We start from the raw sequence: 142,876 nt of genomic DNA on the forward strand, positions 1-142,876 counted from the left end.
GTCAGTTTAGGGCAAGTTGTGAGGCATGATGCCAGGAAGGATATGAGCGAGCCCCAGCTAGCTCGAGTCGCCACAGAGAGAGAGAGTTCCACTTCCACTACAACGTCCGAACCCAACAGCTTGGGGAGGAAGCATCACGTGGTGACTCTTCTCTCTCTAGGACTGACGTCACCCTCCCCATCGCCGAGCAACGGCTCCATCAGCACTGACGTCACCGTGCCGCCGAGCCGCCCGGTTGCCCGGCAACGCGCGCCGTGCGCTCTAGCCCGGCCTTGCGCCCTGCTTGCGCCCCGGCGCTCGAAGCTCTGACGCGGGTGTGACGTTAATAAGGTGGGTATCAATTTGTTATGGTGGCGTTGAGAGAGAGAGAGAGAGAGAGAGAGAGAGAGAGAGAGAGAGAGAGAGGAGGAGGAGTTCCCTTTGGACACTGTGTTGTAGCTCTGCGATCTGCATTCCAGCGGAGCGGAGCGTTACGAGTAGCCCACTGTATAGACACATGTCAGCATACACACACGTGCCGTAGCCCCAGACCTGCCGAGTCACTTTACTGTAAAATATTATTGGCTATAGTGTATACAGGTTACGGCTCACCGCTCACTGGACAAACAAAAAATACCAATATTTAATTCGTGTTTTAAATTATCTGAGAGGATTCTGCGTCAGAGTTGTATTTCTTTTGTGCTTAATGGTCTTGGAATGGTTTGCGTTGCCCGTGAGATATGTCTGAACTGTGAGAGGAGGTCGCGTTCTTCTTGCGCTCTGTAAGGTAAGGTAATATTATTTGAAATAATATTTAGATTAAACAAAAGTTGCTGTTACTTAATCAATGTAACTTTATAACACTGTATGGTCGTCTAAATTAAGATTTATGTGCAGAATGATCTATAGCCTGCCTAGGTATATTTTTTTATTTTGACGTCGCTTTTTCTCCCTTTTTTCCTGAGAACTAGCCTACTTTGTTTTATAGAATATGGCTACGTTTGTTATTGTAGGCCTATATTCTTGTTAATATTGGTTTGCTATTTATTATTAGCGTATTATTATTATTATTATTATTATTATTATTATTATTATTATAGAATAGGCTATATGTCCAGTGAGCATCATGGCGCCCTGCATGCTTCACAGCTCATATGGCATAATGCCTTTATACATGTATAAAAATGTACTAGGCCTATTGTATTAGCTAAATGTTACTCTCTTTGTTTCCACATGTAGGCTACTGTGCTTGAATCGCCCATTGGAATAAAAGTGCACATTGCACCATGGTGATCATGACAGAGAGCAGCCACGCAGGGGCTCAGCCTAACCCTGGCCTGGGAAGGCCCCTACAGGTCGGCTTCTATGAGATCATCCGCACTCTAGGGAAAGGAAACTTTGCAGTAGTCAAACTGGCCAGGCATAAAGTCACCAAAACACAGGTCAGCATTATTCTGTTTTCCTCCACAGGAAAATATTACTGTGTATTTGTGTTTGCATGGTTATATAGCCTACTCTGTGCATTTGTGATATACACCATTCATATAATTGCTGTACGTTTTGAAACCGACCCGTCTTGAATTAAGTTACCCATTGCAGGAACTAATGATCTGTTAATTGTTTTTTTGCAGGTGGCCATAAAGATAATTGATAAAACCAGATTGAACCCCTCCAACCTGGAAAAGATTTACAGAGAGGTGCAGATCATGAAGCTGTTGAACCACCCCCACATCATCAAGCTGTACCAGGTGTGTAGCATCTGTCCGTCTGTCTGTCTGTCCGTCCGTGTGTCCAGGGACGTGCACATAGACATCATCAAAGGGGGCTTCAGCCCCTGTCCTTTTACCCGTCTGTAAAACAACTGCCCTTTCCAGACCACGATCGTATAGTGGTCTGGAAAGAAATGCAAAATGCCACTCCTTTCCATGCCATATACCGGAAGGCAGCGTTCAGGAGAATTTCTTTTTTTCCGAAGTCTCCTGAACTTGAACACAGTATTTTGCGTTGAACAAATTTGTTTAGAAATCCATGTCGTTATACACCGCATCTCCACTAGCTAAAGAGTGCTGGGGTTGCGCCCCGAAAATAGCTGATCTACAAGCTCTCAATGCGTCGCAGCGCGACACGTTGACAGCTTGTAGATCTGCTATTTTTGTCCAAAAGTGCCCTCTTTTACGGGATTTCAGCCCCTGCCCCTCTAATGCTCTGCACGTCCCTGCATGTGTGTGTCTGTGTGTGTGTGTGTGTGTGTGTGTGTGTGTGTGTGTGTGTGTTTTTTTGATTTGTGGTGCGTATGACACTGTGCCATGTGTCGTGCATCTGTGGTATGCCACATATGGCTATCTGCAGAGGAGCAATGGGTGCATGGGTGTGTATACTGTAACTATAAACACACATGCACCCATTGCTCCTTTACACACTAGTGTACATTATAGTGTAGAAAAAGTGTGTAATCGGCACCAGAGGCAATGTAAAATGAGTACAGTAAAATGTACACTGTGTGCTAAAGGCACATTTTCCAGTGATGAAGCATTATTAAGCATTGCCATATCGTATGACTGGAGTTGTGCAGGCGTGGTAACATCATTATACCGTGACGCACATTACGGCCCATTTGTCATCTTAATGGTATCCAGTGACACGTCGAGTGAAACTTGCACAGTGGCATTTAGTGCAATGCATTATGAACCATACAAAAGCAGCAAAGTGTGTATGCGAGAGCAAGAATAATACGACAAATGAATGACGGGCGGTGTTTAAGAAATGCAGAAACAACAATGCTTGTCCGTTTTGAGTTGACTGTGTGCATTTCAGAGTTTTTGGTGTGGTATAATACACTGTAAATGAACACTGCAGGATTTTGCTGGGTAGTGTGTGTGTACTGTCTGCACCGATCAGTGACAGAGCACAGAGAATTGAGAGTGAGTTCCGAGAAAGTCAGGGAGAGAGAGTGGCGCTTAAAGATGGGTCTGACTCTACAGGTTTGAATGTCAAGTCCAATTAGCATCAGTGGAAGCCAAGTGCAATGTGTCTGCGCAAATCACGTGAAGGGCCACCCCGCCAACTGCATGCTGCTCTTAATCAAATTGAAGACTTAGGAATCCGCTTTTTCCCCTCAGCAGGCTGGACAATGATGGCATGAGGCACTCACACGTGTAAACACACATGTGTGTGCAAACATACACAGATAATCACACACTTATACACACACATACACACGCCATAATATTATTCCTTCAACTCTCAAATATTGCTTTACAACTCACACACATGCTTTTGCCCATACTGTACTGTATATGGTCAAACTATCACTTCGGAAACCCATTCTGGACGGGAACCCCTTTTGGTGTTTTAACTAAGCATTATGTTATACTTTAGCTATTGAAAAATAGCAGATCTATAAGCTCATAGCGTGGCGCGCTATGGGCTTGTAAAATCATGAAAATGCGGCACAAATCTTTTAATATATATTTTTTCAGAAGACTTTTCTTTATTTCGACGTCAGGCCTAAATGGGTTCAAAGGTATGCATTGAAATTGTTAATGCAACTCTGAGAGTGTATAGAAATTGAGTAATTGACCCAAATGGACCATTCTATACACGTCAGAATTAAATGAGGGTTTTACTGACAGAGATTCCTCTATATATATGGTGGCCTGCTGCCAGACGATGAGCCACTCACATTATTAATTATTGATGCTGGGACAGAACCTTGGCAGTGCATGCCAGTAACTTAATCAACACTTCCAATCATGGCTTTCCAAAGATCTCACGATGTTACGGTTTTCCACTTGCCACGGAACTGTTATTTAGAGCTCAAACGCACATGGTGATTTAAAGTGATTAATGGGCCTCTCGTCCTCTCGGCCCATGTACAGATTGGATTTCTACGTCCTCGTGTTTCCACCTTCATCTCTGAATACTGATAGTTTTCTGAAAAACCTATGTTTCTATGTCAGTGGTGCTCAAACTATTTCATGTCAAGTTATGCGTAATTGGCCGCCAACCCCCATCTGAAAATATGTTGTTCCAGGGACCTCCCAGAAGCATAGATTTAAGTTAAAAACGTTCGCTCTGAAAGAATATATATTCAAATACCACATTTTCACGATTTTTCAAAAATAGCAGATATACAAGCTCATAGCGCGGCACGCTATGAGCTTGTAGATCTGCTATTTTTCAATAGCTAAAGTATAACATAATGCTTAAAACACAAAAAGGGGTTCCCGCCCAGAATGGATTAATGTGAGAACGGTAGTGACTCTAGTGAGGTGCTTTGATGCTTTGAGTTACGGTAATCAGCAGGACTGTACTCTCTAATCTAATCTATACTGTACCTTGACACACAACTGCGTAGCTCAATGAAAATGACAGATCTTCTCTTTAATGAATGCAATCATTTACCTGTGACGCTATACCAGTGTCAGAGTGTCTCCACAGTGTAATGTTCTTTCTTATATTTTTTTGCTTCAATATAATGCACCAACATCACCAAAACAAATTCCTTTCTGGCTATACAAACGATTCAGAGAATAAATGATTTCCTGAAAGTTACATTGTTGCACGACAAGTATAAATTGGGTAAAAGTGAATATCCTCCTCCCTTGTGTAAAGAGAGAAGGTGGTGGCGTGAGCCAGGCTCGTGATCTAAAGAGGTCACATGTGAATTAGGAGGCTAGGCAGCAAGACACACTAGTCTGAGACCTGTCTCAGTTGGCCACATTCACACATTGGCCATTTTGGTCTTACTGTACACTATGTATGTCATTCGATGTATGACATAACACTGATAAACTGCAATGCCAGTTTCCACTCTCATTGGTTTTGCGCGAATAAAGTAAAAATGACAGCCTCTTCGCCAACAACTGGAGATCTCGTCACAGGCCTTTGTTTTCTTTTGTTTCTCTTTGCTCTCCCCTCTCTATCCTATAGCCTCAGCTTCTCCCACTGACCTAACTAACGTCAGTCAACCCCCCCCCCCCCCAACCCCCGCCCCACATGTGTGGTGGTCCTTAACGTGCCAGAGTCCATTTCTTAACAGCTCTGACGTCAGCTGCACCTCAAGGTGACTAGAGCCCTAGAGTGCTGCCTTATCTCGCAGATAAACCCTGCCCAGACGAGGCATCTGTGTGCACGGAAGCACTGAAAGCTCCCCCTGGGTTTCTATAAAGTCCCTCAATGGAAAAGAATTAGGCCTCGCCATTCAATGGAACGCAACTTCTGACATTGAATACGTGGCATTGACCGGCGGGTTTTGTGCAGATGAGGCTTTGTCACTTAGGAAATATTTGCTTTGTTGTGCAATGCCTCTATTCAGACGCACCAGCCCCGAGGTTCTCCCTTGAGACATGACGGGTTTTCTGGGAGTTTCAGGAAAGGAAGGGGACTTGCGTCTTTCCGTTCCACTTACAGAATGCTGGTGTTGTTGAGTGACTCCATTTATGGTGCCCTCGATAAACAAGGAGGGACCATTCACGCACATGAGCGCTGTGTGTGAATGTTTTTCGGTGTACAAGCCAATTATGAAGAAGATGCAGATTTAGATTTTGAACACTTATTTCTGACCAACAGTCCCACGGCCACATTACTGAAAATGTTTATGAGGTTGTACATTGATAGTATAGTGTGTGTGCGTGTGCGTTTGTGTGTGTGTGTGTGTGTGTGTGTGTGTGTGTGTGTGTGTGTGTGTGTGTGTGTGTGTGTGTGTGTGTGTGTGTGTGTGTGTGTGTGTGTGTGTGTGTGTGGCGCATGCACGCACACACACACACACACACACACACACACACACACACGCACGCACGTGCAATATTTGTACGCTCGTGTGCAAGCATCCTTAAGCAGAAATTAACTGTGACATGCTGGTGAATGGAACTGAGGAAGTATGAACGGGGAAATATAAGAGCCAGGACATGTCCCCAGTGGCTACTGGCTAGGTCTGGCTCTGCTGAAGTACTTAGAGGAGTTTGTTTTTTTTCCTCTGGAAATTCATAGCTTCTGTCAACATCATCAGCTGCCTATGACCTAGTTTGCACTAAACCCTGCTCTGTTTCCTGTGTGTTTCTCATAGGTCATGGAGACTAAAGACATGCTTTACATTGTGACAGAATATGCGAAGAACGGAGAGATGTTTGGTGAGTTCCACTAGCAAATGTTTTATATTCATTTATTTATTTAACTTTTGTGGTAAGGAGGGAGGCTCTCATGTAATGAAAAAAAAAAGAGCTGGTCCTAGTGTGCTAATCTCTTGGGACACAATATTAAAGCAAGCCATTTATCTCCCAGTATGATACAGAACACAGTAAAGCAGCAGCTCTACTGAATTTAGATTATTTTATTTCTTTAACTAAAACTCCACTCACCCTCCAGACCATTTGACCTCCAATGGCCGTATGAGTGAAGACGAGGCACGCAAGAAGTTCTGGCAGATTCTGACGGCGGTCGACTACTGCCACAGACATCACATCGTTCACCGTGACCTCAAGACTGAGAACCTTCTGCTGGACGCCAACATGAACATTAAACTAGCTGGTGAGTGTTTTACACACTAATTTTAGCACACTTCATACACGTCCAAAAACGGTTAATAAAACTCCACACTCTCTTTAGATCTTTAGTGGGGTTTATCTCGGAATTGACACTCAGACTTGGTGACATGAGAAAAAGTATGAACCCCAGTAGCTACGGACAGTTGCGTTCTTGCTTCCGGATTAAAAATGGCCGATACAAGGACCCGCAAAATTACATCATTTTGTAGTTTTTGCCTGGAAGGGGCCCGAAAACATGCCGGCACGAAAAGTTTTCTAATTGAGACTGCCTGGGATAATGCAAGGTGAGGTGGGGCTTTTGGGGGGTCTTTGTCTTTCATTCATTGCTTGTTATTTGAGGTTATTCATGTCAGTGTCAGTGTGTGAGACATTTCTCCCTGCTGATTTTCTGTCTGATTGGTCTGAAAAAGGATTTGTGGCTTTGGGATTCTTCATCCAGGGATCATTTTAATTAAATGACCATCATAGCATTGTCTGCATGCTAATTGAGAGCCGCCACTAATTCTTCCCTTTTATTAAGTTGAATATTTGAAATGGCGAATTAACAGACATGCTGTTCATGATTCCGTCTTTCAGACTCAGAAGAATCGCAGCAATGCGCTCACGCACGCTCCATTCATTCATTACCATGAAGAAATGTGACCGCCTAAATATTAGTGTTCCATGCCATGAATGCAAGATAGTTAATAATTTGTGTAGTAGATGGCACGGTATTATACTGTGTACAGGTTCTTATGGTTGTGCTAATTTACGCAACAGCAAGAACTAACAAGCCAACTCCCTCTCCCTCTGTGTGTTTTAGATTTTGGATTCGGTAACTTCTACAATGCAGGCGAGCCTTTGGCGACATGGTGTGGCAGCCCACCCTATGCAGCCCCGGAAGTGTTCGAGGGGAAGGAGTATGAGGGGCCTCATTTGGACATCTGGGTAAGTAATTAAAAAAAGCATGCATTATGTTAAGAAACAAGCACTGATTTGAACGTATTCTTATTTATATATTTACTATTATGTATAAGAATACAGCTGACACTATCCTTATTTATTTGTTATATTCACAGAGCCTCGGTGTGGTGCTATATGTCCTCGTCTGTGGTTCCCTACCGTTCGACGGGCCCAGCCTTCCTGCCCTCAGACAAAGAGTCACCGAAGGGCGCTTCAGAATCCCCTTCTTCATGTCCCAAGGTATGTGTTGCCATGGCAACAAATCTCTGGAATTACCGCTAATCACCGGTTTTGCCCAAGTACGTACCAGAGCGCTCAAAACCCCAGAGAGACTTACCCCTTAAGTTTTCTGCTCCTCAGACTGTGAGAACCTGATCCGTAAGATGCTGGTGGTGGACCCGGCCAAGCGGATCAGCGTGGCCCAGATCAAGCAGCACCGTTGGATGCTGGCGGATCCAACGGCCCCCCACCAGACCCTCAGCCAGTCCCTGACGGAGTACAACTCCAACCTGGGCGACTACAGTGAGCCTGTCCTTGGCATCATGAACACACTGGGCATCGACCGCCAGAGGACCATAGAGGTAACTTGTTAACAATGTTATGTTTAATGATGAATTTGTTTGTAGTATGAACAGTGTGTGTAGTCTTAGCAGCTGTCCCTATGCTCCCTGGTAGTGATCACGATTATCTTTGTTAGTCATGTCTGGCGTCAAGAGATATGCTATCTTCCTGACGCCATACACCGACCCAACATGGAACCCCAAATACCTCTGGGCTTAACTGCTCATTTTGTGGGAAGAATTAGTGGCATCAGCATGGAACATGCAGACTCACATTCTCAATCTTGAGTCTCTGCCAAGATATACACCTACGTCTAAGATATAGACGGTTAAAGCAAGCTATAAATAGGGAGGGAGGACATTTTATCAGCACACTGTGTTTGTCTGAGTATAGGCAAGCAACCGCAACAAATCCCCTAATCCACGTCTTCTTCAACAGTCCTTACAGAACAGCAGCTACAATCACTTCTCAGCCATCTACTACCTACTGCTGGAGAGAGTCAGAGAGCATCGTGCCCAGCAGCTCAGCCGCCAGTGTGGAACCTGGAGCCAAAGGCCTAGGAGCACCTCTGACTCCACCACTCCAGAGGTGAGGGTTTCTTTCTAGCTGGGCTTATATCGGGTCTGAATCTGGGCCTATATAGGCCTTGACCCTATAGGAGTGCTAAGGAGCTTTTGCTGTCGTTATAACATGCTAAATAAATGTGTATCTTCTCTCTGCGTCTATAGGTGATTATGGAGTCTACGGACAGTTTCAGAGCAACAGCATTTCCAGTTCTAGCCAATGTGGAATGTGACCAAGGTGGACTGTTCCAGGTGAGAGAGAGAGATAGCTTTTGGATTCAACATTTTTCTCAGTCTAATCAAATCAGAGACCTGCAGACTCCACCCTTAGTCTGTCCAAGTAGACCAGTAGCTAACAGTTAGCCCCCCTCCTCCCCCTCCATCCGTTTCCTGTTTATTAGCCGTCGCTAATCGTTAGCGCTCCTTCCCCTGTCTCCAGCGCGTGGTGTTTCCAGTGGAAGCGAGTCTGAACCGGCTGCTGTGGAACCGTTCCATCTCCCCAAACAGCCTGCTGGAGACCAGCATCAGCGAAGAGGTCCGACCCAGGGACCTGGAGGAGGACGAGGCCTGCGCGCAAGCTTCGGGGCCCTCGCTCCTTCCCACCACCACCTCCCGTAGACACACGCTGGCCGAGGTGTCTGCCCGCTTCCACCAGTGTAACCCCCCAGTGTCTTCGGACGGCTGCCTCAAGTCTTCGTCCAGTCCCGGCCCATCGTCGGCCTTGCATGCCGCCGCTGTGGGCGGCATGTCGATGGGTCTGACCTCCGCGGCCGACGCCAGAGCCCTGGTACCCGTGGGATCCCCGCTGACACTCTCGTCACACCTCCTGCCCCAGCAGGCCCAGGGCAGCCTGCCTTCCGCCAGCTTCCAGGAAGGCCGCAGGGCCTCCGAAACGTCCCTAACGCAAGGTAGAGCACCGCAAAATGTTTCCATTTATAACTCGGACAGTGAAGTGTCGTCATGGAAATATCAAAGGAATTATTGTGGTCTCAGTGTGTCGTCATGGAAATATCAAAGGAAGTATTGTGGTCTATTGTCCTGCAGGCCTCAAGGCTTTCCGTCAGCAGCTGAGGAAGACCACACGCACAAAAGGCCTCCTGGGGTTGAACAAGATCAAGGGTCTGACGAGGCAGGTAGCCCCGCCTCCCTCCTGTAACCGCGGCAGCCGTGGGTCGTTGGCTCTTTCTGAACACCGGAGCATGCTAGAGGAGGTGCTGCACCAGCAGAGGTGAGACGGCAGTTGATTCGTTGATTTCATGTAAAAAATATATTAGCCAAAAAAGCACTTGTAAAACAAGACACCGTGAACTGACGCTCCACGTTGAATCTCTGCCTTCACCAGGATGTTGCAGATCCAGCACCAGGCCACCCCGCCTCAGAGCCAAGCCCCTCACACTGCTGCGCCCGCACAGAACCCCCTGCTCTTCTTGGCTCCGCAGCAGTCACCGCCCCCGCCTTCCTCCGCCGTCTTGGCGCCCGCCTCCCTCTTCGATGCCCCCCGCAGCTCTCCCCTCCTCCCAAAAGAGCCTCGTCAGCCTGCCCTTCCTCCTCGCCAACAAGCCCCTCTAGGACTACACCATGGCCTCTGGCAGCAGCAGCAACCCCTCCTCGACGCATCCTCTTCCTCCTGCTCATCCTCCTCCTCCTGCTTCTCTTCGCTGGCCCCAGTGGCCTCCACCACCACAGGGGAGGCCATCTTCTTGAGGCACCTTCTCGAGGCGCGTCTGCACATCAGCCAGCAACCCCACCTATACCACCATACGAACTTCCACCACCAGCCCCAAGCGGTTATTGCCCAGAGTCCCTTCATGTCCAGACCAGGGACCTGGGGCCTGCACGGGTCCACCTCCAGCCCAGAGTCGGAGATGCAGCAGCTGAGCAGCTGTGTGATGGTGAAATAAGTCCCAATGCATCTCAGACAATGAGACCAAAATGAATGTTCCCTCACTGGAAGAATATTCCCTGAGGACAGGTCACTTGGTGTGGAGTACGTGAAAGAAAGACAACAGTTTGATGTGTAGAAGCAAAACAGCTGCAAGTGACAGATCTACGCTTTGAACTAGTAACACAGAATTCATGTGTGCAATGTGCGTGCACTCGCGCATGTGTGTGTGTGTGTGTGTGTGTGTGTGTGTGTGTGCGTGCGTGCGTGCGCATAAGTGTGTGTGTGTGTGTTACGTGTGATTACTTAAGCTGAAGACCAAGCAATAACCAATCTCTGGAGAAAGCTTTGAATCCTAATCAAACTTCCAGAGACGCAATAAGGGGCCTGGGCCTCAACCCGGACTCTGGAGAGAATCTGTCTGACAGACCAGGCGAAATGATAAACTCACTTGAATAACGAGAGAACAGAGTTTAGTGACCAGAGAAACTCATGTCTCACATTTCATTCTTTTCACATGAAGACTTTTTTTTCTTTTTTTAATGGAGACCAAAGCTCTTTTTTTTGGTCTTTTTTCTTTTCTCCTAATATGTTGCATTGTACGCAGCCCTAAGCTTCCGAGCTTTTACTTGAGGGTACAATTTGTGACTGAAACTGTGATTTTGTCATGTACGATAATAGTTAGCTTATGCTGCTAAAAAACAAACAAGGAAACTGCTACAGTACATCTTTGTCAGCCAGTAGAAGAAAAATACTGTCTAGCGGAGTGACTAAAGAACAATAGGTACATGAGTCAGCTCGCAGGCACAAAACAACAAGTGCGGTTTCCTCTTTACAAATTCTGTTCACTCATTAGTCATTAGGCACATTCGTTGTGCTTTTCAAGACCTTGGTTTTCATTGCTACCTCCTCAGGTAACCATGTTTGAAAGGTATTTAAATTCAGAAACGTCATTGTCATCAAAATGTAGGGAAAAAATAATGCACAGAAAACTTGCTGTCAATCACAAAGACAGTATAGGCTGCATTAGATGAAATAACAGACCTAAATAAAATAGCTATATTTCCTCTCTATTTTCACCTTTTCATGTGGACAGAACAAAGACTATGGGAATGGTGCAATATTCATATGGAAATAGAAGGTAGAGAATCTACATAGGGTAACACAGACGCGCATAAAGACATTGTGGAGGTTTTTGTTTTTATTTTATTTTTCTTGTCATTTTTGTAATTTATTATTATAGGACCTCATTGAGCAAGCTAGCGGTCTATTGGTACTAGTTATCAGACACAATGACGTGGTACTGTAGAAAATCACAAACAAAGGCTCCAGGCATTTCAATAGGCTGTTCCTTGCAAGTTCCGTGCAAGTTTGTCGAAAGGCAGAATTTGGGTTATACCAAAGAGCGAACATTTTGATTTGTCAGAAACACACTACTGATTTTTTTTCACTTTTAATGCTGTGGCTCAAAATATAGCATGCTGGTTACGTAGCATTACATTGTCATGTTATCTCCTTAGCATTTTGCTATGAGAAAGCTTCCTCTGCCACCAAATGCGAAGTTTATTTATGTTGTTATATCGCTATTGTTGGGTTTCAGGACCATCGTGGTATTAATTTTTGTACGTTTGTAAGAAAATGAAAAAGAAAAGAAAAATAACATGTAGCAATACCTTTTTTTTTTTTTTTTTTGGAAATCTGTTTTCCTTGAACCGTCCATAAGTGGTTGAGATAGCTAGAAGTTTATGGATGTTACCTGCAAGGTTTATATACAGTAGGCGTCAGTTTAAGCTGTCAGCCATGTAACATATAGCTTGGTTAGTTTGACCATGTGAAATTGCTAATATCAAAAACTGTGTTTTCTGAGGCCCAATTAAAAAAAAAAAAGTTTTTATCTCTGAAACAAGCAGTGTTGATATTTTTAGTCAACATGTTTGGTTGATTGCACTCACCACCAACATGTGTGCCTTTTTTTCTGAACAAACTCATATGATCAGAGATATTCCGACTATCCCTGATCAGCACATTTAAAAGAGAAAAACTAAACAATTATAGCTTCATTACAACTTAAGCCATTCATTCAAAATAACCCTTTTGATACATTCATTTACATTTTAACTTGCTTTCTAAAGCAAAGCAAGCATTGCACTTTATAAATGTTTCATATTTCTGAAATGTTTTTTTTTCCATGGGTTGAGAAAACTTCACAAAGCAATTGAAACACTGACTCTTGATGCAAATGTGTAAGATGACTCTTTTGATAAACTTTGGATAATAACAAGTATTACATGTTTTCTGATTTGTTACTTGACTGAATGAGCGAGTGTGTGTGTGGGCGTGTGTTTGTGTACGTGAAAAAGACATGGAGAAAATGTTTGTTCAAGTAAGACTGTATTTATGTGGCTATTTATTTAAATAAAGTTCACTTCCTAAGCTTTGCTGCGGTCATTTAAAACAAAACCAAAGTTAGGGACTTTTGATTACTTTTGACCATATCAAACTAAGTGTATAGTGATACCTGTATTGTTTATAAAGTAGCCTACAGTAGGCTGTAGGTTATGATTTTATTTTTGGTATTTATATATTAACTTTATTAAAAACCTTTTGTAGCATGGCATGTAGCATAGCTCCCTTCTGTCACAGTGAGTCAAGAGGGTAGGCGTAGGACCCAAATGCAGGCACAGAGGCAGAGCAGTCCAAATGCAGAAGGTTTATTTGCCAAAATCAGGAACAAGCAACAAACACATTCAACAATGACATGACAAAGGAACAGAAAGAAAGTATAAATACACACAGGGATAACGGCACAGGTGAACAAAACAAAAATATACATCGCATGGATGCACCTGGGACGTATTCTCCTCAGTGATGTATCCCAAGGTCCTCGGGTTTCGGGTCTCACAACATCATATCTCTCACTCAGGTGACCCAGCCGTGGTGATCAAGTCCCGACTTACGTTCCAGTATATACCCTCGATCAGTCCCATTAGGGAAAAACCAGGGCCACACAATCCGTTCCTCCTGAACTACTTTCAGTGGGTACTTGTGGGTACGCATCAATCTGGCACGTGGAAGGACTAGGCTCTGTGGGTTGACTGACTCCTGTCCGGGCCGCTCCTACGTCTCACCAGGTCCACTCCTGCTCTCACCAGGTCCAGCACCTGTGCGTTACACCAAACTCCCAGCACCAGGCACTTCATTCAGGAGTGGTGGATTCTCGAGCCGCAATGGTTCTGCAGGCTCCACCTGGCCCATGTAATGGTGGTGGCCCTGCTAAAGGCCCCACTGTGGGTTTGTTGGGCTTCTTCCTCACGGAAGTCACAGACTGGGGCGCCAACCCACACTGCTCTCGGGTGCCGTCTACATTCCGGCTGCCACCCGTCTCTCCGGTGGTCACCAGACTATTCCTGGTTGTCACGTAACTTATAATCAACACTGGGATAGGCTGGGGAACAGGACAAGGTGGACACCATAGGTGGAAACACTTGGCTAATAGTACTGGTGAGTCAACACAGATAACAAAAGCAACAGAGGAAACCAGGGGACCAAACATACTACAAAATAAAAGTACACAAGTGAAAAGTCAATTCGAACTGGAACTAAGACACAAGGAAAAACAATATTACAAAATCACAGGAAAACGGTCAAGTAAAACACTAACAAAATCCAGTTTGTAACAATAGCAACACAATGGAATCTACCCCTTGCAGTGGGATTATCCCTGCTATACTTGTGTGCAGTGGAAAATGAATAGCCTATACAAGAGGATTTGTGGAGCTGAGGTTCAAAGCACAGTGCATAAACAACTTTTACTACACAGTAAACTTGCAAGTTCATTTAACGTTGAAAGTGTAAAATTAACACTTAGGATTTGACTGATCATAGGTCTCAGTCCTACAAAATTAATTGAGTTATTTATTGGCATAAATTATTACCCAACTCTTTACTCTTTAGTAAAGCTCACACTCAAACTAGTAAATCTGAGTCAAATTAATACTCGTTAAACGTTTCATCATTCACTTGTGAAATCAGGTTAAAAGTCAAGCTGTTGCTTAAGTGCACAAGTATAAAGTACACACCATTAACGTCAGATGAGTTATTCCCATTCGCTCAGATAGATGGCATCCATTCTAGTCTTTCAAATGCATCATTATGTTAATTTGCACAGCTGGCATGATTGCACCCTGGATATACCACCCAGGGCTTTGAAACTGGAGACCATATCAGGGAGAACTAGAAAAAGTGCCCTTCCGGGCACAGGTCTCCACCAGGTTATCCACAGATCCGTGCAGTTAGAGGTAAAAACACTTTTCGGCCAGTTATAGCGCCACCTTGAGGCTGAGTTGAAATTGTTCATGTGGCATTTCGTCCTCGGCCTAGTGGGAATGTGGGTGCACAATTTCAGGGAAATCACGCGATGTGTTCATGATTCGCAGCATTTTGTTTGAAACTGAGCACTCCTGTGAACTTTGGAAGCCAATCTTAACCAATCAGGATGGAGTCTGATAAATCTGAAAGACCCGTTTCGTTGAATGGCTCTAGAGAGACTGTGTACCAATTTGCGTGATGTTTGGACAAAATCTGTAGGTGTACTGTGCAAAAACTTGTTTTGCACAAAGCGGCCTCCTGGTGGCGCTATAACAGGCCGTTCTGGAAAGTTTGGGGCAGAGGTTCATGGTTGGCATCCAGGGAGTGTGTGTGCAAAATATGGCATCGACCGGGTTAACGGTGGCCGAGATTAGCTGTTCACGGACACACGGACACACGGACACACGGACGGACACACGGACACGCGGACGGACGGAGTGCAAAACATACTCTCCCCACATGCCTTCGGCCTGGTGGAGACAAAAATGAGAAAGCAAAACACATCGGACTGGTGCACAGTTAGAGAGAAGGAAAGAGTGCACATATACAAATATACAATCCTTCTCTCTCTCTCTCTCTCTCTCTCTCTCTCTCTCTCTCTCTCTCTCTCTCTCTCTCTCTCTCTACACACACACACACACACACACACACACACACACACACACACACACAACACACTGTGTCAGCTGTGTGGGCTATGACGCACGTTGGGCTCTGTTAATATTGTACAGCAGGCACTACTGGCTGGCGTCTACGTGAGCATTCCATTACAGGCCTCTCACACAGTTCACTAAGCACTGCAGCTGTGTGTGTGTGTGTGTGTGTGTGTGTGTGTGTGTGTGTGACTGTGTGTGTGCTGAATTAGCCTCTTACTGAGTCTCTCTCCACTTTATGTATCTCTCTTTTCTCTCCTGCTCTCTCTCTCTTACGTACACGCACGCACGCACGCACGCACGCACGCACGCACGCACGCACGCACGCACGCACGCACGCACACACACACACACACACACACACACACACACACACACACACACACACACACACACACACACACAATAATGGGGTTGTGTGTGTATGGGGATGAGGAGGTTATGGAGGTGGGGTTAGAGTTGGGAGTATTGGTGTTATGGTATGGGGGGTGAGGTGTTATTGTATTATGCCGGGGTGTGTTGTGGTATAGTGGGGCTTTCAGTTAGGATAAGGCAGACAGGCAGGCAGTGAGTGGTGTGTGCAGGCAGGCAGGCAGGAGGCAGGCAGGCAGGCAGGCAGGCAGGCAGGCAGGCAGGCAGGCAGGCAGGCAGGCAGGCAGGCAGGCAGGCAGGCAGGCAGGCAGGCAGGCAGGCAGGCAGGCAGGCAGGCAGGCAGGCAGGCAGGCAGGCAGGCAGGCAGGCAGGCAGGCAGGCAGGCAGGCAGGCAGGCAGGCAGGCAGGCAGGCAGGCAGGCAGGCAGGCAGGCAGGCAGGCAGGCAGGCAGGCAGGCAGGCAGGCAGGCAGGCAGGCAGGCAGGCAGGCAGGCAGGCAGGCAGGCAGGCAGGCAGGCAGGCAGGCAGGCAGGCAGGCAGGCAGGCAGGCAGGCAGGCAGGCAGGCAGGCAGGCAGGCAGGCAGGCAGGCAGGCAGGCAGGCAGGCAGGCAGGCAGGCAGGCAGGCAGGCAGGCAGGCAGGCAGGCAGGCAGGCAGGCAGGCAGGCAGGCAGGCAGGCAGGCAGGCAGGCAGGCAGGCAGGCAGGCAGGCAGGCAGGCAGGCAGGCAGGCAGGCAGGCAGGCAGGCAGGCAGGCAGGCAGGCAGGCAGGCAGGCAGGCAGGCAGGCAGGCAGGCAGGCAGGCAGGCAGGCAGGCAGGCAGGCAGGCAGGCAGGCAGGCAGGCAGGCAGGCAGGCAGGCAGGCAGGCAGGCAGGCAGGCAGGCAGGCAGGCAGGCAGGCAGGCAGGCAGGCAGGCAGGCAGGCAGGCAGGCAGGCAGGCAGGCAGGCAGGCAGGCAGGCAGGCAGGCAGGCAGGCAGGCAGGCAGGCAGGCAGGCAGGCAGGCAGGCAGGCAGGCAGGCAGGCAGGCAGGCAGGCAGGCAGGCAGGCAGGCAGGCAGGCAGGCAGGCAGGCAGGCAGGCAGGCAGGCAGGCAGGCAGGCAGGCAGGCAGGCAGGCAGGCAGGCAGGCAGGCAGGCAGGCAGGCAGGCAGGCAGGCAGGCAGGCAGGCAGGCAGGCAGGCAGGCAGGCAGGCAGGCAGGCAGGCAGGCAGGCAGGCAGGCAGGCAGGCAGGTCGGTCCGTGGCTCAGCGGTCCAGGCACCTTGGATGCTAATCCTGTCTGGCAGTGTGCCACGGGTTCGACTCCCGATCCTGACAGCCTTTACTGCATGTCACCCTCCCATCTCTCTCCCCATTTCCTGTCAGCCTACTGTCTATCCCTCTATAATAAAATAAAGCTGAAAGCCACATTTAAACTACAAGTTTTCAAAGAATTCAAGTGGAGTAAAAGTACAATATTTGAGATGCAGTGGAGTAGAGGTAAAACTATTGAAAATACTCCAGTAAAAATGTTAGCCTACTTACAGTATGCGTACATGTGGTTACTTTCACACACACCACTCACTGCCTTGACAAATAATGGCAACTGACTCAGGGGTCACTTCTGGGCTATCACATGAACGCACAAAAGTTGCGACGCGTTGAGAGCTTGTAGATCAGCTATTTTTGGGGCGCAACCCAGCACTCTTTAGCTAGTGGAGATGCGGTGTACGACATTGGATTGGAAATTTGTTCAACGCAAAATGCTGAGTTCAAGTTCTAGGAGACTTCGGGGGGCTTCTGGCATGGTATATGGAAAGGAGTGGCATTTGCATTTCTTTCACCATAGTAAATGCTGCATTCGTGCCGTGGTCTGGAAAGGGCAGTTGTTTTACAGACGGGTAAAAGGGCAGGGGCTGAAGCCCCCATTTGATGTCTATGTGTGCACATCCCTGCCCATTACCGTCAACTTTGTACTGGTCATACGGGAGTGGGACACTATGACACACTACTTATGACAACAGCAAGTCGAGATGACACCAACCGATGGCTCCAGTCAAGGTTGACTGTCAGATTTATCAGCATCACACACTGTGCGACATGACACCGAATAATCAGAGTGGAGTAAGCATCAAACATTATGCAAAAAAGTGGCGGGTATATTTAGTAATAATATATATCATATCATATAATAAATAGACCTCTACAAACGTCACGCACCGGTACAAGTACGCACAAAACATCATCGCCCCCTGATAGGCCGTGTCACTTGGGGATGATATCTGATGCGTGTGCTTTGTGCGTGTTTGTGTGCGTGTATGTGTGTGTGCGTGTGTGTGTGGGCGTGCGTGCGTGTATTGAATAAGGGTGTGCAGCGCCAGAACAAAGAACGTAGACTACTGAATAGAGTGAATAGGCAGAGGTGCGTCATTTTAGCTGCATAATTAGGCTACTATAATCCTTTTTAATAATCCCTTTTCCTGTGTGTCATACATTTTTGAATGGCTGCCTTATCTGGATGCAACCTTTAATAATGACTGCTGACCTTGAATGCAACATTTAGCCTTAATGCCTGTTAAGCATACCTAATATCTGTGCTACAGTATATTCCTTGACAACCCATATCGCCCTCTGTCACTCACATCCCCAGTCCCCATGGGGGGAACACACGATCGATGACATCAGCCTACAATAATGACGCAAGCAAATTCCAACTCCGCAATACAGTCAATAGTATGGATGGAAGATGGATTTGTGCGATATGTTCCCATCCTTTATTTCAATAGTGTGTGTGTGTGTGTGTGTGTGTGTGTGTGTGTGTGTGTGTGTGTGTGTGTGTGTGTGTGTGTGTGTGTGTGTGTGTGTGCGCGCGCATGCACGCGCGTGTGTGGCAAGGCATGCACAAACTGTGCATAGTGGGTCGCCTGTTTGCACAACAGCATAACGAGGGCAGAGAAGTGGGTCGGATGTGGGGGCAACGGCATTGGGTTGGTTGAGATAAGAGACAGTATTTTTTCCAGCCCAGGCACATGTGAATGTATCCCATTTAGTGACGTCAATACTTTTCAGAGAGTCCCCCGCCCGTCCCGTCCCCCTGTGCTATTGTTTACCCTCTCAATCTTTCTTCATAATTATTGTCCACTTCCGCTTGTACGGCTTTGTCATTGTCTCAACCTTAGCTTGTATGTTTTCTTCTTTATGTCATATATGAGCACATAATGACTGCTCTCATTGCCACTCTATTCAGCAGAAGTGAGCACACATCCGGCTATAACTGGGAGGAAATTAACTGGATTTCATTCTCACAGTTCACAGGCATGCATGGGCAAACATCTCAGTCAAACAAAGGAGAGAACAAGAGGCGGATCGGATGGGGAAGGAGAGTTGTTCATTGTCTCAATGAAGTTTTGGCTTCATATGATACCATATAGCTCATCCGCCGACCGCCTGTGACCTTGCATGGCCAAAAATAACCAACTCACTAAGGAGGAATCACATGGAGAGAAGCCTTTCTCTCAGTGGTGAATTTGGACCATTGATGAGATGGAAAACCCCCAATCTCAGCAAGGCAGATGGCTTCTTGGTTAGAGTGGGTGACAATATTATCACACGAAAAGATCAAATTACTAGGTTCCATCCTGGAGGCCAATGTTTCCGGTGATAAAATGGCCACCAACGTAATCAAAAAAGTCAATCAAAGAACAAGATTCCTTTACAGGATCTCCTCACTGGTCAGCAAAAACACCTTGAAGACCTTAACAGGAGCCCTCGTACAAGGTTTCTTTGACTATGCATCCACCTCTTGGTACCACAGCACCTCAAAGGCCCTTAAAACAAGGCTCCAGACCTCCCAAAACAAACTGGTCAGGCTCCTACTTGGCCTCACCCCCCGAACCCACCTCACCCCTGCCCACTTTGACAGGCTGGGATGGCTTAGGGTCGACGACAGAGTACAGCATCTTGCAATGGGTCTGGTCCACAAGATTCGATACACCACCAAGATACCCATGTACCTGTCTAAATACTTCCTTAATGTAAACGAAGTCCACACCCACAACACCAGAGGGAGTGCAACAAACCATGTACAACCCAGATTCGGCACAAACAAGGGACTAAATTATTTTCGCTCCTATGCCACCAAAATGTGGAACGCCCTACCAACAGTCATTAAGACATGTGAATCCCTTGACTCCTTCAAAACCGCTCTCAAAGGGCACCTACGGATGGCTGCAATTCGAAACTGGCCTCTGTAAAATCTGACGTACAAAATGTAAAATAATTGACCCATAACGTCCCATACCCATTTGATTACATTTGTGCACTCTCTGAGTTAAATTAACACTCTGAATTTTACAGTGCGCCTGCCGTACGTTCCTCTTCTCGTTATGACTAGTTTCTATATTTGACAGTTGCTGCTGTGTCACCAGTCACCACCACCATCTCCATTGCCTCAGTCACAATATGGAAACAAAGCCATATGGGATGTAAAAAGACTCCTCGGTTGAAGTGCAGTATAGCCTGTTTCCAGCTTGACTATTCCAGCATGTCATATAGAAGCCTATTGAGCTGCCAGTGGAAGTTTTTGCCCTGAACTTGTTTCGGAACAGAAAGTCTGTCTGTCCTTATGAGAGACACCTTAACACATGACCTGAGCTGACACGGTTGACCTCCGAACTCAAAAGCACTGCTGCCTTTCACTACACATCAGACTCAAAGTACTCATGGTTGTTTGTGAACGTATTGGTGGCGGTGGTGGCTCAGGGGTAGAGTGCCTGGATGGTAACTGCAAGGTTGCCAGTTCGAACCTGGGCTCCCCCAGAGTTAGTGTCGAAGTGTCCTTGAGCCCCCTAATTGCTCCCGATGTGTTGGTTGGTGCCTTGCATGGATTCCGCTGCCATCGGTGTATGAATGTGCACGTGAATGGGTGAATGTAATGCACAATCTTAAATCTATGTATGGCGCATTGGATAAAGGCGCTATATACATTTTCCATTTATGGGATTTTGCTCTAGAGATCTTGTGTATATTACAGATAAGACCTTTAAATGTACTGCATCCAAGCATGTTTCCAAGCATGTTAGACTTTTTTCCAGTGTGTTAGTGTGTTGATGTGTTAGGTTAATGCGTGAGTGAATTTGCATTTGAAAACAAAAGGTTGAGTTCTTTACACACCATGATCCTGACTTGAGGCAGATTGCAGCATGGAGACGGTCACGTACTCGACTGGATGTACGTGCCGACCTACGCGGCGGTCGGGCCTATTGGATTTCGCCCTCCCTCCCCACATGGAGGAAAAGATTTTGACTAGAAACCACAGGAGCCAGCCACCATCAAAAAGGCCAAGGTTAGTTCTAAACTATTCTCCCGTCCCTAGAGAGACTGCGTGTGACGCAAAAGAGGCATGCAAATCAGAGTAAACTGTCTGAACAGCTGGCCCTTTTCTGTTTAATTCTGAATAGTTCCCTTTAATCAATCAACCAATCAATCATTATACTATTAGTTCCCTTGTTGAAGATTACACCTGTCTACAGTATCTATATGTTGTTTACTTGTTTTATCTCTTCATGTGACTGCTGCGCTCTGATTTAAAACCAAAATGCAAGAATAAATGACTGAAATGCAGTCTTGGTGTGTGCGACCCATTACCGCTATTGACTTGTTTTATCTGACATTGCTGCCACTGACACTCTGTACTCCCTTCGACCTCTGCCATGGTTGCAGGGAGATGGGACTGCTGGGGAGGAGGAGGGGTGGCGCAGGAAGGTCTCCAACGTTGCACTATATGTCATGTCTGTGATTTATGTGTTTAGAGGGGTAATGACGCAAAATGAGAAAATTAAAACCAAGACGTGCTTTCTCCCCTGCTGCCACTGCCTCCTGCACACACTTCTTCACCACCTTATATAAAAATCACACCTGTGTGAACTGAGTGGTGCAACTCCCCTCTCTCCCCCCCCCCCCCCCCCCTCCCCTCCTCTCTCTCTCTCTCATTAGCAGGCAACACTGTACAGCACATATCTCTCTCTCTGTTTCTGGCACAACAGCGCCCCTACTGGTACTAATAGTCATACTCGTGCTCATTAACGTCACATACATAGGTGAACGAACACGGACATTGCTGTTCCTTGGAGTGGTTGCACCACTCAAAAACCCTGTGATTCCACACAATGCTCTCCATTGTACCGCGTTCCTGTTAGCTAAGGAGGCATTTCCCGACAGAGATCAGCCTCTGGGAAGTGGTCTCAATCTAAGGGCTGGGCAATAATGTAGACAAAATCAAATATCACAATATCCGTATTGTGACTAGAACTAATCGTATTGTGAAAATAATATAACATTTTGTTTTCATTTTTTTATTTACTTATCTATAAGCTAATGTGTTATAGTACATCACGATGTGTTGTGAGCTTGTAGATTTGCATTTTTTAGTTTTCTTTCTATTTAAATTTTTTTATTCATCCATTATAGTTATGTGTTCTTCTGGGGGCTAGTCTGTGCAGGAACCAAAGTTCTCGCATAAAAACGAGCTCTTTGGAGGCTCTGTACATCTAATTGACCTTTATACCTGCAATTGCATTGAAACTATAAGGCTGCAAGATATATCGAAAATGCACCTTCATCGACAGTGACGTGCACAGACATTTTGTGGTGCAGGTGCTCAAGTAAAAAAAAGAAAAGGGCACCTTGTGCTGGCGCATGGAACCGCCGGCTTGAGATTTATAAATTATGCGTGAGATTTATAGATTTCGGGGCATGAATAATTTATTAGAAGCTTTTAATCCAGAGTTGATCGATGTCACCATGGGCCACATACTGTACACTGTACAAAACTTTCAAAAGGGCATGTTGCTGTCCAGAGGGGAAATGGGCAGGTGCTCTAGCACCGTCCTAATGTCTATCTGTGCACGCCCCTGTTCATCGAGGTGTCATCATGAGAGGTATACATATTGCGAGAGACGGCATTTATCGAGGTAAATAAATGACCCGCCCCTCTCAAGTTGTCTCAACTGCACCTTTTTCTGTTTATATCAAGTACTTCCCAGTACCTCATGAAACTACTTCTCCCCAAATCCAAAAGGACATTTTTCTTTTCTATGTGCAAAAATGCAACTCAATGCAAAGTCAATGTTCAGGGCCTTATATTGCCTTTTGTTAGTCTAGAATATTCATTCTCGTCTTTAGTTTACTAAACCTGAACTATATACTGCAATTTTTGAGTGGTGCAACCACTCCAAGGAACAGCAATGTCCGTGTTAACCTATGTATGTGACTATGTTACTATGAGTACCAGTAGCGGCAAAAGTGGCGCTGTTGTGCCAGAAACAGAGAGAGAGAGAGAGAGAGAGAGAGAGAGAGATAGTGCTGCACTGTTGCCTGCTAATGAGAGAGAGAGAGAGAGAGAGGGGGGGGCTGAGTTGCACCACTCAGTTCACACGGCTGTGATTTTTGGTACTTGTGTGTCATATCATTATCGAGGTATTCAACAACGTTATCGAATATCGCATGCTTTTCTAATATCGTGCAGCCTTAATTGAAATAGAATTTCAATACATTGAAAATAATTTTACTGCAATGAAAATATAATTTAAGATAAATTATGAAACGACAACAGGGAGGTTGCAAGTCGTTCCAAAGTCTTCACTTTTCAGTGTAGATTTCAGCATGACCAGTACAGTAGATTCCGCACTTAGATTTTCTTTTCAATTAGGTGCTAAAGAAAATACCTCGGATTATGAGACATCTGATGTGAAAAGATGCCATTTGATTGATTTGAAGCCCCATTTGATTGGAACAATGTCCCTCTATCTCTTAGATCCAGTAGCTTCAGGACCTCCTTATATTCACATCTAGACTCAACTTGTCTATGCTTCTAACCTGACGGCAACCAATAATGACACTGATGTATTTGCACTGTGACCTTGTCTCCATTGTGTAACAGCTGATTATGTGGTGGTTGGGGTGGGGTAGGTGGAAGAGGGTGAGCAAGCTATTTGTGTATATATGTATGTATTTGTAGCTGTGTATTTTACAGTATACTTTTTTGTATTTTGTTTGTTTATGGGTCCCTCTTGAGAATGAGATGCTGCATCTCAAGGGGCTGTCCCTTCAATAAAAATCTGAAATCTGGGCCTGAGGGTGGCATTAGAAGGAGGAAAGTCACTCAACATGTTAATGTTTTATTCTCTGGGAGCATGAATACCCATTCCAGTTTGAGATGTCTTGTGGTGTAAAGTAACTAGCAAGTACAATTTTGAAGTATTTAAAACTGACACAAGTCTGCCTTTCTAGGCCCATTGGGTCATCATGGCTGTGGGTGCTGTGCCCTCCAAGGAGTTTATAGGTAACAACTGCTCCGTGTTACTGACACTGGCAGTGGAGGTGGCACAGCTGAGCTAGAGGCCAACATCTAACAGGGTGACATAACCTAAACCACCGGCATCAGTTCAATGACGAGGGTTCTCCGTCATCGCCTGTGGTGGCGCACTGGCTCGGGAAATCGATAGGGTCCAATTATTCGCACAAAGACTAAGACATGTCATCCACACCATGATGTGATTGGTGTACAGCGTGTGTGCGTGTGTGTGTGTGCGCGTGTGTGCGTGCGTGTGTAAGGAAGACCAGAGCGGATATCATGGGAAGCAACACTGTGTCATTGGAATGGCATCCTGGGGGTTTCCTTATGACAGGCCAGAATAGAAGATGACAGATCAAATGCCCATGGAGGACAGTAAAGATCAAGGATGATCACAGGATGATCTGTATTATTTCTCAGGGCACTGTTATGACTCATCTCAAGGCTAGCTTGTCTCTTTTGCATAGTTGATATCAAATGTTATAGTCCGGCACCGGACAGGCTTCTTTAGTTTAAAGTGGGAAATTTGGTATATAGTCTTTTTTTACTGGCCTAAAATATTATCTATATATACAGTCATGAATCCACTTGCTGACCGGCTGTCACTATTGGGCTTTTTTTTAATAGGGGTTTCTTGTGACCCTACCATTATCACACTTGGTTTGAGCATAGATATATAAATAATAGAGGGCACTGGATGGGAGGGGAATCCCGGTGCCGTCTTTATTATCTCAGCACATTTCCGGCACATTTGGACAAGTGGCTATGGCTGTTTTTAGACCAAGGAGTGTTGTTTGTGCAAAACTAATGCTTGGAATGGATTCAGAATCATGAAAACCCCCTAGTTTGACATGTCACATGCTACTTAAAGCATAAGGAAAGTTTGAAACCAAAGAACTAAAGTAGTGAATAGAAGATTTCTAATTCACTACTTTAACACCACAAAGGCATTAAAAACAAATTGGTCTGGTTAATTACTACTTGGCTTCACAGAACTCACCTAACCCCTGCTGCTCATTATGCCAGAGTGGAATGACTCAAGGACGGAGTAAAGCAACTTGCAATGGGCCTGCCCTGAAACAGGGATACCCTGCCGGACAACTTCGATAGCGTCACACACAGACACAGACACAGACACAGACACAGACACACACACACACACACACACACACACACACACACACACACACACACACACACACACACACACACACACACACACACACACACACACACACACACACACACACACAGCCAGTGGTAAATTAATGGAAATGGCAATGTAACCCAACTCAAAACATGATGCCAGCACTATTTGACCGCACTAATTCCGGAAACTGGACTGGACAGGGGTGGACTATACAGGCCTATAAGCCTATGTATTCGGCATTTGAGCTTTGCTTGCCAGGAAAGGAAGTGTCCATCCCCCTTTTCTCAGACAAGGTGATAGTAAATTAATAAAAATGTCATAGATTCTTCCCCCTTTAATAGCTCTGGTCCATAGCTATAAATAATGCCTTTGCATTGCAGATTAGAGCAATGGAAGTGGAACAGAGCTACTATGATTATAGTCAACGCTGTGTTAAATCATCCTACACATAGAATAGCCAAATGTGAAACTTATTGCTCAGTGGACACTATTAAAAGGCATACGGTAGGTCTTTCTTCAATATTAATCCTATTGAAAGCACACGTGGTAACACTCCCCTCTTGTGGTTTAACTTCATAAAAGCAGATTAGACCAGACTGTCTAAATAGTAAATACTTCCTTAATATCAACGAAGTTCACACCCACAACACCAGAGGGATTTCATCAAACCATATGTTCGGCACAAACAAGGGACTAAATTATTTTCGCTCTTATGACATAATGACACAATTAAAATGTGTAACGCCCTACCAACAGCCATTAAGACATGTGATGCGAATCCCTTGACTCCTTCTAAACGTTTTCGAATTTTCGAGAGTAAAATCTGAATCCCCACCGCCCCCTTTCTCCCTTATTGTAGGCTAGGCCTACTGTTTCATTTCCTTTTTTACCCAATTACCAAGATGTCATTTTTTCTATATAGAAGTGTATATTTGTTCGTCTCTAAATGTTCTGATGAATTGAAAAAAGGTGGACCCTGTTGTAAACAAGTGTAATGCTTTATACCGTGTCGTCCACAGTAACAGTCTTTGTATTGAGTTGTGCTTTCATGTGAAATGTACCCATTCTGCAAACTGTTATACTTCAATCAACCAATTTTCTTTCTCAACAAACCGTTAGGCACCAGTGGCAGTGCCCACCAAATCTGACCATTGACCAATGTCATTTTGTGCTTGTCAGAATATTTAGTCACTGTTGAATTTTTGTATTAACATATTTAAAATTTGTATTATGTATTGTATTTTGTAAATGATTTTCGTGGAAATGAAATTAGTGGAAGAATAAAATACTTATTGTTGTAATACACACACTTTGTCAAATTATATACTTTTTGCCTTAATCTTTTACCTATTGCAACCTTAGCTAACAAAAACCTCTTATTAGCAATAAAAATGTCCTTACCTCAAGTGACCTGAAGAATTAACTCACAAGGGTCAATATCTTGATTTTCTGTCCCCACAGGGATAGTTCATTGATGCACACACTCAAACCACAGTAATGGTTAATAAGCATCACCTTTAAAGCTGAACTACTTTTATTGGAAGCCAGCCATAAAATATATCAAGTAATGCAGAACCAAAATGCAAAACTAAAAGCAACTTAAAAACCTGAAAAAGTTGGAAAGTAACAGGCAGAGAATTTGGAGGAAAAAAAAAAAGAAAAAAAAACACAACAGTGAATCAGCATGTCCCTCTCCTATTTATACTTCTTTGAGTCAGACCATGCAAACTGAATGATTTATTTATTTATTTTATTATTTATCTAAAAAAAAAAGAAACAAAAGAAAAAGTACAAAGAACAAATCAATGACCTAACCTAACCGCACAACACAGACAGACCTCTATAAAAGGCCTGTCTTGTGTAACTAAGACCATATACAGTTTAAATACAATCAGCCATCAGCTCATCACAATAAGTCTTGTCTCAATACAAGAAAAAATACCCAACACCTGTCTAAATGTTAGGGTTCCAGTTTGGCTTTGTGCCAAACCCTTCAATCTTTGACCAAGCCCAATAGGCTTAATAAGACTGCCAAATTATAGTGTCCACTCGAACAGATGATACCCTGTCATTACAGTTTGCAGTTTCTCTTCTTCTTTGCATTGAATATTTTATCCTGTTTCGCCATTGTCAGCCAGAAGGTGGAGCTGTTGATTTGCATTGCAGTAGACCTACATATCTACAGCAGAGCTAGGAACTAGCCAAGCCAGGTACAGAACTGTGATTGTGTGATACACCATTACTATAGCATATGATAACCACTAACCAAAAAGTAAATAAAAGTGTAAGTGTGTGATTGATAAAAAAAGGCATCCATACTGATTAATGTAAAAGAAGCATTAGCATTCTCCTCGAGAATAACCTTCAAGATGGAATGAGTGAGGCAGGATACAGAAGGCAGTCTTCAGATGTGATTTCAACAACTCGGATGTTAGACAACGTAATCTGCACTAACCGAAGCACTAATTTGCAGCATGTAAATAATTCACCCTCACAGATGAAAATCAAATCGATGATGAGCAAACAGGTGGAGATACATTACGATTTAAATCTAAATCACACTAGATTTATATCATAATCGTCATCGTTGCTCATGTCTTCATTATAGCCGCGGTCTCCAGATCAGCAGAACTGAACAGAAACGTTTACAGAGACATGTCGTCGGACAGTGAGCACTCAGACAGTGTGCGCTCCCGCCTCTCGTGTGTGGTGATGTAGTGGAGGAGGTCAACCGACGTCACGACGCCGAAAACCATATACCTCGGGCAAGTGGACCCATCAGCCATATCTAGAGGGACAGAGTTAACAGTTACACTGACATTGTTGAACAAACGGAACAAATGACTTGCTATGTAGGTCTTACTCGGTATGATTTTCCCTCCAAATGAATTACAGCACGTTACATCATTTGATTATGAGCATTGTCCAACACCAACATTGTCCAGGTAATCATAACTCATTTAGGTCGAATTCCAGCATTTGGCTCATTGACAGCATTCACCTAACTACAAATACACGGTGGGCCAAAATAAAGAAATTGCTAGAAGTCAAGGGCCAGACTGTGTTTCAACAGACGGGCACCGCGGTCAGGAGGACGTCCCAGGCAAATAGCAAAAAAGTAAAAGCATTTAAAACTGAAAATGCTAATTAAATATCATCCCGCAGGCCAAAGATCATTCATTCACGGGCCTGATTTGGTCCCCGGGCCTTGAGTTTGACATGTAGGCCTTAGAGCAATGATTTCACAACACAGAGCTGGCAATTAAACAAAGCAAACAAGTCTAAACACATCTCTGCAACAACAGTAACTTCCTTTTACTGGAATCCAGAGAGTTGTTTGTGTCATGCGTCTGTTCAGCAGAGCAGTTATGTCTTAGTATAAATGTCAAACTTAAGCTAAATTGTTTCTTATTCAAATAGTAATATTGTACCGTCATGATCATCCACTTATAACAACAATATTTGTGTGTAGGTCAGAGAGGCTTATTGTCGCCATTAGCCAAGAACACAGGAGCGTAACACCCAGCCAAATTCCAATACCCAAAATCTTGGCCACTCGCTCACTCACACTTTGGTCACTCCAGCATGGCAGTGTTACGGTGAAATTGGTGACCTGCCGAAATAATGTGACCATCTTGTGGACTTCACATACCGGTAACTTACATGGAGGTCTTTAACCCATTTTGGGGCGGGAACCCCTTTTGGTGTTTTGCTTTTGAAAAATCGTGAAAATGCAGCACAAATCTTTGAATATATATTCTTTCAGAGCGAACATTTTTAACTCATATATCTTTGCTTCTGAGGGGTTCCTGGAACAACATTTTTTCAGATGGGGGTCGGTGGCCGATTACATATCATTTTCTGGGTCCTTGACATGAAATATTGAGCACCACTGATACAGAAACATGAGGTTTTTCAGAAAACTGTCAGGATTTAGAAGACATTTTTAAAAATTTGACGTAAGGCCAAAATGGGTTCAATGCGTGGCCTACATACTGTTATGTATCATGCCATGTACAGCTAAGTAAGTCTGTGTACTGAACTTGAGATACAGTGTACTCGATATGTGACAGTACAGCTTGCATTGTGCTCGATAGCGATAGGTTTCTCTGTCTGCATTGTACTTTCTAGACATGTGGGGCATCCTGTTAGGTGGCACCCATAAGGTCCGCCTGGTATGCCGACAGTAAGGTTAGCCTTGTACATCGTGAGGTGAACCTTGCAGATCATCATGCCACGTTCCTATGTCGCATATCTTGCCGTCTCATTTCTACGATCCAGCCCTATAAATATTCCCTGTCTGTCTAATAAACTTATATTGGAATCGGGTATTGGAATTCAGCAAGCTGAATTCCCATACGCCAACTTTCACACTCGCTTTCACTCTCCTCGCGTCCTCGTTAACCCCGCTAGAGGATTCGATCATGCAGACAGAGCGGTCGAGTGGATTTGCCTCTAGGATCGGAATGTACTACGCTGTCACTTCAAAGCGACGGCACATTCCGCAATCACTTATGACGTGTATCAATTCAATGGGCCTTATTGGGCATGAGAAAACATACGTTTACATTGCCAAAGCAAAAGTGGAAGACACACAGCTGGATCACTGGAGCCAGAGCCGTGGCTGAAAATATATAGTCTAGAACTAGTAGTGTAGTACAGAATAGACAATTCATCAATGTGTATGGCTACATCGTTATCTTTATAGTTAACATGTGCAAGGCTATTTATTCCTGAAATAGTGAATAAGCACCAGGATGCGCAAACTTATATTTACCTGCCCAGTGCCCGCGTTACTTTTTGCTCGTACAGATAACAATATAGCCTATTCCCTATTACTATGTATAGCCTACTTTTACTATGCTAATATCACACAACGCAATAAAGCCAGCCAGTGTGTGTGTTGTGACAGCCGCAGTGCTAAATGGTAAATGGTGCATTTATATAGCGCCTTTATCCAAGGCGCTTTACAGAGATTGTGCATTACATTCACACACACATTCATACACCGATGGCAGCGGAAACCATGCAAGGCACCAACTAGCACATCGGGAGCAATTAGGGGTTCAGTGTCTTGCTCAAGGACACTTCGACAGTAACTCTGGGGGAGCCCGGGTTCGAACTGGCAACCTTACGGTTACCATCCAGGCACTCTACCCCTGAGCCACCGCCGCCCAGTGCTAGTGGACGGGGGGACGGCAGGGGGTTGGCATAGTATCGGGTTTCTGTGGAGGAGGAGGATTTATACGTCACGGGAGAAGGGAATTAAAAAAAAGAATGTGTACACGTGATGCAGAAATCTTCCGAGAGGAGACAAAAAAAAAACCCTTCGAGCACTCGATGTACACTATGTACAGCCCATACAGCTGTATGGGCTCTCGGATAGTCCACTCGCCTCCTCCAAGAAGCACGTCATTAAAACCCATTTTGGGCAGGAACCCCTTTTGGTGTTAGCATTATGTTATGCTTTAGCTATTGAAAAATAGCAGATCTACAAGCTCATAGTGTGCCACCGAGTGGCGCGCTACGAACTTGTAGGTCTGCTATTTTTGGCAGAGATTTTTGGGTATTAGAATTTGGCTATAGAAAGGTAGACGCCTTCTCGCGGCTCTGGGGTGTGTGTATGAACATGGTGAAGAAGGCACAGCACGCTGCCACTCAAAGTGACTATACTCAGTGGCCAATCACAGCACGTCTTTACCCGAGGCTTGTCAGAATCATTACTTCCTCCTCAATGACATCCCGGATAAGACAGCACTGCGATTGTCAATTTGAGTGGCAGCGTGCTGTGCCTCCACTATATTGGGAGTTCAAAATGGCAGCCTCCAAATGATACATGTTGCTCCAATGAACTGCAGCGGCGAATGAGGTGTCTACTTTTCTATAGCCAAATTCCAATGCCCCCAAATCTCGGCCACTCGCTCACTCACACTCGGGTCTCTCCAGCATGGTGTTACGGTGAAACTGGTGACCTGCTGAAATATGTGACAATCGTGTAGTAGACAATCATGACTGTCACATAATTTACGTACAAAACAACAACAGTTGCCTCTGTGCCGCAGTACACACATAACCCAAGTTGGTGGCGCTATTACACAAATCTGAGTTGAATCTCAGTTCGTCTCTCTAAAATGAAAAATGGCTTGCTTTGGGAGGAGCTTTCTTCTGCCACACCTTTGTTTGGTTATGAGCACGAATAATACATGCTCCTGGCGAGGACCTTGGTGCTAAGCACGAATACAGCTCCTGGCAAGGACTGGAGAACCTTGGTGCTACCATATGAGCTTGGTGGAAAAATACCAAAGCACCCTTATTTACATAAGCCACCACATTTCAGCAGCATGATTTAATCTCATGTCCTCAAGGCTGTGAAGAAGGTAAATAAGGCTTACTCAAAACCTCTCATGTGAGTGTTTGTTGAAGCTTATCTCTCTCTAGTGATAAACAGCCTGTAAAGCTGCGCTGATGCAATAACTTTGTGTTGTTGATTATCAAAATGGCTTACAATTACCTGGAGAGGAGGCAGTGGACATTTTACTAATGACCCCTGAACCATGCAGCTCTGGGTGTTTATTGGTCAAGAGAGGATGGTCACCTGGCCAACAAAACAGAGCAGTGTGTGTGTCTCTGGGAAATACATTCTCTACTCACTAACCACTATCATTAGTCAGACGAGATACAGTGTTATGGCAAAGCAAGAGTGGGACAAATTGAAAGCATGATGAGGGACAGGAAGAGAATGACAGGAAGGATAGCGAATGTTTACTTACATTGGAACTGCTCATGCACCACCAGGGCAAAATGATCCGTTTCCAGGATACGGGACACTTTTCCCAGGTTATCTGCCAGGCGCACCTGAGGTTGGACATATGGCCAAATTAAGTAACGCCCGAAAGCCTCCGTTGACATCAACATGTTTTATTCAAATTCTATTCACAGAGAAGATTGTGTGCACACATCTCAATGCCTATATTTAGGCCAGGTGCTGGATGTCACGCATCAAGGCAACATCAAGGCAGAGAAAGAACATCCGCACACTAGTTTCTAGAGCTCCAACACTTACTTCATTTAGAGGCAACAAATTGCAACGTTTCGACCTACTAGGTCTTCATCAGGCAAAAACAGAAGACCTAGTAGGTCGAAACTTGCAATTTGCGAGTTTGACAAATCATGAAAATAAACCATTTTTGGGGCCAAACAAATAATTAGAAAGAACTTTCTTCGAATTACTTGTGTATTTGTTTGTTTATCGTCATGATTTGTCAACTCCGCTGTTGGCTGTTGTCCGAGGCTTAAAACATCTTTAAACAAATACGTTTTGAAACGACTATAGAAAATAATGGGAAATTCTCATTCGGTGCCCTCGCATGGGACGGGACTGCGACGCTCTATACGTTTGTCTGGATATCTCCATGTGACTATGGAGACATGTGTGGTTGCAGTCATGTGTCATGCATTTGACGAACCTGTTTGAACTGCTTGTAGAGCACCTTGCTGACAGGGTCTGAGGGCTTCACTTTCCCAGCCAACACGGAGGCCAGCATGTTCCCCAGTGTCACCATTCCCAGAATCACACTGTGTACAAAGACAGATAACACACCCATTGATCATAGGGTTTCACAATCAATTTGTTGTCAATTGTTCTATAAGTGCAAGAGGTATTGTATTCAAATGTCTGGTGTACCCCGATTCGTCAACGACGGGCGCTTGGTCAAAGCCTTTCTCTTTAAATATCTTGATGGTCTTCTGGCAGGAGACCGAGGGCAGGACTGTAAGGGGTGCAGAGAGATTCAGACCCTGCAGAGTCAGATTCCACCACCTAATACACAAGAGGGTTGGGGTCAGGGTTTAGTAGAGAGAGAGAGAGAGATTTAAAACGTAATTAATGTATAACCCATTTAGATTCTACAAATGTCTTCTAAATCCTGACACTTTTTTGAAAAACCCATCTTTCTATGTCAGTCGTTTGCAAACATTTTCATGTCAAGGACCCCCAAAAATATGTGTAATTGGCCGCCAACCCCGTCTGAAAATATGATGTTCCAGGGACCCCCCCCCAGAAGCAAAGATTTGAGTTAAGATTTGCGCCACATTCATGATTTTCTTTTAAAAGTTTACGTGTCCCATATACACAGCCACAGGTTGCATGCTTTCTCGAGGAGGGAGTCATCTTGTCAATTTGTAGCGCACCATATGTACTCACTAATTGCAGCGACTTGGAGCCAGCTCTTGTCATAAAGTTCCATTATACATTTTAATGTTGTAACAGAAATTGTATAGGCAGTACAATATCAATTTCTTCTGAGATATTCACACAGACCACATTCTACATGTAATTTTTCTGCCACAACCTTCAAATGGATACAAGTAAGACGCGCAAACGCGGGAAGCGAACGCAGCTCTTGTGTGTGTGTGTGTGTGTGTGTGTGTGCTACAGCTGCGCCCTCTGGTGGCGGGCGGGTGGTGTCACAGCGGGACAGACACACAGACAGACACACAGACATGAGCAGCAGGGTCTCATAGTAAGTGGCTCACTGCGTTCGCAATGAAAAGCAAGTGCTGACCCCAGCTTGCAGCAATTCATTATGCATGTTATATGGCTGTGTACAGTATATGGAAAATATTAAATTAATGGAATATCACAGCCATTCTAGCCATGTATAATCTGGTGTTTTCTCCACACAGGAGTGAATTTTGGCTAATGCACAGTAAATTTAACTATGAGAATGTAAACATTGTGTCAACTTTTACATTCAATAAATGTTGCTTTGTTTAGCTGTGGCATTAAAAAAAAACATGAATACGGATGGAGTCCCATGCTTCTTAGTTAGTTTAGCTCGATAACAGAAACCCGAAAAAATCTAATAAACTTATTGAGTACCCGTTAATCAATAAGCTTTGGGCTTATCAAGCCTGTTATCGAGCATAGCGGCCCATGACGTCATGAGGCGATCAAGATATAAATGTAATCACCCACGCTGGCATGAACATGTCGGTCTAAAAGTGTATTGATACCTGCCAAACGTTGTCCGGGTCAACAACATTACGCTTTTAAAGTGACTGTACACACATTAACCAGTTAACAGTTTCTTTAATATCATTTTCCAAAAGTAAAATGGTCAATTGCCTTCTGTCTGTTAGAAAAGTACTGTATTTGAAGGCCGTAGTAAAAGATACTGGTTCTGTTCAGAATGTATTGTCTCCCGTCTTTCCACAAAAGTGGAAAATGCTCGATAGTGGGCTCGATAAGGACCCGGCTCAATAAGCCTGATCGATAAGGTGCTCGTTATCAATAAAACAAATAACGAGCCCCATCCCTAGTTATGTTCACACCAACATTCCAGCTCGAAAGCTTTCATCAGGGTGAGAGTGGAGACTGCCACTTATGCACAGTAACAGCTATTGGACAAGAGGAAATACATCACACACAATACGCACGCACACACACAGCAGCTGACATTTCTCACCATGGCTTAGAGACCATCAGGTCGTCTGGGCTGAGGAAACCTTTCTCACACATCCACTTGTCACTCAGGAACTTAGACCTAGAAGTAAGCAGACCAGGGAGTCATTAGCGCAGATTAGCTTCAGAGTCTTAAAAGTCATGACCAAACGCAGTCAAGCGTTGCTGCTACCCCCCCCCCCCCCCCCCCCCCCCCCCCCCCACACCTCCTCCTCCTCCTAAACGTACATGTAGTTGCGGATGGAGTCTGGCAGGATGACCACACAGCGCTGGCCCTCCTTCAGCTCCTGTGCCACTCTCACGGCTGCTGCCATGGCTGTGCCAGAGCTGCCACCTGCAGAAACACACATTACATCAAATGTAAAACTACTGGTAAATGTCCCATTCATAAATTATAACAGAATAGACTATAGGCATATAATATAATAATATAAGCTTGCAGGCATAACCAAGTTGCTATTCAACCTAAACCAGCGACTTAACAGCATTAGTGGATGTATTCAAACCTACCACACAGAAGTCCCTCATCTCTGATCAGCATGCGTGACATGGCGAAAGATTCCTCGTCATTGGATTTGTACCATTGGTCCATCACCTGCAAGAGGAGTTGGTGGGTCAGAACAACAGCAGCACAAATGCACAATTATCCACTTCAAGCCTATACAGTGTTTATACTTGGTCCCCCTGTACACATCTCTTTATTTACAATGATGTAATAGAGGGTTCATGTGGTTTGATTGATTGATTGATAATTTTATTAGACAATAAGATGCAAACAGTACAGGGTACAGTCAAGCACAGCATTGGTCCAAAAGGACAGCACCGAAGAAACACCTTACGGTCTTGTTTCCATTCGGGTCCCATGCATTCATTCACAATGACAACAGTGACAACAAACAATATGTACAGGTTGGAATAGAAATACATTAATAAAACATAAAAAGGGGGGGGGGGGGGGGGGAGAGCCAATCACCTTCTCTCCCTTTGACCTGATGACAGTGACAGGTGAGTTTTCAGACCCTTTTTAAAGGAAACCAGTGATCTGCTTGTTTTGAGGGAAGGGGGCAGGGTATTCCACACTTGAGTGGCAGTGCTGTGAATTTACCCATATTTGTTCTAAAATTGGGTGGCACCAGATCATTATTTACACTCCCTAGTTGTCAGGTTAATGACATGTTTCTCAATTACAATCAGATAAACACACTTACAGATCTATCCAGCACCGTGGGGATGAAGTCGTATCCAATGCCCTCCACTTCATACTGAGTCTTATCCGTCTTATTCAGCTCTTCTGGTTCAGCCAGGATCGAGCCTTCAGGGTCTACTCCCACAATCTACGACAAATAAATAACATTGCTGATGATATTCGTCAAATACAGCGTCACACAATCATAGGTGTATCACCGTGATGTCATAGTGTGCTGTATACAGGAACAAAGTTATCTTGAAGCTTTTGCAATGTGTATTATCTATGCCAATTAACAGGCATAGATAATACAAGGATGCTTTTGGTTAATTGGCATGGAGTCACGTGCACCTTTTGGGAGAACAAACACTGATTTTTTACATTTATGGTACGGCACAAGCCTGCCATAAACATGCCTTAAAATGTTGCTTTAGGAAAACAGTCAAAATAGTGTCAGCGCCTTGCCTTGACGTTGGGGCATCTCTCCTTCAGCTTGCGGGCAATGCCAGTGATGGTGCCCCCTGTGCCAGCTCCAGCCACCAACATGTCCAATTTTCCTACAAGCAAAGGGGTATACTTTAATCTTCATTACAAGATCCAATATTTGGCATGTTATACACAGCTTGCATCTAAGATGTATTTTTCTGTTAACGCTCCAACCACATACCGTCACATTGTTCCAGAATCTCCTCGGCTGTAGTATCATAGTGAGCCAGGGGGTTGCTGGGGTTACGATACTGGTCAAGGATGTGCGAGTTGGGGATCTCGTTCTTCAGACGCCAAGCCACACCCACGTGGGACTCTGGTGAATCAAAGCTGGCAGAAGTAGGAGTGCGCACAATCTCCGCCCCGAGAGCTCTCAGTACATCCACCTGGGAAGAATCGCACCACATTTCTCAATTATAGACATTTGACGCCAACTGTCCCCAGAGGGAGCCAGGAAGAGGAATGTGAAAATGACCGCCTCACCTTCTCCATGCTCATCTTCTCAGGCATGACAATGATGCAGCGATAGCCTTTGACTGCGGCTGCGAGGGCCAGGCCGATGCCTGCAGTCAGCCAGAGAGAAGAGTGAGTTACTATAATGTAACTATAATGGACGCATACAACTATCTGTGTTTTGCGCGATGAATGAAAAGGTGAGACACAACAAGTCACATCTTATATTATGTGACAACTCGGATATATGAGTTGAATTGTCATCATACAAACAAGTCAACAAATGGATAAATGAATACTGAGGATTAACAGTTGTACTGTGCAGCATGTACAGTATGTATCCCCCTTTTTATAGTCCGTAATGTACCTGTGTTGCCAGAGGTGGGTTCAATGATGGTGTCCCCTGGTTTGAGCAGGCCAGCTCTCTCAGCATCCTCCACCATCCGCAAGGCAATCCTGTCCTTCACACTTCCTCCAGCGTTGAAGTACTCACACTTGGCCACTGAACACAGAATATTTCATGTGGGAGGTCAGTCATTTCATGTCACTTATTGTTAACACAGACAATTACATTGGAGGCCATGTCATGTCACTAAACAGTAAACACAGACAGTCACGTCACCAAACACACGGGAGGTCATTTCATGTCACCAAGCACATTGTAGGTGGCTATAGTATGTATAAGTTATCTATGTAGACAAACGAAAGATGTCACAATATTTTGTGGTACATGGAATGCCATGTTGTAGCAGCATTTTGTTGCTGCCAACGTAGATGTGCATTAGTGCATATCCTTGTGAACTATTATGTAAATGTTATCCGCCACATCTAAAATACCTGTACCGTTATCATTCATTTAATCAAAGAGCATCATCACTGCCAAGAGAGGTAATCCAATTAAGTTAAACTCCCTTGATAGGATGATCCTCAAAATAAGAATTCTCTGTACAATTAATTCAATCTACTTTAGAGCACCGGTCAGTACAGTTAAGGTTGCCCAAGCCAATGGGTATTAAAAGAACAACTGAGCAGACATGAGCCGATTTTGAGAATTAAAGATCATTTAAAGAACTGCCAGAACGTTCTCTCACACACGCACACACACACGCAAGCCTTAGTTTACACTCTCCCAAACAAAATGATGAATTACGTAAGAATAATGTACAACAGCACAATATGACCCCCAAATGGGCACAAATTCTTGAAAAGATACAAATGTGAACTAGACAGACTAAAAAGACTAATCTCAGTCACATGAAAACCATAGAAGTATGGATACAAGGTCCTTTGTTTCATTAAGCCATGGGAACAAACCAGAGATTGACTTTCAACAATTACAGGGTTTCACAATGGCATTCTTTTGAAAGAAGCTTAAATTATGGCTATGACAGGGTTCCTCTTGAGTGAACCCTGCAACCTCATGGAGCCGGTACGTACAGTAGTATAAAAGTATACATACGGTCTAGAACACTATAATTCAGCTGTCTCTATGACTCAAACAACTTTCCAAGTGCTGGAAAGAGCATAGCTGATATGTTGATGATGTATATGGAAAAATCACACCTGACATAATAACAGAGTTACCATGTTGCAGCTTTCCGTGCTTGGACACCTAGACACGTACCAGTGTTGTTTTTGGCAGCAAATTTTGATTTTAGTTTTAGTCATAGTCTTTTGAATAGTTTTCCTTTAGTTTTAGTCACCAGGAATGTCTTAGTGTTTAGTCTAGTTTTAGTCGACTAAATATCATACGATTTTAGTCGACCAAATCTACGGCTGATTTAGTCGACTAAAATGTATTTTGTCTGGCCTTGATGCCATCGTAATGACTGATTTTTCATTTGCTGAAAATAGCCAATCTACAAGCTCACACTGCGACACGTTGTGAGCTTGTAGATTGGCTATTTTCAGCGTGCAACCAAGTGTAAAATGACTTATAATGGATCTCTTGTCCACTAGTCCATCCCTAACATTTTAGTCTAGTTTTTATATATCAATATATTTAGTCTCAGTTTTAGTCATCATAGCTGAGTTTTGATGCATAGCTCTGTCTACCGAGCAATCTTCGTTCCTACTCTCACCTATGGTCATGATGTGTGGGTCATGACCGAAAGAATAAGGTCACGAATACAAGCGGCTGAAATGAGTTTTCTTCGACGGGTGGCTGGCATCTCCCTTAGAGATAGGGTGAGAAGTTCAGTCACACGAGAGAGACTCTGAGTAGAACCGCTGCTCCTTCGCCTGGAAAGGAGCCAGCTGAGGTGGTTCGGGCATCTGGTTAGGATGCCACTCGGGCGCCTCCCTAGGGAGGTCCTCGACGCATGTCCCACTGGGAGGAGACCCCGGGGCAGACCAAGGCGCAGTTGGAGGAAATACATCGACTCTCTGGCCTTGGAAAGTCTCGGAATCCCCCAGGAGGAAGTCACTAATGTTGCTCGGGAGAGGGAAGTCTGGAGCTCTCTGGTGGAGCTGTTGCCCCCGCGACCCGACTACGGATAAGCGGTTGAAGATGGATGGATGGATGGATAGCTGAGTTTTCATTTAGTTTCCGTCAGTGAAAATAAAAGGTAATTGACGAACCTTTTTCGTCTTTCGTTTTAGTCGACGAAATCAACACTGACGCGTACACATAGGGACAGTGACATATAGGGGGACACAGAGCTGCGTAACGGAGCAGAGGCAGCGCTCAAAAAAGGGGGGTAAAACACTCAACCTGTCAACGTCACTGATAAGGGTCTGATACAACACTGGCTCATGAGAACATGACACACCATGTTCTGTATGTAAACTGATTCACTGCAGCCCCCTGGCTCGCTCTCTCTCTTGCAAGTTGCAATACCCCTTGGCTTCAGCCTGGAGTCACCATTTTCCATGACACCACGACCCCCCCCCCACACACACACACACACACACACACACACACACACACACACACCCTCTTTTTCATATTCATCTCCTCCAGGTCACTGCCTCAGACAAACCCCCTACAGTCACAGACTGTTGACGTGACGGCCACAGGAGAAGGCTATGTGATACTTCAATGTTCCCGTTGTTGAAACAAGAGAAGGAGGATTGTACCAAAAGAGTTCTTGGTGCAAGAAAACAGCATTGTCCTACCTCACCTATAAGCCTCACCTAAGCAGTTCCTCCATTTGAAAGCCTAACATTTTATCCACATGCCGGCATGCTACATTCCTTAAAAGTTATTGCAGTCTCAAACCCAATCCCAGCTCAATCACGACCAAATTCCCTCATTTTCTTGTTTCAGTGAAGAGAAAAACAGTCGAGTAAAAGTTTACCCTCAAGCCTAATTCATGAACAGATTATGATCGTGAAGTGGTGCCCAAGTAGATTTTAGTGTTGATCTATCTATACAATTTACATTGGTAGGTGTGTGGGTCACATGATATCCATTGGCTGAGGCACACTGTGCGGTTGCCAGCTGGTTCTCCAACATATGTAAATAACAGACATGTGGCTAGGAAAGTTATTTCAGGAACCCATCTTGTGGAAATGAAACAGAGCCTGAATCAGCATTAACTTAAGCCAACAAGGGCTAATTTCAAATCTTAACAAGCCAAGCTTAACAGTACAATGCAATTCCACTTTCATTGGATAACAAGAATGCTTGAAATAATTATTTCTCAGCCATGAGCCATTTCCGAACATTCTCATGTGTTGTGTTTTGTTTTTGTATTACTCACAAAGCTCACACTTGAGTCCAAAGGCTTTGTTGATCTTATTCATGCGGACCAGTGGCGTGTCTCCAATCCTCCTGAGGACGTTGGGAAGGATACCGGGAGCTTTGGTGCTGTGAGAACACATTTTTTAAAAGAACGTTGAAACATGAGTCGGAAAATTCCGAATCCTGGCTGAACTCTGAAGAAGACAAATCATCTGTCAAAACAGCTATACACTTTTTCTTCATACAATGCAGCATTTTCCTGGCATCTACTCGATGATCCCCCAATAAGAGGAAGGGTTGTGCCTCTCTCAAGGGTTATTTTAATTTACGCTGCACCTCTAGTTGCTTTGATAACAGCACTAATGTTCTCCCAAATACCATGATCAAGCACAGTTGGCTGCCGTGGGACTTACTGATTATATTATACAAGTACTTTATTGATTTCATGGAACCAGTAGGGTAGAAATGTTGTCCAAATAGAGAGTATGCACATGCATGATTTTCCCAGGACACGCCCCCCTCATCTAGACTGAGTGGCAAAACATTGAGCAGCATGGAGTGTTGGAGTTTGGAAGGGCTCTTTGGAAATCACTCAACAGTCTGGCGTACCACCCGTTTCTAAATGTCACAATGCAGGAGGCAGCAAAATGTGTAATTGAAAATAAGCACTTCCAAACTCTGACACATGCAGGGCATTTCTTGACAGAAAGTAGCTCATAACGTTTCTTAGCCCTAGAACGGCTCTTGTTGTTACATACAGTATGTACAGTATTTCACATACAGAGCCATAGAACACGCTCCTTGATTTGTGGTAGAACGTTAACATGTGCGGCATAAATGTGATAAATGCTCCGTTTGTACTCACCCATTAAATTATTCCAAAGACGTGGAGTGAAAAATGGTCCTCTAGTTTTATATCCATGTGAAAGTTCTGGCACAAAACGCGTATTTAGTGAATTATCTCACAAATTGACAGGTGCTCTTGACTCAAACTACGATGTAAAACTACGCAACAGAGACAACGTGCTTTACCAGCAGTGGTGGAAAGTAAGGCTACATAAGTAGGCTACACAAGTAACATTTCGAGGTACTTTTACTTTACTGGAGAAAAGAGGCAAATATTGGTGGGAGCAAATGTCAGCACACCTGGCACCTGTCAATTTGTGATGACGTCTTTGGTAAACGACAGGAAGTATCTAAAATCGGTTCATCGATATTTACGTGCCCCCCCCTCGCCGGAGAGAAAGGCGTCCGTGTGCATCTCTTGAAAAAGTGGAGATAATTCACTAAATACGCGTTTTGTGCCAGAACTTTCACATGGATATAAAACTAGAGGACCATTTTTCACTCCACGTCTTTGGAATAATTTAATGGGTGAGTACAAACGGAGCATTTATCACATTTATGCCGCACATGTTAACGTTCTACCACAAATCAAGGAGCGTGTTCTATGGCTCTGTATGTGAAATACTGTACATACTGTATGTAACAACAAGAGCCGTTCTAGGGCTAAACGTTTCTATGGTGGATTTTTATGAAACAAAAACTCGTACAGCTGCAATGTTGGCGAGTTTAACATTGTTTATTGCAATCAGACAGGACTTTTCTGTTTGGATGAATGGGCTGTCAAGGCCAGAAAGCAGTTTTTTGACACTCAGTGGGTGTTCCCGCATAACAAATGTTGAACACTTTAAGGTTCATCTTGTTTCTAAGTGACTCACCGTACTGACTGGGTATGAGGTGACTCAGAATTGGGCATGCCTAGTCGCCACGTGCACCTGCTAGGCAAGTCAGGGCGGATCCACACCCTACCGTCGGTGGCCACGTCTACCTTCTCCATCACATCCTCATTCACGACGTGGGACGATCCGTTGCCGTTTCTAACCCTGGAGCCATCTTTGTCCCCAAACAACTTCAAGGTTTTTGCATCTCCGTTCGTGTGGGTCTCGGCGAACGGCTTTGTCCCTGCATTAATGATGGCCATGCCATTGTCCATGGCATCTCCACTGAGGTGAAGTTGTGCATTGCGAAGTTTAGCTGCATGAGGGCAGATGGAAGGAATGGGACCCACATCTGTGCTGGAAGGAACGGACGGCATGTCTCACCTGTAAGGAGAAAAGAGTGACTACGTTTAGTGACTGCGTCACCACACCTTGGGTGCTTTTTTTTAGGGCCTCTATCCCCCTCCTAGGCCCAGCTTTCCGGGTTTGTGTAAACACAAACCTTGGCTTGTGATTGGCTGATCACCCCATAGGTTGGCTGAGCAAAGTACATATTGAAGAGAAATGTGAAGACGCAAATTGTGATTGGCCAGAATGAGATGATGCATGAGGATAAGAGCGCCCCTCACTTCACACGGGTGAATTTTATTAGAACAATGTGTGCTGCCAAATCATATCACATTTCATTGTGTATATCATATGTGTTCTGTCTGTATCTGTTATAACTCACATCTCCAAATTAAAAAGGCCAGTCTTACTCGTTTAAAAACTACAGAACTTGCTTGCCACTCAAATGAATCGGAGCAAAACTCTTAAGACCACATCGAGAAGGGTCTTCACAACAGTTGGCAAAACAGAATTAAGTATGGGTGAATCCCCTGCTACCTTGATAAACTACTTTTGTTTGGGCTATTTGCAAAGCAGTTGCGATACAGGTGTTCCTTTTGATAATCAGTACAGTACAATATTACCAGATAAGCCACAGAGTCTTTTAGCCTCAAAAGGCTCATATTGGAGCAGAGTATTACATATTAAAATGTATGGTCCACAGGATTTTATCACTAAAAATGTCAGCGAATCAAAACTTTCATCAATAGAATGGCATAGAAAGTATTTCTCAAACAACAAAAGTACAAACCCTTTGCAAAGTTATCTGCGGACAGATCAAAATCTAATAAAATAAACTTTTTCTGCGCCTGCAAGCATGGGAAACCCACTACACTCTCGCATGGTAAGATGCCATGGCTGTTACACAACAGCACACACTGTCTGCATCCATATTATGTCACTGAAACAGCTGGGTTAAATCACACTCAATGCACACACCACTCAATGCACACACACACACACACACACACACGCCCACAAATGTAGTGTACAAACACACACACACACACACACACACACACACACACACGTGCGCACAGTGCACACATGTACACACGTGATGTACACACAACACAAAAAGCCAGAATAAAGAATAAGAAGGCTTTAACTGAATTAGACTAAGCTGACTTTTTTTTCCCTATACAAATAATTCATTGAAATTTCAAGAATTCATTGTAGGAAAAAAAGGAAAAAAGAACAGTTTTTCATATTGTGGTGTGGTGATCTACAGAATAATCTCACTCTAGCTCAACGTTTTTAACTACCTTCTGCCCCAGTCACTCTACACCAAATATCTTCGCTGAAAAACAGACGATCTACAAGCTCACACCGCGACTTGTGAGCTTGTATGACTTGTGAGCTTGCCGTGGTTAACTACGTGAACTATGAATAGATGTTCTTCGTAACTAGCGCTCCTATAAGGACCCTGGTGTTATGGCCCTGCAACCTGAACCCTGCTTCTCAGCCCACAGGATGATGGCACTGAGAGCACACTGGGCTGGAGGTGTGTCTGTCCATGATCAGCTGCAACACACACCCCCAGAGCATGAGTGCTGAGTGAGTGTGTATAATAACACTGTGCAGAAAATAATACTGCATCTGATCTGACTGAGACAGCAAAAGAGATTCAAGTGCTCTCACGTCGCCAACATTGGGGTAAAATAGGGAAAGGTTGATACTCTTTCGGGTTTATTAACCACTTTAATCATGCAGGCCCCATTTTGGGCCTATTGTTGAAGATGTGAAGATGAAAAGAAAATATTCAAAACAATTCAGAAAATGTACAAAAAAAAATAGCAATCACAACGAGAGTGCGACAAATTGTGAGCTTGTAGATCTGCTTTTTTTGACAGGGCATAAGTGGTTAAGTTGCACAATAAATGCCCCCTAAATTACCCCCTCCCAGTGAGCTGTGGCGTTCCACAAGGAAGCATACTAGGGCCTTTACTGTTCCTAATATATGTATGACATCAGCTTGTGACTGCAACTTGTTCCTGTTCGCAGATGACTCAGCACTGCATGCTGGTCTCGGACAGGAACAAACTGCAGGTTGAAAAGGCCCTCAGCTCTGAACTTGGTAGAATCTGCACCTGGCTCGCTGATAACAAACTATCTTTACACCTGGGAAAAACTGAATCCATTCTCTTTGGATCAAATAGTAATCTCAGCAAGGCAGATGGCTTCTTGGTTAGAGTGGGTGACAATATTATCACACGAAAAGATGAAATTACCTACCTACTTAGGTTCCATCCTGGAGGATAATCTTTCCAGTGATAAAATGGCCACCAACGTAATCAAAAAGGTCAACCAAAGAACAAGATTCCTATACAGGATCTCCTCCGTGGTCAACAAAAACACCTTGAAGACCCTAACAGGAAACCTTGTACAAGGTTTCTTCGACTATGCATGCACCTCCTGGTACCACAGCACCTCAAAGGCCCTTAAAACATAAACAAGACTTCCCAAAACAAACTGGTCAGGCTACTACTTGGCCTCACTCCCCGAACCCACCTCACCCCTGCCCACTTTGACAGGCTGGAATGGCTTAGGGTTGACAACAGAGTACAGCATCTTGCAATGGGTCTGGTCCACAAGATTCGATACACCACCAAGACACCCATGTACGTCCAGAGTCCAGACCCACAACACCAGAGGGAGGGAGTTCAACAAACCATGTGCAACCCAGATTCGGCACAAACAACTGACTAAATTATTTTCGCTCCTATGCCACCAAAATGTGGAACGCCCTACCAACAGTCAATAAGACTTGACTCCTTCAAAACTGCTCTCAAAGGGAACCTCGTAATTTGAAACTGGCCCCCGTAAAATCTGAATCCCCCCACCCCTTTTCCCCTCACTGCCGGATCTAGAGATAAAGGGCCCCTGGACCACCAACATGCAAAGCCCCCCCCCCCCCCCCCCCTTGTTTTTGGAGACCTCCCTCTGGAATCCTTATGGATAAACTGAGGGTTTAAACCCTTAACAGTAACATATGATGGTTTAGGACAGGGGACAGGGGTTTTCAACAGGTCGTCCGTGGAGGTATTGCATGTGCTCCCTGACCATGCATTTAGTAATGTAGGATTTGGATTTGTTTTAATTTTCTTTCTACTAGTTGAGAAACAGTGAACTGAATGACCTGGTGACATTGATGACCGACCATGCAGTCATTTACTGACAAGTGGGAGGTCAAGACATTTCACAGGAAGGGAGTTAAAATCTCAAGTGGGAGAAGTTCACCGGAATGTCTGGATGAGTCATTATTATTAGGAAATTATTAGTCAATGGACCATTGGTTGAGAGTTGAGACACATTGGGAAGTTGTATACACATGCAAGTGTTACAAAACCACTAATCTTAGGTCACCTGGTTGATTCTAAGTCAGGGTGGGGGTCCCTCATTCACAATCAGTTGAAAACCACGGGTTTAGGACATTTGAGGTTATTTTATTGATAACATGACATGATAAGCCCATTACTGGCAAAAAGTTCAAAGGTAATAGCTGTTATTAACTTAAGCCAACCTAAGCTTGAGCGACAGCAACACGGCCACGCGGAGGCTGAAGCTCAGGGGCCCATCTAGCTCAGAGGCCCCTGGGCCTGGGCCCCAACAGGCCCGTTGGATAATCCTCCCGTGCTCACTGCATATGTTTTTTCCCCCCTTTTTACCTCCTCTATGATGATTTCCTGTTTTTTGGCTGTTTTGGTGTTATGATGAATTGAACATGGTGGACCCTATTATAAACAAGTGTAATGCTTTATGGCGTGTCCACAGTTAACAGTTTTGTATTGAGTTGTGCTTGAAATGTAGCCTACTGTAATTCTCCAATCTGTTAATAAATACATCAATCAATCAATGCTGTACTCCCCTAACAAATTGAACATCCAGTAAATAAATGGCAAATAGGCCTATGTTTAAATTGTAAATTCTATTCTCTCATTTTATTTATATCATGAAAATTGTGGGACATCATCATATGAAAATGGGGTCAAAGAATACTTTTTGATGTAACTTCATATACTTGTGGAACATGGCCATGAAATGATCATGTTGGCCTTAAACCTAATTTACCTAGGCTAATCCCTTTTAGTTACAACAGTCTGGTAGGAACTGTGTGTGAACAGACTGTGGTGTGAACCCGATGACTCTGAGACCACACTTTGATTTAGCTCTGATCCAGAAACGCATTAGAGCTATGGACCAGAGCTAACTTTCATTATAGGCCTAAGTCAGGAGGACGATAGCCAACCTCTCAGAAACCATACCAGTGCCTTGAGCATTCTTTATTTGTTAAACTTATATTAATATGTTAAGCTATAAGGTATAATACAAGTGTCATCTCTATACAAAAGAAAGACAAATAAAAACACATATTCTGAATCAACATATTCAAATGCAGACCAGATACCTATGAACCCACACATTCACTGTCTGGGTTTCCGAGTCTACTGAAGTCAGAATAACATATTCGATTATGTATTATTAGCCCATTTAAAATTGGATTCTTACTGGCAACTATTTGTGATTCAGTGATAGTCATTTTATTGAGAAAACTATTGGCTTATAGTGTACGTTGTGTCGTTCTTATGTTAGAGGTGGCTAATTAAAACCATAAACTCTGAATCAACAAAGAAGATGAAAATTATATATAGGAGATTCAGATGCACATCCTTATTTGCAAGCAGACTATTCAGTTGCAGATTTGCTGTAAAGTACAATTATACATTTATATAGTACTGCAGTCTACATAGTAATTGTAAAAGATGATGCAATAGCCGTATATACCGACACTATCTGGCTGGTCAGGATGCTATGACGGAGGAGCATTGTTTCATCATACAAGGTTATTGTCACACAGTTGTCACGCCGGTTGATGTTTCTGGTTACAGTAGTGTGTTAGTAGACAATCGTAATGTATTCTATGGACAGAAAAAACTACTAAAAACTAGATTATCCAAGAAACCATGGTTGTTTTGCGCAGCTTTGAGCTAATCCTGGATGATGGAGAGCATGTGGCGACTCACACCATGAAATCACCTACCGGCAAATCGGTTTAACATACAGGGCTAGCTTTGAGCTTCAAATCATTCAGTTTTACAAATAAAAATAATATCTACTGCACTCACCGTTTTGTCAGTCAAGCTAAAGGCAACTGGATGCGGTTAACCTTTCGTGTAGCCAAGAGAAACTAAATGAGTCAGACTACTCGTCAGTTCACATCACCTAAATGTTTTAAAGGGAGAAAACGCTAGCCAACCTGATTGGAGGATTCTTTTCTTTGGTGTTCAGAGTCATTGGCTGTGGTGGGGGAGGCTGAATACATTTACCCTCCAATCACAGCTTAGATATCTGTCGGGCCCCCGCCTTGGTCCAGTAGGATGGGCTTACAGGCCAGGGCCAATTTACATTCCAAGATATTAGAGCTCAGAGCTGGCGCACAGCCAAAGAGCAGTGCCAGTAACACTGACGTGATTACCAATTCAAGTGTATTACCGGCATTGTATGATACAATTTGTATAAATATTCTGTTGATAGGCAACAGTATGACTTTTATCAAATTTGATCCCAGCCAGCCAACACGAACGAAACCAAACACATTTTATAGTTTATGGTAATCATTGCCAGATGTTGCTCCAACATGTGATCTCGCTTGAGTTTTATTACTATACAATCATCATAGTCAGACCCAGAAGGGTCTGGCAAACTTAACCTAAAAAAATATTTGTCATAGAACCAGTAGTGTCAAACTAGCCACAATGTTTCTTCAAAAACACCGACAAAAAAAAATAATCACACGGCTATCTCGATGGTGACATTTCTCAAAAAACGGAATGTGTAGCAAAACAAACGAATAAGCAACTTTGCTACCATCAAAATACTGGAGAGCAGAGCTCAGTGATATCACTATGTAAATAAATAAATGATTGCAAAATGATTGCTGCTAAATCAACTAGAAAGGAGAAATTATTTAAAACGGAACCATCAAAAACTATGCTGTCAGAATGAGGAAAAAGAGGAGTCATATTCAATACAAATCTTTTAAATTTAATGAGACATTATTTATCACAAAAAAAAATCATTGATAAAAGAAAAACAAGTTTGTCACATTTTGGTCATTCATGACACCTTTCCATTACATTAGGCTGGAGTTGAACTGGGAGAACAGAATAAAAACTGAGGCGGTTGAATACAGGGGTAGATGTAAAAAGGTGTGAGGAGGGCTTTTGGCCTCATCTCCAGTTAGAACCTTCCGGAACGCTCCCTGTCTCTTGAGCGGCGTCTCTCGCGGTCACGGCCACCACCTCCTCCACCTCCACCACCACCACCACCACCACCACCACCACCACCTCCTCCTCCTCCCCTTTCACCTCCTCCTCCCCTTTCTCCTCCACCTCCTCTCTCTCCTCCAGCTCTAGGCTTCTCCCTTGAGCGGGAACGCCTCTCTCTGGAACGAGACCGAGACCTACCGGCGTGTCTGCTGTGAAGGAGAAGAAAAGGAGTGTTATGAAACAGCTTTAAAAATGTTTTGTGCACCAAGAATTGGTTTCAGAAATTCGATTTTTTTTCTGTACCCCTTCCTCCTGCGTCCATAGAGGTCTCTCCTAAGTTCACGGGAGATGGGTTTCAGATGCATGAAGTTACAGAAGCCACCACGGGTGCACTCTCTGTGGAGAAAGAGCATCGCAGTTTAAGGGCATGAGGGAAAAAAAGCAGGAAAACATCAATGTCACAGAAGAATCTTAGGCTATGTTCATACAGAGTAGCCTCAGAAACCCAGACGATTTTATTTCCAGGGAGAAAAAAAAAAAGTCTGGGGCTGAGTCCACTTCAATTCAGCATACAGTAGGGCAAACCTACCAAACCTGCCGATTTCTGATCGCCTGCACCTTTGTTAAATTGACGCAGACACCTCTCTGTCGCTCAAATAATTAGTCTCATGTCCTATGCCATAGAAAGCATAGTGACTGACAAATCCAATATTTGTACTATTGGACTCAGATTGGCTTATCAAGTCTGAACAGAAAAAAATCATTCCTGTGTGAAGTGAGCGGTGCAACTATACATTTGTTATAGTTACTATACTGTAGTAGTCTGTATACTGTATTGTAGTGCACTGTGCTCTCTACTGTAGCGTACCACTTTAGGTGGTGCAGCTTTCCATGCTTGGACATACATACAGACACAGGGACAGACATACATAGCTCTGTAATGGAGCCGAGGCACCGCTCCAAAAATTGAACAAATGGGAGTGATTTGTGGTAAAGATGTCTCAATATGGACACTGAAAAGTTCAAGTGCACAAAGATTCTATACTGCAGTACTGACCCCATTTCATACTGGCGACAACAGGCTTCTCTGAAGTCTGTGACTGGGGACAGTTCAGCATGGACGGCTTGTGCATTGAACCACCGGTTATTTAGGTCCATCACTGCCTTCTCAGCATCCTCCTCACGACGGAACTGTAAAAAAAAAAGTGTAAGCGGCAATGGCATATCTCTGCTGTCGGGAGGAAACCTCTTAACTCCAAAATCTTCATTTTTCAGCAAATGGAAAAACTAATATTAAATTTTTCAGAAATTGAAGACCTTATATTTTTTGAAACAAAGCAATACTGCCTCATCAAAGTTGGTATTGTGACTTTGTATATTATCAGATACTTGCATGTGTCATTATATTATCACCACTTTACCCGAATACAGCTCAAGCGGAGTTAGGTGGTTCTCTGTCAAGACAGTTCTTATCAGACAGAAAAACCTCTTAACTCCACTGACACCGGATCTCCAAGTTTGATTATCACACACACACACAGATACTAAAAGAGGGTGTGTGTGTCTGTCTGTCTCTCTCACTCTCATGTACGCAATTTGAGGATCAAATGGAGTTAAGGTTCTTTCAGAAGCGCTTTGATACTTTCCATTGGTTCAATATGTTCATAACACACAGACATAAAGGGTGTTCAAGTAGCATTGATTTATGAAGAAAGAAAACCCTTCAAAAATGGAGTTATGAGGTTTCCACCTGACAGCAACAATATCAGTGTTCAATGCAGAAAATCATGGCAGCGGTAAATGCGTGTGTACGTGCATCAAATGCACATACACAAAACCAACCTTCACATACACGTTCCCGACCAGGTGGTCTCCGAGGTTATCGCACACGTTCATTTCCTCCACCTCTCCATATTTTTCTTCCATTTCTGTGAAGACCTCCTAGAGCAGCAGATAAGGGAGAGAATGCAAAATAGATGACATAACAGTGACGTGTATAAATACATTTATGAATTTAGTGGAGCAGTCCATCTGACATGATCCTAATAGGTCTGATCTTCAAAATTTGAATGACCTTTTGTTAACTTAACATTTAACAAATGTCCCTCCTCCACCTTGGTAGCCACAGAAATGTCTGCTTTTGCATGTGATGTGACAGACAAGACAGTGCACTTTTCATTTTATTCCTCATACAAAGATGCCATTGCCTGGCCCTGTATCTCAAGTGGTCAAATAAATATTTGATTAAGGAATATAATATGCCTTTTGTATTCTTTCTGCATATAAGCACAATGTAGATTTTCATATTAGACATTGAGGGAAATTAAGATTCTCAGATTTAAAAGGAAAAAAGAGAAAGAAACGCAGTTTATCAACTTATCAGGCAGACGATGCAGTCTAACATTCATTGTAATAATTCCAATAATTATGCAGGAAGGAACAAGTGACTCATCGCATCCAACAGACACTGACACTCCTGTCCTGTATTACAACCAGAAATTCTATAGTTCAGTATTGAAGATCTGGTGCACAAAAAAGTTAATATTTAAAGTTATTTTACTTTACTTGCATCTAGGACCGCATCCCAACTAACATTCTAAAAATAAAAAGGTGTGCTTATCTGCTGTTTCCAACCACTCTGCAGACTGGAAATCTCCCATCAATCTTTAAAAATAGCCGTTTTATGACTGCACTTGAAAACAAAAACTAAATTATGGACTCTACTACACGCAATAGACAAAAAAAAAAAAAAAAAAAAAAAAAGCGTTGGGAATCTGGCAGGGGAACCCATTGCAAACTCACTTCCTGTAGCACTCCATTCAGTATTTAAGTCCGACGTCATTTTGTAGTGCTACGTTACGTCCAGGTCCCACCAGCTCCCGTCCGCACTCATTGTAAATTGAATTTCTAAACGCGTGAATCTTTTTACAGTGACGTTATTTTTCAGAAAGGAAGCCATTGAGGGTTAAAATGGGTCTTAATGCTTCCAACTCGAGTGGAATTATTAATGTTTTGTACAAGTGTCCATGACAACAAAAATATATGATGTGGAGACAATAAAGACTATTATTATCATTATTATTGAAGGTGGCAACAGTCCATTTGATCGGTAAAATATTTCTGGGGTATATTTAGAATGTGTGCAGGCTTGAGTATGTTGAATCTAGTTTGCATTATGAGGATTTATTTGACACAATAAAATAAAATGGCGATAGTATTCCATGTGGGACAGACGGCCTGTCACTGTCAGATTCGGGAGAGCAGCGCAGCTTTGTTGTTGCGAGGAAAGCGGTAAAATTAGACTTTCGTGGTTGTTTTCGTCTCGGATTTAGTCCGACGGAGCGTCACAGTATAACTCCATGGGGACACAAAAGCGACACAAAAGTAGGACCCGGAAGTATCTCAGGAGGGGGCGCTCACGTCTAGGGTTGGGATTCGGAACCGGGTCCATTTCAGACCCGGTTCCGACATTGCGGATCCGGAGCCGGTTCCATCGTTTTTTTATTAACGGTTCCCCAAACGGTTCTCATCAGTCGTCATTTAGCTCCGCTGTGTCTGTGCAATGTGCATGCATGCAAGCAGAGCCTGAGGTGACGTCACCCCACCTAAAGGAGTGTGTGGGGTCGGGGAGGATACGCCCACTGTTCTGTGCATTCAGCGACCGCTCACCGCCACGGAGCGAGTGATGTCGAAGAGATCTCCAAAGTGTGGTTAACAGAGAGGGAAATGACTCTGAGGCTGAGCACGCAAAGTGGAATAAATGTTATGCTATAGTTCCCTGCAAAGGTTGTTGCAACTTGTACCAGTTGCACGTCCACATTGATGAAACAACTCAAAATCAATACGCCTACACGAGTCCACAACTCACGAGAATAATCTAGGCAAATCGCGTTTGAGAGCCATGCGGAAAGCTCACACTCCCCGCAGCTCCACCACAGCCGGCGGGGGATGAGGATGATGCAAGGCTGGTTCACTTTCCCCAGGCTAGTAACGTAATAGAAAATAAAAACTACTATGTCTACAGAGCTTTTCATTAGGTGTATTGTACAACTGTTAATGGTGTTAATTTAGAACGCCAATGTCTCGACGTCTTTCTGTCTGATATTTTATGAATCATGCCAAATCAATTTTCTGCACTTATTTTTTACAACTTATAAGCAACTCAACTGCTTTTGATTTGGCTTTAAATGAATCGCGTGACTGTTGAGAGCCCAGCGTTTAGGTGCATATACCTCCATAGATTGATTAGCCTACTTTATAAACAGTTTGCAGAAAAAAGCACAGGAACGTAGCCTACAGTTCAATACAAGGTCTGCTAAAAGGATTTTTTTATTCCAAGAAAGCACTATTTGTTTCCATTAGGGTAAGGGGTCCTTCATATTAAATTAATCTGAACATTAAAGACAACATTTGTCACCACAACAATATCATTATTGCAATGTGTACTGTATTTAATATACAGCAAATTGCAATATATAGAGTAAAAATGATATTGTTGTGGTGGCTAGCTGGTGGTGGTGGTGGTGAAGTTTAAATAATAGTGCCACCTCATACTTGTAAAGTGCATTTTCAATAATTTCATTAATTAATTTGTTTTTATTATGTACTTGGTTAGGTTAGGTATAATATAAGCATCATTTATGTCAGAAAAAAAGGGGAAAAAATAATATTAGGATCCGTTAAGGGAACCGTTAGGAACCGGAACCGTTAAGAGGGATCCGGGAAGGATCCGGAACCGTTAAAATCCTAACGAATCCCAACCCTACTCACGTCACAGCTAAAATACTGAATAGTAGGCAAGCACTCACCTCAAAGAACTCATCATAGTGCTCCTGCATCTCCACATCACTGACAGCACCTAGTGGCAATAGTAGAGAATTACACACTAACATTAGTTAATAAAAATCCATCTTCTGAAATGATGCATTTATTTTATTTGCATAGTACAACTACCAAAACATTTGGAATGTAAACTTGTGATTAGACTGAACCTTTAAAAAGGCAGTATCCATCTTCTTCTATCACCGACTACTTGATTTCATATTTATAGCCCTCACACAATACCCGGAAGCTTTGGTAAATGTTCAACTCAGTCTCAGTGCTAGAATTTCAGGAAGTAATATTAATATCTGGAGTGTCTCCAAGCCAATAAAGAGAAGTACAGTATTACCCAACATGAAATGGTAAATGGTGCATGTATATAGCACCTTTATATAAGGCTCTTTACAGAGATTGTGCATTACATTCACCCATTCACACACCGATGCCGGAGGAAACCATGCAAGGCACCAACCTGCACATCGGGAGCAATTAGGGGTTCAGTGTCTTGCTCAAGGACACTTCGACACCAACTCTGTGGGAACCCGGGGTTTGAACAGGGAACCTTGTGATTCCCATCCAGTCACTCTACCCCTGAGCCACTGCCACCCCATTACACTTTTCTCTGTGGGTGGGTGTAGGAACATTACATTCAGTATCACAAAATCGTCAAGTATTGGCAGGTGATCCTATGTGAACACATTCAGATCTCCAGAAGGTAATTGTCAAATAAAGAGAAAGGTAGGCGCATGAAAAGTGTGTTTTTGAGACCCAAATGTGTGCAAAACTTACAGTTCAAACCATCAGCTGACTGGGCACTGTTTTGAGGGTTACGGTAAATGTTCAAGAGGGCAATTGTCTGAAATACAAAAAATTTACATTAGTGAGATTTGGTTTTAATTTGACATAAAAAGGCAAAGACTCAAAAATTGTCTCCATAAAGGCCCCAAAAAATTACATAAGATAAAAAATATATATCATCATCCACTGCACTGGTCCAGGCTGCTGCAAATCAGAAAGCACAAGTGAAAATCTCAGAATGTTAAATATATATACCGAAGTATATATATATATACACACATTTCCTCTCAGTCAGGGAGATGGATTGCTGAGGTAGAGAGCAACTTACATCTACCATCAGCTCAGTACTTACCACATGACTCAGTTACCCAAGCCATGGTACTCATACAGAGTTGGCAGTGCCCGGGATCAAACCTTGACCGAGCTACCCGGACACATTTAGCATTTGAGAGAAAAAAAATCTTAAATCTTAAAATGTTAATGTACTGTATGATTTAATATGCAAGTTATTAACATCCACTCTGAGATTTTCAACTGAGAAAGACAACATTACCATTGTATGGTACAAAACAAAAACACCCTTCAGGCAAAATATTACAGAGAGGTAGTACTTACTATTTACACAAATTAGTCTACATACAAATTATCATTTACTAGAGCGCTGCGCGTTGGAGTCTCTACAGCAGTGACCGTTGCGCACTGGCCTACTCTGAACGATGGCCCAACCAGATATTGTCTGTGTCCCTTTTATGCCCATATATGGAGTTGCTTCAGGCATGCGCAAAAATGGAGTCTACTACGCAGACGTAAGAATGATGTAAGAACAGGCCAGCTCCATATATGGACCCTGGGCATGGGCCCTGGCCAGAGCCCGGGCAGAGTTATTTTGGGGCCCGTTCTGGACAACCGTGGGTCGGACCGACTCGACACCAGGCACTGCAATCCCTGTGGTGGTGTGGAACGCGCGTGTCGAATTTGTTCGGTTGGGGGGGGACCGGTTCTCGAGTTACGTGGATTACTACAGTACACACAGACTTGGTGCATTTATAGATAGATGTCAACAGATGAGCGGTTTGATAGTTATTTTGTATGTTGCTAAAGTACACAAAATTCCATATTTAAAACCTCTTCAGCACCTTTGTCTGAGGTGCTTGCTAGAACAGCGAGATGTGTTTACATACGTTTTGTTTTTAATTGAGGAACACCGCACCGGCACACCCTAACTTTTTTTTGGGAGAGGGGAAGGAGCAAAAATGTTGGCGTATTTTTTTTTTCCTGCCAGCCTGCACCTGGGCATCAATCACTAGTATAAGTATTCCCCGCTTTAGCACCCCCTGCTACCAGTACTGAGACCAACCCTCCAGAGCAATGCATCCGCTATTAGATGCAGAACTTTAAAAAAAAGCAACGGGATTCAGCGGGATTCAGCTAGAATGAAAACCTGGAGGGCTGAGAGAGGACTGGAGCAGAGGCACTTACAGTGGGAGCCGTCGGCCGTCTGTTCACTGTTTTGGGGGTTACGGTAGATGTTTTGTATCAAGATGGTCTGCAGAGGGAAAAATAAAGATATAAATTTATAAAAAATAAATGTATTATCTTCCCCCAGAACTACAATTGCAGACTTGGAGGATTAAAGTTTATCATCCAGGACCTAGAGGAACCTGGTAGTGATGGGAATGGAGGAGGGCGGTCTCTGACCCATACGACCTTAGGAAGAGGATGGGGATACTTCTTGGACCTAGAAGCTGGTAGTAAGTTGGGGCTGAAAATTCCTGGACTTAAAACTTTGAAAGAAGAAAATGACACCAAAAAGATGTAGAGGTTGCCAGTACTTGACCGTCTTTGTAGTTCATTCCACTTCTGGGACGATTATGTCTTATGCCTGAATCCAGGTTTGCACACTCGAAGATGAGCAGGACAAAATATGAAAATATCTACCAAAGATTCTCCCAACATTTGGTTACCTGAATGATACCAGACACCCTATATAAAAACCAAAAAGTCTACGCTAAGGTGTTTGAAGACCAGCAGACAACTTGGAAAACACAAAGGAAACATCAATTTTAAAGTATTAGTGAGTGTGTGTGTGCGTGAGAGAAATACACTATATAATATACAACCCCTCTGTGAAACTAAGTTCTATCGATTAGAGCCAGACCGATAAACAGTTGGCCAATATTGGCTCATGGATGGCAGACATTAAGCGCTTGACCTAGTTTGACAGAGCAACTTTTGTCGTAGTTTGACTTTTAACTTTTATTACTCACACTTTAAGTTTGCTTATTCTGTATTATAGTTACACAGCTCAAACTGCATACCTTTGTCACAACCAAAATTGAGGGACCCATGCTAAAAGTGAGCATGCAAATATCAGATATTGATGAAATTGTTTTACAACCAAAATTGGTATTGCAAACAAAACTTCATCTCTTTACATGCTATAGTAACAATTTAGTATAGCCGACAGCAAATAGTGCTTACTTACTTACAGTAAGTACACTTGCAAAGCTTAGCAAAGAAATGCTAACAAAAATAGTATCTTACTTTGATGTATTATAATCATTACACTTAATTACTACACCAGCTAGCTGTAAGCATCTCTTACATTAGCAACTTCTTGATTATCACATTGAAAGTTATTAAAATTAACAACTTCAAGAGACCTGGAAAAAAGTTTTAGATTGCACGATGCCCACATGGAAGGCGAGTGTCCTTAAATTAAAAGTTAAAATGTTAGGCAACATTAGAAAAGTCCATTTACATGTTAAAAGATGGAGAGAAATGCATTATGGAAAATATAAAACTTTAAAATATCATTAAAGATAACCTGCTCAAGTGCTCATAAAAACGTATAAAGCAGAATAATTAACACAAAGTACTAAATAGTGTAAGTATGGCTATATTACATTATTAGTTTGCACTACATTTCAGGACTAGTATCCTCAACTTACCTGGCTGAAAGTGGGCTTGTTGTGCAATCTCGAGCAGCGGTCGCCATGTCGACAGGCACCAATTTTAAAATAAAAGGAGCAGTTCACCCTTTAGAATAACAAGACAATAATGAAAATGGTGAGGTACAGAAATTAATGTTCTTCTGGTAATAATGTACGATTCTCTAAATGTAGATTACTAGATTCCGATTCATTTCAAGGTCTTTAGGACCTCAACAACTTGAGGCGGTTAGTGGCTAGTTGTCTTCATTCATTCGATTGTCCCAAGAAAAAAACGTGCCTGCTAATTCCCACAATTATGTTTGATAGTGGTAATTTCACCTAGGCATATTGTACTAAATATACTTAAGTCTATTTAATTTACTTTTTAACACAGTTGTGAAGCAATACTACCAAAGAAAGTAAACACATGCATGAATTTGAATTAAGAGGTTATACGTTGCGTTAGCATTAGCGAGCAGTAGCATCAGCTACTTAGCATCAGTCTCTGAATGCTAGTCTTAACTTTAATCCAACCAGCCAGTTCTTGCATTATGATTATCCATGATAAGATACGTCCCAGATGAGAAACAAAGTATGAACGGCAGAAGAAAAGCATACGATAGTAAAGTTATAACTCGAATTTACTCACTTATCCTTTTCAGTGCCGAAAATGGACGCCAAGTATTCCGCCATCTTGGATGGATGGTGCTACAACAATGGGCGCTCTTCCGGCTTGATATTTTCAGAGTAAGAGGTGTTTACGCATGGTAAAGGTTCCCAAAGTGTGGTCCGGGCGGGGACTCCTTGAGGGAGTTCCAGGGGGTCCCCAGCTAAATGGACCCTATTTGGTTCTATTTGTACACTCAGAGTTAAATTAACTTTGATTTGATTTTACAATATACATTGGGGTCCCAGAGATAGAAATGGGGGCCGTATAGCCTAATTCAGGTCAAACAGGGGGTTCTTTGAAAATGTAACTGCTAGTGCCGTAAAAATCTTCTATTATGGGGGTCCTTGGCATATATTTTCTAATGGGGGTCCGCAGGCTAATGAGTGTCAGTTTGTGGGTCTTTGACATGAAATAGTTTGAGAATCACTTTTATGCTGTGAATGTTGATTGATTGATTGCTTTATTAGACTGGCCTCGAAACTGGCCTCTGTAAAATCTGAATCCCCCCCCCCCACCCCATTTCCCCTCTGTATATGTATCTTTTCCCTTTTTGCTTCCTATATGATGAATTCCTGTTCTGTTCTTTAGCTACATAGAAGTGTCTATTTGTATGTCTCTAAATGTTTTGATGAATTGAACAATGTGGACCCTGTTGTAAACAAGTGTAATGCTTAATTGGGTCGTCCACTCACAGTTAACAGTCTTTGTATTGAGTTTGTGCTTAAAATGTACTGTAAATTCTACAAACTGTTAATAAATATTTCAATCAATCAAAAAAGACATAAAGTAAACAGCACAAGGTACAGTCAGACAGTTGCCCTAAAAGGATAACACAAAAAGTCCTGGGGATGTTTCCATTGCGGTACTCTGTATTCAATTCTTCAACATATATAAATAACACCAAAATACAGTATCAACAATGTAAAACATTGCATTGTTGTATAGGTAAACTACTATATGTAATCAGGGATATATGGAATTAGAACATAATTCCATTGTGAGTGTGAATTCAAATGAGCTTTATTGGCATGAGAAAACAACATGTTAGAAAAGATACATATATGAGAGATTTAATAACCATGTTGGCCCCTACTTGAACTTGTGTGTACTATGTGAATTGAGGGAATAGACTCAATAGAGGAAAACTGAATTGACTGTGTATCACTGTTGATCTGTTCATAGCTTCCCACTCTGCAAGCTCTGTAAACATTCAAAACAAAGCCGGTCATAGTCCATACTATAAAGGCAATTCTATAATGCATTCAAACTAAAACAAAGGGCCACAAAATCTGACAGGTTTATAAAAGTTTATTTTGTTTTTCTATTTCCAATAATTAACCAACAAACTTAACAAAACCCCATGTCGACATTTCAGTAATACAGAAAATAAAATAAAATTTGACAGCATTGATTTGACACATAATTCTGTCTGGGTTCAAGTCTCCTCCCCCTCCTCCCGTGTGATGATGATGACCAAACTTGCATGAATAATACGTTGGACTGGCCTGGCTAACTGGGGCTGTTTGTTTCCCTAAAAAAACTGGAATATATGATAAGATACATTTTCGGTGCATTGTTATCTGAGAAGGTATGACAGTTTGCAAAGCTTCAGTGATTCAATTGTACATAAATAAATCCAGGAGAGAGTGTACTAGGTTCAGAGACGCACTCTCTTCCCGCTCTGCTGCTGTAGAGAATCCAGCCAACCCACAATCTGCTGGAAGAGGCCGCCTACCGAACAACATTAGCCACAAACGAGGCTAAGCTAGCGCTGACTGCCTGCTACAGACAGGGATCTTTCCCGTCGTCTTGTAAAAAAAAAAAAAAGACACCCGTCTTGAGGTTTCAACTGAATATCCGAGCTAATCTAGGTAGTTTGTGAACTTGGCTAACATTAAAGAAGTTGTCCTTGTTTGAGATCTCAATCAGCTCCAGTGGGGGAGAGAGAGGTAGGTAGCTGCTGCCCGCCGCGTCCCTGGACAACAACAACAGGTCGTATGACTGTACGGTTTCGAAATGCATGCGACAAAATGTCGCGTTTCTTTAATCCTTCTCGATGCAGTTACGATTCACGATGCTTTTCCCCCGTCGTTGTAGTAGTGCCAAAACGAACCCACGGCCATGAGCTCTGCATTTACAGTGACAACGTGCCTGGTATTTCGTCGCGCCCGCTCTCGGAAGTCTTAATAACGCTGTAAACCTAGCCAGGATTTCCGGCTCCTTTCCATTTGCCCTATGCTGTTTTGTTTCCGTTTATTCCATTTCCGTTTCAAAAAAGTTTTCTACATTCAAAGTTGGCCTGTGTTTTTGTTCGAATCTACATAAATGTACGGCGCGATGTGCTTGAACGATGATTTTAAGTGTTGTTTGGTACACCGGGGAGCGACGGACGGCCGTGCGGGCGACGGGCGTGTGGTCTCGGCTCCTACAAAAGTGGAGCTCCGTGTCTCGGCGTGGTGTAGGACCAGACAACAACCGAGCGACACGTGTAATGTGTCCAACTATTATAGCAACATATTTCTATATTTCCAACTACATGGAGGTTGTTAAGACTCCCCTGCTTATAGTTTTTTGTACAATAATGGCCTAGCATTTGGCCTTTCGACGTGAGTGAAGCCTCGCCCTCGAGTTGGCTAACGTTAGCACTTAAAGCACACTGTAAACTGTCCCAGACGGCCAATGATGAGTCGAGGCTGAAGCGGCCCTTCCATTTCAAACTGCTTTGTACTACATTGTTATTACACAATAACATACAGCAATCCAAACTATTCTCGAATGCTTTGTAGTAGCATCACATGTGAAAAAAATTATATATATATATATATATATATATTGATTTGATTGATTGAGATATTTATTATACAGTTTGCAGAATTACAGTACATTTCAAGCACAACTCAATACAAAGACTTAACTGTAAGTGCCGTGGATGACCCAATAAAGCATTACACTTGTTTACAAGAGGCTCCACCTTGTTCAATTCATTAAAAAAAAATATTATCAGGACAGCATTATCATTTATATGCAGTCTATCACATATTATTTTATTACCTTTTTAATTGATACCCAGATGATATTTATTGATATCAATCTGTTTTTGCAAATTAGTTCCCTGTAATCCACAGCATCATTATTGGCCACAATGGTCTGGTGGATGAAGGTGTATTTTAAAATGTGTTATGGCATTGCCAAAAAATTAGCATTTCCACTGAATTGGCACCGGGTAAAAAATGGTTTACAAAAATCGTGGGATAAAAAATTAAGAGGAAATAGCATTTCCTAATGTAACAAAGTTGATCCTGTGTAGTGGAATTGATAGAAGGCAGAGTATGTTTGTTTTTATTTCAAGTGCCTTTCATGTGTTAAATGTTTACCGGTACTTGTTTCAACCTTTGCTGTTTTGGGTTCAGTTTAGTCCGTTATGATTATTGAATGATTTGAATGAATGAAATATTTAACATTCTCACCTTTCTACAACAGCTTGCCTCTTGGGCACCTAAAAGAAAATGTCTAAAAGCGAGACCGAAGAGATGATAGAGATTGAGATTGATGGCCAGGATAAACAGGAGTGCCTGGAGGAAGGGTGAGCATTATGAAATTAGAATATGCATAGTCCATACTCCATACAGGATTCCCATTATTTGAAATAAACCTTTTCCCCTCTAAATATATGCATTCCTTCTGTTATTTCCCATGTAGTGTTGAAGAACATACTATCACTGCTGCAGATTTGATCCAGCAAGATATTGACATCAATGAGCCAATCGGCAACTTGAAGAAGCTCCTAGAGCCCCGTATCCAGGTGTCACTTGATGCATACGAGATCTGCCTACAAGACATACAGGTAGCAAAAAAATGCAGAACGGAATATCTGCCATAAAACAGTTTTCCCTTTGTGTAACTAAAGTTTTAAACTGATTTTTATTTTCAAAGAAAGATTTTCTTGTGTTATGGATGATTTAAAAGAATGCAAATATCACCTCTCATTCACCTCTTCCTATCTTTTTTTTAGTTGCATCCTGATCACAGCCTCTTTGATCAGGGAGTGAAGACTGATGGCACCGTGCAACTCAGCCTGCAAATCATAACCAAACCAGGTATAGATTTGCTTAAGTACCATAACATATGGTAGTTTTCTTTCTTTATCTAATAGTGACAAAAGGAAACATGCAAGCTTTAAAAAAAAATATATATATATATATATAAAACCACTCCCTATATTCTTGCCCAGGCGAGGAGAAGTTGAACATCCTGGAAATTGTGAAGCCAGTGGAGACGGTGGAGGTGGTGATCGATCCGGATGCGGCGGGCGAGGATGGGACTTTGATGGAGGAGGGACAGCTCATCGCCGTGGAGCGCTCTGCCCTGAATGACGACACCTCGGAACAGGTCACCCGCTGGGCTGCGGCCCTAGAAGGCTACCGCAAGGAGCAGGTCCGCCTGGGAATACCATATGGTAAGGAACCCTCGCAGGAATATTGCACCGTAAAATCCTCAGTGTTCATTTATCCATTTGAAACTCTTGAGAGTGTACTAACATTTATACACTCAGGGTTAAATGAACACTCAGGATTTTGACTGTGTATACAGTGATAAGTATACCACAATGAGAGATAAAGATCTGCTCTGAGTGTGAATTTGTGTTTTTTATCCATTCTTCAGACCCAGTTCTGTGGTCAGCTGACCAGGTGATCCACTGGGCTGTGTGGGTCATGAAGGAGTTTAATATTGACGAGATGGAGGTAGGGGGAATCCACATCCCCGGACGAGACCTCTGCTCATTCAGCCAGGATGAATTCCTTCAAAAAGTACCCAATGGAGAGATACTCTGGAGCCACCTTGAACTGCTACGCAAATGTAAGTCAGAAGGGGTTGGGTTTTTAAAGGGGCCTCAAGAAACCGTGGTGAACTTGGTCAACATGAATTGGATGGGCTTTTGACCTTATCGTTTTGGTCTTTATTTCAGATGTGTTGGCCAGCCAGGACCAGGTTGGACAGGATGGTGCTGTCACCATTGATCAACGTAAGGCCCTTCCCAAAAATGAAATGAGTTGATATGATATGATGATGACACATTTGTGAGGCATTTCATTTTCTGACTTTTATTATTTATTTTGGTCTGTTTCTGAATGTGAAATGGAGCCAGATTAAAACTTAAAACAAATAGCCTAATTCATCATTTTTGACTTGGCTAATTATATGTCAAGGTCAAGTTTATTTGCATGTCCCAAATTGGGACCAAATTGGGCTAGGCTCTAAAAACTCAGTTAAACATACAAAAGACAAGAACAGACAAATACAGAGTACTTATAGTAAACTTGTATTATGAAGATAAAGACATTGCTGTTAAACATTTCTTCTGATTGGAAATTATTTAAATAATTCTGATCCAGAAATGTACAAATTGTTTTGAATGTTAAAATACTATACATTTGCTTTGGTTTTGTCTGTATTGTGGCTCCAGCTGTGCAGATAATCCCAGCCCCAGTGAGTCAACCTAACATAAAGGTGTTGAAGCAGAACCGTGGCCCCAGAACTCCTCGCATCTCAGGTGGTGAGGAGCGCAGCTCACCTGGCAACCGCACAGGTACTCGTAATAAACAAGAACACTTTATACAGAACACTCTATACAGTGCAATATACATACACTGTGTGTGTAAGAGAGAATGTCATTCTGGCATAAATATTAAACGTTCCAACTTTTGCATAGTATGTGTACAGTGTATATAATGTGTGCATATGTGTGCCGTCTAAGTACAATATGGTGTCATTTTGTTGAGGGTGTGTGAGGGGTGTCATGTACAATTGTGTGTATATAGCTGCCTCTGTATGTACTGTAGTAGGCAAATAGTTGGATATTTAATTTTACTGGATATTTTTGCCATTTAGCATGCTACCACAAACTGCTGTTTTCAGGGAATCTAGGAATATAATACATAGTACATTTTAGAAAAAAAACCAAAAACACTATACAACTATACTTCAAAATGTTCTTTATAAAAGGTATAATTTTGCCTGAGACAGGCAATAACTCAACGCTCACAGTTTGTAAAAAGTAAAAGCCCATGTACGTGAGGTACATACTGCATGCTAAATAATGCAAATGTTTCAGCAAAGTGATGCCATGAAGTAGATATTTCTCATATTAATACTAGATGTATTTCACCGTTACTAGGTAACAACGGTCAAATTCAGCTATGGCAGTTTCTGCTGGAGCTGCTGACCGACAAGGATTCAAGAGACTGCATCTCCTGGGTGGGCGAGGAAGGGGAGTTCAAACTCAACCAGCCAGAGCTTGTGGCTCAGAAATGGGGCCAGCGTAAGAACAAGCCCACTATGAATTACGAGAAACTCAGCAGAGCCCTCAGGTTTGTGTAATATTTGGTCTCCATTTGTTTTTAAAAAATTGGCTTGTAAGTAAAACATTTTGTTTTCTCAAACAATCTTTCATATTTTCAATAGAGGGTATGCGCATGACATCATCATCATACCAGGAAGTTATGCAGGAATGCCTACTGAGTGGCAAAAAACTACTTTCTGGCCTTGACAGCCCATACGTCCAAACAGAAAAGTCCTGTTTCATTAGATGAAATGACTTTTAACAACATTAAATTCACTTTGTCACTCACTTTGCCACTCGATTTGCCACTCGGTCTGTCATTCACTATATGCATGCACATACTCTCTAAATACTGTCACTTCTCACATCCATGCGTTTGTTTTGATATACTGTATATAACCTATACAAGTTTTATTTAATAACAAGTATAAACAATGGAGTAATTTAACATGCCTCGTATGTGTGGTAATTCTTGTTATTCCATATTCTTACCTTAGGTATTACTACGATGGAGACATGATCAGCAAGGTACAAGGCAAGCGCTTTGTGTACAAGTTTGTGTGTGACCTGAGGACTCTGATTGGCTACAGTGCTGCGGAGCTCAATACATTAGTGACAGAGTGTGAACAGAAGAAGATGGCTCGGATGCAACTGCATGGGCTCGGAGCGCTCGGTCAGCCCATCACTACAGTGACGCTGTCCACCACCGCAATGGACAAGGACAGTTGAAGGAAGCGGGGCACGGTGCTTCTTTGACTGCTCTGGGCATAGTAGGTTGCCGTCTCCCACTCATCAGCAAATTGGTTGACTCGTTCCTGTAAAGCAATGATCTCTAATCCTTGAGAAGAGTGGATTGACAACTTAGAAAAGTGGGGCTGAGGCAAGTGGAGTGCGCCTATAAGTTGCTTTTTCTGTTCTTTTATTCTTTCTTTTTTTTTTTTTTCTAACCCAAGGAGAGAATCTTGTTCAGGAGAGAATGCATGTGACGTGAGATGTTTTGAGATGAGAAACCTCACTATTGTACGTGTGTCTGGATGTTTGAATGTGAATCGACAACCCAACTTTGAGCTCTGCATCATATGTTCCGTCTGTAGCTTAGCTTTGTTTCCATTGTATATACCGGTACTCCATGTTTTTGATAGCCACATGGGCAATTGTATTTTCATATTTTCCATTCATAGAGGATCTGTTTTTGTATTTTTATTTGGTGTCTTCCCTATATTGTGGACCCTTTTCGTCCACCAGGGGGAATAAAGTGGAGAGCATTTTTCTTAATGACTAGGATTCTATTCATTCAATGTTATAAAGTAGCTTTACTAGCTTTTAAGAGGTGCGTGGGCGCACACACACACACACACACACACACACACACACTTATTTACTTTTCCTCCAATAAATCCCTAGTAATAAAAACTCAACAAGAAAAAGTGCACCTTGGAGCACATGTCTCCACCAGGTCAGGTAGGTTATTGTGGGCCAGCAATGTTTAGAAATCAAAATGGAATATGAAAAATCTGACACATCCGTCTTGATGATATGGCTATAAAGATGTGTATAATTTTGCATGATGTTTGGTCAAAATCTAGGAGTAATATCTAAAAATCAAGCCTCCTGGTGGTGCTATAACGGGACAATGTGAAAAGGTTGGCATTTCTTTGTGGGAATGTGAGTGCAAAGTTTCCCAGCAATTGCACGGCTGCGTTTATGATTTAAACGATTTTATGATTTCATTTAGTTCAAAATGAGCCACTCCAAACTTGGATGCCAATCAGGGTGGACAAATCAGACTGATTTGTGTTGATCACCTGTCTGTGGAGATAATGTGTACTGATTTGCGTGGTTTGGAGGAGTAATATAAAAATCACACCTGTGTGAACTGAGTGGTGCAACCCCCCCCCCCCCCCCCCCTCTCTCTCTCTCTCTCATTAGGCAGTTTCTGGCACAACAGTGCCCCTACTGGTACTCAGTCATATACTGGTGCTCATTAACATCACATAGGTGGGTGAACCAACACATAGGTTAACACGGACATTGCTGACATTGGAGTGGTTGCACCACTCAAAGAAATGTATTTTGCAAAAATGGCCTCCTGATGGCGTTATAACAGGCTGAGGTGAAAATTTTTGGGTTAGAGGTTTGGCCATCCAGGGAGTTTGCAGTTTCACATAAATTTAGATTGGGCCAACCGTTCCGGAGATTAGCCGTTTACGGGCAGACAGGGTGCACAACATAGTCTCGGCTTGGCGGAGATAAAGTACAGAGCCAGATGGTTATATGTACATTCAAAATTTTATTCATGGGATAGTGAGTGTCGAAACCTTTTCTCACGTCTAAGCAAATGGTTCATTTAGATACTCAGGGAGAAAAGTGACTGGAGAAGAAAAAGAAATACTAGCCTCCAAAGGTACCCAGAACGAGAATCCACACAAAATTTAAACATTCACCTGATTAAGAGCTTCAGTTAGTGTCTTGTGTATGTACATGTAAGTGGAAAGGGGGTGTGAAGGTGATGAGTGAAGTGCATGGGTCATCATTGCACAATATGCATGTCACATTCATGTTTATTGGAGGCGGTCGGTATCTGGCCATTTTGGGGAGAAGGAAATGGCTCGTCTCAATATACTGCTCAGATATGTGCTTCCAAACTTTAGAGAAGCCATTCATTTGGTGGTGATGCTTTACTTAACCCTACATGATGTCTAAATACTGGCATACAAGTAACATTAGTGTTAGCCTCCATTTTAACACAAAAGGCCTGAGACTTGAAAAGAGACAACAAATACTAGGCAAGCAAGGGATATCCACCACAGACAGACACTGTACATGTATAAACAACCTAAGAAATATAGAAAAATAGAATGTGTTTGTGCAACATGGAGAAGGGAATGTGAGACATAGTAATGTATTGAGTGTAAAAGGGAAGGGCCAAGGCAGAGAATGTTGGTTTGACACATTATAATCTCTAAGCTAAGACATAAGTCCCATCTCCTAATCAAATTCTTCACTGCCTACAGGGTGCTGCACTGCACAGTGCTGCTGACGCAGCTAAAACAGACGAGATGGGTTGGGGGGGAATGGGGGATCATTCAGAATATTCGGAGCAAGATCGAGGAGAACAGAAAACGAATGAGAGCTGGAGAGTTAAGAGTTTGATATTGAAAATGAGCTATTTGCATCTGGAATGTATGTATGATCCAAATATTTACAGGCAAGGAGTGGAATGTTGATTCTGGAATGATTGGAGGAAGAACGCAATGGCAATGTCATAAAAAAACAACAAAAACTGAGAAATGGAACATCTTCAGACTTTCTAAATGAAATTTGGAGTGCATAGAACGCAAACAGTAACACAACTGACTTCCTTTCGGACACTATCACACTTCATAATATTATATTACATATAGATAAGAGCATTCTGCCCATGCAGCGAACACAGAGTGAGTCATGGAGACAAACTTAAAGAGCAAAGAGATTCAGTTAAAGCACGTCTCTGTGTGACAACAAAGCAGACCAGATTCTAAATACTCTTTTTCTTTTTTCCTTCTTCATATCACAAGATCACAAAGAAGACACTAGAAATGTACAATCCTGCTAAAACGTCTAGTACAATGAGGACCAGTCTCACAGGTGGAGCCGAGGACCTCAATGTACAGAATACTGTATCTGTCATCAATATTGCCATGCACTACATGTACTTACAGCTAATCTCTGTCTTAAATTCAATACATTACACAAATTAAAAATAAAAGAAAACAAAACATTCAATATTTTTCAACTTTTACATATTCTGATGATGTGTAGATATACTGTATGCAATTTTTTCCCTGTCTTTCTCCTTTTTTTGAAAAAAACTAAACCTGTAACGCTTGGGGTATCTTAATCCTGCAGAGAGACGCTCAGAGAGCCCCTCCTCCCATCGCCAGCTCTAAAGAGCTCGTTATGTCACCAAACACAGCACAGCTGTCATCTGAGGGAACGGGAATGCGTGGGAGAGGGACAGAGCTGGACCAATGAGCGAGTAAGGGAATATTGAAATAGTGGCGCTTTGCAGGATTTTGTGGTTTACCTTTGATGTTTGAGTGCAGAACTGTAGGGGGGTGTCTGAACTCTCGATAAATGACTTGATATAAATAGTAGATATGGTGTTGGCTTCTCTGTACAAACACTATGGCATATCTTCTTTGATTGGCTAAAATGTGCGGGTGAAACAGGGTGCCCTTGTCTGACCAAATTGCCGATGTATGGATGTTGAAGTGCTGCTCTTTTAAGAAGGCGTTCCATTTAAGTTCCATGCCGTTTCGTTTAAACAAATCCACCAAGTTAACCATGCCTTCCAACAGGATGAAAAGCAATAAACGGGTAAGAAGTGAGCTGGAAGGGGAAATGGCAGGGAACCAGGATGAAACAGCGTCAACAAGCAGGATAGTAACACGGGAGTAAGCCAAAAAGAAAAATGATTATGAGCAGCTTCTTAGTTCTGTATCTGCTCAAAGAATTTGTAGGTGGGGTTCTCATAGCCGTTCTGCTGCATCTTGTTCAGATGGCGCTCCTCCGGTGTCACTGCAGCATCCACCTACCCAAACACAAAACATTACGGTTAGCAAAACAGAAACTACCATATTTCCTGTAGCCCTTGTACTACAAAGAGTCATGGAAAGGAATAGAATAGTGTTAATTCAAGCATCTGTTCACAATCTTCAAAAGTAGTATATATGGTCTCACACACACACTTCCCCCAAGTTTAGATGTGCTCTCCTTTACCTCAATGACTCCATGGTGGATGGAGGTGTACTGCTTCTTCCTCAACATCACCAGGGTGATGACGATGACGGTCGCAATGACCACTCCTCCGACCATCAGTCCGATGATGGCGCCCTTGTTGGACCCTACGTCCTCTGCGAAGAACACCTGTGAATAAAAACGAAAAAAAATAAAATAAACCTTCAGTCAAACTAGACACTGGCACATGAAAGCTCAAATGAAAGTGATTCTGTTCCACTTCAGCGAGGCCAAGGTTAAGGTGAAGTAATGACATTTAAATAGAACAAATGATAGGAGGTGAAGTACTAACATTTAAATAGAACAACTGATGGGTTTTCATACCAGTTTTTGATGGTGAACTTCATAGCCGGCACTTATTCTCTCCTCTGTGTCCATCCGCACTTTTGGCATCTCCTCTGGCTTAAGAGCAGATACTGAACACACAGTCATTTGGGAGAATATAGAGAAAATATATGGTCAAAAGTTAAACACACAGTGTCAGACGCACAGCACTATAGAGGTTAAGATGTATGAGAACTAAAACACTAATGGTGTTTTAGCATGCATAGTTGATATGCAATCAATGACATAAATGCAGCAGTGTATTTGTGCCCCTCTAAACAGCCCGAAACGCAGTGATGGGCAAGCTACTTGGAAAATGTAGTAAGCTACACTACCAGTTACTCTCTATTAAATATAGCTCAACTACAACAAAGCTATCCCCAGATAATTGTAGCAAGCTACACTATAAGCTACATGGCAAAAGTAGCTAGCTACATGGACACTACTTTTTTTTTTAATATTTTTTATCAACTTAATGATCAAGTTTCCACCGAACAAATAGCCTATAGGCAGGCAAAAATGCTGAGTTTGATTTTTTATTAAAAAACAAACAGGAAACAAGCCCTCTGTCTGGCTTTTGGTGTCAACTTTTTCACATTTACTTGTATTAATGTACCTTGCGGTGTCAGGAGCCGGCTGATTCATGTGTTCAGTGTTGGGAAAGTTCTTTTTTTTATTAACTATAGTTCAGTTCACAGTTAATTTTTTTTAAAGGAACTAATTCAGTTCATAATTCAACGTTTTGAACTAAAGTTCATGGTTCCAAAAAATTAACGATTTTAGTTGTTATTTTATTTTAATTATTATTGCCACAGCCTAGCCATTTGCACACCAGCTGAGAGACATAATTTAGACTAGAGAATGCTAGTCTCTCAAGACAGACTGTTGCCTCGATAGGCACTGTTTTACTGAATATTTGAGGATGGGATACTCAGAGAATGCTGACAGGCACTTAAATGAGATGTTAATGTCCTGTAGGTAGACTTAGAAATAAAACTAGTGTTGACTAATCAATACAAGTGGCTCTTATTTTGATGGGGCAGTTTCTGCACAAGAAGTCCGTTTGACTTGTAAACAAGCTACGATGAATGAGCTGTCAAAGTACTATAGTCACTAAACCACGTTAGCGATAAAATTTACAATATGAAAACTTTCACTTAGACAATAATGTAGGTTACACACGCTGGAATTAAACATGGAACCTGCAGGCAGCATTAGGTGAGTAATTAATTGTGTTGTGCTAGAGATAAAAGGACAGCTGCTGCGTGGGATCCTCTAGCTGCTTAACAACATAACTGTGTCAGACTCTTCTTATCTAAACCAACCAATCATGTTTTTTTTTCCAGGGATTTTTTTCCCCCACAAAACTTTATTTAACAGTCAATTTGTAACGTATAGCTTTTGTTGAAAGCTACATCACTACTTGGGTCTAAAAATAGCTACACTACAAAAAACGCTACTTGGTTCAAAAGGAGTGAAGCTACCATCAAGCTACTGATAAATGTAGTTAAGCTATGTAGCTTCGCTACTTGTAGCTAGCTACTGCCCAACACTGCCGAAACGTCACATCACTTTAAGGGTACATATCTTTTCTTTAAATGGAGCCCATCATTGTGGGAGTGTTTGTTTATTTTTCACTGGGATACCATCCCCATTATGTAAAAAGAAGAAGTTATATACATTTCTCTTTAATAAGAGATACCGGTAAATGTTTAATCGCTTACTTAAACATAAATTTGTAAATATTAAGATAAACAAATGTGATATAGCTTACATTGGTGATTAATAATGAACAAATTACCTATTTAATAGTTTAAACGAGGGGGGTGGCCTTGGGGCCCAAATTTGTGGACCCCAGCGACATGGCATACCGTATATGTTTTATATACACAGATTTACAAATAAAAGACCCAAATTATGTTGAGGTTACTTCCTCCTTTTCCTGGCAGTGGCGTGCGACCGTGCGCATACAGGAATTAATTACTGGCTAGACCTCGTATCCCAGTCATACAATGACATTTATGTCATTTGTTTGTTCTGGTTCTTAAGTTATTTTTTGCTCAGCACCTGCTCGACACAGGGCAGGTGCCTGTGTTGGGCAGCTGCTCAGGTGCCTCTTTTCCTCTAAACAAACAGCCTAAACTACAAAACTGTGCATATTCACAGCCATATCAGACAAACTACCAGAAAATAGACCACACGTCACATACACACCAGGTCGTGTGGGGAGGCCTCTGTCTGGTACTGGACGAGCATCAACAGGCTCCACTGCAGCAAATGACACAGGCAAAACAGTCAGAAAGTGTCAATGTAAAACAAACATTTTGGAGGATAAAAGAATCATGTATACCTAATATTCATTGTTATTTAAAATCCCAGATGACAACAACCTCTGAATTACTTAAAGACCATATAAAGCAGTAATAATACTCAGTACTGTACAATGTGTTAATAACCAACCAGCCATATTTGAATGATTATCATAGGCTTTAAAATTGTGGAGAAAAAAAACAAGCAGTATTCTCTGATCTCCCTGCTCTGAATGCTGGGGGGAAGTTAACTGAAGCTTTGATGTCGATTTGGTTTGTGTGTGGTAATGTCGTATGCAGTTCAGTACAATCAAGGCTCAAAGTATAAAAACGAAGATGGTTTCCAATATTTATTATTTTTGACGCTGCTGGATCGCCGCTTGCTCCGATGGTGAAGGGTGCGTTATATTATACAGAGGTATTATTTGGTCGGAGCTGAAATCATAGTTCAATGATGCATTGCAGTAATGATTGGAATACTGTAGCTACAATTTAGGCATTTAGCAGGCATCTTAATCCAGAACGATTTACAAGAACACACATGGTAATACATCAAATACATACAAGAACACATGGTAATACATCAAATACATACAAGAACACACATGGTAATACATCAAATACATACAAGAACACACATGGTAATACATCAAATACATGAAAAAGTAGGGATATTGTGTGAAAATGTAACCAGATGACCCTTCCAGGTCCATTTGGTTACAGTCTCTCAGGGCCCTATTTTGCATGACATTTCTTTTATTTAGATTTCTTTCACAATAGTGAAAATAGCCGATCTAAATGTAGACATGTTAAAATGCGATGTGCAAAATAGGTAACCTGACTCCGCCAGATTGCGGCAGTATTGAGTTCACCAGTTCCCTCCTCCTGCCTGCATCTGGGCTCTCTCAAGCGGGAAACGATGAACCGAAAGCAGCGGGACAACAATCGGATATCTCCATAATAATCCCTTCTGGCAGAATGCAAATGTTGACCAGCAGGGGGAGTGGTTTTACAAAATAGGCTACAAAATAGGGCCCTCTGAGCTAAATGAACACCCATCTATTATTGAGTGTATGTGTGTTTTACCGTGGTTCTCTGTGTTGGGCTGGTTGAAGCTCTCTGGGTGGATAAAGCCCAGTCGGTCAAGGTCAAAGCCAGGCTCCATCGGAGCAGAGCTGTAGGTCTGATCTGGCATCAGGGCGTCGTTACCATAACTCACTCTGCTGTCCGCCTGGAACGACCACACATATTACTTTGTGTACGTGTAGACAATGTTAATTAAACCCCGTTGACCGCAGTCCCCCAGGGGTCTATAGCAGGCACCCAACCTTCTTTATCTCTATACTAAAGCCCAAACCACACCAATGATTCACCACGCAACTCCTTGCAACATGCAACTTCTTGCAACCGTTATCCCCAATGGCAGGTGCAAGGAGTTGCATTGGTGTGGATGACCTTAAAACAGTTTTGTTGCAAGGAGTTGCAACTGGTGTGGTTTGGGCTTAGGAAATGGCCGAGCTACAAGCTCACAACGCGTCACGTTGTGAGTGTGCCACGTGCAACTCACGTTGTGAGTGTGTGAGGTTGTACTGTATATCTGCCGTTTTTGAACAGAGAACAGAGCAAACATGTACATAAACATTCAGATTTCAAATATAAAGTACTCACCACGTGGGCCACGGGTGTTAGAAATATGCTGGCACAGCAATTATCATTGCTGCATTCCATGTTGTTTAATAAAAAGCGGCTACTTTTCTCAAACAGGGTTTGTTCGGAAAACTCACAGTTGCACACCGGGAGCGCACTCGCCTATTAGTCTGTATTGGCAGTGCGGTCAGCGTGCCTATATCGAACACACCCAGTGCCACACTCCTCCCAACCGATAGGGGCACGTAGTTGAAAGCCAATGGCAAAAAAACAGCTCGGATAAAAATGCTTTTTACTAAACGCGGAATGCAGCAATGCTAATTGCTGTACCAGCAAACACCCGTAGCCCACGTGGTGAGTACTTTATATTTGAAATCTGAGTGTTTATGTACACACGTTTGCTCTGTAAATGTAGCGATCGTGTAAAACTGGCGGAAGTTAAGCCATGGCGCTCGTGAAGTACGAGCGTCATGTGAACCATGGCTACCCCAGAATAGGGATGCTTCAGCGGTGTGGTTCCATTTTCAGAGGTGGGGGAGCGCACCTATGTATAATGCATGTGCAAGCTCATGTCCACAATATGAAAACAGTGTGATAGTGCGGGCATCTTTGCAAATATAAAATCATTACATTGGCATACATACATTTTGAATAGCATTAGATTGTCAGTACAATCATTAAATATACGATGATAACAGTAACAGTGTGTGTGTGTGTGTGTGTGTGTGTGTGTGTGTGTGTGTGTGTGTGTGTGTGTGTGTGTGTGTGTGTGTGTGTGTGTGTGTGTGTGTGTGTGTGTGTGTGTGTGTGTGTGTGTGTGTGAAACTTGCAACTGCTGCTAATAAGAAAGAATTGCCGAATAGATTAATTATTTGACCGGATGAATTGCAACACTCACTTTAACTATTGTATGAAAAGCTCACCAGATGGGGAAGTTATTCCTCTGGGTAAAGAGGAATAACTGTGGGATTCTGTGGTTGATTTAATATTTTCTTCTAGGGCACAGTTACATCTTGAGATGACTGTGTGCGTGTGTAGTTCCTTCTATTTCGTGTAATTCATCAATGTGAGGTGCAAGTGAGCACATGCTCGTGCTGTATGCTTCTCTCTCCTGTGTTACCTTGACAGAGAGTTGGTGCTATTTATGTCTCAAGAGAGAGATAGAGAGAGAGAGAGAGAGAGAGAGAGAGAGCAGTTTGTATGAGAGGAGAGAGAGTGTGTGCATGTGCATGATGTGAGTGGGTGCAACTCAACTCACCCTCCCATCGCTCTGCAGGGAGGAGACTTGCTGAGACAGCTCAGACTGAACCCTCTGCATCAGAGCAGCTAGAGTGAGAGAGAGAGAGGTAGGGGTAGAATGAAGTTAAGCTGGAAAGGAAAATGCAAGCTTGATGAAGTCCAGATTTACGACACCTCTACCTCTACTTCTACTTACTCGACATTACAGAAAACCTGACAATAGAATACTATACTAGTGCCAGCAAGGCGTATACCACAATTCAAAGTGATTCATTATAGTTTAGGCTTTAGTCCTCCATAAAGTAGCCGAGGTTGGGTTCATGAAGCATTTATGCATTAGATATTAAAGCAGTGCTGTAGTCTAGTTTTTTTTTCAGACGGTATACCATAATTCTTCCCTGCGCGACATGCGCATGTATAGGCTATACCAGTGCCGGCTCCAGGCACAAATCAGCAGGGGGGCATAATCTTTTCCAAAGGGGGCACTGTATTTTTCAACCCCCCCCTATGTATAACAAATGCTCGCCCATTAACACAGTGATGTGTTGAAAAAGATTACAAGTAGGCTACAATTATGCAGCAGCACCAACAACAAACAAACAAACACAATTATATTGCACATTATAATGTATTCTGCATATATTACCTTGTATTTCTATTAACTACAATTAATTTGAGAATGAATTCATAATTTATAATAATCATGAAGAACTTTGTAAATAAAACATATTGAAATATTGGTAGGGTAGGGCATTATTGTGAAAGAAATCTAAATAAAAGAAATGTCATAAGGCATAAGACGCCATGCAAAATAGGTCAATCTGGACTGGAGGGACACGAAGCCCAATCTGGGTGGGCATGGCAACCCAATGCCCCACTGTAGAGCCGCCACTGGGCTATACGCTCACACGTGATCAATGGATGAAATGATTAACAGACGTTCACGGCATACGCTATTTTCAAAACCTTTGTCAAGGCATACTACGTATGTATCGTATAGCGGTAGGCTACTACACCACTGTATTAAAAGATTTCAAACCACAACTCACAGACTTGGTCCTGGATCTCACTGGCAACACCAGGCACCTTGAATAGCAGCCCCAGTGATTGGTTCATCCTCTCATCAATCACACGCAGGTGGGTCAGGACCTGATGACCGGAGAAACAGTATTTAATGAAGATAGAACACAGGCTAAACAAGTAAACAGTTTAAAAAGCAGGTGGCTTGTGCACATCCAGTTCTTTGCTGGTGCTGGACAAAAGGTAGATTCAGAGAAGAAGTAGGCCGCACAGTCTTTTCTCCAACAGTGTTTATTTTGTTAAAACACCATTTAACTCAGGACACAACGTTTCGGCCGTGAGCGGCCTTCATCAGGTGATAGTAGTAGACACTATCACCTGATGAAGACTGTGAGGACTACTTCTTCTCTGTAAACAAGTAAACAGCACTAGATTATTGATTTAGGTGTACCAATTTAAATTGAGATTAATTGGGTTTACCTCTTAGTGCACTCTAAAAGAACACATTTTAAATTAGCTAATTTATGATTAAATAACGGAGTGCAAAACATACTCTCCCCCCATGCCTTCGGCCTGGTGGAGACAATAAATAAGACTTTTTTCAGAGGTGTCTTCCAAGGAGTTGTTCCTGAGTGAGTTTTAAACAAATGGGTTGTTTCCTTTGCCCATTTAGACCTGAGGAGGATTCTACAAAATGTCTTTTAAATCTGAAAAACCTATGCATCTAGCCCAAACATTTAGATTCTCGTAGAGGTTGTTTTTCGATTCTGACGAATCTCTCTACGAGAGTCTAAAAGATAACCCCGCCCCTAACGTCGAAGAAGGAACATTTGTGCCTCAAAATCACTCTTACCTTGTACAAATGCAAAATCTAAACTGCTTTAAATGTTGCCCCACTTGTTTGTGAGGTGTTCGCAATCAGATTAAACACTGCACATGCTTATTTTTCAATAAAAAAGGTATTTTAATCCACTCCGTTTCTGAATCCTCCATTGTAAATGCGGTAAACGGCGCAACAGAATATTGCCCGCGCCCCTAGCGGCCAGGGTTCTCTTGCGCATTTACAATGGAGAGAAAAGCAAGATGGCCGCCAGATTCCGAGACAGAGTTGATTAAAATACCTTTTTTATTGAAAAAAAAGCATGTGCTGTGTTTAATCTGATTGCGAACACCTCACAAACAAGTGGGGCAACATTTAAAGCAGCTTAGATTTTGCATTTGTACAAGGTAAGAGTGATTTTGAGGCACAAACGTTCCTTCTTCGACGTTAGGGGCGGGGTTATCTTTTAGACTCTCGTAGAGAGATTCGCCAGAATCGAAAAAAACCCTCTACGAGAATCTAAATGTTTGGGCTACTATGTATCTATGTCAGTGGTGCTCAACCTTTTTCATGTCAAGAACCCCAGAATTATTAGTTTTTGGCCACGGACCCCCATCTGAAAATATGTTGTTCCAGGGACTCCCTGGAAGCAAAGATTTGAGTTAAAACGCCCTGAAAGAATATATGTATAGCTTGTAGATCTGCTATCTTTCAATAGCTAAAGTATGACATAATGCTTAAAACACCAAAAGGGGTTCCCGCCCAGAATGTGTTAAATGTGGGCCTTTGTGACCTTAAGAGTACCTGGGGTCGGATCTGTGCAGCTTTCTTTGGGTCCACGGTGCGGACATGCTCGTAGTGTTTTAAGGTGTGCTGCCTGTCCTTCTGCTCAGCACGGACGTACTTCTTCAGTAGACTCAACACCTGGCGAGGCTGGTTGTATAGGAGAGGCATATATAAGTTATATCACACTGTATTGCAACCATTTAGTCACTAGTTATATAGCCTCGGAAACCCAGACGTTTTTATTTCCAGGGAGGAAAAAGAAGTATGGGGCCGAGGCCACTTCAATTCAGCATAACAGCGTTAACGTCGCTCACTCTCTGATCGTCTGCACCTTTGTTAAATTGATGCACACACACACACACACACACACACACTCCTCTCTCTAACTGTCGGTCTAATTAATTAGTCTCATGTCACGCAGCTGTGCCTAGTTTCTCCAGGCGGATCCTGCCGGAGCTGCCATAAAAAGCATAGGTGAGTTCCAGTCTATTAGTTATATAACTTCTCAAGGTTTCATCACTGCCACTTAGTATTTGCAGAGTGTTGATCAGAATCATACATTGACGATGATGTATGCTTTTATACAAAACTAATTAGTAATTAGCTTCAGTGAAAAAAAAACAACTCGGCATTCATATCTCCTCTTGTGTGCACTGTGTGCATGTGTGTGTGTGTGTGTGTGTGTGTGTGTGTGTGTGTGTGTGTGTGTGTGTGTGTGTGTGTGTGTGTGTGTGTGTGTGCGCGTACCCGTGGAGGGCTAGCCTGCAGAGCACTGAGGTAATTTTCCAGAGCCAGGCGACGGCGGCTGTTGAGCAAAGCCTCCACCCTCGCCATGTGAGTCTCCACCAGCTGCTGCCGCTCTCCTGCAGCCTCCTGCTCCAGAGCCTCCACCTTCTCCTGGAAGTGCTGCACACACAGCACAATTAAGAACACGTATTTTAGTCATCCGACATGTTTTTTTTTTAGGTGTTCCAAGATCTGCAACACATTTTTCGAAGCGTGACGCACACACACAGCCAACCATAAAATTACTTGTCTTAGTTCTACCGGATTTCTTCTCCAGTAGTCCCCCCCCCCCCCCCCCCCCCCCTAACATTTTTGTCCAGATTTTATTTGTGGACGGAGTTGTCAGTGTATTTACTCATAGTTTGTCTTCGTAGCTCAGTTTTTATTTCGTTTTTATTTAGTCAGTGAAAAATTAGTCAGTGAAAAAAGGTAGTCCTCGAACATTTTTCATCATAGTTTTAGTCAACAAGTGTTAATTTAACACAGTTAAATGAGTTACAGACATGTAAACACATATTCCTTCACACCTCATAATGCATTATACACTGCATAAATAACAAATATGCATAACATACCCATACAAATACGTTAAAATATTTAAACCGAACGGTAATAAGCTAAACACAGGATACATGATAAAATATATTAATTCGAAACCATAGGAAAATGTCCGTGTGTGTGTGTCATCCTACCTGGATGACAGCTTTCTTGTCAGCACGAGGAAGACTCTTGGCCTCCCTCTCCGCCTCTTCCCACTCCCTCATCACCTAGACAGACAGACTCATGTCACGGTGCAATAATACAACCCTCTGCATTCAAAATATATGAGTCAGGCAATATGACTAGGCGCACACACAGGCACACACACACACACACACACACCTGGGACATCCTTTCGTGGTGCTTGGCCTCAAGGCTCTCTTTGGCCTTCTGGAAGTCTGCATGTTCGCTGTCATCTCCAGGAGATTCCAGGTAGCGGTCCACAGCATCAGGTGGGCTGGGAGCAATGGTGGGCACTGGAGGAGGGGACGGAGGAATGGAATGGAATGGAAGACAGGGTAGAGTGTGGTGTAGGAATAAAGAGGACACAAAGGGAGAGAGATGCAGAGGATGATGGGGGAGGGAAAGAGAAGGATTCATGAAAGGGAAAGAAGGCAAAAAAAACATCAGACGGAGTGTGAAACATGCATTACATTGCAACGTATATCAGTCGTTCAAGTTTAGTTCAACACACACTAAGAAATGTTTAAATAAATAAATCAGTGAGAGCGAAAAGATGAACAACGTTAGCTTGTGCTAACATCGTTTGCAGTAAAATATGTGATTAGAAGACTAGACCACCAGATAGTCTGTCACTGTGTGTGTGCGTGTGTGTGTCTCGTTTGTTTTATGTGGGAGAGTAGAGATAAGATGAATACTGCTTCGTCAGGATAAGGGTAAGCGCTGCGTCATCCTCTCCCACTGAGAGAGAGTTGTGCTTAACTGGGCAGAAATTGTCAAAGACTAAAGCAACCAAGACAATGGGAAACAGAGTCTAAATCTATTGCCCTTTACAACATGCACACACACACAAAACTATGCAAAGATTACAACACTCTGCTAGTCAGGACATGTCATTAATAGACAGACAACTGACAGGTATAGTAGTAATTTATGGAGAAATATCAGTTTGTGCTACTGAGCAAGTTAGGGAGTGAAGGTATTTAATTTCTTGAAGAGATAGTATTATTTGAAGAGAAGAGTGAATGAATGAATTGTGTTAAATGTGACAGGTAGAGCATTGTGGCCGTTTTCCACCAGGGACACTGGGGCTTGATGAACTTGAGCTTTGCTTTTGTTTTTTCAGACCATAGATTAATATCGAGGGTTATTTTCTATGCTCATGTCGTAAGACACAACCGAACCTGTTGTTCCAGGGGAGGAGCCGTGAGCCTTTTTCCGTTGTCTGTTTACGTTTCAGATCAAAAAAAAGGCACAGCAGCCAAGTATTAGCTTGTTGAGAAACGAACGCGATAACATCCTGCCCTTTGTTTGCTACTGCTAGTGTGCCATAATGCACCACACACCTATAGCATCGGCCCAAGTGGTTAAGAGCCATCAGACACTCAGAGAAGGAGAGAGTGAAAGAGAGAAGGCATGGGGGGTGCATTGGGAAAGGATGGAGTAAGAGACCCCCAGCCTAGAGAGCCTAGGGATCAGGCCAGTTCAAGGCATCAGAGGGCTTAAAATCCTCATGGCACTTACAGGAACTGCTGCAGACAGACAGGCAGTACTCCTCCGAGTCAAAGTTATTTCTGTTTCCCCCACAGCCCCCAAATAGGAACTGGGCACAGGTACCCTTCTTGGCCATGAAGTACCAACGCTCCAGCATGGCGTGACACGGGCCAGAGTCAGCACGTGCCCAACATACCGCTGAGGTACATACAGACAGCCAGCAAAAAAAACACACACACACACACAAATGAAAACAACAAGAAAACATCTTGAGTACACAATGATGACTTGGAATATCAAGCACACGACGTCTCCCGAGTTCCTTACCTCGAACAACTTCCTCGACCGATTCAGTGGTGGTCGTGGTGGTGGTCGTCATGGCGACATTGGCGTTGCGCTCGTCGCTGTCGCGCTCATCCGTCACGTCGTCTTCATCCTCGTCGTCATCGTCGTCCTCGACGTCTTCGTCGCCGTCTCCGTTCTCGTCCCTGTCAAAGGGCTCCTCCTCTTCATCCTCGTCCTCGTCGTCCTCTGTGGTGGCAGGCTCCGTGTCTGCCTGGCGGGACATGCTATAAGAGACAGTGTTAATTAAAGGCATCCGTGTATGTACAGTTATAGTATGTCATGTTTATTAGAGCCAGATCAATATATTGGTTTGGCTTATATACTGTATATCTTCCGTTATTTTACTTCATGCTGTTGATGTGTCCCCCCCCCCGCCCAACCTCTGTGGCGGTGGGCAGGCACTTTAGCAAAATATCGGTCAAAGCATCTGTAATCGGTGCTAGGACTCTCCAAAATCGGGATTGGCATCGGACCCAGAAATCTGGCGTTGTTGGGACATAAGCAGATGCACCCTTAGTGGAGTCCGTATAGACACAGACGTGAATGACAGTACCTGTTGTCGCCATATTCGTTCTCGGCTCCACCCCACCAGACGTCTGACTCCTCCCCCTCCATTTCCACGCTGTCGGATTCCCGCTCTGCCTCCACCGGACAGCAGACGAACTCCACCCCTCGGAAACGATCGATGCCACACGGCAACAGCATCCCGTAGTCGTGGAGATTCATGGAGCGGTCACCACAGGACTAATAATAATAATAACAGCCGTTAATCATAATGCTGCTACAGCACTCCTCCTAAGCACTGACTCCTCCCGCTCAACTATAAACAGCACGTGAAATGAGAGTAGAGAATGATACATCATAGCGGGCCTTTTGTGGGCTCACACTATTGTGGTAAAACCTCAGTGACTGACAAAAAAAAAGCAATAAAGATGACAACATCGACCATATCGGGTAGGGACTAGAAGGAAGGTGGAGATAAGGAATCATTGAGTAATTTGAGAAAACACAAGAGTCTACAGAGAGGACCAGAAATTGAGTCTCTAAGCAAGGTAGTGCAAGATATACGACTGTCACCTCACCTCTTTGGCTACCGTGTGCCAGTGCAGGTGACTCTCACACTGGTCCATGCGTTCCTGGTGCAGGAACTTGCACTTGTCCGGAACAAGAAGAGCATCGCTGACAAACTCCCCGACTGCAACATCATGGATACGTTTCAGTTCCCCACATAGTAATAGTGATACAGTATTGCAAACAGGCATGCATGCATGCACGCACGCACGCACATGCATTCATATACACCTTGTTAGGAATGCTTACCCAGGCAGCGGTATGGGACCACAATGTGTACAGGACTGCGGTACTGCTTGCGGCCCTTCTTGCTCCAGTTGTGGATGCTGACGGGCTGGTTGGCCTCCACAACGTTCGTTATCTGCAGCTCAGGGTACACCTGGAGAAAAGCTGAGAGCTTGAGTTTTCTGCACAAACGCCAGGTCTTTGCTCTGCACCCCTTACAGCCATTTCCTCTAATATCACACACACACACATGCCAAAATGTTTTAATATCACGTTCCCTCCTTCTGCAACAAATGTTGTTGTATGTTTTTTTCCCCCATTCTTCTATGCCACCTCCTCTGCATAGATTACAGACATCTCCTATCCAATACCCTGCCTCATTTTTCTCTCTCAAGTATCTCGCTCTCCCTCTTTGTCTCTCACCTCTTGGCAGTACTGCAGGATTCCCTCCTTGGTGCCAATGCAGCTTTTGGTGCCTGAGGGATCCGACTCCCATTTGCCGCTCTGCACGTTGACGTGCATGTTGAGCTTCCCACAAAACATAGCCACCTGGGGCTCCGCTAGCAGACCCACAGAGTCATCAGCAGGCACCTGGAGAGACAAGATAGTGGTCAAAAGGGCAGAGGCATGGGAAAAGGCCAGGACGAGTAACGAATGGCACTACTGTCGGTTATTTACAATATTTAGTTACAGTTAAATACAGTATAGTTATACTGTATATAAAACAATGTTCCTTCATTCACATCCCTAGGCATGATACTTCGAGGGTTGTGGCGTTTGAATCACATAGCAATAATGCCACACATTGAGTTGTGCTTCTAAAGCAGTATGAAGCTTCTCTTCATAATAATAATAATAATAATAATGAAACTTTATTTGTATAGCACCTTTCATGACATGAAATGCAGTGCTTTACAGAGCAATTGAGAAAGAAAGAAAAGAAAAGCAAGGCATAAAACATTAAATGTTCTCTCATCTTAGTTTTAGTTAAAACTTTGGCTGCCGCATTTTGGACAAGTTGTAATCTGTCAGTTGTTTTCGTAGGCACTCCAGAAAAAAGTGCATTGCCGTAATCAAGCCGAGAAAAAACAAAGGCGTGGATTAGCGTTTTTGCATCGTCCAATGACAAATAGGCTCTGATTTGTGCAATCTTCTAAGGTGAAAAAAGGCAATCTTGGAGAATCAATAATGACCCCCAAGTTCTTTACTGTACTGTTACTTTCTACAGTCAGGTTGCCAAGTCTGCTTATTATTGATTCTTTCTGCTCACTAGAACCGATTATGAGGAGAACTGAGAAAGTTATCACTCGTCCAGCATTTGATGCTAGACAGACAGGTCAACAACGGGTCTAAAGCACTCTTGTTATATAAGTTATATCCTACCATTACCAAAGACAATTTTACGCACCACGATTTTTGCACAGAGCACCTAGCTTTTAGCATAAATAGTCAATTTAGCCAGAGCCGGGCAAAGCAGTGTGCTCAGCATTCATACTGCAGGGTGTGTGAATGTGTGTCCACCTTTATTAGGCCCATTGTCTCACTGAGTCAATAAGGTGTGAGAGAAATGTCACAAAGAAAGAGGGGAGAGTGAGGAGGTCGTGGCTTAATATAGGATGTTGTTAAGTGTTAGTATTATAACCTATATAAGCTATAGAAATGTGGCTCTGGGCAAATACCTTGTACTCTCTGACAAGGCCACAAAAGAATCATGGGCTTCCTACTACCCAGCTGAACGAACCGCATTCTGGGAGTCTGGGACATTGGTTTTTCCCCTCTTTTTGTTTGCCAATACAATTGGAGGAAGTCTCAGACTAGCTTACCTTCTGGTCCTCCCATTTATCTTCAAAACACTGACAAAAAACACTGACTGCAAGCTAACAAAACACTTGCCACCAAGCCATCTGTTGCCATTTTAGTGGAAGGAGGTGGAAGGAGAAGGGTGAAAGCGTAATGGTACACTTATTGCACGCACCAATGGGGGAGAAAAAAAACAAAAAAGATAGACGGACATACATTTTAACTAAAAAAAAACATCGCATGGATGCACCTGGGACGTATCCGACAGTGATGTATCCTGAGGTCAACGGGGTTTCGGGTCTCTCAACATCATACCCCTCACTCAGGCGACCCAGCCGGGAGTGATCAAGTCCCGACTTACGTCCCAGTAGCTACCCTCAATCAGTCCCACTAGGGAAAAACCAGGGGCACACAATCCGTTGGAACTACTCCAGAACTACTCTGCCAGGGCTGGGAGATACACTTCTGGCACATTTTTTTACAACTAACATTTTAACAGCATTGTCTAGTTTGTTCCACAATACATAAAATTAACCAGAAGTGATTCATGATGGGATGTCGTAAAATGATTTTCTGTAGAAATGAGGCATTTCTCAATTTATCACCCTGTAGTCTATAGACTATGTGATCAATCAATCATATTCATACCATGACGTAGAGTAGCGTAGCATAGGTTGGACCACTTTATGTGTAGAGCATCTCTCTTGAACCTAAAAAGGTTCTAATCATAGCAGTGGCGCAGAAACAAAACTGCAATAGTAAGCAGACTAAGTGCAGGAACTAACACCCTAGTGTGTGGGGATATCGGTTATGCTATTGAAACCTTGTTCTTATGCCATTTGTCACAACATTTTCACTAATTTGGTGATCAAAGCCATTTAAAGCAATGTGACACTGTTTACTTCATTACCACTGTATCCTTTGATCTTAATTCTACTAATTAATACTAATTTATATGTTTTTTATGTTTTACTAATACCAATACTAATTTTACTAATATCTCCAAGAAAAAAAGCTTCCCGTATTTTCACAGAATGTGTAGACCCAAACATATTTCAGTATTGACTCCAGAGTCCATATAAAGTTATTCAATGCTACAAATTATAACAATCCATGTCGCTCTGAGTGTTTGGCCAAGTAGCTACAACCAGATTCTCAGAATTGAAGAGGAGATTGGAGGCAAGGCTCATTTTGCTGGGAAGAATGAGATGTATTTAATTTGATTTTATTGTCTGGGAATGGGATAGTGAGATATGCAGAGGTTTAGCTTGGAATGCACCAGTGTGTTATCTCTGAACATACCACAGTATCTAGACTCGCAAGACACATCTGCACATTCCACATGTAGGAAAATGCTCATACTGTAATTCATACGTGTGTGTGTGTGTGTGTGTGTGTGTGTGTGTGTGTGTGTGTGTGTGTGTGTGTGTGTGTGTGTGTGTGTGTGTGTGTGTGTGTGTGTGTGTGTGTGTGTGTGTGTGTGTGTTTGTGAGGGTGTGTGTGTGTGTGTGTGTGTGTGTGTGTGTGTGTGTGTCGATGACTCTTCACTCTTCCAACTAGGATTGACTGTGTGATCTGTTTACTAGACTGCCGTGGTCCAACGGGTCCAACGCAGCAGCCAGGCAGTCGTCGCCATCTTGCTTGTGTCAAACAGTGCTACATCCTTTTCCATTCTCCTCTGCACAGCCAGGCCTGCGTTATAACTATCCCACCCTAGCTGCAGCTGAAGACGCTGCAACAGTGTAACAATCTAACAATACGACTGACTGGGCTACGTCGACGCAACGAGAAAATATGTAGCATAATTATTTAGCGAATCAAAAGCGATCAAAGCTTCAATAAATTGCCATCAACGACTAAACAGACAAGCATGCACTGTATTATCTGTGTGGCCTTTAAAGCAACTGACAAGTCACATAATTATGTAGCTATTGAACGACACGTTGAACGGAACAATTATTATTTTATGTCAGCAAAAGTAGCGACTGCTCAGTCGACCACCATAAACGGACAAATCGTTTAATTTACTATTAAAGGATAACGGTCGGTATGACACTGATGGAAAACAAATGACCAACACGTTCTGCTATAAACAGCGGCATAAATCATCTACCTTCCTCAATCAAAACTGTGTCAAGCTGTCAATCACTGACGTATATAACGGCAGGCCCTCGATCGTAGCATTCCTGCAGTTAGGAATGCGTTGTCTACTGGTTTACACAGTATTGATTAAGCGAATCATCGTACATGCTATCTGCTATGCGTGTGGTGTTATTATTTCAGATCGTTCGTTTACCCGGACAAGCGCAGGCCGCCTGGAAGCTGAGCTGGGATTATGTTTTAGAAATAGAATTGCGCACATTAGTTGTTCAGGGTTGACCAATACGCACCATTAGCAGTAATATTCGTGTATCGACCATTTCCCCAGAAAATAGTAAGATGTGAGGTGCTCGTGTTTCAGTTTTTGAAGCTATCTTTCAACTCTTTAGTTCTGGGGCCTGTAGACTCGACTCTCGGGAGAAATGTTAAGAATTCCGAGATTTCTTCCATTTACTCACCTCAGATGAGAGCGTCAAGGTCGCCACCAATAACAGCAGAAATGCCGTTTGCTCGCCCATTCCGTCAACCCTATATCCAGCACGTTCTATGTTCACGATTGTTCAAGCAAATCCGTTTAGAGATTGATGCAAGCGGCCAGGCTGCTGCTCCGTTCCCGATTCCTCCTGTGTCCCGGTGGTGATGATGCAGCCGCGGCCAGGGCTGTGTTTGGATGATGGAGTGGTGGAGGGCGACAGAGAGGCTGGCCTGAACTGATGCTCCAACTAAGGCAGCGTCAAGAGCCCATAGCCCGGATGGACGGCCACGTGATTGGCTAGTTGATTAGGGGAAAAGATTATGAGGATCACAGTTTTATTATTCATTCAAGTTTTGTTTTATTCTCGAAATGACACTGATTAACTCATGTTCAGTGTCGTCGAGTAATACAATATCATATAGAAAAAAAACATCACAATACATCAGAAGATCAGGAAAAGGGGGAAAAAAGTTTTAAAACGACCTAAAAACAGTTACATATTGTGGGGTTCTGTATGCATATTGCTCACCAAGGTTTATCATAACACATTATAACGCTTATTTGGGATGCATAGCAACATATTTAGGTAACACTTGCTATTAGCAATTAAGTGTTACCTAAATTTGTATTTATCTTTAGGGCCCCAAATTACACCTAAGCATTTATAGATTATATTTCACTCATTTTCTATGTATTTTTCACACAACTGCCTGTCGTAGTTTCACCCCCCTCCCTATCTGAGTATTGGACAGTATTAAGATGTTATTGATTTTGTATTCATCCTTAGTGCCCCAAATCACACTTTAGGCTTAGAGTGTCTATTTCAAACACAAAGTGGTTTTTATATTTTGACAGCAGCAACTGCCTGTCATAATTTCACCCCCCTCCCTACCTAAGTATTGGACAGTATTAGGATGTTGATATTGATTTTGTAATCATCTTTAGGGCCCCAAATCATACCCTAGAAAGCACAAGTGTCTATTTCAAACATAACGTGTTTTAGGTATTATAATACTTGACATTAATAAGTCAGTATAATAAGCTTTATAATGTGTTAATAAATAAAGGTTATTACTACTTTATATAAGGCCTGGTCCTTCCATGCACCAGAAGTGTACCTCCCAGCCCTGGCAGAGTAGTTCTGGAGTAGTTCCAACGGATTGTGTGGCCCTGGTTTTGCCCTAGTGGGACTGATTGATAGTCTGGTGACCACTGGAGAGACGGGTGACAACCGGAATGTAGACGGCACCCGGGTGAGCAGTATGGGTTAGCGCCCCCAGCCTGTGTCCTCTGTGAGGGGGAAGCCCAACAACCCTCGGTGAAGCCTTTAGGAGGGCCATGCAAGCAGCATGAACCTGCAGAACCATTGCCCACCACTCCTGAATGAACTGTCTGGTGCTGGGACTCTGGTGCAACGCACAGGTCCTGGGCCTGGTGAGAGCAGGAGTGGACCTGGTGAGACATGGGAGGGGCCCGGACAGGTGACAACCCACAGAGCCTAGTCCTTCCATGCACCAGAAGTGTACCTCCCAGCCCTGGCAGAGTAGTTCTGGAGTAGTTTCAACGGATTGTGTGGCCCTGGTTTTTCCCTAGTGGGACTGATTGAGGGTAGCTACTGGGACGTAAGTCTGGACTTGATCACCCCGGTTGGGTCGCCTGAGTGAGGGGCATGATGTTGAGAGCTAGTATAAAAAGGTAGGTGGCTAGCGCACATCCAGTTCCTGTCTGGTGCTGGACTAAGGTAAGTACAGTGAAGAGAGGAGAGTCCGCACACAGGTTTGCTCCAAGGTGTTTGCTTTTTATTCAATACACCATAAATAAGGCACAACGTTTCGGCCGTGAACGGCCTTCAGTGATGAAGGCCGTTCACAGTGTTGAGAGACCCGAAACCCCTCAGGATACATCACTGAGGATACGTCCCAGGTGCATCGATGTGATGCATTTTTAGTTTTAGTTAAGTACTTGTATATAATTATAAATGTTTATGAGAAAATTATAGTCTTTTATTTAATTTTTAAGATGCGTTATAAACATGGAATACATAGCAAGTTATGAAGTATTATAATACTTGATATTAATTTATAAGTCATTATAATAAAGTTTATAATGTGTTATGATTAAGCTTATAAAGTATAATGATTATTTATCAGCGCTTATAAGTGTCACGGTTTGAGACAAGGAGAGCCAGGACCCAAGTGCAGGACAGACAAACGGAGTACGATGCAAGAGGTTTTAATAGTAGAATTAAATACATGAGGGAGCAAGAATACACAAGGAGAAACACTAGGAAACTACTAGGTACTAGGAATACAAGGAATAAACACACTGACTTACATTGATGATCTGACACATTTAATAGGGAAGGCAAGCCCTGCCCCTGAGTGGAAAAAAAGAGTGCACCTTGTAGGCCACAGTTGTTGTCTCGACTCAGGCACACACACACACACACACACACACACACACACACACACACACACACACACACACACACACACACACACACACACACACACACACACACACACACACACACACACACACACACACACACACACACACACACACACACACACACACACCTACACCACACACCCACCCACGCCTATCTATCTATCTATCTATCTATCTATCTATCTATCTATCTATCTATCTATCTATCTATCTATCTATCTATCTATCTATCTATCTATCTATCTATCTATCTATCTATCTATCTATCTATCTATCTATCTATCTATCTATCTATCTATCTATCTATCTATCTATCTATCTATCTATCTATCTATCTATCTATCTATCTATCTATCTATCTATCTATCTATCTATCTATTTTCCCGAGGGTCACGCACCGCACACTATAAAATATGGATATGGCCATATGGGTTTTTACAGTATAAACATTACATGCACGTGCTGCCATCTAGTGGGCATAACGCAAGCCTCCAGCCATTTGAGTGCGGGGACAATATTGTTGTAGGCGTGAAAAATGTGATTAGATTTCAAATGGCTCTAGCCTTGAGTAGATCAGGACATTGAGGCCATAGTCCGACTACCTAGCAGGCTGTTTGTTTCACTCATGAACAGATTGTTTTACCAACCTGACAATAGTGGGAGCTGGGAGGGGATTCTAATAATCTGGAACTGTCGTCACTCGTCAGATCTGAAGAATGCACTTGCACTATCAAACTTTCACTTTCAAAGAGATGTGAGTAGTTAGACTACTTGGTGTAACGATGCCACTCTTTGCGTAATGGATTGTAAAATTGTTCGCACTTCGCAATCCCTGGTCCAGTAATTTAAACGCTGTTACCGACAGGAGTATGAAATCTATCTGATTCAACCGTGCCTTTTGCAATATGCGGTTTAATATGCTGACCTTTCTGGGATTATCGCTGGTTTTAGTTGCTGCCTCGGGTAAGTAAACTCATTCTTAAATTGGCACAGTAATTAATTCACTTACGAGACACTTCTGTGTGCATGGGCCGTAGGCTATACAACAAAAGCACAATGAAAATATTAGCCTCAGTTTATAATCGGCTCTTATCTTTGGATCTGAGATCGAGATGCCCCCTGGCCTGGCCTGCCAGGCATGGGCACGTGTGCTTACCCGCCCCCCGTCTCTCTGTGTGTGTGTGTGTGTGTGTGTGTGTGTGTGTGTGTGTGTGTGTGTGTGTGTGTGTGTGTGTGTGTGTGTGTGTGGACCAGTCATTAGTCCTACAACTACAACCTATCTCAAACCCTCACCTTAAACCTAACCTCCCACGGGGAAGCACACCTAAACCTAACCTTAACCCCAATGACTACCGTAGTCTAAACTATAAGTGTTTTTGTAAAGCCTCATCTGTGACCTCACAGAGATATGAGGTCACACATCTGACCATAATATGCACATAACAAAAGGTGCTAAATAGCACGACTAGGCTACATCCTTTTTTTTGGCTCATAATCTTATGGGAATCTCTGTTGGTCCTCTGTTTCACCACAGCCACAGGCATATTTGAAACAAAAGGACCGACCCAGCCACACTTCATAAGGTTCAAGGTTCTTTATTGTTACACCTTGTGTAATGGTACATAAGAGTAAAACTGTAGGGCATACATGCAAGAGTAAAACTGTAGGGCATACATGCATCCGGGCCTGGCTCCTCCTTCACCTGACCTGAAATGCAGAATACTTCAGTGCGTTGCGTCGTCATTGCCGCTGCTCAGTCTGCCTATGCAGACAAATGTCTATAGTAGATGTGTCATTTTTAAGAAAAGGTGGCAAATTGGGAGAACAAAGTACTATAGGGGGTGACTGACCTATTTGACTCCCCGTCTGAAGAAGTGAGTCTTCTTCAGACTATGTTGGAAAATTGGGGGGGGGGACTACTTGGTGGAGGAAATGAAAGGAGATAGTAGTTACTGGTTTTACAACTTTGTTATTATTATGGATTTGGAATGTGTGTGTCCAGTATTTCTCAACTATATGGGTTAATGACGTTCCCATACATTCTTATATGATATTCAAATTGTTTACACCAACTTGATTCTGGATTTCATTCAGACACCCAACTTGATGTGTGCATAAACAAAACAAACATGAGTCCCTTAACTGATTTACAAGGACATGTTTATAAAGGAAAATACTTTGGTGAGTCGTTGATAAAAGACATGACCATACATGTTTCCTTTGCCTTTTCTAGGCTACAAAAACGTGGATATCCAAGTGGCCTTGGAAGACAGCATTCTCCTGTCATGCCCTTGCTTGAAGAGAGACATGGCCAGGGATGTTAGTTGGCAAACTAAGACCAAGAATATCCTCAGCTACAAAGCGAACATCATAAAACTCAGTGATGAATACAAGGACAGGGCTGAAATCTTCCTGACAAAGAATAGTAACAACTGCTCTCTTCTCCTGACCAACATCACAAAGTATGATCAGGGGGTGTACAAGTGCAATTACTACAACCCACTGTACAACTACACTGAGTTTAACTTAACAGTTTTTGGTGAGTCTGCACTCACTCACTCACTCACTCACTTTCACACATTTTGTTCTATGTATGCAGCCTAATCCTAAATCCTATCCTTCCATCTCCAGTGAGCTACACAGTGTGTCAGAGGGTCTCAGTCATGAAAGGCACCAGTGAGAGGAACTTTCAGTGTGATGTTAAAGGGAGATCCCCAGGAGCCCTGATTCACTGGACGTTATATGGGGAGCGTCTGCCAACACCTACCATAAGCTTTCAGAATGTTTCTAACGGACTCTACCATCTGAGCAGCCACTTGACAATAGAACTGAACGGGACGTCAGAACCTCTGTGTGTTGTTGAGCACACACATCACACACAATTATATCTTACCAACAGCACCTGCATTGTAGATGGTAAAGGTGATTATTTGATCTTTTATAAATAAATCAAAATCTTAATGATCTCTTTTTCATAGGTCAAGCACCTGCCTCATCACTTCTCTCGTCACTCACAAGAAAGATAAATAGTCTAAAATGTATTAAATACTGGAAGAAGCGGAGTAGCGGACACTATAAAGAGATTGCTGATTCCAATCAAATAAACATAAAATAATAAAATGGGGCCCAGTAAATCTATGACTGTAGAAGTACAGTATATGACATTCGGCACAAACAAGGGACTAAATTATTTTCGCTCCTATGCCACCAAAATGTGGAACGCCCTACCAACAGTCATTAAGACATGTGAATCCCTTGACTCCTTCAAAACCGCTCTCAAAGGGCACCTACGGATGGCTGCAATTCGAAACTGGCCTCTGTAAAATCTGAATCCCCCACCCCCATTTCCCCTCACTGTATAATGTATCTTTTCCCTTTTTTGCTTTCTATATGATGAATTCCTGTTCTGTTCTTTAGCTACATAGAAATGTCTATTTGTATGTCTCTAAATGTTTGTATGTCTCTAAATGTTTTGATGAATTGAACAATGTGGACCCTGTTGTAAACAAGTGTAATGCTTAATTGGGTCGTCCACTCACAGTTAACAGTCTTTGTATTGAGTTTGTGCTTAAAATGTACTGTAAATTCTACAAACTGTTAATAAATATTTCAATCAATCAATCAAACATAAATGATTGTGCTGAAAATTAAATACATACAATGTACAACAAGACTAGTACACATGGAGAACTGAGAAGATTAAATATGATAAATGGGGATATCCTAATGAACCAAATAGAGTCATTATATTTCCAGAGATATGTTTCAGGAACTGGCTATGAAAATGAAAACCTCACAATTCAGGTTTACAGCTGTGAAGGGATTTTGGGCTTTTGAAGTGCCATATTTTCTTATTTCTGTGTTTGCTTTTCAGAAGAAAGAAAAATCGGAAAACAAACAAGTGAGTCAGTGATTGCTATCAGCTCCTCTGTCGTCGTCGTCATCATCATCATTGTATTGTTTGTGCTTGCTTTGTATCTGGTCCTGTATCGTCCAAGAGCTAAGGTAAGTACTTCTATTTCAAATCTACTACCTGATTTTGCATGCCAGACTGCACACCATTCATCACCCTGGAAGCTTCTTTGTAAACACGAGTGGTTTTTAAAATGTTTCTTGTTCTAGAGAGATACAGAGAAGAGGATACGTGAGAGAAGAGGTGAGAGTGAAGAGAAAGGCTTAACACTGATTGAACAAAGTGCATCAGATCATATCAACAGTGACGGTTTGATTCAGAGTACCGTTTAGCAATTATGACACCGTTTTTGGCAGATCTTTACCACAAGCATATGTAAAAGGAACCATCTGCCATTCACATAAAACTGTGCAACACTCAATTGTGTACAAAGAGTATTAATTTAACTCTGAATGGCACAATTGGCCCGGTTTGGTGAGAAACTGTGCACACCCTGGAGGCCTGAGTAGAACACATTTCACATTTTGGTCATGTTACTCCTTACACATGTGATGAACACGTGTGATGAAGTACATGTGATGAAGACGGAGCTTTTAGATTTTTCATATTCCACCCTGATGGAAGATTGGCTTCCAAAGTTTGCAGGAGTGGCCCATTTTGAAAGAAATGCCTCAAATCTTGATTGCCAAGATTGCCATGAAACTTTGCACGCAAATTCAAACTAGGCCAAGGATTAAATGCCACCCTACATTCAGATTTCTGTGAGCAGCTACAGTACCAGCACCGCCGATTGGCGTGAAACCTTGCACACAAGAGTCCCTGGAGGCCAGGGAAGAACCTCTGCCCTAAATCTTTCACATTGGTAAATTCTTGCCAGTCAAACCGACAGGTTTGAAGCATGTACATATGGAAAAAAGGATGAGGCTTAAGATGAAACTTTGTGGCACCCTGCAGTAGAAAGTATCTGGGGAGAGGAAAGATTTCCTGACGCCAACCCAGTACTGGAGACGGTGTAGTCATATGGTCTGAGCCACAGTATCACAGGCTGCACTTAAAGTCCAAAGGCAATAGCACAGTCACTGGAGTCAAAAGAGAGGAACATTGTGCACCTACAGCAAGGCAGACTCAATACTATGAGAGACGCCATAAAACCTGACAGAAATATTTCCGTAATGTTATTTTGGTGTAGGTAGGACAATAGATGACCTTTTCGAGGACCTTTGATAGGAATGGCAGCTTGGAAATGGGTCTACTGCAGTTACTGAAAATCTGTTTTGACTGAAATGTCAAATGATGACTGAAATGTCATCTACGCTAGTTAACTGCCTAATTGTTTTGCATTCTGTACAAATACTGAATTGGCCATTTGCCTTAACAGTGTGGGGGTTTGATGAACTGTTAGAGAATGATGTTAGAGTTTCAAGACATGCATCCAAGCACTTGATAAAAACTTTAATTGAACTGAGAGTTAAATGCACATGTTGTGTCATTTGTGTGTGCATGTGTGTGTGTGTGTGTGTGTGTGTGTGTGTGTGTGTGTGTGTGTTCTCTAAAAACACTGTGAAAATCGATGACTCTTTCATAATATCAGCTGTCCAAGAATATAAGCATACATCTTCCATTGTTCATTGTAGTTGTTTTGGGGAATCATTTTTTGTACTGTAGAGAGAAGTTGGTTTGTGGGATATATTTTTTTGCCTTAAATTAAATTGGCAAATTGTGAGAAGTAGTAGTAAATTAAACTATGAATTGCAGACATTTGTAATTGTAACTTTAATTGTGCACATTTTGTGATTGTGTTAGGGTTAGTAAACTGCAAGTCAGGTCTGGTACATTTTGCACTGGTCTATTTCCTAGATATGTTTTTTCCCCCATCTGTTACCTATTCTCCCGATATAGCAGATAAGCAGACAAAACAGATTTGCCAGTTGCCACACTGAATATTGGGTATTACCGCCAATGATTTAACTGGATCTTGGTTTTAACTTAAGGCTACTCTCCTAAGAGCCAATCTCGTTCAAATATTTTTTACATCTATAAATGTTCAGTAAAACTTGTTTTGAAGAAATCAGTAAAGGAAAACAGTTACAGTTGAGTTGTCAAATGTTTTCCAAAGGTGAATTACACTAGTTGTGCTAAACATATTGATAAAACTTTTTGGAGAATGTAGTAGAATGTAGTAGACATTTTTAATCCAACTATGCAATTATGCACTTTGCATTTGTTGTTATCTTTCAATATTGTATTTGTTTATAGGATGCATGCATAATTATGTTACACTATGATTCTGAAATTAGATTTATTTAACATTAAACCTATACAGGTTTTTTTTTCAAGTTTGTTTTAAAAACGCCATTGACAATGAAGAGAAATTAATAGTCATAACAATAAATGTTTGTTTTGACACTGTTTGTTTTATATCACCATTACAACACCTAATCATAGCAACATTTACTTTCTAGAATCTAGAAAGTTGAAAGGAATCTAGATGATGCAAGCTGAATTATAACCAATGAACAAATATATCTGACTGCCTTTTCATAATGACTGACCTTTGGTAAACATAACTATTATGGTCTACTATAGTAGCTTTGGGCTATGTTACATAAAGGCTCTGATATGAGGCAATTAAGCTTTGTGTCTAGATGTGTCAATCACTTTCACAGACTGGTCCTAGTAAATGAACAGTATGAGAATTCCATTCATATTTTATTTGCAGAATAAGAAAAGAATGTCCAAATTGTCCTTTGATGAAATGGTTAATGGGGAAAATCCAAAATTTCCATGATACCTAGTATCTGGTATCAACTACTTGGCATTGAGAGTTGAAACATGCCACAGTGTGGTGTAAGGTTTTGCATACCTTACAACTTGGGTTGACTGTCAACTTTTTGTCAAGGTTGAATTACCTGCTCAGCCTGCCGGAGGCAGGTGAATCTGAAGCAGTGGTGGACAATCCCCGCCCATGTTTTCAAAAGTTTAAAGAAGTATTGTGATTTTATCCGTTTTTCAAAACATTTTCAGATTGGATCACTCTGATCCACATACCACATAGTCTAACGACCATTTGACACAGATCAACAACATCCATATTTGTAGGCCTATTCTTCGACATATGGCTCTGTATTGCCATCTGTTGGCCAAATAATGTTAAGCTATAATACTTTGGATGGATAAGGCATAAATTGAATGCTTCATCAGCTTGTCTGACCAGATGTGATTACCAATAGGTTACCTTAATTTGTGTATTTGTTCAGAAAGAAGTCAGACACCATTCCATTTACCATTTTACAAACCTGTAATGAATTCATCCTTTTTGGCAAAACTAATATCCTAATCTTTTGACGAATGCATGGTATTTAGGATTGGATGACCAAATCTGAATCCCAATTATCCAAATAATCAGAATCTCATCTCTCAAATTCTAAGATTCAATCCAACCTGATTACTGAAATCTGGGCTCTGGGCCCAAAAATTAAGGCCCTCATCAAACCCTGTACACTCAAGAGAATGTCCCCGTTCTACCACCCTTAGATCTCCATATAGCCTACTGTATGGAGCTGACCTGTTCTGACATTCCAAATGATGTTGATCTGACCTCATCAAACCCTGTACACTCACGCTCCTTTTATGGCCAGTACAGAATTCATTCCATGTTGATCTGACCCCCCCATGCCAAAGCAGAGCTCCAGCGCTCGCCAAGCAGTGTCTGCCGTCATCGAGGTAGATGCGTGCTTCTCATTCTCGCCCTTAGGCGTCTTAGGCTACTGGTAAATTACCAGTCTGGTAATTAGTGACTGTCTGTCACTAATTACCACTGGTAATTAGTCCATGAGATCTGTTCATCTCCATCCATGCACTCCACTGCTGGATCTCTCCTCCTTGGTGTCTGTAGAGGTCCCATGACCTATGACTGTCAGAACCTCATTAAAGGTCTTGGTCCAGGCAGTTCTTGGCTTTTTAATTTAATTTATTTTTTAGTATATTTGAAAGAAAGGTTTGGATTGACCAAATTTGGATATGAAATGTATCTAGAATAATGATCAAATTATTTATGTATAGGCCTAGTAGGCCTACATAACATAATGTTTATCATTATTGAAGCCAAACAGTAGACTACATTTTGCCAATAAAGACAAAGTCAACATTATCAACATGGGAATTAGGGAGTGTACAAAGTGTACAAAATTGCAGCGCGCGTGCGTGCGTGCGTGTGTGCGTGCGTGTGTGTGTGTGCGTGCGTGCGTGTGTGTGTGTGTGTGTGTGTGTGTGTGTGTGTGTGTGTGTGTGTGTGTGTGTGTGTGTGTGTGTGTGTGTGTGTGTGTGTGTGTGTGTGTGTGTGTTGTGTGTGTGTGTGTGTGTGTGTGTGTGTGTGTGTGTGTGTGTGTGTGCGACCTGTCAGCCAGAGCTAGTGTGGGTGGGTTCTGGGCTGACTATCACATCATGACGTAGGTACCAGGAAGTGACTGCCGCTCCAGTGTTTGTTGTGTTAGCCGGCTTATTGTGTAAGTCACATCTATAAGTAATCTATGTTACGTTGTATGCGGTGAATCACCACTTCTTGTACATGGTAAGCCAGTTATATGACACAGACTTCTGTTATAGCAACTGCCTTGTTGAATATGACTAGCTAAACGTTAGTTAGCTAACTCAGCTATGCTAATAAAGCAATGCTTATGTAGTCTACGAAACAACTAATTAAACTAATGAATCATGCGTTGGTGACATTCTTACAATTACAAACATGGCCAAGTACGCCAACGAGCTATTCGTGTACAATACATTATAGTAATCATGTCATGTGTTGTATACCACACTTCGTGTTCTTTATGTATTTTCAATAAGTAAAGTCATGTTTACTGTACAAAATATGCCGTGTTATGTGTGAAGAGGGTGGGTCAAATTGCATTGTTGCATTCTCTTATAGGCACTTTTATGAATATTGGAAGTTGCCCTGTATAATGGGCCAACGGAGGAGGGACCCAGCTCTCCGGCCCGGTCATCTTTCCAAGAGGTGTGGCATCCCCCCAGCTGTGTCCCACCAAGTCCCTGGTAGGAAGCACAGCATCTGCATGGTGTCGGACTTCTTCTATCCAAACATGGGAGGAGTGGAGAGTCATATATACCAACTGTCTCAGTGTCTGATGGAAAAGGGACATAAGGTGGTGATAGCCACCCACGCCTATGGCAGTAGAAAGGGGGTCCGCTACCTAACCAATGGATTGAAGGTCTACTACCTCCCCCTGCAGGTCATGTACAACCAGTCGACGGCCACCACTTGCTTTCACAGCCTGCCACTGTTACGCTCCGTGTTTTTTAGGGAGCGCATAACTGTGGTCCACGCACACAGCTCCTTCTCTGCCATGGCCCACGATGCACTGTTTCACGCTAAGACCATGGGCCTTAACACGGTGTGTAACCTGATCTGTTTATTTTGATCATAGTGAGGTCATCGTTGTCATTCCTTTGTATATTTAAGTTATTGCTCAATTCTGCCCTGTGCAGTGCAGTCTCCATTTACAAAGCTTAAAAGGCTAACGGAAAATGAAATGCAAAATCTTTCTATTCATATGTTCCAAATATCCAAAGCCAAATAATAGGCGTAACCTGATAATGGTAACGTTAATAATATGTTCATTATTTCCAGGTGTTTACCGACCACTCACTCTTCGGCTTTGCAGACCTGAGCTCAGTGCTGACCAACAAGCTTCTGACAGTGTCCCTGTGTGACACCAACCATATTGTGTGTGTGTCATACACCAGTAAGGAGAACACGGTGCTGCGGGCAGCGCTTTCCCCAGAGATAGTGTCCGTCATTCCCAACGCTGTGGACCCCACGGATTTTACTCCTGACCCGTCTCTGCGCCAAGACGGCAGAATTACTATTGTGGTGGTCAGCCGACTCGTCTACCGCAAAGGTACTTTGAAGATTACTATTGATGACTTTTGTTTATCGTCTTGAGTGAAATTCAGGTGAAAAACGTGAAATGCAGGAGAGATACAGGTAAAATAAAGTCTAAAGAAAATAAGATGGCTTAGAATCTGGCTCTGAATATCTTGGAATGGGTACCAGCATGCCTCAGCCAATCAACGAGTATGATATGAAAAAGGAGTGCTTGTTTTCGTGGAGTTCACTCTCCGCTGTGGGCCGGGGCCCCCCGTCAAAAAAATGAATTACTTCTCGGAGGTACCGAGACTAGTGGGGAGGATTTACGATTCTGTCCCTAACTGTACATAACTCGGACTCTGAGTTGACTGAAGGTGACGTTGCAACGCTGGGTGATATAGATACTGTATGTGTAGATATGTACAGTCTATCTTAATTTTGAAGATAGTTTTGATCATTCTAGTGTAAATATAACAATAATTAATGCAATTGACTGGTGTAATTATGAATGTTGTCATTATTATTTAGGTATCGATCTTCTTGGTGGAATAATCCCAGAGCTCTGCATCAAACATCCAGACCTTCATTTTCTAATTGGTGGAGAAGGGCCCAAGAGAATTGTACTGGAGGAAGTGAGGGAGAAGTACCAGCTACATGACAGGTAGTGCGTGTGCGTGTGTGAATGTGTGTGTGTCATTGGACATGCTTAGATGTGTAATAGAGTGTCGCAGTCCGGCCCCCTTTCAGAACGACGAGCGGCCCAGAAGAGAATTTCCCATTCATTTTTCCTAGACGTTTCAAAACGTATTTATTTAAAGACCTCGGCCTCGGACAAAGCCAACTATGTGTGTGCTATGTGTGTGCTATGTGTGTGGGTCACGTGGGTGGGTGGGTGGCTGGCTGGGTGGGTGCGTCTGAGCACGAAAACAGCATGGCTGTTTTTCACCACCTGTGCACACAATAACACACACACAAACACACACGCACGTAGTAACTGTATATATGGTGATTTGGGGTGTTACAGTACAGTACAGTAGAGGGACCCCCACTCGGTAACTGTCATTTCTCAACCGTTTCGGACGCGGGGCTGCTCGCCGGAATCGAGCCAGCACCCTGGGTGCGCCCCCCCCCCCCCCGGGGACCCCCACCACTCACTTCACACATTTATTTTCTTCTAATTATTTGTTAGGCCCAAAAAATTGTGTTTATTGTCATGATTTAATTGTCAGGAGCCGAGTTGGCTTTGTCCGAGGCATAAAAGGTCTTTAAATAAATACTTTCTGAAAAGTCCATGGGAAAGAATGAATGGGAAATTCTCTTCCGGGCCGCTCGTCGAGGGCGGGACTGCGACGCTATATTGTAGCCTAAGACAAATCTTGTTTTAAATCTCTTCCCTCCAGGGTCAGACTCCTTGGGGCTCTTGAGCATAAAGATGTACGTGATGTTCTGGTTCAAGGTCACATCTTCCTAAACACCTCTCTGACAGAAGCCTTCTGCATGGCCATAGTGGAGGGAGCCAGCTGTGGACTGCAGGTTTGCTCTTTACTCATACTGACTGAATATGCAGGATTTTCCCATCAGGACACGCCCCCCTAATCTAGACTGAGTGGCAAAACATTGAGCAGCATGGAGTGTTGGAGTTTGGAAGCGCTCGTTGGAAATCACTCAACCGTCTTGCGTACTACCCGTTTCTAAATGTCCCATAATGCAGGAGGCAGCAAAATGTTGTGTTATTGAAAACAAGCACTTCCAAACTCTGACACTTAGAAATCTAATCAAATGCAGGGCATTTATTGACAGAAAGTAGCTCATAACGTTTCTATGGTGGATTTTCATGAAACAAAAACTTTGCAGATAGAAAGAGGATAATTCAAGCTTTTCGTTCAGCTGCAATGTTGGTGTGTTTAACATTGTTTAATGCAATCAGACAGGACTTTAATGTTTGGATGAATGGGCTGTCAAGGCCAGAAAGTAGTTTTTTGCCACGCATAACTTCCAGGTAGGATGATGTCACGCGCATACCCTCTATAGCATGAATATCTTCAAAACACATATGACATATGGCAGCGTGCTGTATCAGAATTACAAGCATTAGTTCCTAACGATTAACTTAGCTACATTCATTGCACTGCTAACATTTTGATTTTGGAAAGGTCCAGTGCAGGTTGACTACTAGCCAAGTGGACTTCTAGCCTCCACCAGCAGTCATGAGGCTAGGCTAGCATATGAAAATATACTAAAGCTAGGGGCACGTTGGCGCAGTCGGTTGCGCTGTCGCCTCACAGATAGAAGGTCCTGAGTTTGATTCCCGCTGGGGGTGTGTTCTCTCCTCCACGTCATCAGTGGCCATACCCTAGGTGGGGTTGGCGAAAGGGGTTTTCTGTGTGGAGTTTGCATGTTCTCCCCGTGTCCCCTAGGGTAGTTACCCTCACAAAAAACATGCAGTAATCCTGGTCTCTAAACTACCCTGGCCAGCCGGGGTGTCTGATGGAGGGGAAAGGAACTGGTTGGAATAACATGTTCCTTCCAAGTACGTCCAACCAGGGAAACTCCCCCTGTCAGGTGAAAAGAAGTGGCTTGGACACTTCATGCATAGTAGGAAGCATGGGGTCAGTCCGTTGCTCTCCCCAGGTTGGCGGAGGGAGTGTACAGCCCAGGATTACATTAGATAATTGACACTGGGTGACAAATGGGTTACAAAATCGTGGGATAAAAATTATATAAAAAAATAAAATAAACTATACTAAAGCTGCTCAAAGATAATCTTGCCTAACCATTACATAACCCAACAGAAGGTGGCAGTATAGACTAAATTATTGAAACCTGCTGAAGCATAGGCTACTGTTGTCACTTTCATCAGTGACAAGAACAGTAGCATTTGTTTACTAAAGAAAGGGTGGTGATCCGAGCACTCAAGGTTAAGGAGAGGAGAGGGTGGATAAAAATAAATGTACTTTATTTAGAAAAGTTAAAATAAGCCAACATGTTTCTTCGTGATGAAGACTCTTTTTGAGTTGAAACATGTTGGCTTATTTTAACTTTTCTAAATAAAGTACATTTATTTTTTCCACCCTCTTCATTTTTTAACCTTTTGAGTGCTCGGATCGCTGCCTTTTCTTTAGTATTCCAGTCTCACTGATCCTCGAAGCACCAGAACCTACTTTACATTATTATAATATTTCTTTGCATCTCCATCGAGCACCTGGTTGATTTTGTTTTTGTCGCTTTAAAAACATTTGTTATTTTGAGAGCTCATTGAATCCAAGTATCCATGTAGTTATGTGACCATTAAAGGCCACTGGATGAATGTAATGTTGGCATATAATGTCAGTTTTACAAATACATTCTTCCTATTAATGTAAGGCATTACACTCAATACACTGCCCCACATAAGTTCTTGGCCTCTCACTTCAACATCATTGAAAATAAATGCAAGATCCCATCAATTGTTTGAGTCACTTTTGTAATTTCAAACCAATGCAAGCTTAATAATACAAAATGGGGCACATATTGGACATTGACCCTGTATTTAATCGGTCCCAGTTCCACCAAGATGACTGAGCATCTTTGTGATTATTGTATCCCACACAAATGAGTTAGGAATGCAATCAGGTGAAATGTTAACTTGCACACTCGTTTTTGGTGGCAGTCTAGAGCCCTGTTCTTGCAGAGAGATTCAATATAGGCAGGCAGCTGCTGCCTGCGACTGATGGGAGAAATACAAAAGGAAACCAAACAAAACATTGTGTACTTGCCCACTTGGGCATGTCTTGGCAGGTTTTGCATGCCTGTTGGTTTTTCTAAAATGCCGACGGGCAATCGGGCAGTCCTTATTGTCGGATACTGGCTTCCTATTTTTTTTTTTTTTTTTTAAGATATTTTTTTTGCGGCTTACGCCTTTTATTGATTTTTGAAGGGACAGACAGTAGGCTGACAGGAAACGGGAGAGAGATGGGGGGGTGACATGCAGTAAAGGCCGTGTCGGGTCCGGGAGTCGAACCCGCGGCACACTGCGACTGGATTACCAGTCCGGTGCCCAGACCGTTACGCTACGGCCTGGGCACTGGCTTCCTATTTGACCATTTTATATCCATTGTTGTGGGATTTAATTTGCATAAATTCTTGCAATCACAAGGTTGCATAATCCTGGAGGGCGTTGTGTATTGTTAAGATGGATCCACATATATTTATCAAAATCTACCCATGACCCAAAGCATCTACTGTCCTCTCTGTAACTTGATGGAAGTTGTTTTGAGAACAGGTTCAAAGAGACATTTGCTGCAGAAGTGATGGCATGTTTCAGAAGCCTCAGAACACATCTGTAACCTATTCAGAACTGAGCATAAATCCTGCTTTACTGGACAACTAGTTGACGAGTCATCATAAGAACCATAGACTGCTTTGTCTGGTGTGATTTACAGTATAATGTGTATGTGTGCTTATTTTATATTTTTCTGTAGGTGGTCAGCACTCGTGTAGGGGGAGTTCCTGAGGTTTTGCCAGAGGACCTGATCACCCTTTGTGAGCCTACTGTGCGATCTTTGTGTGCTGGCCTGGAAACGGTCATTGCAAGGCAACGAGCAGGGTCTGTCCAATCCCCCACCTCTATTCACGCCTGTGTGCGAAACCTATACACCTGGAGAAATGTGGCAGAGAGGACCGAAAAGGCAGGTTTCACATTTAACATTAATTAAAGAGGTTAATGATTGTGCTTTGCTAATGTTGGTTAGGATGTACTATACAGTGCTGTACGTTTCACTGTCTGGTGGGGTCTGTAACTCAGTGAGTGTACACTGGCCAAATTTGACTGAGGGACTGCCATTGGATATTTTTTGATGGCTTATAGAGTAATGTCTTGCAGAAAACAGCGAGTTGAGAAAAGAGAGCTTGAAAGGTTCACTTCTGTGGAACATGTCGATTTCAGCTCTTATTTCAGACATGCTCTAGTATGTGAAGAGTCTGCCTGTGCTATTAACTCATTTTGGATTTAAAAAAAAAGTTTTTCTCCTCTGGTGAAAAGCTGGAGGTTGCGCGATGGCAGGCTCTCGGTCAAATCTGGTCACATTTATTGTGGCCTGCCACCTATGTATAACAAACGGGGTTTCCTTAAAATTAAAAAGTGAGTACCACTGCAACTGAGCAAATGTGCAAATGTGTCTTTCAGGTTTACGACAGGGTGGCCGGAGAGGAGGTGCTCCCTTTGAACAGACGTTTGCTCAGGCTGAGGGCTCACTGTGGCCCAGTGGCTGGATCAATTTTTGCCTTTGTGGCTGTCCTAGACTTCCTGTTCCTGCTCCTCCTGCAGTGGCTCATCCCAGATCAGGTCATGGATGTTGCCGTGGACGCCTCTGGCCCTCATGGACTGTGGGGACCAGGACCGGGCAGTAAGAAATGTCCAAAACAGAGTGCCATGAAGTCAACAGCACTGTCATTATCAACCAACACTAAGCTACAGCGGTAAATCCAAGGCCTCTGCTTTCTTTACTGCTGTTCCTGCTGTTGGCTCCTCCTCGTGTACTGATGTTAAAGACGATGAAGTGTAGAACTTGACCAGCCAAAGCACAAAGAATTGATTTGAGTCTTATTCATGTTTACATTTAAATAATATAAAGGGACTAACAGACATTTGTGATAAAGCACTTGATCAACTATTTAAAGTTCATATGTTATAAACCACTGATGGAGCTGGGAAACTCGGGCTTTATTAACCATATTCACATCTATTTTGTTCTTATGTCATACTCGATGTAAGCAAAATGGCTTCCATGACTATAAATGAACATGCCATGACTATGATCCATTAAGGGTGATTTATACTTAGTTGTGCACAGCAAGATGTGTTGTGAACTTGTAGATCTGCTATTTTCGATATGCACAATCAAGTATAAATCAGGCATTGGGCCTCTGTATTGTCATGTTTTCCTAATACATGCAAATACAGAAGAGATCAGTGCATTCTCATTGTATGTATTCAAATTCATACAATGCCAAAGAAGTCGTGGTTATGCAAAGAAATATATTTTTTCTGCTTTTATTATGGTGTATGCTTTTTTGCTTTTATAATCTTACATCTTCTAACAGTTATAAGGCTTTCAACTACTGTAGAGCTTTTGCGGTTATTGGAAGAGTGAAATAAATTATAAAAAAATATATTAATTATTTTTTATTTATTCCTAATGATACAAAAACTGCGTTTTGCCTGGGTTTGTGTGACCATTTAAATTTGTTATGGACTGTAGAATTGATTTTGGTCACACGAAACATATAAGATTTTTGGCATGCTTTGTGTGTAACCCATGATGGTATCACCCCTGATGCGTGACAAGAAAACATACGTTTGCATTACCAAAGCAAAAAGCTCCCATACTGTAACAAAGGAGGGTGGGGTGAATTAGCCATGGATTCAGCCAAACAGAATTACTATTAATCAGCTGTAGGGGATGCACATGTTGGAATTTACTATTTGGCTGCCGCTCAAAGAGAAAATGTCATGTACACACACACATCGGTTGGCAGAGTTCCCTCCGCGTGTATGGGGGGCTAACATACAATTAGTAGAGGAGGCTGAACAAACAGTCCAAAAGAACACGCACATCTATACCTATAGGCTGGGCGCTGTTATAGTTATATAAGAAATGAAAAAATCTGCACACCAATTCAGGCTCCCAAATATCTTTACTTCAATCAGGTCAATACCTGATTAAAGTACTAAGGGCTAACATACAATGCCTGTGTATATCTTTGTTCAGGTCAATTACTTTACTATTTGAGGTGAGGTTTGAGGCTGCTGTGGCAGAATTTGGGGAGTGAGGAGGGGGACGATTCTTGAATGTGTTGGCGGCAACCGGCAAGTCACCCTGGCTGCTAGGGCGTCTGGGGCAGGAAGCAACATCCTGTCCAATCTCCAACCGCAGTAGAACGGGATTTGGCCACTACAACTAATGTAATTAGTGTGTACTGTACTGTACTGTACTGGAGTGAAACCTGTCTCCTGCCTCTTGCACAAAATATGACCCTGCCATTTCTGCCATTATAAAATGCACTCAATCCATATTACAGCAAGGAATACAATTACAACCACCTTTTAGTCCTAACGTATGCACAATGTTCCAATCACAGTGTTGTAAGAGACTTCTGCTAATCTGCTTTACTTTTAGAGCGCCGTAAAACTCCTCGTAATGAATCTACCTACACTGAAGGTGAGAATCACCCACCATGCCATAGTGACTACAGTGTTGCACTGCAAATATACTGTATATGACTTATACATTGCAATAATACTAAATTATACATTTAATGTAACAAGCAATTACAGACTTGTGTATGGTTATAGAGACATGGGAATTTTACAGAAACAAAACAAATATTTCATAAATTCATAGAAATTGCAAACCAGATGGAATACAACATTAATGTATGATGCATAATATATCTCAATGGACCGTAACATTTACTTATCTAATCACCAAATGTAAGTGATACAACAAAGCAGATGGAATACATGAAATCAGTGTTGGGAGATGAATATGCAACTATACACAATTGCACATCTAAAATGAAAGCCCACAGGTGCGTAGCTTGTTTAGACTGAGGTTATCCGTGTGTTTCCAGCACTTTGACTGGCTAATTTACTTGTATGGCACGAGCACATGAGCTGTCTGTTGAAGTGCTTGTGGAAGCTCTTGCTCATCAAGTATAGAGCAAAAGGGTTCACGCAGGAGTTGGTGAAGGCCAGGATACGAGCACACACACTGGAAACAAAGTGGGCCATTGAGGTGTCCACCTGGCCGTAGTGGTAGGAGCGGTGGAGGTAGATCACATGCGTAGGGAGCCAGCAGATGGAAAACGACCCAACAAACACCAGCACAGTCTTTGAAAGACGCTTCCGGGAATCAAACTGAAGGGACAGAGAGGGCAGTAAATCAACATCTGTTTGACAGAACTTTATATATTGTTGGTCAAATAAAAAAGTGTTTTGGTTCAAAAGTTAAAGCTCTATATTGTGAAAGAATCATCTCTCCTGCTCTTTAAATAAACAAAATACATTTCTAGATGTGGCTGTTGCCAATTCCAGTCAATTAGGAAAGAGTACCCACACCTAAATAACTGCCTTTAATGACATGGCAAATCATCATTGTGCTGGATGGCACAAAACGTTCTACAACTAAATGACAGTCGTATTATTTGGTTCACCTAAATCGGCTATCCTGCACGATCTTGGCCACCTCTCCGCCAAACCATTCCTTTCCACACATCCACTACATAAGTAGTCATCCACACACATGCACTGATATCATCTCGTTTAGATTATAGTAATTCCCTCTACACTGGGATTAGCCAGTCATCCCTGTCCCGTCTCCAACTGGTACAAAATGCGGTGGCGAGAGATCACCCTGTCGAGGCCTCTCTCTACTGGCTACCAACAAAATCCTTCTTTTCATCTACAAAGCCCTGAACGGGCTGGCCCCCTCCTGACCTACATCACTGACCCCCTATTCTCTATCCCCCCTTATACGACCGGAACCAGGCCCCTGTCAGCAGACAGGGGAACTTTACACATCCCACCACCAACAAAAAATATATTGTATTGCTATTTCTGACCTGTGAAGCACTTTGGTATGCAATGAGAGTTGTTTTTAAATGTCTGCTCAATTCTTTGTGTTTCCAATTTCACTGTTCTGTATTCTGTATGAGTTATCTCTCCTGATTGGATATCCCGAACTGAACAAACACCAAATAATTGCTATCAGAAAATATAGCTATTTAACACTTTTTTAAACCCAAGAGGCAAAACAACACTCCCAGACCTGTCTACTGCTATGCAAGTGTCTCGCAACAGGTATGTCCACTGTGCTTCTCATCAAAGTGTGTGCGATGAAGCAGTAGTACACAGATATCATGAGCAGGGGGATGAGATAGAAGACCATGAAGAAAGCCATAGAGTGGATTTTGGGGTGCATTTCCACTTCATGGGGATATGGGGCACAGGTCACAAATGTTTCATTGGTTTCACTGATGTGGAAGGTGTGCAGGTCAGAGAAGATGGCTTCAGGAATGGCCAAGGTCATCGAGAGAAGCCAGATGGTAGTTGCTTGGAAACGGATGTGGACTGTAACGCGTGACCTCTGGATGTCCATGGATTTGACAATAGCTTTGTACCTAAACCGAGAGGAGAAAAGCATGTGACCCGTATGAAATGAAATAAGAGCAATTATGTCCAAATAAAGCTATTACAGAAGCTGCTAATATCAAAACACATCTAAAAGTCTATAGGCTATGGTTGGATACACATTCTCAGTTGTATATGATAATGATGAGCTGGGGCAACATCTGTTGCACCAGTCTGACGCAGTGGGATTTGCCTTCATATATGCAAAGATGGAATTCCATATCTCCACACAACTACAGATTCAAATCTTATATTTTATGAGTCTATTGATTATGGGTGAAGATCCGATGCCAATTTGCATTATATATTAGGAAAATAAACTGTATAACAAGCTCATGAGAAGGACTATAGCTCTCAAACTATTTATCAATGTTTCCAGTGATGTTAAACATGTCAAGGAACTGGAGACATTTATTGGCCTATACTAGGCATAAACATTCATTAGCCTAATTAATCAATATTTGACAACTTGTAATCTCAAATTTCCAATCTTATAGCAGCCTGTGTTGAAGATAGTTTAAAAAGCTTAAAGGACCGTTTCAACCATTTTCAACATATCTTCATTGGTCCATCCATTCATTCATTGGTTCTCACTAATGCTCTTTATAATATTATGGTACCATTTTTGCCCATTCACTTGTCTCAGAGGAGGCTGTGGGCAGCCCCGCCCCCGCCTACCAGTGACATCAGCCTATACACACTTTTCAGGAATAGAAAGTCTGCTGTTTTTATTAGCTTAGAATCCCCATTGATGATGTCACTGGTAGGCGGACTTTCTGAGCCCACCAATGAGACAATGGCTCATAAAATGCCTGGCTCAGACCTGTACATATGAAGAAAAAACTTCTGATTTTTTGTAGGCTATAGCCTGCCCTATTGCGTGATGTTTGGAAACAAAGTGTAACAAAATGTTTTATTTTGTTTAGTTTTTCAAAAATTGGCCTTCTGGTGGCGCAATAAAAGGCAAATATGTGAAAAATGTGGACATTCGTGATAGGTCCTTCAGCACCTCGGACAGCGACCAGGTGGGATTGAGCGAACCTGCGCGCAGTTATGCAGGCCACGACACCTGCATTCCACCTTGTAACAAATTATTCCACCTCTCTTTTCCTTATAGGAAATTAAACCCCTTTTAATGTCAAAGAAAACAGTTGTCCGAGTCCTCCTGACTCCAGTCCTGGTAGCCTATTCACTGCAGAAGCACTGTAAATAAAAGGCAGCATTTAAAAGATGCAAACTTCAAACTCTCGGCACATTTAAAAACGACTCTGATGTACTGTATAGGCTAACTTGTTTCCATGCTAAATACTGAATAATCATTAATTTTATAGCACTTTTTTTTAGAACCACAGTTGTTTAAAAATAGTAAATAAAGAGAATGGAAAATGCTCTTGCTTCTTCACGGTAGAATAACTTTCCATGTAGGCCTAATGAATTACAGACGTTCCGGCGCCAGTGGTCGTCAGTGAATGGTCCACTGGCATAGGCATACATGGTTGCACAAATCGATGGTGTTATTAAAAGGGTATTTGCATCAACAAAAAAATAGCCAATAACCTTTCTCATGGGCATGGCCATATGACTATAACTAAGCTATTAGACGCATTTAAAAAATCATATAGGACTAAATAGGCTCATCTGGAAAATGTTGCCAATGGATGTCACAGAGATTTAAAAAGTGAAGTAGGCCTATTGCCTCACTAAATGTCATGCGCAATGTTACAATTTGTAAATTAGGCTATAGGCCTTCATTTAAGGACCTCGGAACAGCACTGAGAAAACATTTATAAGTTTAGACAATTTGAATTTGCCCCACTTTTACCATCACATTTTTGTGAGGATGTGACAGTTTATTGGCAACACAGAACACACTAGCCTAATCCGTTACGGTCCATTTGGGTCCATTAATGAATTGTACCGGTCAAAGGATAGAGCTGTGAGCGTGAACACGGAGACCCCCACGGAGGTGAGCTGTATGAATGGGATGAGTTTGCATCCAACTCGGCCGAACACCCACTCGTCCACGAGGTACCGGCTGGCGTCCACCGGAGCGCAGGTAACAAGCAGCAGCAGGTCACCGAGTGCAAGGCTCGACATTAACAGGTTAGGCACTGTTCTCATGGACTTCACGCAGATGCATATCTTCATTAAAGTGACATTCCCCAATAGTCCAATACTAATGATAATAGCATATACGACGGCGATTCCAATACCGGGAAGCCAAATGTAGTATTCCTGTGAGTCTGTATTGTTCCAGGATACATTTGATACATTGAATATCATCATGACCCTGTTCTCCTCTGTGTTTAAACTGAGCGAATCCTCCGAAGACATATAGCCTCAGGTGACTGTAAAATGCATATCCTCTCATCTGAAACGTTCGGTGAAGACTGCATGTCACTGCATGTGCCCACTGCCAGTGCCTAGCCTATACTTGCTGGGGCAGTGGGGCGTGCATGCATCACTTACCTGAGCGGAACCTATACCAAGGGAAAGGACGAAGCGAATGCAATTATGCAAGATTGGGATAGCCTATCGTTTCAAACTGGACTCGGCTGACCTGCTATTGAACCTGCATAATGCGCTTGAATTCCAAGTTCTGCTAAATTTATAATCTATCAGTGTTGATGGTGTGATTAGCCCATATAGGCTATAGCCTACATCTCCAATACAATCTCTGTCAAAATGTGCAAAAGGCTGTTTCAAAGTTTATTAGCACATTATTGTGTATTTATTTAATTCAACCAGAACACATCTATGCAAAGAAGAAACCATGCATGCACCTTTTAAAACTAGCTAAAGTTTTGGCCTATAGGATATATGGCGAATACTCCATTCCATTCTACACATCATCTCCTGTTAATTTGGCGACTATATTGCATAATTTTCATAATAGGCCTATGCATCATCCAATTCCATGCTGCTTTTTAATAGCCAGTCTGCCTATAGTGAACAACAAAAACTAGAGTCTTTAACCCCTAATCGTTTGGATATGCATGACTCAAAATCCAGGTGGTACCACCAAGGTCCTCATACAAACTGACATTTGAGTCAGTGCCAATGCGCAATAATGACCGCTTGAACTTATATGACTCACCAACATTACACGTTTATGTTTTGGGGCCACTGTGTTTGGTTCGAAAATAATTGATCGTCATGAATTTCATTTAAAATGTTGGAATTTGAATAGGCACTACATGGTTGAAATAGTAACAATGAAGTTACTTAATACTTAATTATGTGATTTATTTCATTTGTATACGCTATCGACTTAAATAATTGACAGGGCAAGTTGAACCAAATTATGTTACCTAGAAACCTCGAAGCACACTGTTTGCCAGAAGGAAATCAGTTGATAATGTGCTGATGCATGAAGTGGTAACATATAGTCAGGAGTCCTGAGTCTTTAATAACCCAAGATGCCCTACAAGAAACCCTTTGCTCCAAAATAGTTTGCGTTTGTGTAGGCTAATTGAAAAATCGCACATAATAAGCCCCTATAAGAAGTACAGTATATGCCTATACTGTATTTTGTCTTTTTCCACTACTAGGCTATACAGTAAATCATCAGCACCATGGACAGCGCTCCTTCCAAAAGTCATGTTGATTCTGTCGGTATAGTGATTTGCTGAAAATATTAGTTTATTGTTTTTTCGTCACAAAGCTGAGACATAGACTGTCATTATTCGATTAGGCCTCATGCAATTAATGAATGCATTTTAGTGTACTGATGATGACATTGATGGTTGTTGTTGTTGTTAAGGCTAACCCTAAAGTATCGAAACCATTGGCGTGCATATCCACGGCTTCCCAAGACGTGCATGCGTATTCCCACTATAGGCTGAGGAAGAAATGCCACTTGACAGTTTTCAAATCAGCCTCATGGTGGCGCTACAACAGGCCAAGTTGCGTCTCACACACACACACACACACACACACACACACACACACACACACACACACACACACACACACACACACACGCACACGCACACACGCGCGCGCGCGCGCACACATACACCACACACACACACACACACACACACACACACACACACACACACACACACACACACACACACACACACACACACACACACACACACACACACACACACACACACACACACACACACACACACACACCACTGTCCCTAACCCTATAATGGCAGCCTATTCGTTAGGCTCAAACTTGGGAAAACACATAATGTGTGTGTGTGTGTGTGTGTGTGTGTGTGTGTGTGTGTGTGTGTGTGTGTGTGTGTGTGTGTGTGTGTGTGTGTTAAAAAAAAATCAAGACATTCTTGCTGTGTTTTTAAAGGACCTATAACATAAAATTCAACTATTTCCATTTCTTTTGTGTTTTTGGGGCTCCCATATGTGTTTTCTATCCCCACAAATAACCAATTTTGAACTATCAGACTTTCATATCATATGGGTGCTTTAATGGAAATTGCTCTCAGGAACAGCTCAACTGATTTTGTCCTCATCGTGATGTCATCAATGTCACCCTACTTTGTATAATTCCTCCTATTCTCCAGTCTTCAGTTCCAAATTTGCATTTCCACTTTGTTTACAATGTCCACCATTGTTGAATTTCCAAGCTGGCATGGAATGGAAACAAGCCTGGTTTTATCTAGCGTCAGTATTATAATGACTCAAATATTAAATAATCTGCATATCAGCACCCCCACCACCTCAGGACATTGTGGTACTGCAGCTAAAACACCTTTCAAAATCCAGAAGGACTGGTTATATCAGAGTGGTGATTGAGGCTCAAACCATTCAAAATAACTTTGAGGGACATAGGCAATATGATATTAAATATTAAAAGCAGATTTAAAATGCATGTTATAATGCATGTTTATAAGTGGTTCTTAAAAATGTCCACAGAGGCTGCAGCTGTCAAGACAGGGCATTCCATACCTTTTTGTTTTTGGGAGAGGTTAGGGGTTAATTATCTTGACACTTGACAAAACTATTGCCTCCCAACCTGGTATGAGGAATGACCTGGTACAAGGAATTATGCGTGCATGTGTGGTGACTGTGGCGTGTGTGTTGAAGACCCCAAATAGTAGCCTAACTGCAGCCGGTAAATATATATGTATATACAGTATGCATGTATTTTTCCCCCCCTTTATTTACCCAGGGTAGTAGCTGAGCACAAGTGCTCATTTTCAGCAACGCCCTGCACATAGAAACACACACATTAAAACCTGGGAACTGACCAGTACAACCACGGTCTTATATACTGTTGGCCACTAGTGCTCCACTGGAGCAGTTGGGGGTTCAGTGCCTTGCTCAAGGGCACTTCAGCGGTGTTGGGTGAGTGATATCCAATCACTACCCGACCCATATTATTCTTGCTCGTCCGGGGAATCAAACCGGCAACCTTTCGGCAACAAGGGCGCTCCTCTAACCCTAAGGCCACCGTTGCCCAAAATGTATGTATGTATGTATGTAACGTAATGTAGTGTGTGTGTGTGTGTGTGTGTGTGTGTGTGTGTGTGTGTGTGTGTGTGTGTGTGTGTGTGTGTGTGTGTGTGTGTGTGTGTGTGTGTGTGTGTGTGTGTGTGTGTGTGTGTGTGTGTGTGGAGGAGGCGGCGGCGTTTGTGGAGGAGGCTGGGGCCGCAGCTCTTATAGTATCTAACTATTGGCTTAATATACCTCACCGGACAAACGTCTAATTTCTCTTTTGGGTCTCGAGCTGAAAAGTTGGGGAACCACTTTGTAGATGATTAGTGTAACCTGTAAAGTGTATGCCTCGTCACAATGCTTTTTCCTTTGTGTTTTATTGTGACCATCTTTGCATGCAGCTGTGGCCTATATACCCAAGTATTAGGATACATGCATTCGTAGTGGAAAGCTCGTGTGGCAGAAGGGTCTGCTGAAGAAGCGACCAGGGATTTGTCATTGCATCGTTAATGTCTTCCTCCTACTATCCAAATCCAAATTACATCTACCATGCTCAGAGGCAAGGAATGTGTTTAGTTTGCATGTTGCTTATCACTCAGGTGCAGGTTTGCAGAGTTTCTATTCACAGAGGAATTTAAGGTGGGGTCCAGCTCATTAACCAGTATTTACTATTTGAGAGCCTGTCAGGTTAGGTTTTAGGAGGCGTTTTTAGAATCTGCCTCAGGTCTAAATGTCTAAACCTAGGTCTAAGAGGGGTGGATGATACCTGTTCAGGCATTCGAAAACATTTGGTCCAAGCGAATAGAAAATATTGTTTTGTTGTGTCACTTATGAAGTTTTTTTTACAGGCTTTATCTTAACATTGTTCATTTCACTTCAGTTTTATCAGTTGCACTCCTTGATCTGGGGATTTTGTGGTACTGCAGCTATTATGGTATGCTATCATTAGTTTATTTAAAACATTTCTTTACATGCTACAGTGAGGCCCTTTATTAGTATACATTGTATTCTACATTTCTCTCAGGGTAATGCAACCTACAGGACATGGGGAACGGAAAGTGTTTTGGGGGGAATTAGGATGTGCATCAGCATCTGAAATACCAAATCAATGTAGTTTACTAGTTTCCCTACTTATATACCTCTTTTGGAACATTATGAAATTAAATACTGTATGTAAATATATTTATATCCGTTTCACGCTTTAGCTTTCTGTAACTTAGTGTCAGATAAACTGCTATAGCTACATTCCACAACTGCAATTTTATTGACAATGGGCCGCCTAGCCTAGCATAATAGTATGTAATGTCTTGCAGTCATAGGTGTCCACAATGTTAATGGATAATATTTTTCTATTAATTAATTAATTAAAACGCATGGCATGGCATTATTATTATACTTTGGGTAGGCTACTGTGCGCCCCCCACTGTCCCGCTGCGGGACAACACCATCGGTTGGGAAAACAAATAGATGAGCAGCTCAGTCAAGTGTGTGCGTCCCCGCGGGTCGGAATACGACATAATCTTGTCTTTACATTTTTAGACGGTATACTGTCGACCTCGATGTTATGGATCTGTGGACCTTGTGGAAAGCCGCGCACAGCTTTCCCCGATGGCGGAATGAGTGAGGATGCGACTCCCCAGTTCCATATTTGTGTCGGTGTCCCTCTTCACAGCCGAGACGACAGCGGCTCTGTACCTCAGCTCCACGTACCGCTCCGCGGGAGACCAAATCTGGCAGGGGCTCACGCTCTTCTTCGCATTCGTAGCGTCTGTGATCGTACAGCTGACGCTCATATTCATCCACAGGGACCTCAGCAGAGACCGACCGTTGGTGCTTTTGTTGCACATTCTACAACTTGGACCCATCGTCAGGTTAGTGTGGGCTGTTTTTTGTTCCTGACTGTCTCTTCTTGACTGTTGTTTACCTCTCTCGGTGCTCTGCCAGTCCGCAACCGTCTGCAATCGAACCCAAACAGCTTGGGCTTATACGTGCAATATGCAACAGTCGGACAGACAGTCCATTAGCCCCTCTCGGAACCCCATGGGTCAGCTTGGGTTCTGAGGTTCTGACTCGCGGGGCTAACAGTCCATATGACATATCACACTGCTGCGGCGAATGCTAAAACCGTTTTGTTGCGTGACTCGACGACCCATTGGTGTGGTTTGGGCTAGTGCGGAATTACGAGCGGACCCCGAAAAAGGATGGTCCTCTTGAACGCGTAACGGGGTAACGCCCCCCCCCCCGAACAGGTGTTGTCAATCACTGGTGTTGTGGCGATTTCGTTCATGTATTCATGGATTGTCTACTGTACCCATGCACTGCCCAGAATGTTTATGAGTGCATTGATTATTACGCAGGTTACGCGCTGTCCCCAGGCTGCATGCATGCACAGTATGCTGGGCTGGGGTGCAGTCAGTCAGTGTGCAGTCTGACCCATTTAGTGAGGAAATAAACGCATCACTGAGATCAATACGCCTATCACCCATTGATTGCCTGATCGAGGTTAAAGCGGTCATGACTGCCGCAGTACTAGACCAGCCGTCAGTCAGCCTTTAAGCTTGGTAGTACTCAAGCAGACAAGCACAACAACCGAAATCCTTAGCCTACCTCCTTTAAAGATCTGCATAGCCGGTATGAACAGTAGCGATCCCTTCAATTTGCTCGTTTTTTATTATCATCCATAATGTCAGTCAATGAATCGATCAATGAATGAATGAATGAATCAATCAACCAAACAATCATTTCCACAGGAGAGCTTTATCAGCTGAAAAATGGCCACAATTGCTTATCCACCATAATGCTCAACAGTCAACTGGAGTAGCTTCTATATTTAGATGGATAATGCTGATAGAGCAGAGTAGGCCAGTCAATCTAAGCTAAAAAAGGGGCGTGACCCAAAATAAATAGCAATAGTAAAAAATAATTATTATTAATTAGCCCTTAGGGTCATGCAAATAACATAAAAGAATGTGAATTATATACATTTTGGATCATGGTAAATTCAGGGGTTGAAAGTTGGGTACCATTAACATCATATACAACATACAGTATATAAGGCAAAAATGTCTAATTTTATTTTATCTATAGCATTTAACGTGTCAAACTAGGGGTTATTCATGATTCTGAATCCATTGCAAGCAATAGTTTTGCATAAAAAACAAACGGCCATAGCGTGCCCCTTAATGCCCAAATGTGCTGACCTCATCACACCCATGAATTACTATTGCAATTTCTTTTGGGACAAATCTTAGATTGACTGGCCTAGAGCGAGTCTCCATATTCATCAGAAGCAATGTTGTCGGTATCAGAATCTGAGGTAATTGATATTATTGTGTGTGTGTGTGTGTGTGTGTGTGTGTGTGTGTGTGTGTGTGTGTGTGTGTGTGTGTGTGTGTGTGTGTGTGCAGGGCTTAAAGTTCTCAGTCCTGGGGACAGACTTCAGTCCTGAAAATTTCATAGGGGTCATTTGACCGGTGCTGATTTGCAAAAAATCTTTTTCAGTCTTGGGATTTTTTTTGGCTTTAAACTGTGTGTGTGTGTGTGTGTGTGTGTCTCGCTCTAGATTAAAAGCGTCTGCTAAATGCCTAAATTGTGTGTGTGGTGTCTTTTAAGAGATTGGTGGATGTATTGTGTGAGAGTGTACGTGCATGTGGTTATCACATACGTGATGTTTAGCACTTTTTATATTAAATAGCAGTGTGGTCTGTGAGATTCCCTCGATGTGGGATTAGGTTCAGATTCCTACAGATCGGGCACGGGCAGATGGCCATTCCAGTCCCAGGCTCATTCAGAGCAAGACAGCATCATGTTTCAGTGAGTGACATCCCTCCGACACTGTTGATTTAAGTTTAACACCAATCTTTCTGGTTTTGTGTCCCTGGGTTATGTTTACGTGTCAGTTCACATGTATATTCTTTCTGTTAATTCAAGTTATCCAACTGTCTCTATTTGCTTTGTACACTAGTTAAACAGTCATGTTCGTCACAGCGTGCAGACTGTACATTTACCTGCCAGGGGCTTCTGTAGACCTGGCGCTGGATTGTTTCCCCTTGAGTGTACAATGTAACTAGAAAATTCGCAATTTAAAAAAATTGCAGAGTGTGGTTGCCGCAGTGGCTTACATATGCCCCTCCCACTAGTATTGCCAGCCAATTACAATTTCAAGTCACGCCTTAGATCATGCGTAAGTAATTCGGAGGGGATTTAACCCCCGAAATTCATGTTTTTGCGACAAACGGTTACATTTCTCGCATTTGCGGCGCCCCCTATGGATGAAAATGGAATTGCTATTAGAACTTGGTTGATTGAACCACCCCGGACATGTGATTGAAATTTGGGATGGATTGGACATTCCGTTCGTGATTTATGGCATTTTTTGTGATATAGGCCCCTCCTACTAACTTCGGAAGACGATTGCGGCCGAACGATACGCACTTTCAAAATTCTGCGGCTCAGTTTTAATTGGATGGGTCCAGAGATCACGTGTGCCGATTTCTGTGAGATTTGGACAAAATCTGTAGGAGGAAAAGCAAAAAGTGTGTTTTGGACAAAATTCAAAATGGCGGAAAATATATCATGGCGGAAATGGGCGTGGCCTATATGGGGAGATGCGTCATGACCCAAGGAATCCAGGGAAAAAATAATTTTGATTTTACGACCTACGGTTCAAGAGTTATAAGCCAAAAGGTAAAGTGGGCTGTTATAGCGCCACCATGAGGCCGACCGATAAAATTTTTGGGTTAAATAATTTTAGGGATAATTTTGAATTATCCCTAAAGGTTTTGTAACTATAGTGATTACAGTCTCCGAGGAACAAATACTTTTATGTGAATTTTTGCCTTTTCCCATTCATGTCAATGGGGAAATTTAATTCACTAATAAATTCATATCAATTAAACTATACAACATTTCTCTTAACAAAATACAAGCACACGATTCCCGATTTTTCCGGTCAATTTGACATATGGCTCAAGTGCGTACAGCGTACAGTGTGGGAGGTATAAAGCGTCAAAATAAAGACTACTCCAGTGAAAAAAAAATAATAATAACTAGAAAATTCGCAATTTAAAAAAATTGCAGAGTGTGGTTGCCGCAGTGGCTTACATATGCCCCTCCCACTAGTATTGCCAGCCAATTACAATTTCAAGTCACGCCTTAGATCATGCGTAAGTAATTCGGAGGGGATTTAACCCCCGAAATTCATGTTTTTGCGACAAACGGTTACATTTCTCGCTTCTGCGGTGCCCCCTATGGATGAAAATGGAATTGCTTTTAGAACTTGGTTGATTGAACCACCCCGGACATGTGATTGAAATTTGGGATGGATTGGACATTCCGTTCGTGATTTATGGCATTTTTTGTGATATAGGCCCCTCCTACTAATTCGGAAGACGATTACGGCCGAACGATACGCACTTTCAAAATTCTGCGGCTCAGTTTTAATTGGATGGGTCCAGAGATCACGTGTGCCGATTTCTGTGAGATTTGGACAAAATCTGTAGGAGGAAAAGCAAAAAGTGTGTTTTGGACAAAATTCAAAATGGCGGAAAATCTATCATGGCGGAAATGGGCGTGGCCTATATGGGGAGATGCGTCATGACCCAAGGAATCCAGGGAAAACATTTTTTTGATTTTACGACCTACGGTTCAAGAGTTATAAGCCAAAAGGTAAAGTGGGCTGTTATAGCGCCACCATGAGGCCGACCGATAAAATTTTAGTGTTAAATAATTTTAGGGATAATGTTGAATTATCCCTAAAAGTTTTGTAACTATAGTGATTACAGTCTCCGAGGAACAAATACTTGAATGTGAATTTTTGCCTTTTCCCATTCATGTCAATGGGGAAATTTAATTCACTAATAAATTCATATCAATTAAACTATACAACATTTCTCTTAACAAAATACAAGCACACGATTCCCGATTTTTCCGGTCAATTTGACATATGGCTCAAGTGCGTACAGCGTACAGTGTGGGAGGTATAAAGCGTCAAAATAAAGACTACTAATAAAGACCACACTAACAAATAACACTAGAAAATTCGCAATTTAAAAAAATTGCAGAGTGTGGTTGCCGCAGTGGCTTACATATGCCCCTCCCACTAGTATTGCCAGCCAATTACAATTTCAAGTCACGCCTTAGATCATGCGTAAGTAATTCGGAGGGGATTTAACCCCCGAAATTCATGTTTTTGCGACAAACGGTTACATTTCTCGCATTTGCGGCGCCCCCTATGGATGAAAATGGAATTGCTTTTAGAACTTGGTTGATTGAACCACCCCGGACCTGTGATTGAAATTTGGGATGGATTGGACATTCCGTTCGTGATTTATGGCATTTTTTGTGATATAGGCCCCTCCTACTAACTTCGGAAGACGATTGCGGCCGAACGATACGCACTTTCAAAATTCTGCGGCTCAGTTTTAATTGGATGGGTCCAGAGATCACGTGTGCCGATTTCTGTGAGATTTGGACGAAATCTGTAGGAGGAAACGCAAAAAGTGTGTTTTGGACAAAATTCAAAATGGCGGAAAATCTATCATGGCGGAAATGGGCGTGGCCTATATGGGGAGATGCGTCATGACCCAAGGAATACAGGGAAAAAATAATTTTCATTTTACGACCTACGGTTCAAGAGTTATAAGCCAAAAGGTAAAGTGGGCTGTTATAGCGCCACCATGAGGCCGACCGATAAAATGTTAGTGTTAAATAATTTTAGGGATAATGTTGAATTATCCCTAAAAGTTTTGTAACTATAGTCATTACAGTCTCCGAGGAACAAATACTTGAATGTGAATTTTTGCCTTTTCCCATTCATGTCAATGGGGAAATTTAATTCACTAATAAATTCATATCAATTAAACTATACAACATTTCTCTTAACAAAATACAAGCACACGATTCCCGATTTTTCCGGTCAATTTGACATATGGCTCAAGTGCGTACAGCGTACAGTGTGGGAGGTATAAAGCGTCAAAATAAAGACTACTAATAAAGACTACACTAACAAATAACACTAGAAAATTCGCAATTTAAAAAAATTGCAGAGTGTGGTTGCTGCAGTGGCTTACATATGCCCCTCCCACTAGTATTGCCAGCCAATTACAATTTCAAGTCACGCCTTAGATCATGCGTAAGTAATTTGGAGGGGATTTAACCCCCGAAATTCATGTTTTTGCGACAAACGGTTACATTTCTCGCATTTGCGGCGCCCCCTATGGATGAAAATGGAATTGCTTTTAGAACTTGGTTGATTGAACCACCCCGGACATGTGATTGAAATTTGGGATGGATTGGACATTCCGTTCGTGATTTATGGCATTTTTTGTGATATAGGCCCCTCCTACTAACTTCGGAAGACGATTACGGCCGAACGATACGCACTTTCAAAATTCTGCGGCTCAGTTTTAATTGGATGGGTCCAGAGATCACGTGTGCCGATTTCTGTGAGATTTGGACGAAATCTGTAGGAGGAAAAGCAAAAAGTGTGTTTTGGACAGAATTCAAAATGGCGGAAAATCTATCATGGCGGAAATGGGCGTGGCCTATATGGGGAGATGCGTCATGACCCAAGGAATCCAGGGAAAAAATAATTTTGATTTTACGACCTACGGTTCAAGAGTTATAAGCCAAAAGGTAAAGTGGGCTGTTATAGCGCCACCATGAGGCCGACCGATAAAATTTTAGGGTTAAATAATTTTAGTGATAATGTTGAAATATCCCTAAAAGTTTTGTAACTATAGTGATTACAGTCTCCGAGGAACAAATACTTGAATGTGAATTTTTGCCTTTTCCCATTCATGTCAATGGGGAAATTTAATTCACTAATAAATTCATATCAATTAAACTATACAACATTTCTCTTAACAAAATACAAGCACACGATTCCCGATTTTTCCGGTCAATTTGACATATGGCTCAAGTGCGTACAGCGTACAGTGTGGGAGGTATAAAGCGTCAAAATAAAGACTACTCCAGTGAGAAAATAATAATAAAGTGTCACAGTTACAAGAGTCTGGTTGCCCATTCGGGCAACCACACTAATGATTAGTTGATGAGCCTCCCCGGCCCACTCTCATGCCCCCAGTGAAGAGCATAGCCAAGAATAGCATGCTGTTGGGTTCTTATCTTTGAAAACACAACTTGAGAAGGGGATGTCCGTCTATACACCCCAGCGACTCGAGCACATGTATGCACTTCCTCCTCTTAACAGAGTCTCGTCCATCCAAACTAACCACACAGTCCCATTATCTGCCGAGAGACCATTTATTGTCTTGTGGAAAAAAAAAGAAAACAAAAACAAAGTACATTTACATTATATGTTATTGGACATCTTGGGGGGGATCCTATTGCATTATCTCTGCCACCAACACAGCTCTGTTTCCTTTTTAATTAGGTCATTCCCTTCCTAGTTCCTATACTCTACTCTAAGTGCCAGTTGGAGATAGTAATAGTATACTGTATGGCGTATGCCAAGTGTACTTCTTCCCGTGCATGCCAAATTGGGTATGTACCACTTGACTTGAACCTAACAACATGTTTGGGCCATCAGGGTGATTCCTCCACGGTGCTTCAAACGCTCCAAATAACACATTTGTTGGTGGGAAGCCAGTGAATCAGTCAGGTGAAGAGAATTGGAGACTGGTGACTCCATGTGTGTATCGGAGCATGGAGGTTGGCTACACTCTCTGTACTGTACTGTACTGTACTGTACTGTACTGTACTGTACTGTACTGTACTGTACTGTACTGTACTGTACTGTACTGTACTGTACTGTACTGTACTGTACTGTACTGTACTGTACTGTACTGTACTGTACTGTCAGTGTTGTTTTGGTCGTTGCACGGGGTACCACGGCATGGGACCAGTAATCTGTTCACGTGCACGCGCAGTTACGGCACGCTAGAACGTGTCCCCTTAGAAAGACTCACCAAGTTCTCAAATCCAGTGGTTACTTGCATGACACGTTTACTGGCGGTGAGTGCGCCCTCCCTAGATTCACGTCGGGCCAAGTACCCAAATCAAATGCCTAGTTTGCATAACAAAGTAGCCATTTTTACAGGTTTACCTCTTTACCTGAACGTCCTCACTCATACACAGTATAAAAGCAGTACAGCAGTATATGCCGTCAAAGTAAAAAAAAGTTGTCTCATTATTTTAAGTCTACTTTTGTGTTTGTGTGTCTAAAACACAATATATTTTCTAATTGAATCAACTGAAATTAGAAAATGGAAATGGAATTACTTTGTTACTTTGTTTTTGTTTCCCACCATTACATCTGCAGTGTGTTGACATCATTTCTTTCATCATTTCTTTCTATTAAAAATACAGCTCTACAAGTAAGATTGTAGATCGGCTATTTTCACTACTTACCTAATTACTTACTTACTTATTTATGTCAGAACAGGTCAGCTCCATATATGGAGATCTAAGGGTTTGAGGTTTGAGGTCAGATGTAGAGTTGCTGGATGCTCCATATAAAATGATGCAGATCCAGTGATTTTAGATGATCCAGTCTTTTCCATGTATGACTATCCAGGGTTTGATTAGGTCAGTGTTGTGATCTTCATCTATGGAGACAGCCATATATGGAGGCGTGATGTGTCACGAGGCGTGATGTCACGAGGCGTGACCATATATGGAGGCGTGACCGACTGACGGGAGATGCAGGTTTTCATAGTAAACTGCGACCTATGGTCGCAACTATACTATACTATACTATACTACATGGCAGATGATAGAGCTGATAGAGTCATATACTGTATCTTGCGGAATATATTTTCATGTTCCTTCTGTTGTTAGGTGTCTGGAGGCATTCTGTATCTATGGCAGCGTGGGACGCGTGGAGGAGCCCTATGTCAGCATCACCAGGAAGAAGCAGATACCTCGCAGGGGTCCGTCTGAGGAGGTGGAGCGGCAGGTGGGCCAGGCGGAGGGGAAGCTGTTCACACACAGAGCGGCCTTCGCCCGCACCTCTGTCATCCAGGCCTTCCTGGGCTCTGCCCCGCAGCTCACCCTGCAGCTCTACATATGTGTTCTACAGCAAGGGGTGTCCATTGGGAGAGGTGAGGGCGTGCCTGTGGGTCTGCCTGTGGGTGACACTTTATTATTTTTTTAATTATTGATTGATTAACGTTTTGATTGACAAAAAATGCATATAGACGAACATACACCGTATTTGTATGTATCTTTCTGTTAAAAGGATAAAACACACAAAATAAAACGTAAGAGATAATTTCCATTGGGGTCCTGTGAGGGCAAATGTTTGTGTAAACTGAGTGTTGTGTGTCTTCTTTTTTTTTGTACATTCATGCAATTTAAACACACTAAACAACTAAAATAGAAATTAGCAACTCTAAATGGAACCTGTTACAACTCAACTCAACTGCTATTCAGCCATCTCTTTATGGATGACTTGAAGTTAACAATGGAACCATGTGTGTGAGGGATGGGCGTTTGGCCATTTATTTTGTTAATGTACACTTGTGTACACTCCACTTGTGCTCAGCGGTTAGACGGGCATGATGTCGCATATCATATTTCTACAAATAACCATTGCGGCGCATATCACAATTCACAAGCCTTGGACACAGCAACAGACGTCATAATGTTGCAGCTGTCGTCACATCAGTAGCCTACTTGAAGGCAGTGAAGCCACCACCCACCGGCCATCTCAGTAGAGGTGAACAACAGTGTCCAAATAAAGTTAAACACTTATCTGGTCTTCCTGGAAACGTGAAACGTGTTCAGCCCTGCCATGTGGTTTCCTTAGGTGTGTCTATCAGCTATAGTTTCAGCAGATCAAAGGCTTTATTTATTTGAAAAGACAAGACATTAAAAAACTACACCCAGCCCATCCCTAATGTGCGTACATCAGTCTGTCTGGCCAGTCTGACCAGTCTTTTTCACTAAGTACAGAGTTGAAGTCGACTTACCTTTCGAATCCGTCAAGTCTCATATCATCACAGTGTCATGGAAATGAACTCTGGCTCAAAATAACCTCCACGAGGGGTGAGACCAGAAAGTCATTCTGACATAGAAGATGCCCTTGAACAGCATGCATAGGGTTTAATTCTCCAGGATGTGATTTCACAGCACCTTGACAAGACAGGAAGGGGAAAGGAGGAATGCTTTGTTTGGTACACGCCACAAACAATAAAACCCCTCAGGCTTGCCACTATAGCTATATAGTTCTATCTTGGCTCTGGGCCATCCTCAATGCCCACCATTATAGATAGCTTTAGTTTAGGCCATCCATAATGAAACTCATATGCTAGGTGAGGCATTTAAAATGTCTCACCTAGCCACCTGGGTGGCAGTGCTGGAGCCGCAGTCTCAAAGTGTCACATTACGTCACAGAAAGTCCCAGGATTTGTCAATAATTTTTAAAAAAAGAAGAAGAAAAGTTTTATTCCAAATAAATCCTCCTCCCGGAACCCACAGGCAACACACAACAGTTAATCAAGTTTCTCTAATGCATGAATATACAATACTAGTAGTACAAACTTAGATACACAATTGTGTGGTCAAATCTGACTCGAGTTTCAACATGCCAGAGTCCAAGACTTGGTCAAATTTAGAATAAATGTGATTCAAGTCCTGGAGTTAAAGGGATAGTTCATCCCCAAAATTACTCACCCCATGGACATGTGAATTCATGGATATTTTTTTGTTTTGTTGCATTCCTAAGACAATAATTTGATGACCAGCAGTGGTTCTCTATGGCAGGGGTTCCGAACCTTTCTATTACCACGGAACAGCTGACCGTTCAGTGCATGAACACAGAAGACATTTGACTGGCCTCAAGTAGCCTACCCGCTGCTATATTATAATTTCACACATAATGTTATATCATTGACCTAAATGACCTTTTTTTTTTAAATCATACCAACCTTGTTGATATACAAGGTTGGTATGACTTAAAAAAAAAAAAAAGCTATGTCTTTTTTAGAAAATTAATGACTTTGGACACGTGGGAGACGTGAAATAATCCCATTTTGTTACATTAGCGCAAGCGTGTCAAAATAGGCTACAGCTTGTTGTTACGCTGCTGCAGCTGCTCTCTGAACACAGGTGAACATTAAATATGCAATGCTTATGCTATGCAAAATGGAAGTAACACAGATTCAAAGCTGTTTATAAACCATAGTCAGTGACGCATCGCTGACGAATTCTTGGTATCTTCATTCTGCCGAGTCAGCTTTTCACTGCTGTTCAGAAAAACCTGGTGACACACGGTAATACGGTCGGGAAAACGTGGGATTCCCTTCTCAATTCTCATGTAGGCCTACCGGTGGTGCCGGGCTGGTGGTTGGAAGCCTCTGAGAATCTCCTTTGTGTCTCCATAGGGAACCACTGCTGGTTATCAAATCTGCTTAGGAATGCGACAAAACCAAGAAAATACCCATGAATTAATTCAAGTCTCCATGTTGTGAATAATCAATAGAAGATTTTTGCTTTTTGTGGCAAACTATCCCTTTAAGACAAGTCATACATCTCTGTTAACTTATGGGTACATTCATTATCAGTATACTGCAGACAGAGACCCTGCTTGCTAGCTGGCTTAGCGTCTGACTTATCAGCTAGTTCCCTCCACAGGGAGTTGTTTGTGGTCCCTCAGTCCCTCTCCACTGAGTGAGCAGTCTGTCCCCCAGTCAAGAACACAACAGTGCCACTGTGACGTGGGCTGATTAGCTAAGTGCCGTATCTGACATAAGCCTGTTGTTTTCAATACCAGTCAAACTGGTATTATGTAACCGTGTATGTAAAGGTGCACTACATAATTAGATTAGATTCAAGATTCTTTATTGTTGCATCACTAGTCTATACTATAACGAGAGAGACACATCCTGACAGATTCAGAAATTTAGTAACGGCCATAAAGGTCAACACAGAGTCAAACTGAAACATACTTTATGGTCCTGCTGATTGAACACGATGGCAAAGGATAAACCGACATTATAAACCAGTGGCTTTCATTAATTTTGCTGTAAGACCCTTTCCTGTTTCTCTCTCACTCTCCATGTCAGGCACGCTCATGGTGATCTCTCTGCTGTCCATCGTGTACGGCGCGTTGCGCTGCAACATCCTCGCCATCAAGATCAAATACGATGACTATGAGGTAGACATTCGGCCCATGGCCTACGTGTGCATCTTCCTGTGGCGGAGCTTTGAGATCGCCACGCGCATGGCGGTCCTGGTCCTGTTCAGCTCCGTGCTGCAGCTCTGGATCCTGCCCGTGGTTCTCGCCAACTTCCTGGTGTTCTTCCTCTACCCCTGGGTTCTGTTTTGGCACAGCCACTCGCCATTCCCCGACAACATAGAGAAGACCCTCACGAGGGTGGGAACCACCATTGTGCTGTGCCTGCTCACTTTCCTCTACGCGGGCATCAACATGTTCTGCTGGTCAGCCGTTCAGCTGAAACTCAGTGACCCGGACCTGATCAACCATTCCCAGAACTGGTATCGTATGGCCGTGTACTACATACTGCGCTTCGCAGAGAACGCGTCGCTGCTGCTGTTGTGGTATGTCTACAAGACGGACTTCTACAATTTCATCTGTGCCCCCCTGCTCGTGCTGCAGCTGCTAGTGGCCTATGCCATCGGCATTTTCTTCATGCTGGTGTTCTATCGGTTCTGTCATCCCTGCCGAAGGCTCTTCTCTTCCAGCATGTCCCAGGGCTTTTGGGACTGCTCCGCCCTCCTCTGTTTGCTCTGCAGTGCCGACTCGTCTGAAAATCAGCCATTAAACAAGGTGGCCCCGGGGTCAGCCTGCAGCCCCACTCCACTCAAAGAGCCAGCTCGTGACCAAGTGTGCGAAACACCCAATGACACAACCTATGACATGCCCAATGACTTGCTCTACGACTCTACCTATGTGGAGTCATTAAGCGTGTCCAACGACATGGGTGAAAATATAGACGGTCAAAGGAACGGTGATGTTAGGCAGAATGTGTCTTCAGATGCTTAAAGGTGCAGTAAGTGATATTTTTTTTAAATTAAAATGTAAATGCGTACTCTCTCCTGATTAGATGAAATTGTCCTCATCACATTAGACAATTGACACTGAGTGAAAAAAAGTGAAATTGGCAACCCTCCCGAAGATTTGTTTTCTGTTTACTAACTTTACTAGCTGGAGAGATGGGGGGGGGGGGAGAGTCCCCTGTTACTGAACAAACACTGCATCGTGATTTACTCTCTGAATATTGACAAAAAACTACAACATTTAGTTTTAACCTCAAAATATCATTTACACTGCCGTTAAATTGTCATTATACAATTTAAAGAGAACTTTGACATCTGGCACACACAGCACCTCTGATGAACTTTTTTCTACTTAGCTGCTCCACCTTTTTCCGGCTACTGCCGGTGTTGGTGTAGTGTAGTCGCTCCTCACTATAGAGAATGCAATGGACCACAATGCTTTCTCAGAATGTTGGAAGCCCTGCTGCTGATGTGAAGTCTACAATGTCTGTTACTTTCACAATTGGAGCGCTATGATCTTAGTGTCATACAGTATATCCACCATGATGCTCCAGTATGTTCTTCTTGACCAGTCCATGAGAGTTGTCTGCTATCCAAGTGTGCACATCTTGAAATACTGAAATGTGAAATCTGTGTTCAAATCACTGGTGGATTTGAACATGATGTAGGTACAGTAGGCAATGTACAATCAAATATATTGTACAAGTGGCGTTCATCAGCCTCTTCCGAGCAGAGACATTGTCCTAGCTGATAATACTGCAACCTTCAATGTAAACAAACGCAAACCATTTTTGGAATGGGTTTAGTGAACAACATCCACGTATACTGATCACATAGATAGAGCCATGTGCTTGGACTGATTCAGAGGTTTTTATTGTTGGCATGTGCATGTAAAGAGCGTCAAATGTGGGCACTGTATTAATCTGCCGGGGGTGAGACTATTTTGTATCTTTCCTAACCCCGTTCTTTTATGGCTGCAACCAACACTGCTTTATTTACAACTCGACAAGAGCCTTATCACAATATGCGCTGCTTCACCGATGTATTTGTGCTTACAGCGAGATGTGAATCTCCACGCACTACGGTGCTGTAGAGACGGTCGTTTTTCTCATTAATCACAGTACTGAATACGCATGGGCTCTCTCTGCACATCATTTATTTGCATGTTTACAAAGGATGTTTGTGGTTTCCATTCAACTCTTGAGCAGCACAATAGCTATTGTCAATGTGAGATGCTTTGTTTTGGATGTATATGGGTTTTGTTAATTCATGGTGTGCCATACTGTTAGTTCTGAGGTCTGCCTCTTGGTCACTCCAGAATTTGTGTTTCATTAATTAGGCTTTTTACTCTTAATGATGGAGTGCCGTGATTTATTTCCCACCCTAAAACATGATCATCGGGTATTATTATTATACAATAAGGAGGGAGAATATAAAAATAGTGTACAGTATTTGTTAAAATGTCATTTTTATGTGGACACGCACACCAGTTCATTAAGTATGCCTGGTTTGCGTGGTGGGTGGTGATGGGTGATGAATGTGGTGATCCACCTGACATGAAGCCGCACCCACAGCTGTTGTTGTATGATAAAGAGGGAGGGGTTAGGGGAGGGGATAATATTGTGATGTCACTATACCACTGTTTATTTCATTGGCACGTTTGACTGTCAAGGTTTCAGCCTCCAGGAAGAAACCCTAGTAAATACAGAGGGAAGACATTTGCACATAACAACACCAAGGGGTCTAATGAAGTACTGTCACCTCATAAACACACAAAAAACTGAAAAAAAGAAGAAGAAAAAAATCATGGCACTCTATCTTTAAGTGGACACAAAATGTAACTAATATTGTGTGTGTGAGTGTGTGTGGAGAGGTTTCAATCTGTAATTGTGTGTTTAATGTTTGTTTTTGTCTATTTTGCACTAACTCTTTCTTGCAATGCAACTGCAGGGGGAGGATCACCTTGAGTATGATAATTATGCTCTTATTGTCTGTACAAAGACAACCTTTGACATTGAAGCCAAACTATATATAAAAAATAACATTGCATAATGTACACGAGCCAGCTCATAAATATTACACACACACAGATATTTTGAAGAATAAGTCTAAATTCAAGTAAATTAATATTTATACTGTGATTTTGTCCATATGGTAGTTGTTTTGAACAACTATAATAAGCAAGCATTCCATGCAGTTATGCTGACCTCATGTGGGCTATGGTTGCAACAGCTTATTCTTATGTCTAATGTATACATTGTCAAGACTGTTTTCACTTGCTGAAAATAATTGAATTGTTATTTTCGAGAACTTACAGCCATAAAACAAAGTATGTTTTGTGTGCCTGCTCTTGAAGGGCTTGAGGATTGGAAAAACGGATATACCGTACAAGCCCTTTTTCGTCACCTAACCATCAGACATCCATTTCAACATTTGCCTTAATGTAATAAATAATTCAGAAAAGGTCTTGCATCATGGCTTACTTTCTTAAGGTTGGAGTCAGTGTGACACCCATATTCACACAGGATACTTTGTGGAATGAACAGCAACCCTTTGCTGTTTGTTCATTTAAGTATTTTAATGTTTTTGTTTTTTGTGTGCAGATTTGAACATTTCCACATTAATTTGAAGACAAATATGTGCTTCCTTAAATACATTTAATGATTAAACAATTAAACCAAATTAATTTGTTCAGGCAAACAGAACTCCAAATGCAGTTTTCTATGGTCCAGAGGAATATTCTGTCCTAAAGGATTGGACATTAAAGGGATATCTCACTTTCAAAAAAACCTTTTGGTCATTTGTCGTTTTAATTTATTTTTTTCTTTTATATTTTTTTAGTCTCCTCCGTCCTCCTCCTGGAGGAGCTTCTTTTCCAAAACAATTAAAAATAAATGAAAAAATAAAATGAATATCAAATATCTAAATACTGAATCGAGCAACTTAAAAACTGTCTGGGGTGTTCACATAAGCCTAAGTAGATGATAAAATGACCAAACGTTTTTTTTTAAGTGAAATATCCCTTTAAGCAGTTGTAGTGTTGGCCTGGGGCCAGAGACATCACACATACACAAACAAATCCATAAACACAAATCTTCATAGACCTTTACCCAGGTCAATACAAAACAATAAAATGTCAATTTGTGGTCCAGTTCGTTCGTACAAATATTTTATACAAGTAACAAGTTGGCTGCAGCTCATCAATCATGACAAACACTACCAATTCAGAGCTTCTCTTAAATATAATATTTTACACAGTATTTCTTAAGTTATACTTCAGTCATGAATTAACCTCCTATACCTAGAAGGAGTCTTATTTTGGAATGTAACGAACCAGATCATGTATTGTATTATGGGAAGTTTGATACCATTTTAGCCTGGCTGTTGGAATTACAATTATTAAATCTGCTCACTCTCACAGAGAACATCATATACTGTATACCTGTATAATTAGGACTATCAACTGATGTAAATCATTGTTCTTATCCCAAGCCTAGAATACAACTGTGGGGAGAGATTACACAGTAAACCTTGAAAGTTAAAGGACGACTTCACCCATTTTCAACTCATATAATTGGTCCTCACTAATGTCATGATGAAATGGTAAAACTTTTTTCTACTCGGTCTGTGTCTCATAGGAGGGCTGCTACCAGTGACATCATCGTTAGGCAGGGTTTTATTTTATTTTATTAATGCGAGAACAATTATATCCATTATAGCATGCCTGGCTATTCTATTAGCTGTTTCTAATAGACCTGTTTCTATTAGCTTCCCCATAGATTATGTCACTGGTTGGCAGGTTTCTGAATTGTCCACAGCCCTCTTCTTAGACAAATTAACAACATGAACCAACCAACATAATAAGCTCACACTACAAGCCAATTGTGAGCTTGTAGATTGGCTATTTCTAGTAATGGACTTTAGTGTTGAGGGGTATGTTGGTCAAGTAAGTCCTACATTCAACAGGACAACAGGATTTTACTGTGTAGTTACTCTTGCAAAACGTTCCAGTCATAAGTTATCAGCAATTCAGCATAGAGTCTTCCGGGCTTGTTGGTCACTGTGTGTACGCATTTTGAAAGAGCAGCTAGCTTTTGTGCAATATAAGTAGAGTATTTTTGTGTCCTTTACACAGCAACAGCAAAGACACTGACCACGCAGTACATGGTGCGGTTCTCCCACCTGACAGTGGAGCTTCCTAGGAGACAATCACAACATTCACTGTAGTAGCAAAATATGAAATCAAACTCAAAATACTCTACATCACCACCAAATAAAATAGGTCTTAGTTAGTGCTGCTTTAAATACAGGTTATAGTTGTAAATCAAAACCTTTTTGCATTGATTTTTTTTTTTTTAAACATTGATTATTCGAAATAATCGGAAAAGTAATCCATAGAATAATTGAGTTGGAGAAATAGTTGGTGCGTTTTGGTAATACATTGTTAATGAGCGGTGAAAATTTCCCCTCACCATCAGTCGCAGTGTCCCAGTAGCAGGAATTAGCTGTGTGGAGACCAGCACCACTCTTCTGCATGATGGCACAGTTAACTGCAAAGACGATGCAAAATCACATTACTCACAAATCCATCTGCTCCTCCTCCTTTTTTGTATAATGTTTATCTTTACTAGTAGTAAGTCAATTTTATTTGTATAGCACTTTTCACAGAGAGAACTCACAAAGTGCTTTACATACAACATGAATAAAAACAGCAAGAAACAGTCAAATGATAAGAAACAAAACAAAAACACAAAACTGTACAATGCATTTCAGAAAAAACTACAGCAGACACATTTCACACCTGGAGGAGAAGCTCAATGACATTCTCCAAATGAATACCAGAACGCACACACACAGTCACCTCGGGCGTACAGCCTGGCATTCCTAAACGTAACCTTACCCAACCTTATTCCTAACTTTAACCTCAGTAAAACTGTGCCAAAACCTAACCCTATTCATAAACGTAACGCCAGTAAAACTATGTCTAACCCTAGACTTATTTCTAACCTTATTCTCAGTAAAACAAATCTAATTCTAATACAAGAACCGACTCACCGAGCAGTCAGTGGAAAGTATTAGGACAATCGTGTATTATGGCGAGCATTCCAGTTACCTTCCAAATACATGTGTGTGTGTTTTTAGCTGGCTCTTAAAAGTATCCACAGACACTCCAGCTCTCCAGGCCACGATGAAGGTCAACTGAGAACACATCCCCGCCCACATTGTAAACACACAGTAGCATATCACTTTACCGATGTATTTGAATGGTCTCCCTTGTTTGACCAGGTGAGTAAGAGAATGCTCCACTATGGTGGCAGTCCACTGGTTCACTTTGTTCTGGTTATAGTCCGTTCCACCAATCACACCTTCAATGCACTGAGACAAAGACAGCGAGAGATAATTATGAACCCAAACATGACATCAAGGATTGTCTTCACAATGTAAAAAAGTTTTTGTTGTGAAGAAGTCTACCTCCTTAACTGAGACACTGGCCTCATCAGCGTTGAAGATCACCTACGATATGATGACAAAAGAATTAGCATGACCTGGATACTGAATCCATCATCCACATATGCTTTTCTTTCCTTACACATACTTTTGTTTCAGTGCTTATTGGTCTCAATAAGCAGTACTTTCAACTCCAAATCAAATCAGTGTACAACAAATACATTGCATTATTATTTGATCATGTCAAAGTTACAATTCATGAGGACATAAAACTAGGCCAAAGGGTCAGTCATTACTCACTGATGTTGTTTATCACATGTAAAAACAAAAATACAATTGAATTTCAAGAATTTGAGTAGAAAGTGATTTACAGTAAATTATTGAATCATGGTCAGGCTATCCTAGGGCTGTGCAATATATTGATATGATATACAGTAACATGCCAATGTCATGAATATTGTGATATAAGATAAGACTAAATATCGTCAGGGATTCTGGTTATCAATCAATATTATCAGAAATATGTGTATTTGGTCCGAACGACAACCTACCTCCTCCCTCACCCTAAGCCTAACCTCCCCCGGGGCAGACACCTAAACCTAACCGCAACCCTCTCCCGACCCGCAGCGCACCTCGGAGAATTGCTCCTTCGGAGCATTGCTCCTTCGGAGCATGCTCTGTCGGATGATAGTATGCCTCCCGAGATATTTGGCCAAAAATATCACATTGGATTTTGTCCAAATCGCCCAGCCCAGCCCAGCACCCCTTTACACACCCCTTTACAAAAATGCACCCCAGAATGAATTCTGGTGATCCCTCCCTGACAGACTCACTTGACCTAGATTCCATTCATACTTTGACAGGCGGTAACAACACCAATAACGGACAACACAACACAGCAGTTCCTGACCAGCTGACCACACCCGGGCGGACAAGAGCATTAGCTAAGCTTTAATGCTAAATCTATTTTAATATTAACAAAAACATGACAGGCCTATAGATGATCATGATCTGACTGCTAGCCTACATGTAATGTTATATACGTTATACCTCATCCCCGGAGTTATATTCTTCCATTGTTACTGACACAAATCGCTCCCGGCCAGAAAATGTCTTGTTACTGTTCCTGTTTGTGCAGGGCCAACGAGTGCAAATAAAAGACGTGTTCATTATACAAAACGTGAATTAGAAGAGTATTTGCTGACACCATGTGGTGTAATCTTGTTACTACAAGTTCACCCACCCCCTATTCATATAGCAATTGATTTCGACCATAAAATTGTAATACACTATACGCAATTATGTTTAATACGTTTTATTCTTGTAAGTTTTATTCTATTTTAAATACTCCCATAATTTATTCTCGAAAAGAGCACTGAGGTTCACTCTCATATTGTCTCTTTTGCAATGCTGCCGAGATTACACATACAAAATCAACAATTGAATATATGATATGCAGGAATAAAACACAAAACAAATCTACAGGTAAGGCATATAGATATAAAACATATATCTAATAATCAATATAATAATTAATCAGTGATGCATGGCTAGAATTATCCATGCGTAAACATGATAACTGTACTACTAAGTGAGTGTGCTGCTCATAGAGTATTATATATCTACTCTAAGGTGCTGCTGAGCTCAGCTCAACACACTTGGGAAGGAGGACTGGGAGAGTTAATATTGATGATAATATTAATATCATAATATTATACTTGCGTAATAAAATATATTATTATTGTTGTTGTTGTCGTCGTCGTCATCATTATTATTATTATTATTATTATTATGATGAGGATGATGATGATGAGTATTATTATTATAGGCCTACTGTATAGGCCTTTTGTTACATTATTATAAAACAACTAGGCCTACTTCCGTGAGTGTGACATGGAATGAGTTGATGTGGATTGTGGAATGAATGGTCTGCGGGTGGTCCAGTCTGGGACAGTGTGTGGGGCTGACTGGGTAGCCTCGGAAACCACAGGCGTTTTAGGGACTGGAATCACTGGATGAAGAAGAAAACGATGACGTAATTTTGGGGACATGCTGAATGCACATGCACGGTCCACGCACGCACGGTGCCACGATAGACGATGGGATGGGGTTTGCGCGAGAGTGATTAAATGTGAGATTACAGGCACATAGGCTACAAATTATAATATATATATATGCCTATACGTTATTTTATGAGCATGCTGGCAACATTAAACATGAGGGTAAAGGGTTGCTCAAAATGCTCACACACTCTTGCATGTGGCATGCGCGCAGACCAGGCGAACGGCCGAACTACACGATGCGCACACAGGGGACACACACACGCACACGCACGCACGCACGCACACACACACACACACACACACACACACACACACACACACACACACACACACACACACACACACACACACACACACACACACACACACACACACACACACAGACGCTCTCTCTGTCTCACACACACACGCACGCACACACACACACACGCACGCACACACACACACACACACACACACACACACACACACACACACACACACACACACACACACACACACACACACGCACACAAACACACACACACACACACACACGCCCGGTTTCTTCCTTTTTGCCTATACACCACGCCCCCTCCTCCCGGGAACACCCCTGACTGTGCGGGATTGCTGCTGCTATCAGACGGCGCCGAGACTCGAGACGCACCACCGACAAACATCCGCAACTACTCTACAACCTGGTATGATCTCCATATTCACCTTCTACTACCCCGACAGTTCACCTGGCTGGAACCACGTCGGTAACCACCCGGTAAGACCAGTGTTCTTTATACTAGTCTACGTGTAGCTAATTACTTTGACTGTTGTATCTTTGGGAGAAAACATGTGTGACACTGACACTATGGCAGCACTGGTCTCCTCTCCAGACCACGGAATAACGATATGTTCTTGAATGAGACTATTTTACGCTTTATACGGTAAGCCAATTTGATAATTTTCCTTTTCCAACACGTCACTGAAGATATAACTACACCGCACTCGTTTGCGAGAGGAAAAAAATGCCCACTTTCTATCCAAAGTTATAGGCGCGCGTTCTGCAGGTGCAATGCAGCAAATGCAATTAGTGTAGCATACGCGATATAGTTTGACGGCTGCCTAACCTATAGGAGCATACTGCCACTGTGTACTGTGTACTGTGTGTGTCAACTCTTCAACTGAAAAAAAAAAAAAAACATAATTGAAACTCGCTGATGCATTAATTAAGTTGTAACACACTAATTTCTCCTACCGGGCGCGGGAGAAAGACGCCAACCCTTTCATAGCTGAACCAATTCTACGTTTTATGCCTAATATAAGTCGGACACAACACAACACGGTCGGCTATAGGGTTCTTGATGCGTTGATTAACATCAACAAACTACATATGGCATTGAGCTCACGTCCTTTAGACTAGAGCAGTGAAACATATACCTCACTGCCGTAGAACTTTAATAACTTACTGTTTGACCAATTAAGGCTAAAGGATGACAGCTGTCAGCATAGCCTACTGTCTTGCAGTATAGGCCTATATTGGTTATAAATTTCAATTCTTAGTTTTTTGTTTAAAATATATATTTTGACTTTGCTTATTTGTCGTGGTGGATATGATTTGTGGGTTGACTTGAAGAGATTAATTATTAGATACATATTATGGTGGTCCAGCATGAACAATTGGTGGCATTGGTGTGCATGAGTCCAGTTGTAGTGGCGATTTTGAATACAGCATACAGATAGAGCTTCCTCTGGTCAATCAATACATTGTCCGACTCCTTCACCCCATGCATGAGAGCAATGCATTTTTAGTTAGATTAGTTCTGTTTCTTCAGCAACCCATGTCCTATAGTGAGGTGACATGGCAGGCAGGGCATGAAACCATTTCTGGGAAAGATGTGGTGGCTAATATATCCAGAATTTCATTGGCCGCTTTGATTTCTTTGCAGTCAATGTTGTTTGATGCCGGTTTAGCAGCCAGCTATTAGTATTCACTGACTGGCACAGGCAACTGTCTCTTAATGTCAAGCATGGGATTGGGACATATTTGTTTGAGGCACAGACTGCCCTATTTAATATTTATTTTATTACATTTGCCTTTCATTTTTATTTCCCTGATAGGCCTTAGAAAAATAGATACATTTGATTATGATCACAAAGCATACACAAACCATTATAGGTTATAACTAATTTACAAGGTACATAAAGGAACAGGAAAAGGGGGAAGAGGAACTGGGGATTCCCTGAATTCTCTGCAATACAGCCAAGCTAGAGAGCCCATTTATCACAGCAGAGAGAGAAGCCCTTGGGGACTGCAGTCACAGCGAATTAGAGCTCAGTCTCTCCAAGACCCTGTAGGAGTGAATTGGATGGCAAATGTGTGTGCGTGCGCTTGCATGCATTCGTGCATGCATGCATCATGATAACCATGGTACATCGCTGATGCGCCAGACTGATGTAATGAGGCTGTGCAAGCAGTCTCCAAGTTGGCGACACAAATCCTGTTACTAATACTCATACTCTGGACATTCAACTGTATCACATAATATACAATATATTTTGGGGTGTAAGATGACGAAGGGTTCCGGACATAAGGGCTTTAACAGCAGAACAAAATGGCATAGCGTGTTGCTTAAATTAAATACATTTGTAAAATATAATTAGCTGTTCACATTTTCACAAACGTATGCATTTATTAGAGCAAATGTTGTGCACGGGGAACTCCCTTGATAAGGTGTGTTTGCATTGCTTCGATGCTGTTTCTATTGTGCTGCCGTGTTGATAAATGGTAACTGTGTGGCATACAATATCATGTGATGCTGGGCTTCCCTGCCGCCCACTCACTCACTGATGTGGCGTTGCCCCTCTGGTTTGTTCCGTCGTGCTCTAACCCAGAAGTGCATGCAGTGCCATTTGGTATGCAGTCTGTAGCCTCATGTTGGCTAGAGAGAGACAGACGTCACAGACATGTGGCATTCCCATTCAATCACGACAGCCACCCAGAGCCAGGCAATCAGTGGAACCCTATCATCCCCACATGGACTCTGCAGACATAAAAAGAAGGGACTTGAAATGTAATCTGGACACAGTGGGGAGAAAATTTCCCTGAGGGGATAATAATATATTGCCGGTCAGGAGAGCAACGTATTCCGCTGCTCTCTCCCCTGACCTCTAAAGTGTGAGGACACCTCTCCGTGATCGCTCCTCCTTTACATCCATTGCATCTCCTTCCCAGCCACTTTCCCCGGCGCTTCACTTAGTATCACTCATGGAACAGAAGGGAAAGAATAGAGTAGGAGGATGAGGTGGTAAGGAGGAGATGGGGGGGAGGGTAAAATGGAGGATTGATCAGGGGTGGGGGCGGGGGGGGGGGCGAGTTGACGAGTAGCGAGACAGACAGGATATAGACTCCCTAGTAATCAACTTAAGGTCTCAAATCACATACGCATAATCGCATAATTGTGGTGGCTCAGACACTTGTGGTATACAATAAATTGTACGTAGTAAATCTGGAGTGTTAAATTTTTAACCCTGAGAGTGTAAAGGGTACATTTTTACACTCAGTCAAATTCAATTAATCATCATCATCATCATCATCATCTATATTATTGTACATGTCATGAACTCTTTGTAAAATGACACGTCCTATTCTGTTCTGAACTGATGTGATGACAAAGGATCAGCTTAAACAAATCTATGATGTTTTGTTTCACTCTTGCTCTCTTTTACTCGCTCGCTCGATTCACTCACTCACGTAGCCTACTCTTTCTTTCTTGCGTCTCACACATACTGTGCAGTGTGCACATGCAGGGCTCCCGTCTTTCTGTTAGGCCTGCTGTGCCGCTTTTGAGAACAGAAAATGGAAGTAAACTGTACCAGACATGCAGCAGAAAGTTCTATGAAATATTCAGGTTTTCTAAGCAAATGGAGGGGGAGAAACCGACCTGAAACTAGGTTAATAAGATCCAGTCCGCATCTCAAGCCCTCTCATCTTGTGAGCAATGAACTGAGATGAACACACAGTGCAGCCACCCACAGCAATCATCACACACTTGGTTGAGGAACAGAGACTTTTTTATCTCCATTTCTGGGGGAAGTAATGCATTATTTTCTACGAGATCAAAGGTCCTTTTTGTTAGTTGCAGTTTTGTCACAATGATGGGTGTTTTGCTGTCATGTTCCCAGGTGGTCCCATCAGATTTGTTTTGCCAACACTTTTGTCAATGGTTTTGATATGACCTAAAACAAGTCTGATTAATTTCAGCTTCATAATAGGGACGCACGATATATCGATCATCATATTGGTATCAGCAATTCTTTTAAAATGTGTTCAATCATTGGACAAATATCAAAAGGTTTCCTGATGTAATAAGCATGCATTAATTGAAGAAATGGTGGAGAAATGACTTGCGTTAACCTATACCGTCCTATACACAGGGAACAATGTCTGCAATATGTTGAATTATTTCAAAATCTCTGAAAATGAAAACAAATTTGCAATGACTGCTCGGCTTCAGTCATGCGAGGAGGGAGCAAGTCAAAATCATTTAATAGCCACCTGAAGATCCAGCATCCCCAAAATATTGTATAGTTGCCCACGTCCAAACCTGTGAATCCGCCTACTCCACCGAGTCGACAGATTCTGTTCTGCCCTGATTACATGATGAAACATTTCTCAGTTGAAAAAGTGCATGATTACCAATGTGCAGCACTCATTACTTTACTTCAAATTCAAACAACATTCGGGGGCTGCCTTAAGGTTTGACCTCCCGTTAGTTCGACCGGATTAAGGTTGGTGAGGGATGCGTTAAAACGACCAGATTATAAACTACCTCCCCCTGGCCAGCCGGGGCACCTGATGGAGGGGAAAGGAACTGGTCGGAATAACGTGTTCCTTCCACGCGCTACGTCGGACTGGGGAAACTCCCCCCTGTCAGGTGAAAAGAAGCAGCTTGGACTCCTCATGCATAGACGGAAGCATGAGTTCAGTCCGCTGCCCCCCCAGGTTGGCAGAGGAAGTGTAGGATTCACTGGGTGAAAAAATGGGTTGCAAAATCGTGGGATAAAAGTTTAATTAAAAAATGACCGGATTGAGGTTGGTGAGGGATGCATTAAAACGACCGGTTTAAGGTTGGTGAGCAGGGATGCAATGTTTCTCCCGTGCTTGCGGTTATGTTTAGGTTAGAGTTAGAGATAGTGTTAGTAACGGTCGATCTAACGGGAGATTACACTTTGGAGACACTTTGAAGGCTTTTATTCAAAGGGGAGATATTTTGTGTTGCCATAGCTACGTATCAGTGTAGACATCAAATTACTTTTAGGTGGATACATTAGTCTCTAGTGATTGGTTATGGAAAATTGAATCCCCTCTCGGAAATCGGTCACAGTGGAGGCGATGTTAGTCAGACTGAAAATGGAAATTAAGTGTAACAAGCTGACAATTCTGTTGCAGTCCTCTCTGCACATCCATGATGCAGAGGAGTGCTACATGTACTGTATATATCAGAAAGAATCATTACACAAGCATGTTGTGTCATATGAGCTTGTTTACAGCTTGTTGAAATCTGGCCCTTGGAAACAGAGTAGTGTTCACTGGGTCTAAAAATCAGATCACAAAGCAGTGTTTGTACATCTGCACCGAGCATCACATATTTATTTCACTCAAATAGATGTACGGTAAACCCTACTATAGGGGAAACTGGTTTTGCAACATATCGGTATTGGATATTGATCAAATTCAATATGACCATGGAAATAATCGGTTATCTAATATCAGTCACTCTGCATACTGCAGAGACACTCATCATCCACGCTGTCATCACATCCAGACTAGACTACTATAATAGCCTTCTATGCGGTGCAAAAGTTCTCATACTAATCAAGAAACCACAGTATGTGCAAAACTCTGCTGTACGCCTACTCACGATCCAGAGACCACATCACACCAGTCCTCCACGACCATCACTTGCTCACAGTCAAACAACTGCCGCTCGATCGTCACCACCTACAAGGCTCCCAACAACCAAGCCCACCCCCTACCTCTCTGACCTCTTTCACTGCTACACCCCCTCCCGTTCCTTTAAGTCTGGTAATGCCAACCACCTGGATGTCCATTGTCCCCACAACAAATAAACAAACATGGGGTGACAGGGCCTGCTCATTTGCATGCAGCCTTTGGAACTCACTCCCAGCTCACATCACCATGTCCTGTTGAAAACCACCCCCTCAAAACCCATTGCCCACCTATTTAGTGTGGTTGCCCGAATGGGCAACCAGACTCTTGTAACTGTGACACTTTATTATTTCACTGGAGTAGTCTTTATTTTGATGCTTTATACCTCCCACACTGTACGCTGTACGCACTTGAGCCATATGTCAAATTGACCGGAAAAATCGGGAATCGTGTGCTTGTATTTTGTTAAGAGAAATGTTGTATAGTTTAATTGATATGAATTTATTAGTGAATTAAATTTCCCCATTGACATGAATGGGAAAAGGCAAAAATTCACATTCAAGTATTTGTTCCTCGGAGACTGTAATCACTATAGTTACAAAACTTTTAGGGATAATTCAACATTATCCCTAAAATTATTTAACCCTAAAATTTTATCGGTCGGCCTCATGGTGGCGCTATAACAGCCCACTTTACCTTTTGGCTCATAACTCTTGAACCGTAGGTCGTAAAATCAAAATGATTTTTTCCCTGGATTCCTTGGGTCATGACGCATCTCCCCACGCCCATTTCCGCCATGATAGATTTTCCGCCATTTTGAATTTTGTCCAAAACACACTTTTTGCTTTTCCTCCTACAGATTTTGTCCAAATCTCACAGAAATCGGCACACGTGATCTCTGGACCCATCCAATTAAAACTGAACTGCAGAATTTTGAAAGTGCGTATCGTTCGGCCGTAATCGTCTTCCGAAGTTAGTAGGAGGGGCCTCCAAAAAATGCCATAAATCACGAACGGAATGTCCAATCCATCCCAAATTTCAATCACATGTCCGGGGTGGTTCAATCAACCAAGTTCTAAAAGCAATTCCATTTTCATCCATAGGGGGCGCTGCAAATGCGAGAAATTAACCGTTTGTCGCAAAAACATGAATTTCGGGGGTTAAATCCCCTCCGAATTACTTACGCATGATCTAAGGCGTGACTTGAAATTGTAATTGGCTGGCAATACTAGTGGGAGGGGCATATGTAAGCCACTGCGGCAACCACACTCTGCAATTTTTTTAAATTGCGAATTTTCTAGTTTGTTCTGTCTTTGTAAGGTGAATTGGATTTTTTATTATTATTATTATTATTATTATATTTTCTATATTTGAATATACGAAACCTTCATTCATGGGATTTCCTACTATTGTATTGGGGAACACCCCACTTCCCCAATGAGAATTTTACGTCATAGTGTCTGAGCAAATGGGCATGATGATGTTGATGTACGCCCCTCACTTCACACGGGGTGTGATTTTTATATTATGAAATGTATGTGCACCCCTTTCATTTCCGTCTCTATTGTATTGTGTCATTTACAGTCAGTCTCATTATTTCTCTCCCTTCACCTCACTGCCCTGTGCCTTTTTCATAATGCATACCATTTCCAGAATTGTGGTGGCACTCGCATGCCCCAGACAGACAAAGATGGGGAGAGCGAGTGCATGCATTCTGCGTTCTAGATATTAGCATGCCGTAGTCTTTAGTGTGCCGTATTACTTTGTCTCTGTCATCCAGCAACCTGAGACACTCATTATGGCCATAATTAACAAGATTAACAACCGACCACACTGTGGTCAGTGGAGGGTGATTGGGATCATTGCCGATGGGCTTGTGGAGCAGAGAGAGGGAAGGAGGTAGAAAATAATTGATTGTCTGAGCCGCAAGGGCCGAGGTTGAGTTCGGTTTGATGTCTGTTTGCTGAAGATTTAAGCATTTTTGACAAAGCACAGTGGAGAAATTCATCAGCTGCACAATCAAGCCTTCATTAGTCATGACTAAGCAAAAATGTATCATGTCATGAGCAGTGGTCGTGGTATTGTATCAAGTAACAAGGAATAACTGTCACACTCCCATTTGCTATGCAA

At 42.5% G+C, this 142,876-nt stretch overlaps 10 protein-coding genes across 19 annotated transcripts; 5 read left to right on the top strand and 5 right to left on the bottom strand.

Moving 5' to 3' along the window:
- The first annotated feature begins 514 nt into the window (after positions 1-514).
- Positions 515-12,871, top strand: sik1 (salt-inducible kinase 1). The gene is made up of 13 exons (XM_083776353.1): positions 515-766; positions 1,219-1,421; positions 1,611-1,727; positions 6,047-6,110; positions 6,346-6,507; positions 7,327-7,451; positions 7,583-7,706; positions 7,827-8,047; positions 8,466-8,615; positions 8,756-8,842; positions 9,030-9,498; positions 9,635-9,818; positions 9,933-12,871. Exons 2-13 carry the CDS (start codon positions 1,266-1,268, stop codon positions 10,489-10,491), a joined length of 2,418 nt encoding a protein of 805 aa, XP_083632479.1. The 5' UTR covers positions 515-766; positions 1,219-1,265; the 3' UTR covers positions 10,492-12,871.
- A 13,966-nt stretch (positions 12,872-26,837) lies between these two features.
- cbsb (cystathionine beta-synthase b) lies at positions 26,838-47,970 on the bottom strand. 2 transcript variants are annotated; one of them, XM_083777006.1, is made up of 16 exons: positions 47,850-47,970; positions 42,337-42,720; positions 40,635-40,741; positions 37,298-37,432; positions 36,961-37,040; positions 36,659-36,863; positions 36,457-36,548; positions 36,014-36,139; positions 35,316-35,400; positions 35,034-35,139; positions 34,810-34,887; positions 33,027-33,161; positions 32,809-32,917; positions 32,113-32,197; positions 31,848-31,937; positions 26,838-28,130 (listed from the first exon to the last, which is right to left on the bottom strand). In XM_083777006.1, the coding sequence occupies exons 2-16, from the start codon at positions 42,711-42,713 to the stop codon at positions 27,988-27,990; spliced, it is 1,953 nt and encodes a 650-aa protein (XP_083633132.1). In that variant the 5' UTR covers positions 42,714-42,720; positions 47,850-47,970; the 3' UTR covers positions 26,838-27,987. The 2 variants fall into 2 exon arrangements, with proteins under 2 accessions (XP_083633132.1, XP_083633133.1); XM_083777007.1 differs by lacking the exon at positions 31,848-31,937.
- A 777-nt stretch (positions 47,971-48,747) lies between these two features.
- Positions 48,748-58,266, bottom strand: u2af1 (U2 small nuclear RNA auxiliary factor 1). Of its 2 annotated transcripts, none has more exons than XM_083775905.1 (8): positions 58,194-58,266; positions 57,563-57,650; positions 54,603-54,669; positions 53,801-53,850; positions 50,835-50,933; positions 50,050-50,183; positions 49,296-49,388; positions 48,748-49,201 (listed from the first exon to the last, which is right to left on the bottom strand). In XM_083775905.1, the coding sequence occupies exons 1-8, from the start codon at positions 58,235-58,237 to the stop codon at positions 48,964-48,966; spliced, it is 813 nt and encodes a 270-aa protein (XP_083632031.1). In that variant the 5' UTR covers positions 58,238-58,266; the 3' UTR covers positions 48,748-48,963. The 2 variants fall into 2 exon arrangements, with proteins under 2 accessions (XP_083632031.1, XP_083632030.1); XM_083775904.1 differs by having other exon boundaries at positions 53,801-53,877.
- Positions 58,267-59,199: 933 nt separating this feature from the next.
- On the top strand, positions 59,200-65,824 carry gabpa (GA binding protein transcription factor subunit alpha). Of its 3 annotated transcripts, none has more exons than XM_083776449.1 (10): positions 59,200-60,702; positions 61,695-61,797; positions 61,914-62,058; positions 62,227-62,311; positions 62,446-62,670; positions 62,877-63,071; positions 63,181-63,237; positions 63,679-63,801; positions 64,390-64,582; positions 65,052-65,824. In XM_083776449.1, the coding sequence occupies exons 2-10, from the start codon at positions 61,721-61,723 to the stop codon at positions 65,281-65,283; spliced, it is 1,332 nt and encodes a 443-aa protein (XP_083632575.1). In that variant the 5' UTR covers positions 59,200-60,702; positions 61,695-61,720; the 3' UTR covers positions 65,284-65,824. The 3 variants fall into 3 exon arrangements, with proteins under 3 accessions (XP_083632575.1, XP_083632577.1, XP_083632576.1); XM_083776451.1 differs by having other exon boundaries at positions 59,200-59,802; XM_083776450.1 differs by having other exon boundaries at positions 59,201-60,163; positions 61,693-61,797.
- Positions 65,825-66,824: 1,000 nt separating this feature from the next.
- appb (amyloid beta (A4) precursor protein b) lies at positions 66,825-86,705 on the bottom strand. Of its 3 annotated transcripts, none has more exons than XM_083776934.1 (18): positions 86,478-86,705; positions 82,543-82,710; positions 82,144-82,273; positions 81,906-82,018; positions 81,377-81,567; positions 80,806-81,047; positions 80,509-80,676; positions 79,147-79,280; positions 78,957-79,031; positions 78,226-78,375; positions 77,497-77,625; positions 75,902-76,001; positions 74,872-74,939; positions 73,053-73,197; positions 71,872-71,925; positions 69,658-69,749; positions 69,316-69,462; positions 66,825-69,127 (listed from the first exon to the last, which is right to left on the bottom strand). In XM_083776934.1, exons 1-18 carry the CDS (start codon positions 86,535-86,537, stop codon positions 69,026-69,028), a joined length of 2,268 nt encoding a protein of 755 aa, XP_083633060.1. In that variant the 5' UTR covers positions 86,538-86,705; the 3' UTR covers positions 66,825-69,025. The 3 variants fall into 3 exon arrangements, with proteins under 3 accessions (XP_083633060.1, XP_083633059.1, XP_083633061.1); XM_083776933.1 differs by having other exon boundaries at positions 78,226-78,384; XM_083776935.1 differs by lacking the exon at positions 80,509-80,676 and having other exon boundaries at positions 78,226-78,384.
- Positions 86,706-89,566: 2,861 nt separating this feature from the next.
- Positions 89,567-93,322, top strand: LOC310866753 (uncharacterized protein). 3 transcript variants are annotated; one of them, XM_083776477.1, is made up of 5 exons: positions 89,567-89,908; positions 91,179-91,484; positions 91,577-91,867; positions 92,820-92,950; positions 93,068-93,322. In XM_083776477.1, exons 1-5 carry the CDS (start codon positions 89,851-89,853, stop codon positions 93,188-93,190), a joined length of 909 nt encoding a protein of 302 aa, XP_083632603.1. In that variant the 5' UTR covers positions 89,567-89,850; the 3' UTR covers positions 93,191-93,322. The 3 variants fall into 3 exon arrangements, with proteins under 3 accessions (XP_083632603.1, XP_083632604.1, XP_083632605.1); XM_083776478.1 differs by having other exon boundaries at positions 92,823-92,950; XM_083776479.1 differs by having other exon boundaries at positions 91,577-91,861.
- Positions 93,323-97,299: 3,977 nt separating this feature from the next.
- Positions 97,300-104,836, top strand: piga (phosphatidylinositol glycan anchor biosynthesis, class A). Its single transcript, XM_083776055.1, has 7 exons — positions 97,300-97,428; positions 97,786-98,269; positions 98,506-98,776; positions 99,274-99,406; positions 100,146-100,278; positions 103,206-103,412; positions 103,910-104,836. The coding sequence occupies exons 2-7, from the start codon at positions 97,820-97,822 to the stop codon at positions 104,204-104,206; spliced, it is 1,491 nt and encodes a 496-aa protein (XP_083632181.1). The 5' UTR covers positions 97,300-97,428; positions 97,786-97,819; the 3' UTR covers positions 104,207-104,836.
- A 1,491-nt stretch (positions 104,837-106,327) lies between these two features.
- On the bottom strand, positions 106,328-110,011 carry LOC310866989 (gastrin-releasing peptide receptor-like; the record flags this gene model as incomplete). The annotated part of the gene is made up of 3 exons (XM_083776783.1): positions 106,328-106,642; positions 107,553-107,904; positions 109,833-110,011. 3 exons carry the CDS (start codon positions 110,009-110,011, stop codon positions 106,328-106,330), a joined length of 846 nt encoding a protein of 281 aa, XP_083632909.1.
- A 4,836-nt stretch (positions 110,012-114,847) lies between these two features.
- Positions 114,848-128,886, top strand: xk (X-linked Kx blood group (McLeod syndrome)). Of its 2 annotated transcripts, none has more exons than XM_083777555.1 (3): positions 114,848-115,200; positions 123,131-123,393; positions 126,358-128,886. In XM_083777555.1, exons 1-3 carry the CDS (start codon positions 114,956-114,958, stop codon positions 127,296-127,298), a joined length of 1,449 nt encoding a protein of 482 aa, XP_083633681.1. In that variant the 5' UTR covers positions 114,848-114,955; the 3' UTR covers positions 127,299-128,886. The 2 variants fall into 2 exon arrangements, with proteins under 2 accessions (XP_083633681.1, XP_083633682.1); XM_083777556.1 differs by lacking the exon at positions 114,848-115,200 and adding an exon at positions 116,962-117,142.
- Positions 128,887-129,952: 1,066 nt separating this feature from the next.
- Positions 129,953-133,890, bottom strand: LOC310866585 (dynein light chain Tctex-type 3-like). The gene is made up of 5 exons (XM_083776244.1): positions 133,811-133,890; positions 132,785-132,826; positions 132,565-132,688; positions 131,785-131,862; positions 129,953-131,510 (listed from the first exon to the last, which is right to left on the bottom strand). The coding sequence occupies exons 1-5, from the start codon at positions 133,835-133,837 to the stop codon at positions 131,440-131,442; spliced, it is 342 nt and encodes a 113-aa protein (XP_083632370.1). The 5' UTR covers positions 133,838-133,890; the 3' UTR covers positions 129,953-131,439.
- Positions 133,891-142,876: the final 8,986 nt, after the last annotated feature.

Source organism: Protomyctophum parallelum, assembly GCF_964188405.1.
Source record: "Protomyctophum parallelum genome assembly, chromosome: 11".
NCBI lineage: Eukaryota > Metazoa > Chordata > Actinopteri > Myctophiformes > Myctophidae > Protomyctophum > Protomyctophum parallelum.

Coding starts and splice junctions, on each gene's coding strand:
- u2af1 (XM_083775904.1), bottom strand. CDS start 58,237: ATGGCGGAATACTTGGCGTCCATTTTCGGCACTGAAAAGGATAA. Junction 50,184..50,834: donor TCGGGAACGTGTATGTGAAG/GTTGGTTTTGTG, acceptor TTTTTTTTACAG/TTCCGTCGTGAGGAGGATGC. Junction 49,389..50,049: donor TGTCGCCAGTATGAAATGGG/GTCAGTACTGCA, acceptor CTTTCTCCACAG/AGAGTGCACCCGTGGTGGCT.
- LOC310866585 (XM_083776244.1), bottom strand. CDS start 133,837: ATGGAAGAATATAACTCCGGGGATGAG. Junction 132,827..133,810: donor AATATAACTCCGGGGATGAG/GTATAACGTATA, acceptor ATCATATCGTAG/GTGATCTTCAACGCTGATGA. Junction 131,863..132,564: donor GAGACCATTCAAATACATCG/GTAAAGTGATAT, acceptor TCGTCTTTGCAG/TTAACTGTGCCATCATGCAG.
- piga (XM_083776055.1), top strand. CDS start 97,820: ATGGGCCAACGGAGGAGGGACCCAGCTCTCCGGCCCGGTCATCTTTCC. Junction 98,270..98,505: donor AGACCATGGGCCTTAACACG/GTGTGTAACCTG, acceptor CATTATTTCCAG/GTGTTTACCGACCACTCACT. Junction 103,413..103,909: donor TGGCAGAGAGGACCGAAAAG/GCAGGTTTCACA, acceptor TGTGTCTTTCAG/GTTTACGACAGGGTGGCCGG.
- sik1 (XM_083776353.1), top strand. CDS start 1,266: ATGGTGATCATGACAGAGAGCAGCCACGCAGGGGCTCAGCCTAACCCT. Junction 6,508..7,326: donor CATGAACATTAAACTAGCTG/GTGAGTGTTTTA, acceptor TGTGTGTTTTAG/ATTTTGGATTCGGTAACTTC. Junction 9,819..9,932: donor GAGGTGCTGCACCAGCAGAG/GTGAGACGGCAG, acceptor TGCCTTCACCAG/GATGTTGCAGATCCAGCACC.
- LOC310866753 (XM_083776477.1), top strand. CDS start 89,851: ATGCGGTTTAATATGCTGACCTTTCTGGGATTATCGCTGGTTTTAGTT. Junction 91,868..92,819: donor CTGCATTGTAGATGGTAAAG/GTGATTATTTGA, acceptor TTTGCTTTTCAG/AAGAAAGAAAAATCGGAAAA. Junction 92,951..93,067: donor TGTATCGTCCAAGAGCTAAG/GTAAGTACTTCT, acceptor TTCTTGTTCTAG/AGAGATACAGAGAAGAGGAT.
- gabpa (XM_083776449.1), top strand. CDS start 61,721: ATGTCTAAAAGCGAGACCGAAGAGATGATAGAGATTGAGATTGATGGC. Junction 62,059..62,226: donor TCTGCCTACAAGACATACAG/GTAGCAAAAAAA, acceptor TCTTTTTTTTAG/TTGCATCCTGATCACAGCCT. Junction 63,238..63,678: donor TGCTGTCACCATTGATCAAC/GTAAGGCCCTTC, acceptor TTGTGGCTCCAG/CTGTGCAGATAATCCCAGCC.
- cbsb (XM_083777006.1), bottom strand. CDS start 42,713: ATGCCGTCCGTTCCTTCCAGCACAGATGTGGGTCCCATTCCTTCCATC. Junction 34,888..35,033: donor GACTCCATCCGCAACTACAT/GTACGTTTAGGA, acceptor GCTTACTTCTAG/GTCTAAGTTCCTGAGTGACA. Junction 32,918..33,026: donor CCCGTCGTTGACGAATCGGG/GTACACCAGACA, acceptor CTTTGTACACAG/TGTGATTCTGGGAATGGTGA.
- appb (XM_083776933.1), bottom strand. CDS start 86,537: ATGGGCGAGCAAACGGCATTTCTGCTGTTATTGGTGGCGACCTTGACG. Junction 81,048..81,376: donor AACGAATATGGCGACAACAG/GTACTGTCATTC, acceptor TGTCTCTTATAG/CATGTCCCGCCAGGCAGACA. Junction 80,677..80,805: donor GGTCGAGGAAGTTGTTCGAG/GTAAGGAACTCG, acceptor TATGTACCTCAG/CGGTATGTTGGGCACGTGCT.
- xk (XM_083777555.1), top strand. CDS start 114,956: ATGCGACTCCCCAGTTCCATATTTGTGTCGGTGTCCCTCTTCACAGCC. Junction 115,201..123,130: donor CAACTTGGACCCATCGTCAG/GTTAGTGTGGGC, acceptor TTCTGTTGTTAG/GTGTCTGGAGGCATTCTGTA. Junction 123,394..126,357: donor AGGGGTGTCCATTGGGAGAG/GTGAGGGCGTGC, acceptor TCTCCATGTCAG/GCACGCTCATGGTGATCTCT.